Source organism: Heteronotia binoei, chromosome 12 (assembly GCF_032191835.1).
Source record: "Heteronotia binoei isolate CCM8104 ecotype False Entrance Well chromosome 12, APGP_CSIRO_Hbin_v1, whole genome shotgun sequence".
In the NCBI taxonomy this organism is placed as follows: Eukaryota; Metazoa; Chordata; class Lepidosauria; order Squamata; family Gekkonidae; genus Heteronotia; species Heteronotia binoei.
In genome coordinates, this window is record NC_083234.1 from 57,156,130 (window position 1) to 57,288,327 (window position 132,198).

The 132,198-nt window shown below is 44.6% G+C and overlaps 3 protein-coding genes, 1 long non-coding RNA gene and 1 other non-coding gene across 6 annotated transcripts; 1 reads left to right on the forward strand and 4 right to left on the reverse strand.

The window, feature by feature from the left end:
• Positions 1 to 7,762: 7,762 nt before the first annotated feature.
• Positions 7,763 to 8,166, reverse strand: LOC132580292 (uncharacterized). Its single transcript, XR_009556044.1, has 2 exons — positions 7,867 to 8,166; positions 7,763 to 7,829 (listed from the first exon to the last, which is right to left on the reverse strand). It is a non-coding gene; the product is annotated as an uncharacterized LOC132580292 (long non-coding RNA).
• A 16,857-nt stretch (positions 8,167 to 25,023) lies between these two features.
• ENTPD8 (ectonucleoside triphosphate diphosphohydrolase 8) lies at positions 25,024 to 43,185 on the forward strand. Its single transcript, XM_060251368.1, has 10 exons — positions 25,024 to 25,177; positions 31,004 to 31,131; positions 32,044 to 32,161; positions 33,523 to 33,673; positions 35,483 to 35,642; positions 36,140 to 36,370; positions 37,884 to 38,144; positions 40,383 to 40,493; positions 41,499 to 41,636; positions 42,348 to 43,185. Exons 2-10 carry the CDS (start codon positions 31,006 to 31,008, stop codon positions 42,528 to 42,530), a joined length of 1,479 nt encoding a protein of 492 aa, XP_060107351.1. The 5' UTR covers positions 25,024 to 25,177; positions 31,004 to 31,005; the 3' UTR covers positions 42,531 to 43,185.
• A 917-nt stretch (positions 43,186 to 44,102) lies between these two features.
• NOXA1 (NADPH oxidase activator 1) lies at positions 44,103 to 68,567 on the reverse strand. Its single transcript, XM_060250611.1, has 15 exons — positions 68,280 to 68,567; positions 64,669 to 64,751; positions 63,619 to 63,727; positions 60,267 to 60,401; positions 58,469 to 58,576; positions 57,531 to 57,584; positions 56,876 to 56,907; positions 55,019 to 55,154; positions 53,819 to 53,878; positions 52,099 to 52,180; positions 47,761 to 47,816; positions 46,907 to 47,097; positions 45,133 to 45,238; positions 44,610 to 44,733; positions 44,103 to 44,313 (listed from the first exon to the last, which is right to left on the reverse strand). Exons 1-15 carry the CDS (start codon positions 68,451 to 68,453, stop codon positions 44,174 to 44,176), a joined length of 1,590 nt encoding a protein of 529 aa, XP_060106594.1. The 5' UTR covers positions 68,454 to 68,567; the 3' UTR covers positions 44,103 to 44,173.
• A 6,843-nt stretch (positions 68,568 to 75,410) lies between these two features.
• Positions 75,411 to 100,944, reverse strand: LOC132580298 (discoidin domain-containing receptor 2-like). 2 transcript variants are annotated; one of them, XM_060251021.1, is made up of 17 exons: positions 100,649 to 100,944; positions 95,105 to 95,257; positions 93,310 to 93,412; positions 91,916 to 92,144; positions 90,793 to 90,940; positions 90,262 to 90,367; positions 89,583 to 89,769; positions 87,793 to 88,039; positions 86,936 to 87,034; positions 86,228 to 86,388; positions 84,504 to 84,699; positions 83,201 to 83,445; positions 81,596 to 81,717; positions 79,690 to 79,887; positions 79,062 to 79,296; positions 77,553 to 77,702; positions 75,411 to 76,312 (listed from the first exon to the last, which is right to left on the reverse strand). In XM_060251021.1, exons 2-17 carry the CDS (start codon positions 95,181 to 95,183, stop codon positions 76,172 to 76,174), a joined length of 2,646 nt encoding a protein of 881 aa, XP_060107004.1. In that variant the 5' UTR covers positions 95,184 to 95,257; positions 100,649 to 100,944; the 3' UTR covers positions 75,411 to 76,171. The 2 variants fall into 2 exon arrangements, with proteins under 2 accessions (XP_060107004.1, XP_060107003.1); XM_060251020.1 differs by having other exon boundaries at positions 86,936 to 87,037.
• A 23,724-nt stretch (positions 100,945 to 124,668) lies between these two features.
• On the reverse strand, positions 124,669 to 124,859 carry LOC132580805 (U2 spliceosomal RNA). Its single transcript, XR_009556087.1, has one exon. It is a non-coding gene; the product is annotated as a U2 spliceosomal RNA (small nuclear RNA).
• Between the last annotated feature and the right edge of the window lie 7,339 nt (positions 124,860 to 132,198).

Genomic DNA, 132,198 nt, shown 5'->3' on the forward strand with positions numbered 1-132,198 from the left:
AACATGGAAACCCTAATCGTGGCTTGCAGCAACAAATGGATCTATTTTCCATAAATCTTCCTGGGGTGTGCTTTTTTTTAAAAAAAAAATACCTCTCTGCTAGCAGCCATTATGGACATCTTGGGACAGTGCCAATAACACATTGTAGTCCCTGTCTTCTAAGATGTTCTCAGTGTAGGGAAAGGTTACATCTATAATAGTAATATTTAGTGGTGTGGGGGTATAATTGACTCATAGCCCTTAGATGTGGCCCTTAAATGCTGCCATCTGTGTGCATTATAGAAGTATATAACTGGAAGGGCTTCAGCTAGACAGTTTTTTTCCTCAAAACTTCTAAGGCAAAGGGAAGTCCATGACATCCTTGTTCACCTTGTTCCATTCATGAACTGCTGCACTTCACATCAACAAATGGTTCCTCCGTGTTTTAAACCAGATCTACCTCCCAGTAATTTTAAAGCCATTGGTCTTTGTCTCATTCTCAGTGGACAGTTACTCTCATTCTGGCTTTCTCTTACATGACTGTTGGGAACCTGCCTAGGAAGTGACCTCAAAAGGTTACAGCTGAAGTGCTTCTGTTGGGACCCTTATGCCTTGTCAGCTCCTGCCTGAGAAAAAGAGGCTTATTGTTAGCTGCTGAAGTCCTGGATTTTTAGAAGAGTTTTGATCTTCTATGTTTTCCTCCTACATGGACTCTTGGTTTGGTTCTTTCTTGCCAAGCCCTGTATGCTCCCAAGGCCTGTCTCCTCAGTCACTTGTGGGGCGGGGGGGGGGGCTGAATCCTCTAGGCTTGCCAGTCTCCAGGTGAGGCATGGAGATCTCCCACTTTTACAACTGATTTCCAGTTGGCAGAGATCAGCTCCCCCAGATAAAATGGCTGACTTGAAGGGTGGACTCCTATGGCTTTGTACCATACTTGGGCCCCTCTCTCATCCCCAAACCCCCTAAGTCTCCAGGTATTTTCCAACACAGACCTGGCAACCCTATCAATTACCCCTTTTGAGACTTCTTTAACCACTTCCTGTCTTTCTACTGTTAAGGCAAATTATTATGGCCAGCTTCAAAGTAGGGGTGTGCAAAAAAACCCAAAATGGATTTACACAGATTCGGAAATACACAGGGCCAAAAAATTCAGAATACCGTGTATTTTCGAATACCGGTACTCGGAATAGCCACATATACGGTAGATGCGTGGCTATTACTGAATATACGGCCCCATTATACCCTATGGCCATTGAAATCAATGGCAATATAGGGTATATTGGAAGCCATCTGGAGGGGAGGGGGTTTGAGGGAGAGCCCCCAAATTTGCAGGGGACCTGCAGCGGACTATCCCCTACAAACCCCCCAAGTCCCAAAAAGATTGGGCCAGGGGGTCCCATTCCAGGGGCACCCAAAGAGGGTGCCCCTATCCCACCATTATACCCTATGGGCTATTGAAATCAAATGCAAAATAGGGCATAATTAGAGGCTACTAGGGGGCAGGGGATTTGAGGGAGAGCCCCCAAAACTTCAGGGAACCCGCAGGGGACTCTTCCCTACAAAACCCCCAAGTTCCAAAAAGATTGGGCCAGGGGGTCCCATTCCAGGGGCACCCAAAGGCAAACCTAACTTCACACCACAGAATCTCTATAGGACCCAAATGCACTACATCCATCTATCTACTCTATGAACCCTGCTGGCCTGGAACCAATATAAACCCAGTTGCTAATGTTACTGCCACACAAAACACAATCTGCTCAAGGTCTGCTCTGTAGACCTGGCTGCAGCAAACCCAGATGCCAGCTCTCCAGTCCTGCCCCAAACAACATGGGGAGAGCTGGCCAAGCACAACAAGCCTGCTGGTTCTGGGTCTCTCACCCAGGTGCAGCTTCCCTGCCACAGAACACACAATCTACAGATGCCAGCTCTCCAGCCCTGCCCCAAACAACACAACTCTCAAACAAGAGAAGCGGTGGACAGATCCAAACAACAACAGATCCAAACAGACCACTGAGAAACAACTGTTAACAATGAAAATTAGGCCAAACAGCCCCCCCTCCACAAGAACCAGAAGAGAAAAGGAACAACACAGCAGCAACAAATCAAACACTGAATCCTTTTAAAAAGGTAAAAAAACCTTGACTTTTAACAATGCAGGAACTTTACCAACCCCTCCCCCCAAAAAAACCTTCACCCTAACCCCAAGAAATACAAGCCACCCAAATCAGGAAAAGTAAAAGGACACTGCACTTTTTAAAGTCCTCTCACTAAAGTAAGATATGGGCAAATTGGCAAACCCACCCCCCCACTCCAGGCCCCCACCCCCAGCAGAACCCCCTAACCCTAAATAATCTACCCAGTACTCACCCATCCAAATCTGGATAAGTAAAGGGATTCTGAGTCTTAAAAAGTCCTTTTACTAACTAAAATAAAAACAAGAACCCCAAGACTATCTTACCTTAGACGTCTTCTCTTCTCCTAGCAGGTCAGGCAAGGCTGAGAGAGAGCAGCAGCAGCTGAGGCCAAGGACCAGTGCAGCACAATCTCTCTCACAAACCAACACACCAACACAGCAGCAATGGAATGAAGTCCAGCCAGGCAGACTCCTTTAAAAAGTTATCTGGCCCTACACAGAGCAGTTTCAAAAAATACCACTGCTCTGTGATTGGCCAGAGAACACTGTTTACTTGGATACCCAAGTAAACAAAAGAACAAAAGAACAACAATGTTGCTGATGGCTGGGGAATTAGCCTAGCCATCAGCTACACAACAGCTCTGCAAAGCATGCATTTGGATTGGCTGCTGGGGCTCCTCTCCCCCTCCCCCTCCCTCCCTGATCCCAGGGAAGCTATGGGAGAGACGGGAAAAGGCTTCCAAAGGCAGGAAAGGAGGCAAGCAGCTTCCCTGAGACTGCAGAAGCTCCTTTCCCACCTTTTCCATGGAGTTCCGTATACTTCTGAATATCTATTCGGAAGTATACGGGGAGCCGTATACAGCTCCCGTATAATGGCTTCAAAATGGATTTGGAAGTATATGGCGCCGTATACTTCCGAATCAGGGGTGATTCGGGGGGTTCTTTGATTCGGCCGAACCAAATGCACACCCCTACTTCAAAGCTGGAACTTCTCTACCCAAAATCATCCATTTCACTGGCCTCCTTGTGGATAGAGGGTGGGGGGAGCTATACTGTTTTGTTGCAAACTAAATTCAAAATGATTCGCAACACACATGGAACATACAGTGAAAGACTTTAGAGTGTCCTCTGTCAGTAAGTTATTTTTAAAAATAAAACAAGTAGCTTAAAAGCACATTAAGATACACACAGGCAAGACAAAATATTTCCTAGGCGCCTCCACTGCTTAGAAGCTTTATAAAAGCTTCCCTGCTAAAATCGATTTTTAAGATGGAAAAAGGCAAGCCAGAAACCATCCTGGGAGCCTCATAAAAGTTTTCCCAGCTCCCCAGAGGTTAGCATATTTGAGCTTCCTGGGCAGGGAGAATGCCACAGCAGTAAGCCTTCTTCCCCATATGATATGGGAAGACAGTGTAGGGCCTCTGCTGTAAATTCCCTGTAGGGCTCATATGAGAAGAGATGCTTCCTAAATAGGTCATTTTTTTGTCTTCTTGAGATGCTGACATTTCAGTCCCCCATGATGTGAACCCGGTAGAATTGCTGTGTTCCTGTGGCTTTTGGCATCAATAATAATATGCCCTCCTGAGTGATCAAGCAATATTGGTGCTCTGGGGCTAATGCAAGCGCCTCCCACTGTTGTCATGGGTTGGCTTTGGTGCATTTTTGCCAGACATAGTCACACTTCTGCAACCAGGCTTGCTCAGAATATTCTCTTGGCAAGGAGCAGGGGGAAGACTCCCTTGAACACAATACGATGACTTCCTTTGTGCAGCTCAGGAGGAAAAAACCAGAACAGCTCTGAAAAAAATTATGAGCATCTCTTAGACGTATGGAACTGCCTTGCATAATAGTCAGACAGGTGGCCCATCTAGGACAGCATGGTCTGTTCTGAGTGCTATCATCTCTGCTAGAGAAATTTTTCCTGGCCTTGCTACATAAGAGATTCAGATGTGCCAGAGATGAACCCAAGACCTTCTACATGCAAAGCATGTGTGCTCTGTCACAGAGCTCTGGCCCTTTTTTTAAACACCAGCTCACACTATACAAAACAGACCACGTTCTTCCCAGTGCCCCACTGAGGTGGGATTCTAAATCTCCAGTTCAGGGAGCCTCAGAGGAATAACAAAAGGCCAGCTCATTTATTAATAATCTCCAGAAGGTTGCATTTTTAAGTTTCTGGCTGCTAGTGAAGGGATGGATGACAATCACAGCATATAGATTCACTTGCACACTCCACATATGAAGTCACTTCTGGATTTTGAAACTTTTTGAGTCTCTTCATTCTGCTGAAAATGTGTGTGTGTGTTTTTAAATGAGATTTGGAGTGCATTGATTAGATAACAAGATAGTGCTTTATGCCTTCTCCAAAGTTTGTATGATTGCAGGCTGTGATTTTTTTCTTTCTGATCTGGCTGCAGAATTTATACTTTTCTTAGGCTAAAGATCCATGGGAAGTGCCCTTATACTGATGTTGCATTGGAACCGACTCCTTCCTCCAGGGGAATATAAAAGCAATAACACGTTGGGGTCTCCTGGTAGACCCATTCTTTTGACATTTCCTCCTTCCATGCAAATTCAGCTCTGAAGGGTTTCTTTTTGCATAACCATCTTTATCCCCAAGAGGAGTCCCTTTTCCCATTAAGCGTTGATCAAACAGGTCCCAATGCAATTAGAGTCCTAAGTTTAGGGCAGGTAGGAAGTATAGATTCATCCCAAACCATAGTGGTTTTGATGCATGGATGGTGAAGCCTTTGGGTATAGTTACAGATGTTGTCTTGTTGGGGTGTGATCAAGCAGGTCTAAGCATCCATAAATTCTCCCCAAAAGGTCTATAGAGTAAGACTGAGGCCTGGGTCACACAGAAGTTTATGTGTTTCATAAACTTTGACATAAAATCCTACAAGCTTATGTAGTTAAATGAGATGGATGCATCCAATGTGGTAATATTAACCCAAAAAAGCGGTGGTGACTACCGATTTGTTTTTCCTGTGAAAGAATGACTCTGTCATTCAACTGAGTTAATTTTGTTTGAAAACTGAGGCTTGAGTAATGGCATCCTGTCTTGGATGCTTCTAGGAGGATCTTCCTTGAAGCAGTTCTACGGAAAGGGGAAGCACAAACTCTAGATGCTTTGAGTCAGAATTTCCAGTTGTACCATGAGTCAGAGTTTTAGGAAGTAATAGATGGGGCCCTTGATCCTGGTGTCCTTTTTGCGGTTTGGATCCTGGGCAGCTTTGTAACTTCTGACTATACTTTTGGTGAAAGACACCGGCTGTGATCCAAAGAAGGGGCATATACTAGCAGGAACAAGAACAAAGAAGGGACATATACTAGCAGGAACAAGCAGTGCATGCAGTTGAACATTTGCTTGCTGCTTTCAACCCAGCTATTTCCACTGCAGAAGAGGAAAGCCTCCTCTCAAGCTGCATGGTGGCTTATATTTTCTGCAGCTGGGAACTGCTGACAACTGCAACATTTCTGCCTGTATGTGCAGTACTCTCCCTTCTTTAGATAGCAACCACTGGCCTCTGGAGGTCAGGTGAGTTCTTTGTGGACATATTAATTGCCTTGCTGGATGATACCAAAGTCTTGTATTGCTCTCATGTTCCATTCTGTGATCCCTGGAGACATTTGTCTGGCCATGGTTGTAGGGGATTCTGGGCTATGACGTAGCAAAACAGTTCCCTGAGTCCCCAAGTCTCTCCTTCAAAGTGACCTGAAGTAATTTTATCAAAGACTGGACTTGCTGGCTCATATCCCAGGAGAAGGGTCTTTTTTGTCTGCCATTTCAAGCTAGGTCTATCCATCTCTTGCTTGTCTGTATTCAAGGATCATTTTCCAAACAAATGGACGTTTCCAAGTTTTAAGAAGTGGTTTAATAAAAAGAAACCTTGAGGATGACAGAGAATTGATTCTTGTTCTTCTTTTCTCCAGCCACACTGCTTTTCTCTTGTTCATCTGTCCTGTACATTATTATCCCCGATCTAAAGGGATTTTATGATGGTAGAACAAAAACAGATCCCCAGGTTGGTTCATTGAAATAAAATTTACAGGGACAGTAAAAACTTTGTGTTTGTCATTCTAATGTACCTTTCTGCACAACACTCAACCCAATATTGAGGCAGATCTAAAAACATACATTCTTTATGAGCTCACAAGTGTTCGGATAAGGCTATAGTCCATTTCACTTTCAGTTCCTAGGCTTGTGTACTGTTCGATTTTTTAAAAAAACTCTTGAACAGTTGGATTGTTCATAAACATTCCTCAAGACTTCACCTGCTTAGCCAGTGGCTAAGGACATATTGCAAGTGATGATTCCAGACTAAATTTTCCTCTTACTCAAAGCACTTTTTCCAGTGGCACAGAACGTTCCTGTCCTCCCCTTCCCACCCAATTTGTCAGCAGTCCACTGATCTCTCTGAAATGCTGCTCCCAGGGTTAGGAGACCCTAAGCAACAGCGTGAGAAACAGACTGGGAGTCTACAGCAGGAACAGGGAAATGCTGGGAATTATCCCTCCTGTTACCAACCCAGTAGTTTTGGAAGTTTCTAATGCTATAACCTGTGCTCATTTTTGTTCCCCACCCCATTTTGCCCAGTTTATCTGTTGGTGGAGGGTAAATGAGCAAAAGCACAATTCTCTGCAAATCTATCATTTCCTTATCATCTAATATCTTATTTGTCTCTCTTATGCCCAAGACCTCTGCCATTTGTCAGCTTTCAAAAGCCAGTATACAGCATTGTGAAGTTTGTTTAATCACAATAAATATGTTGTTTTACTGCCCTTGTGAATTTTTCATACCTTTTAAACTCAGTTTTAAGAGTACGGACCAGAATAGTATGAAGGCAAGCATCCTCCAAACTCCACTAGGAACATTTATTTGGGTCCATGTCAAAGTGCAACCTGTAAAAGCATACAATTTTCTCTATGGCATTATCTTATGAGGCACCAGGAAACTGAGTTGGTACAGAATAAGGGCGAGACAGTTATGACAGAGCTAGATTTGTAAGAAATAAAAATTGGAATGAGTGACTTTTACAAGAATGGTTTCTCGAAACTTCGCACTGGGTGGAGTCCCTCACTAGGCCAAAAATAAAAAACTGCAGTTTTCCTGTTCTGCTATGATAAAGGGTTTTGTAAAGCAAGAAGAAGCACAGCTGTAGATACAAATGCACCTTAACCAGTCCTCATTTTGGGCAAGAGCTCACAGGAGTGGAGCTCTGGAACCTCAAATTAGATATTTTCCTTTCCCTTGGTCCCTGCTGGCTGCTCCTCAGAGCACAGAGGCTATTAGTTAATAATTAATATTTTATATTAGCACTCTGTATATTGGCCAAGACAGTTGTCCAGTTAAAATCCAGGTAACTTTAAAGCCAACATTCTTCAAAAGGATTTGGCTTAAGATGTGACCAAATTTAAGATTTCAGGAGTGTGAAAAGGTAGTAATATAATAAAATCCTTTCTTACTGTTTGTAACCAATGCAAACGTTTCTGGAATAATAAACTTAATCTGAATCTATCAAGGGAAATTCTAAGTCTGAAGGAGTTTCACTGAAATGGTCACAAACAATAGTACATAAAACTAAAAATTTTGCGTTTACATTGAGTTATACTTTCTTAAAATAATAGCAACCGGGGGGGGGGGGGGGGTTGCACCTGTACATTACACTTGATTTTAGTTATACAAAATGCCTTGAGTGAAAAACAAACATTGCTTCTCGGCCTTTTGGCTAAAATTGAGTGTAGTGTGTAACAGGAAAAACTGCTGATCAGATTCCAAGCAAGTTAGTCCCTTTTCCTATCCAAAGGCAAGCCAGTTATTTGGTATTGTTTGCCCACATATTTTTTCCAGCTCTTTCTTGCTAACACTTCTTTGCAAAGCACATGTTCCTCAGGAATTTGGGATTAGTCCCCTTCAGAGATCCATATCTATGTGACCTGGGCTTCTTAATGCCATTTCTGTGCCACTTGCGAGACTAGTTGTGAGTGGTGTGGTTCTTGGACTTGGCCATAGCTTCAACCTCTGCCTCCACTGCCACACAGACTACAACTGGAAGAGAGGATAGCAGCAAGTTTTAATGTTCGTCAAATTATGGGCCATTAACATTTTGTTTTACATGCATTTTAAGTCTGAGAATTAGTAAACATTAAAACAATAAAGGTACAAACAGCATTCAAACAATACAATAACAAACTTATGGCATGAAAGCATAGAACAATATGAAGGCTAAAATAGTATGAAACAGCATATTATGGCTGTATTCAAGTGTTACTCCTAAAATGTCTGTTGGTCTCTCAGACTCCCCCCAAAATGGTGAATCTGCTGTGCTCACAGGTTACACTAAATCCTTCCTGCGCCTTCCATATCTAGCACACAGCACTTGTTTGTAACACCTGTATGTTTGATCAAGCTTGCATTCACCATTACATCTCGATTCAGGCATCTCAGCAAACTGGAATTTGTTTCTTACAGATCAAGATTTCAGATTGGGATTTAGCAGAGGTTTATATCACAGTAAATTGATACTTTGGTCAAAGCAGAAAAGGTTCAATACATTTTTGCACAAGAAGGGAAATATGAGAGATTCAAGCTATATTTGTGCCCAGGATCAACAGTCCTCGATTTCATTAGGTGTTGTTGTGACATTTGAATGTAGGTAGCGTAATCCAGCGTGAACATAATTGAAGAAGGCCCTAAAAATGCCTGGGGGAACAAAAAGGATTTCATCTGGCATTGGAAATTTGATGGGTTTACTGTCAGTTGGAGGTTTATGGGGAGGGTACTGCAAAGATGAGGTGCTGGCATGGAAAGGGAGCTGTCTTTCATGGTCCCACACTTCACTTCAGAAAGCAAGAACATACAGAGCAGGACCTCAGAAGGAAAATGTTTTCTGTCTTCCTACAAATAGGTGAACTAGTATTGGTTTTCCATGTCTCTGGGGGTTATATTGTGAAGGTCTCTAGCAGCTCTATAGAAAATACAAATTTGTTGGTGTTCAGGTTATTTACTTAAGCATTCGTGTGCCTTTTTTTTTTAAAAAAAAATCAAGGCATTTTTACAGATGTTAAAAGGAAATACAGTAGTGATTGTAAAATCCTAGTAAATTGAACATCAGCACTTTCAGCCCGAAGGAGATGCTTCTCCGCAAGGTGCATACAAACTTGTGATGAGTTTGAATTGCTCAGTTTCACTTCTCTCTTGTGCCAGTCCTGGCTGGTTTGGCCCAGGCTAGCTTGATCTTGTCAGATTTGAGAAGCTAAGCAGAGTTGACCCTGGTTATTACTAGAATGGGAGACCACCAAGGAAGTCCAGGGTTGCTATGGAGAGCTAAGCAATGGCAAACCACTTCTGTTTGTTTCTTGCCTTGAAAACCCTCCGGGGTCATGATAAGTCAGCTGTCACTTGGTAACACTTTACACACACACACTTGTGCAAACTGGAGATGACACTCTATATTCAAGCCATATTCTCTGTTTCCTCACACTGACTTGTTCACCTAAAATGTTCAAATTTCTCACTATTATCTGTACACCAATGAATTATTTTTTTGTAAAATGGAAAAACCCTGGTGGCTGGTATGGTGGTGAGGGAATGGCTGCTGACACGGGACTGGAGAGAAGAAATTGCTCTGTTGATGCTGTGCCATACTGGTAGCTGCAGCAGCCATAGAGAAACCACCTAACTCTGTCCCCCTGTGGAAATCGCCTCCATCTTTAAGGTTATGTATGTGAGACAGGCAAAGGGCCTCCCTATGCTGAAAATCAAGGGGTGAAGCAGGTTGACTTTCCATCCTTACTTCAGATGAGGACTGTCATTCGTGCTAGGCAGGTAAGTTTTCTAGATTCAGGGGAATTCCTTGGTGACCCAGCAGTGTCAAGGACACCACTCAGCCAGTTCCCTCTGGATAGTTGTACCAACGCAAGGTCTGCCTACCCACTCCTCTCAAACACTTTCAATGTTCCTAATAGGTTCAGCCTTTGGTTCTGATGAATCTGCAGTAGAAGATCCATGCCCTTTGCCCTGTAAATATATGACCTATTTGAGAATCTTGCCTACATGCCTTTTGAGGGTGTGGTTGGCAGAAAGAGGGTTCTTTCCACCTTGACCTTTGAGATTTTTCTCCCTATTTCCTTCTGTAGTTTCAGAGCTCAGAGAATGGTGCAAGGGTTTTTAAAGCTCATTCCTTCCCTTGTAGAAATTACCAATATTCAGGGCTTTTTTTTGTAGAAAAAAGCACATCAGGAACTCATTCGCATATTAGGCCACACCCCCTGATGACAAGGCAGCCGAAACGGCATTCCTGTGCGTTCCTGCTAAAAAAGCTCTGCTAATATTGTATTTGAGCATGGGTCACTCATGCCCCTCTCAGAAAATCTGGTTTACATTAGTAACATTTCTGGAGGGTATTTGGAAAGTACTCAGCAGGGAATCTGTCCTTCCCTAGTTATAGTTTTCAAGGATGTTAAAGGCACTCATACAAATTTTTGCACACCCACTTCATGACTAGTTTTTGTTTCCAGGTGTCCATACCCAGGTGCAGGGTCAGCTAGATCAAGACAGATGTCTTACAGGGCCTTGAGAACCAGTTGGTGTAGTGGTTAAGTGCACGGACTCTGATCTGCTAGAACCACGTTTGATTCCCCACTCCTCCACATGCTACTGGTGTGATCTTGGGTCAGTCACAAGTTCTTACAGAGATATTCTCTCAAGAGCAGCTCTCTCAGCCCCACCTATCTCCCAGGGTATCTGTTGTGGGGAGAGGAAGGGAAGGAGATTGTAAGCTGCTCTGAGACTCCAAGTGAAGGGCAGGGTATAAATCCAACCTCCTCCTCCTCCTCCTCCTCCAGATGTCTAACAGAGCACCTTCTGCCCCACATAGCGTGCTGCTGTGCTTCCTCTGCTGTTCCTGCACAAACACACCTAAACCCCACCCCCAACAGCAACATCTCTGCACACCATTCCCAATGTGATGACATCACACAGAAGTGAGACCATCATGTTGAGGACGTTGTGTGGTGACACTCTGGGTTTTTGGTTTTTTTTTTTTACAAAACTCTATGGTTTGAGGGTGATTTTACCATGGAGTTTTGCCCAAAAAAGCAGCATCGCTGCACAATATCCCTGATGTGATTATGTCACTTCTGCATGACATCATTGCATTGTAGAGCCCCACCATACCCTTTGAAGACTCCCTCCCACCCCCCGCTGGCGCATCATCAGGACCTGGCAAAAGTGCAACCTCCCATTTTCATCTTGGCCTGGGAACAGCAAAAGAGGGTTTGACATGTAACTCTCCCCAGTGTTGTTCTTTAGGTGTGGATAGCGCATCAGGAGACATGCTATTGCCACCATACCCTTTGAAGACTCCCTCCCACCCCCCGCTGGCGCATCATCAGGACCTGGCAACCCTAACGTGATCCAAAAGACGATTCTTCAAGAACAGCAGGATTTCCCCTACATCTGAGTGTAATTGTCCGATTGCTTGAATGTTCAAAAGTGCAACCTCCCATTTTTCATCTTGGCCTGGGAACAGCAAAAGAGGGTTTGACACGGAACTCTCCCCAATGTTGTTCTTTAGGTGTGGGTGGCGCATCAGGAAACAGGCTATTGCCTTAAATTTACCACAGGGCCAAATGCTGATGTTTAAATTGTCAGGTTGATCAATCCAGAGGTGACCATCTCTCTTGACACCTGGTGGGAGCTGAGGGGTCAAATATCTCTGTTCAGCAGTGGGCCATTAGCCTGGGCAGGTGGCACACCTCACCTGTCCCTGAATCTAGCTCTGCCTGGCAGCAAATGTGAATGCAAACCTCAGCCCCAAGTAACTCCTTGAGTCACCTCCTGCACTTGGGTAAATGAAAGTTAATGGACACTTCCCTGTTGACCTGTGGTGAGGCACACACCTCTGAATGATAAGGCATTAGATTCTAAAAACAAGCACACAAAACAGACACCCTTTTAAAGGGTGAAAGCATGAAGAGGAAGCCAGCAGGGAGGAAAAAAATGTGTGAAATGAATAGGAAGTATTTGCACGTATTTCTCTTCTCCACCCTCATCACACATCTTTCAGTGCCTTTATGTAAATTCAGTGGAGCAATAGAATTACTGGGTGCCGAGATCCCTGTCAAGTTTTTAAAAGAATCCCAAATGCGCTTGGCAGCCTTAGCATTAAAATCTCACTCTTGTGTTAAGATCTCTTTACAGAAAAGGTCTTGGCGCGTAAGATATGCATTCTGTTTTATCCATCTGTCAAATACACCCTACCCACCATTTTTTTGTTGTTTCCTACCCAGCATTTTGTGTGTGTGTTGTGTGTGTATAAAGAGAGAGCCAGTTTGGTGTAGTGGTTAAGTGTGCGGAATCTTATCCGGGAGAGCCAGGTTTGATTCCCCACTCCTCCACTTGCAGCTGTTGGAATGGCCTTGGGTCAGCCTTATCTCTAGCAGAGGTTGTCCTTGAAAGGGCAGCTGCTGTGAGAGCCCTCTCAGCCCCACCCACCTCACAGGGTGTCTGTTGTGGGGGGAGAAAATATAGGAGATTGTAAACCACTCTGAGTCTCTGATTCAGAGAGAAGAGCGAGGTATAAATCTGCAGTCTTCTTTTTATTATTCTTCTTGTTAAACAAACTTGGGCAGCTCATGATACGTACAAATCTTTATGGCATGTAAATGTTTCCTTGAATGTCACAGGGCTATCCTTCGGTATGGAGCATGGACTAGATTTCCATGGAGTTGGCGCATCAGTCAGATTATAGAGAAGGGCAAATGCTTTTGCATTGCCTTGGGTGCTAAGAAACCTCCTTCCAATTCGACCAGTTCATATACATTTTGCACAACAGTCTGTTTCCTGAATTTTTCACATCCCAAGAACAGTTCTCTCCCTCAATTAAAACTGAAAGCATGCTTGGAGTTTTAGAAATCAGGGACAATTACAGATGCTTCAGTGCATGCGGGCTCAGCTGACATTCTGTTCACAGATAAAATTTATATTTTAAAGGTTTTGGTATTCATTGCAGTCTGTTATCAATGTTATTTAATGTGTGTGCATTTCTGTACAGCCTTATGGGATGCATAGCCACTTCCCCGCCCCCCCCACACCATATAGTGCCTGACATGATCATCTGTGACCTTAGGGTAGAATCCATTTCACCTGCTGTGCAGATGCACACACAAACTCCCCACAAGGCAAGGAAATCAGATGTCATCACCACAGATAGTCTAGTGTGCTATGTCTAGTGTGCTGGTTAATGAGGGATTGAGGCTGCTGCACATTATATGATCATGTATCGTACATGATCAGTGCAAAATCTTCAGCTTCCTCATAAATATAGCTCTCAGTAGCTTCCCCCCCCAAATTTAATCATGGGCTAACTCAGTTAATATTGCCTCCTGCCATCTCATCCTTCCTTTTCCCCAGAGATATTTGGCCCAGGGATTGGTCCATATCTTCTGGACATTGGTGATGCTGGATTTCTCTGTCATCATCAGCTGTAGATGGGGCTACCTATTGCCCATCAAGGGCAGACAACCCCCTACCACTGCACACATCATCCTAGCACCAATTAATTTGACAGGAGGAGAAAAAAATGGAGGGTGTGGAACAGTATCACCAACACCATGTATCCAGCCAGTTTGGTGTAGTGGTTAAGTGTGTAGACTCTTATCTGGGAACCAGGTTTGATTCCCCAGTCCTCCGCTTGCACCTGCTGGAATGGCCCTGGGTCAGCCATAGCTCTGGCAGCGGTTGTCCTTGAAAGGGCAGCTGCTGTGAGAGCTCTCTCAGTCCCACCCACCTCACAGAGTGTCTGTTGTGGGGAAGGAAGATAAAGAAGATTGTGAGCTGCTGAGTCTCTGAGATTCAGAGTGGAGGGCAGGATATAAATCCAATATCATCATCATCTCCATATAACTTCATCTCGAAGTGATGTCACAACCTACTATGTAAATCTAGAAATTCCATCAATCACTATGGTTTTTACCATAAAGATTTGTGGAATCCTTAAAACATGACAGCAGGCTGACACATATCTTCTGGGTTTTCTCCTGAAAATGACATAACAGCATCAGCAACTCTATTTTCCCAGGGCTCCACACAGAAGGAAGTCCCAAAGGTTTGCAGCAACTACCTAGCAATCCCCGCTGTAGGAGAGGACAGCATTAGAGAATGTCAGTATATTGGGCAATTCTACCAGGACTTCACTTTCACCCTGCCATCAACCCTGCCTAAAGCAATCTGTTTTCAGGATATTAGTGTTCAATAGAAGCACCACTTTGTATTGAGAACTCACCAACCACTCCATTTATCGGTGTCCTTCCAGCTACCACCTTTGGTACATCACACCATCCATTCTCCACTGCCAAACACAAGGTTAGAACCACCTTTGCTTCAGTTCCTTGGACAAGGACTCACACCTGAGGGATTTGCAATAGGCATTCTTGGGATTACAGTATTCACCCTGACCCAACAAAATGGAGAAGCAGATTGAACATGAACATATGAAGCTGCCTTATACTGAATCAGACCTTTTGGTCCATCAAAGTCAGTATTGTCTTCTCAGACTGGCAGCGGCTCTCCAGGGTCTCAAGCTGAGGTTTTTCATACATATTTGCCTGGACCCTTTTTTGGAGATGCCAGGGATTGAACCTGGGACCTTCTGCTTCCCAAGCAGATGCTCTACCACTGAGCCACAGTCCCTCCCTACTACATTACAAGCCCCAAAGAGATAACTCCATTGGGAGGTTCTACTGACATTTCCCAGCTCAAACTAGCCAATTTAGGGATCCGGAAGTACTAATGGAATTAGAATTGATATCTAGACTACAGAGATCAGTTCTCCTGGAGGAAGAGGCATATTTGGAGGAAATATTATATGGTACAATTTCCCCACTGAGCTCCCTTTCCTCCCCAAACTCCCCCCACCCCCGGCTCCATCCTCAAATCTCCAAGAACTTCCTAACCCACTCTAAATCCAATGCATCATCAATAATCCAACGCCCATCCTGGACAATAATAATTATTTCCCACATGACTTGAGTGGCAGGCCTTTACTTGCTTACAGGCTGCCTGCTAACCAAAAACAGCATCTTAATGCAAAAGGCATTGCCATTACAGGACCTAACAACATCAGCTATAGCAGCTCTGGCTCATTTATTTGCTCAGCTTCCACTGTAATAGATACCATCCTATGTCAACACTTGCTTTCTGCTTGCTACGTTGGACAAACAAGGCAGTCATCACAAATCTGACATTAAAAACAGCAGGGTTAACAAAACCAGTGGGAGAATGTTTCATTCTGACAGGACACTCTGTTTCTGATCTCAAAGTCACCATCCTTCAACAAAAGAACTTCAAAGAGGAAACTCCAGTGTGAAACCACCAAATTGGGATTTATTAGCAGGGTGGATATGGGGGGAGGAGACGTAGCCCTGGGCAGGGCTTTTATTTATAGCAGGAACTCTTTTGCATATCAGATCAAATCCCACTGATGTAGCCAATCCTCCAAAAGCTTACAGGGCTGCTCTTACAGGGCCTACTATAAGCTCTTGGACAATTGGCTACACCCCCCTGATGTAGCCAATTGTCCAAGAGCTTACAGTGGACCCTGTAAGAAGAGCAAAGGAGTTCCTGCTACAAAAAAAAGCCCTGGGAAAGCGCCCCCTCCCCCCCCCCCCCCGCAAGGAAGGGAGGGAGCACATGCCTGGCTAGCTCTGAGAAGGAAGTGCTTGGCCAAACAGGGTGAGTCAGGGTGTGCCTGTCCCATCCCTCACCACAGTAAAGCCAGGTGTGGAGGTGAAGCCTGGCATGCCAGTCCTGGTCTCACTGCTGTGAGGATGGGCTGAGCAACAGTGGCCAGCAGGTTGTGTCTCTTGCCATGGCAAGCTCTCCTTCCCCATGCCTCCAGCTCATACCTCTCTTTGGGCTGGGGTGACCCTGGAGAGGTTGGCCTGCAGGTATGGTTCTGTATTGATAATTGTGTATCCAATAGTATTACCCCCCTGCTCATTTCATGGAAGCCAATGCGCTGGTAAACAGGGCAGACTGTATCCAGCAAGTAGGTGACTGGTGAATTTCACTGGGGAAGGAGTTTTATGACATACAAAAACCAAAACTGCCTGACTTCTTAATGGGCGTGCACAGAAAATGGACTTGGCATAAGATTTATTTTTCATTTCATTTTCATTTTATTCGATTTATATCCCGCCCTCCCCACCGAGGCGGCTCAGGGCGACTGAGTACATTTAAACAAAGTACTCATCCATATGGAAATAAACAGGCTGTAAGATACATATAAGGGATGTGGAATGGTATAATATGGACTGATTTCAGAAGCAGGATCAGTTCTTGGATGGGAAACCACCAAGGAAGACTCTGAAGAAGGGAATGGCAAACCACCTATGCTTAATCTCTTTGAAAAACCTATGGGGTCATCTAGATGACTGAGACTTGACAGCACTTTACACACGTGTACAAGATACATATGAAACCACATATGCTTATGATGTTCCTTGTAGACCTGACTGTTCCTTCCCTGAAGAAGGTGTGACATGTTGAGCTATACAAGGCAAGGCCTTATCTGTAATGGCACCTAAGGAGTGGAACACCATCCACAGGAAGTCCATGGTGCCTCATCGCTGTTGGTGCCAGATGAAGGCTGTGATCTTCCAAAGGGCATTTGGTATCTGATACACACTTCAGGCACTGATTTTTCTCCTAAGTTTGTGGCTAAAGTTGTTAACGATATTTACTGTTTCAACCAAACACTGAGCTGCCTTCATCAGGTTTTTATAATTAGTGGGGGATGCAAAGATTTTGATCAATAACAAATATATTGGAAGAGCAGCAGGGAAATGGTGTGTGGCACTGAAAATAAGAGGGAAGGAACATAAGAGTCCTGCTGGATCAGGCCCATGTTCCATCTTGTCCAGCATCCTGTCGCACATGGTGGCCAGCCAGTTCCTTTGGAGGATCAACAACAGGACATAGAAGCTGAGGCACTAGCAATTGTAGAGAAGGGTAGAATGTTCTGTATTTCTTTTTTTGTATTTGTTTTTATAATTCTTCTTCCACACACACACTGGTTTCAGTTCTTTGCTTTTTGTGCTTGGTTTTGTAAACACTTGTACAGTACATGGATGTTGGTATGCAATATTTGTGTATGCAAGATGTTACTTGTATGCATAAATTATGTATAATCCTGATTTACTTAATGCACAAATAACATTGAACAATGTGTAAATTATGGGGGAAAGAGAGCAAAGAAATTGAAAAAGCTGCAGAAATAAAGAATCATGGGTTTGACTAACAAAAGAGAAGAGCAAAATTGAAACTGAGGGTTTGGATCAAAGCAGGGATGCGAAATTCAAAATACTCTGGAAGATGAGAGGGGGTTTGTCATTAGATAGGGTCCTTTTCAAAAACTGAGGCTTTTGCAGCTTCCTATCCTTGCCCCCCACCCCAAGGAACCAAGGATCTTTGTCTGCCATTGGCATTAAGGGATGGCAGAGTGCTAGGTTCCCTCATGGTTTATCTTAAATAAATCTGTTTTCCGCATTCTTGCCTCTGTATCAGATCTCTCAAAGCTAATGCTCCAGTTCCTGGGTGACCTTCCCCTTGGTAAACTACTAGAGATTGAGAGGTCGGATATTAACTAGATTTTGCTGGTACCCAGCATGCTGCCACTTGCCAGACGGCTGGGGGCTGTTTGCCTGGCCTGCAGGGTAAATTCTGTTCAATGTGGGAAGAATCTTATATTTGGTTCTTGTTGCTGTCCATACATCTGATTCTTGTTCAATCAGGAGACCAATAGGCCAGAGAAGTAAACTTAGATAGGTCTTGTTTGGAGTCTCTTCTGCCTCTCTCCCCTGGGTGACATTCTCAGTTATCATTCCAGAACTTTCCCCCTTCTGCCTTCATGATTCCTTCATGGGTCTCCTCACAAATCCTCCCCTGACCAGACCAACATTTAATACCTGAATGTCTATAGACTTGGAAAACTGACAGAAAGCACTTGCAACATTCCATATGGTAAGGGTACTGCCACACTAACTAGAAAGCCAAAATGTGATGGGTGTGTGACCTGACACATGTTTTCTGCTGCCAGTTGAGGGTCCCAGATGGCATACGTACACGCTATTCCTGCACTACTTGTTCTGCTGCTCTTCACCCCACCTCTACACCTGCTGCATAAAGTTACCAACCTCCAGGTGGGGCTGAAGATTTCCCAGAATTACAGCTGATCTCCAGAATGCAGAGACCAGTTTCCCTGGGGGAAATGCTGCTTTTGAGGTTGGACTCGATGGCATCACATCCTCACTGAGTTCCCTCCCTTCCTCAAATATCACCCTCCACCAACTCTGTTCCAGCATCTCCAGGAATTTCCCATGCTGAAGTTGGTAACCCTATGCCTGCACAATATTCAGCCCTCCCCATGGCACTGCCGCCTTCAAGCTCTTTAAAAGAGGTTCCCCCCCTTTATTTTCCCCAGCCATACTGCATTGCTACAGTGCAGCTTGGTAAAGTAATGGGGGGGGAGCCCTAGAAAGGGCTTGGGAGGTGAAGATTTGCCCCCTCTCCCCCAATGACTTCAAGGGAGTATCTAGAAGAAGAAGAAGAAGATATTGGATTTATATCCCGCCCTCCACTCCAAAGAGTCTCAGAGCGGCTCACAATCTCCTTTACCTTCCTCCCCCACAACAGACACCCTGTGAGGTGGGTGGGGCTGGAGAGGGCTCTCACAGCAGCTGCCTTTTCAAGGACAACCTCTGCCAGGGCTATGGCTGACCCAAGGCCATGCTAGCAGGTGCAAGTGGAGGAGTGGGGAATCAAACCCGGTTCTCCCAGATAAGAGTCCGCACACTTAACCACTACACCAAACTGGCTCTAGATAAATACACCCCTGAAGTTGCCTGACTATTTTAGATAAAGTTTAGTTTTTATTATCTGCAGAGACATAGGGTGAGGGGAAGAGAGAGATGTATATAGATGGGGCCCAATGCTGTCTGGATGCTTCCCTTTACTGTGGAGGCATCCTGCAGTTTGTGAGGGGGGAAATCCCTATGTGGAAGCAGTATTTGATTACTATAACATTCTGAAATAGGTAAGTTTTGTATCTAGGGTCAGCATTTGGAATGTGCTTTGTACTTGTGTGGGTGGCATAGAGCAAGTCAAATCATGCATAAAATAGGAAGTTGGATGGGGAAGTTCCATACCCTTCTCAACCTTTGAATCAAACTTTGTAAGTGGAAAAGTAAGATTTTAGCTAGCAACCAGAATGTTTATGCTGCACTGAATTTATATATATCTATAGTTCAGGAGGAAAGCGAGGTTGAAGAACTTTTTGGTTAACATATTGAGTTTTACCTACAAAAGCACCTGGAAAATTGCTCATGCCCCCCAAAAAGGTGCTGCAGCAAGCAACTGTCTTCTCAGATTCTCTTTGATTTATGGTTAATTAAAGGATTAATTAATGGGACCTCTGCTGCTGTGAAGCCAGAAGTGAAATTCTGCCTCTATCAGCTAATGAGTGATGGATGAAGACACCTTGAACTACTCTTGTGATGTCCTTTTCCCCATTAGGCCATGACAGTCTTGAAGCTGAAGGTCAATTTATCATGCTCTTGCAGGTTTGTACTCTGTTCTACACTCATACTCTATTTGAACAGGAATAAGGGGAGCATGGATAGGCTGTCTGGTTGACCTCTCTTGAAGGCTGACCAAGAATGTAAGATTTAGGATAACATGTCCTTTGAAGTCCCGCAAACTGAGGGTGAGGCGATATAAAGGCCACATGTTCAGCTGAGCAGTGTTCCCCCCTCCCACCACTGATCCATCCTTCTAACAAGGATAGTGCGATAATGTTTAAAGACTGGAGATACCAGCGGCTGAGCATCTGTTTTGCAACCAGAAGGTCCTAGGTTCAGTCCCTGGAATCTTCACAATTAAGGCTCTGGGAAAGCCCTTCCTTTGCCTGATACTAGAGAACTATCCTGGAGAAATTATTGTCAACCTGTTTGAAATTGCATCAGGTTTTTGCCACTGTGTAGGTGATTGGCTTCTGGCACCAAGGAAAATTAAACAAGTTAGATGCTTTCTATGTCAAGAAATAATCAAATGTATATTGATTCAATCTGTGAGTTGTGCTAGCAGGCTTGATCTTTCTGCTGTTGAGATATTGATTTTCTCAAGAAGACTGGTGGATTATTTTCTTCATTTGGAGTTGATGAAGATATTTTTGAAACAGGATTGCTTACCATGGCTGCCCATATCCTTTTGTTACTTTAATTTCATAATTTGGGGTGTTATTTCTGTTTTACTGACGTACAAATTTGATTCATGTTATTTGATACTCATTTTGTATGCAATTTTGATTTTTTTCATGTTTAAATTCTTGTATGTTAGGGTTATTATAGATTATTGATGTTAATATATTTAATTGAAACAGCATGGCATTCCTTGTGAATAATTATAACAGAGCAGAGGTTTTTGAGACTTTATTTAGTAGGTAATAGATTCCAGTAAGAGTATAATGTTGGTAGTAGTCTACTCACATATTGGCTAGGTAGCCCAACCACACACTGTAAGATTGCCAGGCTCAAGAAATATCTGGGACTTTGGGGTTGGAGCCAGGGGCAAGGTTGTGACAAGCACAGTTGTACTCTGAAGGAAGTTCTGGCCATCACATTTAAAAGGCCTGTGCTCCTTTTAAATGCCTTCCTTCTACTGGAAATAATGGAGGATGAGGGCACCTTCTTTTCGGGCTCATAGAATTGGACCCCCTGGTACAATATTTTTGAAACTCAGGATTAGGTTTTGTTTTTTTTAGGAAAGGCACCAGATGCTATGCTGAAAATTTGATGCCTCTACCTCAAAAAACAGCCCCCCAGAGTCTCCAATACCTAAATAGTAATTCTCCATTATACCCTATGGGAACCCATCTCCATAATGGAGTGCCTAGCAGACATCTCCTCCCTCTCACCCACTTACTGATAATCCTGAAGTGGGGGGAGGGCCTCCAAACCAAGGGATCCCCTGCCCCCAACTGGGGATTGGCAACCCTTCCACACTATGTTTTGTTGTTATTTGTTTGACCATTCTGGAGAAGAGAGTGCTGAGGTAGATGGACCACTGATCTAACCTGGTAGAAGGTAGCTTGCCCTGACTGATGAGGCCAGCCCAGTCTCATCAGAGCTTGGCTGCTAAGGAAGATCAACCCTGGTTGGGAGACCACTTGGATGGGAAAACCACTTGGATGGGAAACCAACAATGAGGACCAGGGCTGCTACACAGAGGCAGGCAATGGCAAACCATCTCTAAATGCCTCTTGCCTTGGAAACCCTTCAGGATTGCTGTAAGGTGGCCGCAACTCAGTGGCACTTTCCACCACCAGAAGGCACATTTATACAAACTAAGCCCTACCTGGAGATATCCCAAAGCCATTCTGATGTTCCTTCTGGCATGTGTGAACTCCCCCTAAGACTTCTCAGCTGAAGAGAACTTTTTGGTGCTATGGGTGTTATTTCCTACTGTAAGGAGGCAGTGAGTCTATGGGAGAGTAAGCCCCTGAAGGCTGCAGGGTCAGCAACTTCTCAGCTGCAGTTAAGAGACCAGGAGAGGCAGCTGAGCTGGGAGGCAGCAAGTGGGGAAAGGAGGGATTTAAGCAGGAAAGGCAAGCCAAAGAAGGTGCTGCCAGGAGTTTGAGGCTGGAAGCAGACCAGGAGGTTCCTGAAGACCACAGAGGGCAGAGAGATGACCCCATTCCCTCAGAACAGGACCTGGAGAGCCAATTGACCCCACCCCCGGCAATAGGGTTGCCAGTCCCCAAGTGGGGGCAGGGGATCCCCAGGTTTGGAGGCCCTCCCCCACTTCAGGGTCATCAGAAAGCAGAGGGAGGAGGGAAATGTCTACTGGGTGCTCCATTATTCCTTATGGAGACCAATTTCCATAGGGCATAATGGAGAATTGATCTGCAGGTATCTGGGGCTTGCAGGGGACTATGTTTTGAGGTAGAGGCACCAAATTTTCAGCATAGCATCCAATACCTCTCCTCAAAACACCCCCCATGTTTCAAAAAGGTTGGACAAGAGGGTCCAATTCTATGAGCCCCGAAAAAAGGCACCCCTATCCTTCATTATTTCTATTGGAGAAAAGGCATTTAAAAGTTATGCAGTCCCTTTAAATGTGATGGCCGGAACTTCCTTTGCAGTTCAATTGTGCTTGTCACAACCTTGCTTCTGGCTCTACCCCAATGTCTCCTGACTCCACCCTCAAAGTCCCCAGATATTTATTGAAATGGACCTGGCAACCCTACCCAGCAGCCTTCTGATCGTGAGTGGCCAGCCCTGGCCAGCAACAGTGCTAAGTATAGAGCTCTTCTCTGTAACACAGTCTGGGACCATGTCAGGTTGTGGTTGAGTACTTGGTGAATAAACAACCCACAGCAAAGAGCGTGGTCTCTACTAGGTTCTTTAAACCTACATTGGTTGTTATGGGAAATGTTGCTGTGTGGTATATATATTAGTGAAGAAGCTGGGCCAGGGAAGAAATCAGAGGTTGCCAGAAGACACATACACAATGCGGCCTGGTGTCTTGGCATGCAGAGAGAAGAGAGTGGTCTCCAGTGGGTACTAGAAGGGATATCACATTGATTCAGACCACTGGTCTGCCTGTCCCAATAGTGGAACATAAGAAGTGCCCTGCTCAATTAAACCAAAGGTGTATCCAGTCCAGCATCCTGTTACCCACAGTGGCCAGTCAGACACTTCTTGGAAACTCCTAAACAGGACATAAAAGTGACCAACCCTAGCATTGGTCTGCTGCCTTTGCAAATTTTTGAGAGAGAGATTTCTTTTCCTTCTCTTCACCTCAGTTTTATTCTTACAATAATGCTGTGTGGTGCCCTGATCCCTGGATAGCCCAGGCAAGCCCAATCTCATCAGATCTTGGAAGCTATGCAGGGTCAACTCTGGCAAGTACTTGAATAGGAGACCTCCTTGGAATGCCAGCAGTTTGGAGGACAAGGGCAGGCTTTATTCAGTCACCTCTCTGAATATCCTCCAGGACCCCAGTTGGGGTCAGTCACCAGGGGTCGCCATGACTTCCAAGTGTGTGCGCACAAACACACACACACAAAAACAGAGAGAGAGGGGGGGGCTTTTTTTTAGCAGGAAAGCACAGGAATACTGTTCTGGCTAGTTTGGTGTCAGGGGGTGTGGCCTAATATACAAAAAATCCCTGTAGGAATCATTGGTGATGTCAGGGGGTGTGACCTAATATGCAAATGATTCCTGCTGGACTTTTTCTACCAAAAAAAAAGGAAAGGAAAGGAAAAGTCCCCTGTGCAAGCACCAGTCGTTTCCGACTCTGGGGTGATGTTGTTTTCACGTTTTCACAGCAGACTTTTTACGGGGTGGTTTGCCATTGCCTTCCCCAGTCATCTACACTTTCCCCCCAGCAAGCTGGGTACTAATTTTACCGACCTCGGAAGGATGGAAAGCTGAGTCAACCTCGAGCCGGCTACCTGAAAACCCAGCTACTGCCGGGGATCGAACTCAGGTTGTGAGCAGAGCCCTCCACAAAATACAAAAAAGTCCTCCAACACCCCCCCACACACACACCAATGCTGAGTGTGCATGACTGGCCCGAGTTCATGCTGAGAGGGAGTCAGCTAGTCCTGGCCGAACTTTCTAACAGCTACATCATCCCAGCCCGCTCATCAAGAGCCAAGTATGGATGGTCCCAGCAGGACTCCTCCCCTGGAGGCAGAAAGCTGCAAATATGGAATACAGTTGGATGTAGACCAGACTAGTATTTTCAGTGCACATCCCAATGTGAAGCAAGCAAAGTTTGTTTATTTTGGCATTTCTGCACTGTTTTTCTGCCCATAGGGACTTAAAGCATCTTACAGAAATTTCCCAGGCAAACCAAAGTAAACAACAGAATTAAAAAATAAAGCACACACGTTCTAGGCTGGTCCTTGTTCACTGGACTGGCTACTGAAGGCTTCAGGCTGCATGAGCCAGAGGCAGCAGACCAAAGGCTAGGGTTGACCATGCCCATGCTTTTCTGCTGGCAGACAGGAAGCTCAGCCAGATGTTCTGCAGCTGGCAAGTAGTTCCCTCAACTCCCTCCTTCTGCTGGGGAAGTAGCAATGAACAAGGACCGGAAGAAGCCAAGTCCCTGCCCTGGTCCTAGGGGAAGCAGGGAGACTGAGAACAAACAGACATAGGCCTCTGCACCAAGACAGACATCTAACAGTTATCCTCATAATCTTTGGCAAGCCGTACTTCCCAGGATCCTTTGGATGAAACCAGTCCTAATAAAGAAGGATAAATCTGATATTTCAGTAGCTGTGGATATTGTGATCTTCTTTTTGGCTTCTATTGTTGTGCCATGCATGCTGGTGGTGTTAGACAAATCCTGGTTGTCTCCAGATAGATTATATTGATTTTTTTTTTTTTGTACACAGGTTTTCAGCACCCTTGACATGCTTTTTCAACATGTCTCCAAGAATAACCATTGTGTTGTGAATCGACAGTGGGGGAAGCAGGCCAGAACAGAAGTCTTCAGGTAAGTGGTACACGCTGGCACAGGCAGGAGGGTGACTTTGCTGGGAACCTGGGCCTCTCTCTCCTGCTTCCACAGGTGCTCCTTCACCTGCAGCAGTTTGAAACAGGAGAAGCCAACGTAAACACCGTGTCCTTGATCCTCTTTGTGGACCCATCAAGGAAACTGTTGTTTAATTTCTTCCGTGTCAAACTGTGGCGACTTGATGCGCTCCACTAAAGAAGCTGCTTGACTCGGGCCCGGCCGATAAACAAACTGTGGGCAGGATATGCCAAAGGGGGTGTGCTCGCTGTGGCCAGGAAGGGGGAAGGAAGGAGAGGATTTCAGTTGCAGTGACGGGTGGGGAGGGAGGAGGTGGGGGCTTGATCAACTGAACAAACTTCGACTAACAGGCAACCTTTGCACAGCTGCACGCCAATGAGAGCGCTGTTGGGTGGTGACAAGTGTGTTGATTCTCTCCTGCTGTGGTGCCCTAAAGTCTCGTCCTGCTTTGCCTTCTGGAGGTAAGTGACAGATGTCCATTTCTCCTCTCTTTGCCAATGCAGGAAATAAAGGACTATAGTGGGGTTCTTGTTTTGGTCTGTACTGCTGATTGCTCCAGAGAACCAATCATGTAGGGGCTCCCTCGTGGGGCTAGTTATTAGATGGACATGCCTTTGGCCAGGTTCCAAAATGCTGCAATCCTGGCTGAGGAGAAAGTGCCTGAGAGAGATAACACTCATATTTTTCCTGTGGTGATTATTTCGTTTCACTGTTTGAGGCGCTTGTCATGTATTGTTTCATTAATCTTTGCAATGCCCTTGAGAGGTAGGTTAGCCTGATCATCCTCAAATCACAAAGGAGAGGAAGGCTGAGGGCTCGGCTGAGGTGTTCTCCTGCATTTTTGTGGCTGGGGTGGAGTTCCAGTCGAAGACTCCCATTCTGTAGCATTCACGTTATCTCAGTTTGTTTCATGACTTGCAGATTCATTGTGACTGGTGATTTAGCAAAGGTCATCTTGCCCTGTTGGATGTCATTGGAAAGGTGGGGGAAGATCGGTGAGGGATGCTTTGGTGACATGGCTAGCTTGCCTTGGAAGGAGGCTACTAAATCCACCCTCCAAGGCATCAATTTTCTATTGGGGAACAGATGTAGCCCCTGATGTAGCCAATCCTCCAAGAGCTTATAAAAAAGAGCCTTGTCTTGGAGGATTGGCTACATCAGGGATGTGAGCCTAATATGCAAAGGAGCATCTGCCCTCAAGACCTGGTAAAGATTGCCCAAGGATGAGCGCAAGCATCATGCTTGTTAGCTATTCTGAATACACAAATACTACCTCCCTCCTGACCTGCCCTTTAAGTTCCAGCTTTGCAAAAGCAGTTTCATAGCTTCCTATTCAAGGAGCCAGGAAGGCTGGGAAAACTGGACCCTCACAGGTTTGTGGGTCTGTCAGCCTTCATACTCCTGAGAACTAAGAGCGAAACTAGATGATACGTTTGGCACAAATAGGGTTGGGGTTCCCTTGAACTGACTTGTGGTCATATATGCCATCTGGGAACAAACATTTCCAAGTGCCTGATTTGGTTTGAGAGGAAGGGTTTCAGCCTTTCTTCCCACACCATTTTCTCAAGTTGAGCGGGTGTGGCAGGAGAATCCCTGAGTGCCCTCTTTTGTTGGCAGCAGCTCTTTGGAATGTAAGCAAGGCTGTTTGCCCCTGAAGCTCACAGCCCTTGTTGTACAGGGGAGTGGTTCCCTGAGTTTGTCTCGGGCCAGTTCTATATGTAACTTATAAATACTACAAGGGATTGTTAAACAGTGGATTGACACAAGTGGTGTGCTATACAAAGAAGGGAGAAGTTGGTAGAAGTCTCCACTTGTACGTGTGTAGTGCCATCAAGTTGTGGACATCTTATTGCAGCCCCTATAAGGGGCTTTTGAGGCAAACGAAAAGCAGAGGTGGTTTGCCATTGCCTTCTTCCTTGTGTGTTTGTGTACATGTAGGAACTATAAGGTGTTTCCTGTGAATGAGCATACATGAAAGGTGAAGCTTGGTTTTTAGCAGGGCTTTTTTTGTGGAAAAAGCCCAGCATGAACTCATTTGCATATTAGGCCACACTCCCTGATGCCCAACCAGAACTGCATCCCTGTGTGTTCCTGCTTAAAAATAATAATTTTTTAAATAGCCCTGGTTCTTTGAATCCATTTTCGTCTAGGCACATATGCAGATTTATATATTAAAACCCCCCAAATGTCTTTAAAGTTTTTTTGTATCTTAACAGCTGTCTTACACACAGTTTCTACTTCCTATTCACACCCAGGCTTTCCTGGATGGATCCTCATTCAGTTATTGCGGGGTGAGGGGAGAGCATCAGTTACAGCTTTTCTCTTTGCAGCAAAAAGAATTGTTCGTTCTTATTGTTCCCATAACTGCACAATGGGGATAATGAAAAATGAAAGAAAACGAATGAAAGGTCATTGTGGCTGCAAAAGGAAAGTTGTAATTAAAGACATCACCACCACCTCTCCAAGATTATATATCTATTCAGGGATGTCAAGGCTACTGTTAGTTAACAGGAAGTTATTAAGCAAAAGAGCATATGGTACATTATGAAACCAAAGAGGGATGTTACTAATTTAAAAGCATAATTATAGGGAGAAGAAGCAAGACCTTTGCTGAAAAAAGATCTACTTATCTTATTTCCTTAGCAGCCCTGTGGCACAGAGTGGTAAAGCTGCAGTACTGTAGTCCAAACTCTCTGCTCACAACCTGAGTTCGATCCCGGTGGAAGCTGGGTTCAGGTAGCCGGCTCAAGGTTGACTCAGCCTTCCATCTTTCCGAGGTTGGTAAAATGACTACCCAGTTTCCTGGGGGTAAAGTGTAGATGACTGGAGAAGGCAATGGCAAACCACCCCGTAAAAAGTCTGCCGCGAAAACATTGTTATGCAATGTCACCCCAGAGTCAAAACGAATGGTGCTTGCACAGGGGACTACATTTACCTTTTTACCTTATTTCCAAGGATCTTACCATTGGATCAGGGATTAGGGATGCCAGCCTCCAGGTGGGACCTGGGGATTCCCAGGAGTTACAGACTACAGAGATCTATTCCCCAATAGAAAATTGATGCCTTGGAGGGTGGACTTGGTAGCATTGTACCCCACTGAGGTCACTGTCCCCTCCAGGCTCCATTCCCAAATCTCCAGGAGTTTCCAGCCTGGATCTGATTAAAAAAAAAAATCAAACCCATCCCCTGCCAGAGACTCGGGGAGGGGGGTGGCGCTATTGAGGAATGCCTGATTTTAAAAATTGGCTTAGTTAAGTGGTATGTGGAAATGGTTTTAATTTTGTTTGTCCTGAATACAGGCAAGGGATCCTCAAGGAGGCCAAAAAGGGTCATAGTGGAGTAATCACAAATTAATTGCACCAGCCACATGTTTTGTTTCAACTTCACTCTACACCTGATCTTAGTCAAAAGGCTGAGAAGTTGTCATTTCAACTTATGTTAAGTGGCTGTTCTGGTCAATTTAGGGATTCAAAAAGTGATATAGTTAAAAAAGACCCCAACTCTGTTTGTGCAACTCTGTGCACAAATACTCAGAAAGAAATCCCTTCAAGAAAATGTAATTTACTTTCAAGTTAAAAATGTGTAGGATTTGGCATGCACAGTGGGGGAAAGGGAAGCTATGCAGTTGGTCAGGATGCTACAGAATTTGATTCTGTTAATGAAAATGAAGGGTTTCACTCTAATTACACATGTCAATTTGGGATAGCAAAGTTAATTAGATTGTACAGCCATTGCAAATTATTACTTATCTTAAATATATTTCCATAGAAATCTCAGTCTTGTGTTTATTTGTCCTTGGGCCCCTTAATTTTACTATTTGTTTTTCTTTATGCTTGTGATTGTGTATGTACATCAGTTAAGTGAGGATACACCTTCATGTATCAGATGAAATTGGATTTAAGTCCACAGAAGCTTCTGCCCCAATATATGCCTATCACCCTGTAAGGGTTTTGTGCATATTATTATAACAGACTGAATATGAGCACCTTACCCTAGTATAGCCAGCTCCATTATGTAATAATAAGGATGTCAGATACTGCTGGGTGTCCCCGCTTTCATCGATGAAATGTTGGATGACATACCATTGCTGAACTTGGCACAGTGATAGAGCACATGTTTCACATGCAGAAGATCCCAGATTTGCTCCCCAGCATCTCCAGTTAAAGGATATGTGGATGTGCCTCTGTGCTTGTGTATCTGCTTGCCATGCAGAAGGTCTGAGTTCAGTCACCACATCTACTAGTGATGTGAAGGACCTCTGCCTGAGACCCTGGAGAGCTGCTGCCAATCTGAGTAGACAATACTGACCTTGATGGACCAAGAGTCTGAATTCAATATAAGGCAGGTCATGTGTACATCTTGTAGTGCGGGAAAACCTGTCTCTGCCACAGTCCCTGGAGAACTGCTGCTGCCTATCAGAGGAGACAATATTAAGATATATAGACTTTCTGATGACAACTTAATACGTTTGGGGTTTACATATAAAACAGATATCCACATACTGCTGGTGCTGAACCTGTTTATTTAAGGCAGGGGTTTGTGACTCAGTAGCAAAGCACTTTATATGAAAAGTGTTTTGAATGAAAAAGGTCTCAAGTTCATCTCCATTTAAAAGAGGTAGCAGATAATAGGAAAGTTCTTCCTGTCTCTGGGGAGTTGCTGCTTGTTAGACTGCACAGAGCTCAGTGGGATAGACTAATGGACAGGCTCTGAAGCAATTTCATATGGTTCAGCTCCTCCCTCACCTCTTTGGAGACAGAACAAAGTTTGAGTCCAGTTTCACCTTTAAGACCACCTGGAGACAGTTCTCTTGCCTAAACCTCTGCTTATTGGGCTGCACTTTCCTGTCATTAGCAAACACAGAATGCAAAGAAAGCCACAAAAGGAGAGTGAAATAATTTCCTTGAAACATCATTAGCATTGCTTGCTGAAATTACCTTGTGTTCACCTTGGTGTAATGTACAAACATGCTTCAGACTCATTCCCTCCTAAGCCAAGCCAGCAAACGGGACACAGCTGCAAAAAGGTACAGGTTAGCCCTCCTTTGCAAATGAATGAGTTTGGTGGCAAATTTGCAACAAAACAACTAGAACATCTTATAGGACATGTAAAAAATCATATGAGGTGGCAGTGAAGACTGTTAAAAAGGAATTTTATACAGCTTCCATTGCTTCTGCTTGCTCTCACCAGCACAATTATTTTGGGTAATTAGGGCTTAACTTCTCTCTCTGAGAGAAGGGAAAATGTTAGGAATTCAGCTATCAGCTGTGAGGCTTTTGCAAGCTTCTTTGCAGGTAAAGTGTTGTCATGACTTCCTGGTCCATGTTGATACAGTATGTGAACTGGAGGCCCCTTGGGCCGCCTTTGGATTCTATATTTGACAACTTCAGCTGACTCTCCTGGGCTGATGGGCAGGCAGGACTACCTACTCAGACCTGCTGCACTGAGATAAAAATCTGGATGGCACTGTACATCGTTAAAGCCTCCTATAAAATCTAAACACCCATTTGCAGAACAGCATGTCCATTGCATCTCTGCATGAGTCACTGCATGGGTCATCATGCCTCTTTCCCTGTCAGCCCCTGCCACATCTGTCAGCTCCTGCCAAGTTTTGATTGAATTATTCAGCCATTCCTGTAGAAATCACCTTCAGAGAAGGCTGTACCTCTGTATGAGTCAATCAGGAATCATGCCCAGAATACTGATTTTGGGTTCCTACTAGGGAGAATGCAGGGTATAACTGAAGTAACTAAAAAAACACATGCATCATCCAAATGTGACTACAATGTGATTCCAGAAGATACAGTAGATGATATGCAAAATATTCTATGAGAATTTGATCAGTATTCAAACAAAAGAAACTGAAAACCATAAGCACACGCACACTTATCCGTCTACTGTCTGAGAAACTGGTCTACACTTATCCGTCTACTGTCTGAGAAACTGGTCTACATTGGAACCCCTCATGCAGCATCTGCACGACACGAGCACTAGATTTGGTGAACAAGGATGTGGTAATGATAGCCATTGATTTCATTTTTTAAAAAATTGGGTACACTTTGTGGAGAGCATTAGAGCTTTCAGTGGATCCTCCGTGTTCAGAAACAGTGGTCTGATTATCAGGTGCAAACTTCAGGGGAGGGCTTAGATGCAGCCCACCCTCTTTGTGATATTCCCAGAGGTATCTGGTTGGACACTGTTGAAAACAGAAAGCAGAACCTGATGGACCCTTAGTCCTTGATTGCATAAGGTAATTTTTACATTTCCCTCCCTTTTTTTGCTCTTAGAAATGGGTATCAAATGGAATGGTTCCTTCATTCCTGTAGCCCTCCTGGTTTTGAGCGTTGTCTCCCTCATAGCCCTTATTCTCAGCTTGGTGGGTATACACAACACCACACTGCCCCCGCAAAATAAGGTGAGTGCAACCTACTGTTCTGAGATAGGGCATATAGAATAAGCAAAGTATGTTTCAGTGGAAGGATGCAGGCTTTTAAGCCAGACAGGTCTCTTCCTCAAGCTGGTGTCAAAAATAAAATGGGACTTTTTTGTCAGCCAAGGAAAATAAGATCCTCTGTCTCATGTCTACAGATTGTTTCCTTTCAAGATGGAAGGCAGATTATACCAGTAAAGTTTTCAATTATACAAAATCCTCCAAGATTCTTAGTTTGCAAATTTGAAAAAGCAAGCTTCTTGGTTTGATATGAGAGAGAGGGAGAATTTTCCCCACAATATGGCTCTCCATGTGGCAAATAGAATCAAAAAGAGCTCTGCAACATATGCAGAGAAATGTAACTGTTCTTAAGTTTTATGCATAACGCTGGATGCAGGGTTCTGCTCCCCCCCCATTATATACAGACATTTCAATTCCCTGTCCAGCTTTGAGCCTGGGCAAACCAGTTCTTCCAGTTTGCAGCGGAAACCAGCTCTGCCCAGCTTTAGTTGGCTGGCACTTATGTCACAAGCCCATCTCCCTACAGGAGATTTGTAGCTTATAAAAATTAATTTCCCTCTTTTTTTTTAAAAGAGAGAGCATAATCAACAAATGTTTACATGAATGCTGTGCTTTTAAAAAAAGAGGTTATAGCTTGCTCAAAGATTGAGGGTGAGAGGAAGACAGATGGCAGAAATGCGTGGTGTGTGGTGCATAGCAGAGAGAAAGCTCCAGTTGCTTGGACTTCCTACCCTCCAGTGTGCTCCCCCAAAACTCCCAGCATTTAAAGCTATCCTGAGCTATAAGCCCCCTGATTTGACTTGACAGCTCAGGTTTCTTTAGTCTGCATGTCTGAATCTTGTCTGACTTCTTTTGTTTTGAATATCTTCCTTCCAGTACGGACTGGTGTTTGATGCAGGCTCATCCCACACCTCTCTGTTTGTCTACCAGTGGCCAGCAGATAAAGAGAATAACACGGGCATGGTCAGCCAGATCTTCTCCTGCCACGTTAACGGTCAGTTTCACTCTTTATGCTAGAGTTGGTGGGAGAGAGTGGTGGTTGGTTGCTGTAACTCCCAATGTTTGATATAGGCATGTGGCAGTCATTGTGCAGGAATGGGCCCAGAAAAGCCTTTTGGGCCTGCTGAGATTCCATCCAGCCTGGAAGGATTTGGGTTCAAGTTCAGTAGGGTGCAGCAGTCAGTGTGTTACACTAAGATATGGGACAACCAGGTTCAAATCCCAACTCTACCATGGAAGTGGGGTCTTGGGTCAGCCATTCTTTCTCAGACTAACCTACCTCACAGGGTTGTTGTGAAAATAAAATGGAGAAGTGGTGAACAATACTATGAGCTGCCTTGAAACCACTTGCTTTGAGCAAGACAAGGTGTGTGAGGGGACAGGTGGTTTTTAAAAATTATTTATTTGAAAAAAGGGGGGGAGAACAAGAAAAAAACCTTAAAATCCAGCACCTAAACAAAGTTGAGGGGGGGAAATGATGAGACAAACATATAACAGAGGTGGCAGTGGATCTACACATAAGTTACTATAAACAGTTTCCAAACATCTAAAAATAAGTCCACATGCAATTGCTGTCTCTGTGCCATGTGTTCAAATATTGATAAAGTTCCAAGGTCCTTGATCCATTGATTTGCTGGAGAGGGCAGGTTTTAGCTCCCCTTGCCCTGTGGCCATGCTGAGCCATGATAGGAAAGGAAACCAACTGATATATTAATAAATAGATTAAGCAATAGACACCCTGCTTTAGCATGTGAACAAGAAGATAGATACATATGGATGCATTTATCAGTCACATTTTTATCTCACCCTTCCTCCAGGAGCTGTAGGTGGCATACACGGTTCTCGCCTCTTCCAGTTTCTCCTCACAACAAGCTTGTGAGGTAAGTTAGGCAGAAAGTGAATGAGGGCAGCTGGTCAAAAGGTCACCCAGTAAGCTTTATAATGGGGAGGTAGGTGGGACCTGAACCCACATTTCTGTGGTCCTAGTTTTGCACTTTGGCTACTACACATCCAGTGTGACCTTATGAATGATGGCGCTGGCTGTTTGATTAGCATCCATGGCACCTTACCGTGTTACCTAGAAAGAAAGGAAAAATAGGCACTGGCTTGCAGGGAGATTACAATTTGTGACAGATAGTGGCAAAACCAACAGACAGGGATGTGTGGAAACCACAGTGACGTGTAAGTAGTAGACCTTTGTTATGGTTTGGACTGAGGAAGAAGGGGTACCAAAGATCACAAGAGAAACCTGAAATGTTGAGGAGAGGTTTGAAGTGAGCGGACTGGCATGTTGCTCTCTCTGTTTGGGGTCATCCAGGGACAGGGTGACCCCTGACCCTGCTTCTTGTCTTTCAGCATCTGGGATCTCAAGTTTCACCAAAAATCCACCAAAGGCAGGTGACTCTCTCAGGGAATGCCTTGATGCAGCCATGAAAGTGATTCCTGCAGAGAGGCAGCGGGAAGCACCCACTTATTTGGGAGCCACGGCTGGCATGAGGCTACTGAGGTATGCACAGTACCTAGTTAATTCCAGTCACATCGCCTGGAATAAATAAATAAATTACATTGGGGGGGGAGATCTTTAATAACTAACAAAAGCTTGGGAATATATTTCAAAACACTGTACAGGAGGTATTACAGAGAAATAGTACATAAAAGCCAAAAGGAATACTGGCTGAGTTACACTGGTTACTAAGAAACCTTGGCATGTCTCTCAAAGACCTGGATTCAAGACCAAGGCAATGCTAAGAACAAAGGGCATATGGACATACTAAGGTCTCTCTGTTCTCTCCTGTTCCTCTAGCCTTAGCATGCTTCCTCTGAGAGCTGCATGTGTAACCCTTCCATTTCTTGATGGGAGGGATTCTGGGTTCTGTACTGGGGATGAATTACTCCCCTCTTATCAAGCTGTCTTTGACCAATCAAGTAGTGTTGTGCAGTACCAGTTTTTAGGACTTCAGTGTGGCATATTTAAAGTAATCTATCTCCCCCCCACTTCCTGAAAGGATACCCAAATGGGTTCCTATGTTTCCCCCATTTGTTACCATAAACGAGTGTATTTCCTGCCCTGAGCATAATATGTGGAGTTTGTATTTCTCTGGTGCAGCTAACTCCCTTGTTCACAAACCCAACAGAGGAGAAACTGGCTTGTGGGCATTTGCAGGAGAGAACTGGCAAGAGGGATTATAGTACAGATGTTTAGCGAGGAGTAGGGCCAAAATATCTCACTTCTGGCTACCTCGTGTACATTGCAGGTGGAATTGGTGCCCACACAGAAGTTTGCCAGTCACTTGAATTAGGTAAGGGCTGGGTAGTTCACCATCTTCCATGGGTATACAGCTTCTGCCTGCAATATGCAATTGCCAGCTGGAATGGGGATGTGTTTTTGATACGCTCTTACACAGTGTTTCTGATGCATCAATAAATTGCAAGAAGCTGCAAAACCCACAAGCTTCTTTTTCAGTGCGTCCAAAGACTACACATAGAATTCCCAATGGACAAATGGGACAGAATGTCTCCAGTAAGATTTCAAAATGGCACTAAACTCCAAAAGGCTCAAGGCCCCTTTTGACAAGTGGCTTCTGTCCCTTTCTCAATTGAGGATTGGCAACCCTAGCTGAGATTGTTCCTTCCCTGGAACCTGGGGATAAATCTCCTCATTGATAACGAGCCTGGGTTTGGGCCTTTGTACACACAGTAGAACACACCAGTAAAAGCAACACGTTTTATTAGAAGAGATTAGAAAACAGTTCAGTCTTATAAGCAAGCAAAACGATTTGGTACTATAAAATAACAAATTTAGCGTTCTTCATACACTCACATTCTTGACATGTAGTTTACTGCAGCGTTAGGTTGGTGCAGTGTGAAATTCCTGGCCCCCATCTTCCCAGTGGTGGAAATGGGCCATCCTGGTAAAAGGTCTTAAGGATGCCGCTAGACTCGCAGTTTGTTCTGCTGCTTCGGACCAACACAGCTACCCACCTGAATCTATCTTCATTTATTTTAGTTACTGGCCTGCTTCATTTATAGCCCTCCTTACTTGCTCAGACTCAAGAGGATTGTGTATGTGTGTAAAGGGCCATCAAGTTGCAGCCAATTTAAGGTGACCCCAGCAAAGGACTTTCAAGGCAAGTGGGAAGCAGAGGTGGTTTGCCATTGCTTTCCTCTGCAGTGTCTTCCTTAGTGGTCTCCCATCCAAGTACTATCCAGAGCTGACCTGGCTCCTTTTTCTTTTTGAATAAAGAGCTGGCTATGCTCATTCCCATATCCCAAATTATCTTCCCATTTTCACAATATTTTCTTTTGGATCCTGCAGGCTAGAAAATGAGACTGCAGCAGCACAGATCCTGGCAGAAGTTGACAAGACTATCCGGGAATATCCCATCAACTTCCAGGGGGCTAGAATCCTGACAGGGAAGGAGGAGGGTGCTTATGGCTGGATCACCATCAACTATCTGCTAGACTCCTTCACCAAGGTGTGGCTGGTGTTTCCAAACTGTAACAGGGCTGAAGTGTAATAGGGGAATTTACACAAAATTCTGTGTAAAGATAAAGTGGGAAGTGCTCCAAAAGTTGGAGAACCAGGCAATGTTTCAGTGGGAGGGGCTTGAAAGAAAGTAACCCACCCTTGGCCAAATCTCCTCCCCTTTTTGCTGCCACCACAGTTCCTCTGACTTATTTATAGAGCCTCTGATCCTACCCACCTTCCAGAGAGCCAATCCTGACCCTGAGGCAGTTCTGTTTCAGACCTTCCTGTCTCTGTGCGTTCAAGATGGTGGTTACAAAACAACTGTTTATTGGTCTTTAAAACCTTGCCTTTCATTGTCGATAACAGTGCTTTAAGAAATTGAAATAAAATCTGGGGAAAATTTTTCCATCCTGGGACAAGAAAAATGGTCAGGTCTCAAAATTCTATCCCTCCACCAGTATAGCACTTTAATTCCATTTGTGCTGCCTTGTTGTGTCTCCTCAGTATTCCCTTGAACATCGAGACTGGATTCACCCCTCCTCAGGCAAAACCTGGGGGGCACTGGATCTCGGAGGGGCATCGACCCAAATAAGTTTTGTCCCAGCCGACCCAATCGTGGAGGAAGAGGAAGCAGCACGGTTCCGACTTTATGGATTTGATTACACTATCTATACCCACAGCTACTTGTGCTACGGGCAGAATCAGGCACTCCTGCATGCCCTCCGGGTTATTGTCGTAAGTCATCTATTGACATTCATAAGATGCCCAAGAAAATACTATGGCACAGAGGGCAGGGACAGTGGCTCAGACTGAAAATGAAGGGGATATTCCTTGGGCAAACAAATAATTTTAAAATTTACTCCAACCAGCAATGACTTTCAAGTGTCCCAGCCCCAGCCCCCCCCCCCCCCCAGGCCTTTCCCATCATGTTAGATGAGTATTAGCGATGCTGGGGACTGAACCTGGGACCTTTTTGCAAACAAACCATGTCTTCCGCCATAATCTGTTTCCAATAGTAACGTTTGAACACTATGAACTTATGTTAATGCTGTTTACCTTGGGTCTGTCACTGTTACCTCAGAGCTGTTCTCTCAAGAGCTCTCTCAGCCTCACCTTCCTCACAGGGTGTCTGTTGCAGGGAGAGTAAGGGAAAGAAGATTGTAAGCTGCCCTGAGATTCCAAGTGAAGGGCAGGGTATAAATCTCTTCTTCTTCTGTGCCTTCAGTTAATGTAAATTTCCCCAGTGGGACAAATAGAGGCTTCCAGGGACATTGCAAATGAAGAAAGTGTTGGGGGGGGGGGGGAAAGAATCCCCTTTTCTTGTGTCATGGTTCTGATCCAAATTGGCCACCCACATATCTGGGAACTGTGTTCCTTCTGAGTACAGAACTCACAAGGTACGTCTGGATAAAATTCTTCAGGGCAGATCTGAAGATGATGTAAGAGAACTTGAATAAGGCAACATACAGCTATACCTTCAGTCACAAAATGTTATCCTTCATACAGCTATACCTTCAGTCCCAATCTGTTATCCGAGATCCCTGAACTAGAGATGTTGTGGACTGAACCAGGGATCTTGTGCATGAAAGCCGCTGCTCTGACAGTGAACCACAGCTCCTCCTGAGGTAACAGGAAGAGGGCTGCTTTGTGTAGTGGTAGTGGGGGAGATGACTTTGGAGACTTGAGGGATTTTAAACAACCCTTTTAATGTATGTACATGAGGAACACAAATGGAGAGGCCAGAAACTCAAACTTCATGTGCTGGACTCTGAAGCAGTGTCAGCTCCCCCTCAAAAACACAGTGTGAATGGGAGGGCAGTTCCCCTCTCAGTCCGAGCTCCTTTTCCAACAGCAAAACCCCTCAATTTTCTCTGCTAGCTACTTGTTCAAGAAGGTTGTGTAAATTATTATTTATACCCTGCTTTGTTCCCAAGGCAGCTTACATTGTTTTCCCCTCCGCCATTTTATCCTCACAATAATAGTCCTGTGAGGTAGGTAAGGCTGAGAGTGACTGGCCCAAGGTCACCTGTCAGGCTTACCTTGGGAGAATGGAGATTCACATCCAGGTCTCCAAGATCTTAGTTCAGCATTCTAAAGGCTATATCATGCTGTTTAGTAACTAGTAGCCATGAGCCAAAGTTATCAACATTAATTTAAGTCAGTTTCTGTGGACCTCTTTTCCCTCACTGTGCAGAGGCTATTATGGTAAGGTCTAGTGATGGGGTTAATGTTTGGCTATTGTCTGCAGAATTCAAGCACCTTGGATCGCTTTGAACACCCCTGCTATCCCGTGGGTTACACTGAGAACATCACAAGGACATCCTTCTACAACAGCCCATGTGCCAAACAGCAGGAACCTGCAGCTTCTGGGAATGTCATTCTACAAGGCCTGGGTGATGCCAACAGATGCCAGGAAACCTTCAAGGAGATCTTTAATTTCTCATGTGATCACAACACATCCTGTGGATTCAATGGGGTCTACCAGCCAAAAGTCAATGGAAAGTTCCTGGTACGACATGACAGTAGTTGATCATAAGAACATAAGAAGAGCCCTGCTGGATCAGACCAGTGGTCCATGTGGTCCAGCATCCTGTCTCACACAGTGGCCAACCAGTTCCTCTAGAGGGCCAACAACAAGCATAGAGACCAGGACCTTCCCTTGATGTTGCCTCCAGGCTCTGGGATTCAGAAGCAAAAAATTCATTGAGATTCTGTGTTGTCTCTCCAGCTTCTTTTAGCAATCCCTTTATTCCTTTGCCATCCAAAGGCCCTGCTGCTTCTCTGGATTGTTTCCTGCTCCAGATATATTCTAAAAAATCTTGATATGCTAGGGATCAGGGATAAGGATGGGATGTGCGTTGTGCTGCTTGGGTTCACACAAAGATCAGGGTGCAAATTTCTAATATGTAGACCTGATTGTGTCTAATTATGTGATTTAACTACATAAAATATCAGCATAGGAAACTATCTGGTGGCAAGTCAGACCACTGATCCATCTACATCCTATACTGTCTACTCTGACTGGCAGCAGCTCTGCAAGGTTTCAGATCTTTCCCAACACTTGCTTCCTGATTAGGATTGACAGTTTTTAAAAAATGGTCCTTCTAGCTGTTCTTAAATAGCTATTCTAATGCACAAGTAAACCAGGGCCTCGGTCACACCATTAAATCCATCCCTAACCCGTCACTATTATACCCCGCAGCTTTTTTACAACGAATTTCCTGATCAGACATCCCTCCATCCTTCAGTTCTAAGCAGCGTTGGTCCCGTCGCTGGTTGATCAGAGGTCTCAACCAGACCTCATTTTTTGAGACGGCATTCCACACTCGTGCAAGCGCAGTACGTGGGATAGCGTGCTTGGCTTTTTTTTTTTTAAAGGTGCCAGAAAAGGTGGGCGATCTGCCCCCCCCCCCCCATTTAAACACCCAGAAAGGAAGGGAAAGCCCAGGAGCTCTCTTTGCTGTCTCTCCGCCTGGCGGAGGCAGCAAAGGTAGGTGATCTTCCTCCCCCCCATTTAAACACCCCACTGTGGTGTTTAAATGGGGGGGGGGAGCAGGGCAACTCTCTTTGCTGTCTCTCCACCTCCCCTGGCAGGGAGACAGCAAAGGTGGGCGATCTGCCTCCCTCCCCCCATTTAGGAAAGGTCCCCTGTGCAAGCACCAGTCGTTTTTGACTCTGGGGTGATGCTGCTTTCACAAAGTTTTCATGGCAGACCTTTTACGGGGTGGTTTGCCATTGCCTTCCCCAGTCATCTATACTCCCCCCCCCAGCAAGCTGGGTACATATTTTACCGACCTCAGAAGGTTGGAAGGCTGAGTCAACAATTGCTAGCGCAATAATATCATTTGGAGTGGGCTCTCGCAGGGAAGCGGATGTGCGCTTGCAAGAAGTTGACTACAATGGAGCATTCAAACATAGAAAGTACGGGCAGGAGTCGTCGGAAGCATTCTTATTCCGGATTTAATGTACTACCAAAAAGTCCGCGTCTCAGTCGTGGCAGTTTTGGACACGAACGAGCCAACGACCATTGCCAGATGCTGATGTTTGGACAACCGCATAAAATCTGACATGCATCTGGCTTTCATCCATGCCCAACTTGTCAGTTTATGTGCGTCTGACCTCGGCCCAGGTGATACTATTGCATGAAATTGCATGCTATTTAAAAGCTTCAACTGCCCATTTCCACTCATTAAACCTCAATTAAAATAATTTCCTGTCCAATTGGGAACCTTGCCTGAGATCTTTTAACTGGGGATGCCAGTTACTGAACCTGTGATCCTACATGCAAAATGTATAGCCTGCTGCAGCCAGACTCCTTGCTGTATTCAGGTGCCCTGGGCAAGATGGAACTCAAAGGACCTCAACACCATAATGAGGCAGTTTGTAACTGTGGGGCTACCACTGAAAAGCCCTCCCTCCATGCACCCACCAAATGAGCTTCTTGTTGGGACAGCCAGGAGGGCCTCTCCCTATGATCTTAATTCTTGGGCATCACTGAAAGCAATGCATTATGTGGGGAAACAAATTAGATGGTGTGAGACTTGAGCTATGTTGCAGTGTTTTTGCTCATTCCAGCAAAAGCTGGTGGTGTCTGCCTGCCCCAGAGGTCCTGTCTTTGAGGGCAAGGCAGACATCTTTCCTGGAATTACATCTTCAGCCCTCCCTGCTAGACTGTCTGCTGCCTGTCTTTCCTTCACACCACATGGATACTCCCATTGACCCCCCCGCCCTGCTCTTTGTTCACCAGGCTTTCTCTGCTTATTATTACACCTTCCGCTTCCTGAATCTGACTGAAGGGCAACCACTGGCCGCTGTAGAAAATGCTGTTCGGACATTCTGTGCCAGAGATTGGGCAGAGGTGGGTACTTTCCTATAGTATATGGTGGGCAGTGTTCCCTCTAAGCTGAGTGAGTATGAGCTAGTTCACAGGCTTTTAGCCTCCAGCTCACATATTTTTGTCTTAGCTCAGGAAAAATGGCCCCAGAGCCATTTAATGCCAGCAGCTCCACAACTTAGCGGGAGTATTGATGGTGGGCAATGCAATCAGATTTACAGATAAAGGCTACACTTGCTTGTGGTCTGTTTTGTAAACTCTAAAACAAAGAATTCTGGTTAGGGCAACCAGATGAAAGAACGATGGGGCTCCTAAACTATGTAATGATGGAGCAGAAGGAAGAACTCAGAAAGTTAGTGCAAATACAGCTTTTCCAAGCTATGCCATATTAGGGCATGCCAAATCACACCCATCAAAATTCTTCTGCACTTGAACATGGAGATGCAAGATCTGTTCCCTCAGTCACCATTACCACAGCAGGACCCATCCAAATAATGGATCCATCCAAGACCATCCAGATAATAGCCAGGGTCAACCCTGCTTAGTTTCCAAGATCTGATGACATTGAGCTAGCCAGATCAGATCAGCTTCTGAAACTGTGTGGTTATATGTGCCAGCTGTAAAGTGGTGGGGAGAGTATTCAGGTGGGAAGGGATGATGGAACCCTTGCTCCATATACTATTCCAGTCTCCCACCCCCTCATCTTTATGAGAATAACTCTGGTAGAGCAGCTAGAATGTCAAATTAGGATTAGGGAAGCCTTTCTCTGACACACACAAAAAACCCAAAATGTAAAAACTGTTCTAAGGTTGGAGGTGGGAGGGAGAGGAAGTGTGGGGGGTACTTTCACAGCCGGTCTTAGGCAAAGAGATGCCATTCCTATGCAGCTTTCCCCCTATTCAAGGGGAACTGTAGCATGTTTTTTCCACTGGTCGTTCTAGAAGGAAACGTGCTTGTTTACAGAGCAGCAGAACTGCTAGCAAACCAACTTTTCCTCCTCTTAAAAGTTTACATCTTGCCTTTTTCCAGTTAAAGTCAAGTTACCCCAATGAGAGGGAGTCTCGTCTGAAGAGCTACTGTGCCAATGCCAATTATATCCTCACCCTCCTCGTGAAAGGTTACGGCTTCCGCAATGACACCTGGGACAATATTGCCTTCCAGATGAAGGTGAGGGCAGAGGTCAAGGGGCCATTCTGCTAGGACCAACAAACCAGAGATCCTGGGGATCCCCTAGAATTACAGCTCATCCCGACTACAGACGTCAGCTTCCGTTGGAGGGAAAGGATGTTTTGGAGGGTGCATTGTACCCCTGTGCTCCCCAGGCTCCATCCCCAAATCTCTGGGAGTATCCCAACCTGTATCTGGCAACTCTACCCTTCCAAACACTCCTCATATCCTGCTGGTGGCCAGGGGGTACCTGGCAACCCTATCCCAACTGCCACCTCTCATGCTACCTTCCTAGGACTGTCATATAGAAGAAAGTGTGGAGTTGTTTTGTTGCCCCAGAAGGACAGACCAGAACCAATGGGTTGAAATTAAATCACGAGTTTACAGCTAAACATTAGGAAGAACCTCCTGGCAGTTAGAGTGATTCCTCCATGGAACAGGCTTCCTTGGAAGGTGGTGGGCTCTCTTTCCTTGGAGGTTTTTAAACAGAAGTTAAATGGCCATCTGACAGCAATGCTGATTCTGTGAATGTAGGCAGACCATGAGTAGGAGGACAGGGGGAGGTACTTGTGATTTTCCTGCATTGTGTAGCAGGTTGGACTAGATGATCCTGGAAGTCCCTTCCAACTCTATGATTCTATGACTGCCAGTGCTGAAGGGAGGCACCACCGTTTCCCCACTTTGATTGCCCTGTGTTCTTTCCTTCTTCAGGCGGCCAATTCAGACATCGGCTGGACCCTCGGTTATATGCTCAACCTCACTAACATGATCCCCACTGAATCTCCCCGTCCGCTGAGAGGACATGAAGATGGAGTTTGGATAGCAAGCGTTTTCTTCATTGTTCTGATGCTGGCGCTGTGCCTCGTCTTTCTGCTTGTCTATTTTCTAAAGTGAAACAGACTTCAGACAATATGCACCTGGCACTTCAGGATTGGGGGAGGGTTCAGTCAGGGGAGGGGGCACCTCACTTGATCTGGATTCACAGCCAAAATAGCTGAGACGCTCTCCTTTTGTGGGAAACACTGACTTGGCGACAGTCGGTCCAACCAGCCTAGCCAGCCTCCTGAGGAACACTCTGGGCTTGACAGAATGGATGCCAACTCGTTGTTCGCACCACTTGAGTGCTCACTTTTTATATGCAGGAACTGCTGAGGTCAAATTATTTCCCGCTTTCCTGAGCTCTCGCAGAATTGAAACAGGTATTCCCCACTTTAAGCCCTACCTCCACCAGAGACTCACCAGGTAACCTCCGCCTACCTATTCCATGTGTCGTGTGAGAAATCATGATATTGGACCACCTTACAGGACTGCTGTCAACAGTGCAGAGACAATTTATGGGAACAGCTTTGAACACTTGAAAGCCACGCATATGGCTGCTTGTAATCCCACCATGCTGTTCAGACAACTATCCCCTCTAGTGTTTGCAAACGTTTTGTTGCCATTATTTCATTTCAATGGTTTCCCACCCAAAAAGACACTGCTTGCCCAAACACTTGTGAAGACATGACAACAGAATTAAAAACCTGGGAGCAAGGCCTTTTATATCAAAGTCATCTGTCTGTGTGCACTTGGACTAAAATAGCTTTGGTTGAGGGAAGATAAAATGGCATCTGCTGTTAGCCATGTTATGAATACCAGATAGTGGAGGGGCAACAGCAGAGGAATGTGTTTGCCTTCAAGGCCCTGCGGATGAACCTCTTAGAAGCATTTGGTGGGCCCCTATTGGAAAATGCACCATGGTTTGGCCTCGGCTAGCCTGATCTTGTCAGATCTCAGGGTTGGCCCTGGTTAGTATTTGGATGGGAGACCACCAAGGAACTCCAGGGGTGCAATGCAGAGGCAGGCAACGGGCAAACCACTTCTGTTCAGCTCTTGCCTTGAAAACACCGCAGAGTTGCCATGTCAGCACTTCCCACCACCATCGGAAAAAGGAGCCAGAGTAAAGAGACCCTTCAGCTCTTCCAGGAGGGCCTTTTGGTGGTTTAAAGCAACCACAAATTCTCAACAAACAGTAAACACCCCCTAGTTCAGACCTGGTCAGCAGCCACTGTTGAAATCCTTTGGGTCTTGAGTCCCTGTCCCAGATGCTTCTTCCTCTTGTGTGAACTGCCAGACCCGTTTTCAGGGTGGTTAAATCCTCCTTTTTCCACAGGGAAATAATTGTGTCAGATCACCTTCTTCTCCTGTGGAAAATACCCCCAGGATGCAACACTCATGGGACCCTTCCCTCAATTCTATTAGCAAAATTCTTCATTATCAAACACTGTAGCTTGCCCAGAGGGACAGACACCAGTCTCCTCTGCTTCTGTTGCTCCATGAAATGACTTCATGTAAATGACTTCTGCAAGCTAAAGAATCCCTCTTTTGCTGGCATAGAATGGAGATCACCTTGGTACAAAGTGTTGATTTATTTCTTAATACAGAGGACGGGGTAGACAAAACCCACTTTGCAGCCTTCTGCTGTAGTGACAATACGCATCTTCGTTTATTTCCTTTCAAGTAATTTCAAGATAACTGTAATGGAATGCAATGATCCCTCAGTCTCTGGAAGGAGAGGCAACCGTGTCTGGGGAGGGGGATGGAGAAAGAGCAGCAGCAGCACTCTCTCGCACAGCAAAGCATTTTGGGAAAATCCCAATGGTTCCATTACAGCGCCCTTCTAGCCATTCCTCATTCACTGTGGAAACAAAAGAACAGGTCATGGATTGGAGGACAGGAGAGGCAAAGCCAGTGACACACAGTGCCAAAGGCAAACAGAAGGGCTCCAGGGCTCTTTTAATAATTGTGGAGAAGTATGGCAGATCCATCTTGCCACATGAAGCTGGGGGAAACTGCGCCTGCAGACACTTTCCTCTCCTCTGGGTTTATTAAAGGAAACAGAAACACTGTATTTACTCAGTATTTACTCAGAGGAGATTTTACTGGCGTAGGGGGGGAGATGCTGCTCTATGCCACCCATCAGAAAAGTGCTACCTTCAGAGAGGATCTCCAGGATGTTGCCCTCCTTAAAACTCAGGTCTTCCAGTCCCTGTGCAGAGTACGAGTGTCGTGCCACCATCTGGTAGAGAACACGTCTGTCTGTGCTGTTGTCTTTGCCCTTGGAGAAAAAACACAAGCGGGTCTCGAATCGATCTATGTGTGCAACCTCTCAACAGGGTTGAAACTGGAGGAGATAGAATGGATCACACTGCTTCAGAGTGCAGGTGTGGGAACCCCATTTTTGGACAAGTATGTTTTTTAAAAACCCTTGCAAGCAGAAAACAAACACAGCATGGAGAAGGGTTGGGCTAAGGGGAGTTTTAACATAAGGAGTGGTGTTTAAAAAGGGATCCTTGCCCTGTATTTTGACATAAGACAGTCTATTCTTTCCCTCTCCTCCAGGAGTCTATCGCTTAATTCCCTCTTCTAGACTGTACCTATGTATACAGCAAAAAGAACATGCTAGCACAGAGTGGGAGTCTTTCCGCCCCAAAACCCAGCAATACAGAATACATACCTGGCACCAGAAGGTCAGGTGGCTGCTTTGTACCTCTTGCCAAACTTTCCTCAGTTCCTCATCAGTGCTTATTGGGATTAACTCATCACTGCCTAGAGGTCTGTACCTGCAAGGAATCAGGGACACAGCTAGGCGGGTGGTTCATGCAAAAGGTAATTAACTTGTGGAACTCTGACACAGAATATAGAGATGGATACTGTGTATGTAAAATGCCATCAAAGCCCAGCTGACTTATGGTGATCCCAGCAAGGGGCTTTCAAGGCAAGCGAGGAGCAGGGGTGGGTGGTTTGCCATTGCCGCTCTCTGCAGAGTCTTCCTTGGTGGTCTCCCTTCCAAGTACCGACCCTGCTTCACTTCTGAGATCTGATAGAATGGGCTATCTTATGCTGCCTCCCTTCCTAAGAGGGACACTAGCTTCAAAAAGGAAGAACATGAACATAAGAGATGCCATGTTGAATCAGAACAATGGCCCATCCAGTCCAACATTCTGTCACATAGTGGTAAAAAAATCATAGTTGAATAGGTATGTCAGGGGTTAGTAGCCATAATGGCGCCCCCATGTTTTAGTACATAATACCTCGCTCTGACCTAGGCTAGCATGTCAGATCTTGACAAGCGAAGCAGCATTGGCTCTGGTTCGTACTTGGATGGGAAACCACCAAGGAAATCCAGGGGTGCTACACAGAGACAGGCAATGGCAAACCACCTCTGATCATAATTTGCCATAAGGTCGCCATAAGATGGCTGAAACTTGATAGCACTTTTCCTCCACCGCTTACTGAATACCAGCTGTTGGGGGCAACAACAAGGAGAGGTTTGATATCTCTTTGCACAGTTCAGAGGGCATCTACATGGGTTTTTAAAAAACTATCATGGCTTCTCTCAAATAATCCTGGGAATTGTCGTTCGGTGAGGATTCTGTTTATTCCTCCCTCAAAGAATTGGAAGGAACCTCTAGGGTCATCTAAACCCCTGCACAATGAAGGAAAGTACCCTCCCCCCCCCCCCACACACACACACAGCCAGTGACACCAGAAGATGGCAAAAATCTGTGGCAGAATAGGCCTGGACAAAAATTGCTTCCTGACCCCAAAGTGACAACTGGCTTTTCCCTGGGCATGTAAGAAAGGGCCACGGCCACAAGAACCAAGCACCGATCCAACCTTTTCCGCCCTCCTCCTCATGATCTGCCTAAGTTTACAGAATCAGCATTGCTGTCAGATGGCGATCTAGTCTCTGTTTTAACAACCTCCAAAGAAGGAAAGAACTACAGTTCCTAGAACTACAGTTTCCGGAGTTCCTTGGGGAGATGGAATAGGTGCAGTCACACTACACTAAATAATGTGTTTTGCAACTAGATTTTTATTGTGTATGAAAAGCAAAAATCCAACTGCAAAACGCATTATTTAGTGTAGTGTGAACTCATCCAATGGCTATGAAACTAGTTTAAGTCTGAATGTAGACATGCCCTTTGTCTCCTTTTCACCATGCCGGGTCCCTGTGCTTTGATTCCACCTTCCCCTCACACAGCCTGCAAAAAATCAACATGCAGAATTCAAACAGGTGAAGATTCCCCCACTCCACCTAACTTCTGGATATGAGGAGTCAAATCTTCTACCCCTCTTGCAGTTATTGAAGGTGCAGCAGCTCTGCCAGAAGAAAGAGCTGGCAACCTGAACTATGCATGGAACATCTCCCTTCCCTCTCCTTTCACGCTGCCCTCTTCTCCTCTAAGTCCATTGCCTGCTGCCACCTAGACCATCACAGAATGTACCTTAGTGTCATCTTCTCGGCTTGCCGGCAGCACTCTTCCAGCAGCATGGCACGCAAGTCAACCAGGGAGGGGGCACTAGTTGTCTGCAGGTTTGCCGTGTAAGATCCATGGACTGTTAGCAGGACAGGTCTGCCGTTGGTGAGGGAGACTTCCTCCTGGGCCAGTGGGGCCTGCACACAAGAAGGGGAGCTCTGCAAAGGTGATTTGCAAGGTGGGACAACTTCAAGATGCAAACACAGACATCCCAGTTGCTATGCAATTAATCCACCACCAACAAAAACTAGCACAACATGAAAAACATGCATATGTCTTTCTAAAAAATCTCCAGAGGGTTGACAAGGAACAGGATTTCACATGCACTGAACTTGTAGCTCTCCCCTACCCAGTTCTAGATGACTGTAGGGCCAGCCCCAGACTGTCTGGCACCCTAAGCAAGGCTAACTTCTGGTTAGTTTGCCTAGTGGCAGGGCTGGTCCTGGATGACTGAGTGGTAATTCAGGGTTATCATCTTCACATGGCTAATCCATAATTAGGAGAATGGTGAAGGTTCAGGGCAATAATTGGCTGAGCCACCAATGGGTCACAGACGGCTGGGGCAGCCACTGGCTGAACTGCTCAGGTTTTTGGAAAGAGGTGGGGCAGTCAGAACGTCCGCAAGAAGAAGAGACATCTAAGCCATGCTGAGACAACCACCCTGATATTTGATCAAATCAAGATGTGAAATCAAGGGGGGGGGGGTACTTCTTCACCTTCTGAACATCTGTGCTGTCTGACAATTGCTCTTTGCAACTATGAAGGCTAAAACCGCAATTGTAGGGATCAGGATCCCTGCCAGGGTGGAATTATGATCTTACTGGTGGGTCTGCTTTGGGGTCAGCACCATTCATGCCTACGTTCCTTCCTGTCAGTCCTGCAAAGAAAAAAATCATGTCTTTTATTGCATTTTCATGATCTCCATTTTATGTATTTATTCTGCCCTTTCTACATGGACCTCAGAATAGTACACAAGGGTTTCCCTATCCCTCTTTTGATTCTTGCAACAACCTTGAGAGATGGGTTAAGTTAAGAGCGACTGGTCTAAGTGAGAATTGTGACCAAGTGTAGACTTGAACCAAAGTCTCCTGAGTCCTAGGCTGCATGCACATGACTATTTTGCTTCACCTTGGCTATGAAACTGAAGCAATGTTTTTTGAATCATCCACGCAGTGCTGTCCTCCAATTACCCACTTTCCAAGCTTTCCCAAACCTGCTTTTTACAGTCTTTCCAGAAACAGTGCTGTTCAAGCAGGTTTGCACCTCATCTAGACAGGAAGGGGTGTATTTTCAAACCTCCCACTAACACTGGCACTATTTTAAGTACATAGAAAACAATCTGTGTTAATGTAGAACAAAGTACTCCACCTTTAACATGTTGCATGATGGGAAATGCAGTTTAGTAACCCCTTAGGTCAGATCCTCTGAAATAGGATTCCTTATTGGTTACCAATGGGCTCCCTTTCCCATACTTAGTAGAGCCTGCCAAAGTTATATTGCCCCTTTTCCATGCATTGATGGAAAAATCTCCAATGCCTAGAGATGGGCAGGGCCATCTCTCTTCACCATGAGACACACAAGGGACTTTTATCACCAAGATGAACTCTCTTACCCATGCAGCAGCTCAGATTGCAAGTAAAATCATTGTTTGGATACATTAGGAATAAAGTTGATTTAAGTCTTCAAGTGTCTGCATTGATCACACCTGAAAAGAGCATCAGCCTTCTGCTAGGCTCTGCTCCAGGACAGATGCTCTTGTGTGCAGTGCATACTCTCCAAACCAGTTATGGGGGTGGGGGTGTCTAGATCTTTCTGTAAATTACTCCAGGTCATCTTTGACTCCTGATATAATTCTGTGTTCTTACCAGACAAATGTTTACACATTTTGGGGGTCAAAGTCTTTATGTGCTCCTGCAACGTGAACCTGTACCCAGCTTCTGTACTGACTGATGCTGCAGAAACAGAAGTACCACCAGATGCTCACTGTGCTACTTGTTCAAGGTTGCCTTCACTGCACTCTGTCATGCTTTCTGACAAACCTCTCACGATGGTGTCTTTTTGGCTTAATTTGTTTTTTAGAAAACACAATACTATTTTGACCCACTGGGTGGTGGTGTTGCATTAGCACCCCTGTGTTGGCGGCTGCCCAAATTGTTTGCTTGCAATTCCTAATTTCCCCACCAGAAGACGGTAAAGGCACTATTTTGGCCTTTGCCTGCAGTTGCTAACTTCCACCCACTAGATCGGCACTCCCTGCAATAGATGATGGGACTGGAGCGCTTTCTCTCGGCGAGGGGGTGGGGTGCCAAGCTTGCTTCAGCTCCGATTTCAGCGGCTCCTGGCTGTGGAACTGGGTTTTAGCGTTCCCTGCACCTTGAGGCTTTTGCTTCAGTGATTCATGCAATTGCAAAGATGTACTGTAGTGTCTGGGCTACCTAGGCTGCTTGTGGAGCTGCTGGGGAAGCGAGGGCCGGCTGCCTTGCACTACAACAAAGCCTAGTTCCTGGAAGGCTATGCTTGAAACCGAGGGATAGAAACGCAGATAGCCGTTTGCTTCCTGCAAGGCTGCCGGACGGAGCCGTTTGCCTTTGGAAGGCTTGGCTTGGGTGCAGGGAGAGCGAGAGCAATTTACGTAGTAAGGACTTGGCTTGAGAGGCACACCGAGCGGAGGCTTCAGCGGAAGCCTTGCAATGTAAACCACTCAAGGAGCTCTTGCAGAGCCTGGGGCTGCTAGAGGCGCAAGGGAGAATGCGGCGTCTGCATTCTTGAGGAGGACGGAGAACTGACTGCTTTTCATGTGGGTGGAGGAGAAGACGCAGGAAGACAGAAGGCAGGGCAGAGAGGGATCTCACAGAGGGTTCTCCTAGACAGAGACAGGGATGCAGCCCTCTCTTCACTGGACCGCATCAGAGCCTGGCTGAGGCTCTTTTTAGACGTGATCAACACAGAGGCAATTAAAGGCTTCAGTCAACTTTATCCAGCTCCTAGTGCATCCAGGCAATGATTTTACTCACGATCTGCGCCGCTGGATGGCTGAGAGAAAAGTCCCTTATGTGTCTCGTGGCGAAGAGAGATGGCCTTGGCCGTCTCTGGCTGTCAGAGAGTTTTCTATCAATGCACAGAAACTGGGCAGTAAAACTTTGGCTGGTTCTGCTAAGTACAGGAAAGGGAGCCCATCGGTAGCCAGTGTTGTTGTTCAGTCACACAGTCGAGTTCGACTCTTTGCGGCCCCATGGACAAAGTCACGCCAGGCTCTCCTGTCTTCCACAATCCTCTGAAGTCTGCTCAAATCCGTGTTTGTTACATCAGTAACGCTGTCCAGCCATCTCATCTTTTTTTCGTCCCCTTCTTCTTTTGCCTTCTGTCTTTCCCAGCATCAGGATCTTTCTCCAGTGAGTGCTCCCTTCTCATTTGGTGGCCAAAGTATTTGAGCTTCAGCTACAGCATCTGACCTTCCAGGGAACAGTCAGGGTTGATTTCCCTTAGGACTGACTGATTTGATCTTCTTGCAGTCCAAGGGACTCTCAAGGTTCTTCTCTAGCACCACATCTCAAAAGCATCTATTCTTCTGCACTCAGCCTTCCTTATGGTCCAGCTCTCACAGCCATACATTACTACTGGGAATATCATCCCTTTGACTATACGGACTTTTGTTGGCAGGGTGATGTCTTTACTTTTTATTATACTACCCAGGTTCGCCATAGCTGTCCTCCCAAGGAGCAAACAGTCTTTTAATTTCATGGCTACAGTCACCATCTGCAGTGATCTTGGATCACAGAAATGTGAAGTCTGTCACGACTTCCATGTCTTCCCCTTCTATTTGCCAAGGTGTGATGGGGCCTCTGACCTAAGGGGTTACTAAACTACATTTCCCATTATGCAACATGGTAACAGTACAGTACTTTGTTCTACATTAACACAGATTACTCACTTCTGGAACAGTTTCCAGTTGCTGGTGGTGCTTGTTGTGGGGACAACCACTCAAGTAATCTGGTTTGTTCTACCAGATGTGTCTCCATCTCTGAAATAAGAACATGAATCTTTAATCAGAAAGGGGTGTGTTTTGGGGGGAAGGAGGGGGGGTCTCACAAGAGTGCTGAAATCCACTCTCCCCACCAATCCTCCCCATCAAGATCTACTCCCTTTTGTTCACCTGGAAGAGCTCCTCCTCTGCATCTAAGATTTCTCTGGTGTAACAAAACTTTCAGCAACTGGTTCTCTGCCCAGCATGAGGAAGCGGGGAAAGGCAGTTCTGCTTCTTACATTTCTGCAGGTATCGCAAATATAAATGCAAAAGAACAGTGCGAACCAGGGGTCATTTTGTAGAAAAATAGGTGGTGGAGCTCATCCAGGGATTGTTATGCAGCTGCACATACTATTCAAGGGACAAGGAGGTAGAAATCTCAGGAGGAGGAGGAGGAACTCTCAGGAAAGTTCAGGAGCTATGCTCCTGTGAGCTCCCACTGAATCTGAGGCCTGGTGCCAGCAATAAAAGGCATTTCTTCCCAACTATGCAGCTTATGTAAATAAATCCAGGTGGGCAGCCATGTTGGTCTAGGATTGAAGCAGTAGAACAAAGTAGGAGTTCAGTAGCACCTTTAAGACCAACAAAGTTTTATTCAGAATGTAAGCTTTTGTACGCATGCATACTTGGTTCTATGCAGCTAATGGTTATTCAGCGGTGACGGAAAGACACTATGCCAGGGGTGGCCAAACTGTGGCTCAGGAGCCACATGTGGCTCTTTCCCACATATTGTGCGGCTCTCAAAGCCTCCCACTGCCCCATCAGCCAGCTTGGAGTTGTCTCTTTAAATCACTTCTCTAAGCCAAGCTAGCTGGTGGCTTGGAGAATGTGTTTTAAGTGAAAGTTGCTTTCTTTCCACCTCCCTTCCCATCTATTTGCCTGCCTGCCTGCCTTCTTGTCTTGCGGCTCTCAAACATATGTTTATTCTATGTGGCTCTTATGTTAAGCAAGTTTGGCCACCCCTGCACTATGCCCATGCTCAGAGGTAATTTGATATGACTGTGATTGATTGCATATAAACCATGGATAAAATCCCAATACTAAAATAGGATTGTGGGGAGGGGGAGGATTCAAACGCAACCCCAGTTTCAATCCCAACATTACCCTCCCCATCTATACGGATCCTTCTGCTAACCTGGTGGCTCCATCCTTGGCCTCTCAGGGGGCCGGCTGGGGGGAACTTTCTCTGGGGGAAGGGGAAGACCACTGTGGATTTCCTGCAAGAACACAGAGGGGAAAGGGGTGAAACATGCCCAGTTCCATGCTAAAATAAGTCATTCTTTCAGTGATATGACAAAACTGGTCTGGGGTGTTTGTGCTTAGGACTGACTGCAGGAGTGCAGGCACATCTGTGAGAGGTAGGGTTGCCAAGTCCAATTCAAGAAATATCTGGGGACTTTGGGGGTGGAGCCAGGAGCAAGGTTGTGAAAAGCACAATTGAGCTCCAAAGGGAGTTCTGGCCATCACATTTAAAGAGACTGCACACCTTTTAAATGCCTTCTCTCCATTGGAAATAATGAAGGATAGGGGCACCTTCTTTTGGGGCTCATAGAATTAGACCCCCTGGTCCAATCTTTTTGAAACTGGGAGGGTATTTTGGGGAGAGGCATTAGATGCTATGCTGAAAATTTGGTGCCTCTACCTCAGAAAACAGCCCACTCCAGAGCCCCAGAAACCTGCAGATCAATTCTCCATTATACCCTATGGGAACTGGTTTCCATAGGGAATAATGGAGTGCCCAGCAGACATTCCCCTCACACACACTTTCTGGTGACCCTGAAGTGAGGGGAGGGCCTCCAAACCGGAGGATCCCCTGCCCCGACCTGGGGATTGGCAACCCTAGTGAGAGGGTCACAACAGACTGCCAGCTCTTCAGCTGGCTCCCACCACTGTGTCTTTCTCTGCAGCTTTTAGCACCACAGTTATGGCTGTTTCACACACTGAAGCCTTATACGAGTTGTGTCTGGGATTTCCTATTTTGTCTTAGTTCCCCCCCCCCCATTCCTCCATGTGTGGTGCCTGATTTAGACTGGGCCTCACTCTGGCATGCAGGAAGACCCCTTCAGTCATTCTCCCTGTGCTTTCCCAATCTGAAACAGCTCCAGCAGGGAGGTTGAGCCTCTTTCCCCCATGCTCCTGATTTAAATTGGGAACCCCGAGTTTGGGAATGGAAAGGAACCCACAACTCACAGGGAATGCAAGCACAATCTGTACTGACTGTAATATGTCAATTGGCCGAATTATAGCAGGTGAAAAGGTTTTATCTTCTTCCGGTGTAAAGTTTTGCTTACTGATAGCTGGGTATAGGACTTCTCTGGTCTGCTGGCGGTCCTAATGGTCATGGGCAGCCAGTGGTAGGGAATCTGGGATAGGGTTGCCAACTCCTGGTTGGAAAATTCCTGGAGATTTTGAGGATGGAGCCTGGGGAGGGGAGGGACCTCTGCATGGCATAATGCCATACAGTAGTCCACCCTCCATAACTGCAGCTTTCTCCAAGAAAGCTGATCTCTGTTGTCTGGAGACCGACTGTAATTCTGGGAGATCTTCTGGCCCACCTAGAGGCTGGTAGTCCTGGTACATTAAAAATGGGAAATAGGCAAGTTTGGAGGAATCAAGTGAGGGAGATGATGAATCAAATATAGGCTCCTGCAACTGTGATAACTCTGGGTACCATTATACACTAAGTTTCAAGGAGTGAGAGATTCATAGAGAGATAAACCCTCCCTTCCCACTGAGGCCTATGCCGCTGCCCTTTGGCTGTATCCACTTGCGGAATGAGAGAATCGGGATATGGTGACAGAAATGGGATGAAAATGGATTCTCGATGAAAAGATTGACATTTAATGCCACCTTACCCCTTTGCCACGTCCAGCAGGGCTCATGGGCTCCAGGTGGGAGACCGGGATGCAGACTTTCTGAGAAAAACGAACACACAACCAACAACCAACATTCAACCAACATTTATGTGGACATTTCTGGGAAGGCCCAAGTATAGGCATGAGAAGCACTTTTCTTGAGGGTATTAGAAGTTGTCACATCTATGCATTTTGCACTGTAGCATGGGTTTTATAGTGACTAGTATGAACACTTAATGCTGCTGTACATGTATTCCTGTGAAATGAACTGCAGCGTGGAATCTAGTCTTCAAAGAACAATGGATGATCAACAAACAGTTAAACAATAAACTGTAAAATTAGGTCAGAGAGACACACAGGACTCTGGGGATGTGTGTGTTGGAGGGGAGGTATTTGTAAAGTTCCTGCACTGTGCAGGGGGTTGGACTAGATGACCCTGGAGGTCCCTTCCAACTCTATAATTCTATGATTCTTGAAGAAAACATAATAGAAATACAAACACTGTGAATATTCAGATGGTTTGCAATGTAAAATTGTTGGAGGGTTTTAGCATATACTTTGGGGATCCTGAATGAGAGTTGAGTAGCATTAAATAGGTTCTGAAGCTTCCAGAACCTGCTTAGTGGGTGCAATGAAAGCATTCTTGATGTCTGCAAAACGGACATTTAAGAAACCTTTCAAGTTCTCAGAATCCAAATAGTTCCCAACAGGCCTGCCATTTGCTCATTTCAAAAGCAGGATCAGCTGAAACAATTTTGCTGCTTGGAGATTATTTTTTACGCTCCCTTCTGATCCACGCTTTGCTGTACTTGAGGGGAGGAAGAAGAATGATGATTCTTCCTTAAGGGCTTCCCCCAGTTGCTTCTATTCTTCCCTCTGATCAGTAGAACTAGAGAACTGCATGGTGAAGGTGCTCAAATGAGGAAACTGCTTGAAACTTAATAATGAAACATAAAGATGGGCATTGATGCTCCATCCATGTACAGGGAGTACAGAAAAAGGGCTGCTGTCAGAAACCTGCGGACATGAACACACACACAGACACAATCCCCACAGCTCTGACCGAGTTGGTCCAAGACAATCGCATTCTCCTGTAGGGATTTCTCAAGAAACTTAGAGCCTGTAGAATTCTCTCGGGACATTTCAGCAGCATTTGGAACTCCCTGACTTACATTCTCTATTGGAGCGGCAGGTACTCACCTGCCCTTCGAATATGCCTGTTGCATGGCTGCCTGGACCCATCGATAAGACATAAATGACACTGCCAGCTTTAAGGGGGCAGCCCCTCTCAGGGTAGTAAGGGGCCACCAAGTAATGGTATCCACCATCTTGTTCTCTGCGGAGGAAAAGGTACCTCTTATATACAGCAACACTAAGCAAAAAGCAAACACACCCACCTACCTTGTCAAGACAGCTGTTTTTTTACAGCAGGGCCCCTGTGGTTTCTGCGTGAGAAGCAGATTCAGCTGGTGAAGCTTAACCTAGCAAAGAGGCAAGCTGCACCTGTAGAATGTCTAATATTTAGCACACACACACACACACCCCCCAGCACAAGGCAGGAACCCAACATTAGAGCCTGGATATCCAGCTCAACTGCCCTATCGCTTCCCTGTCCATTTAGCAAAGGCAGCTCCCCGTTGCCATGCCTACATTTTGAAAGACACAAATAGGTAGTGTTGCCAACCTCCAGGTGTCACCTGGGGATCTCCCGTTGTTGCAACTGAGCTCCAGACAATAAAGATTATTTATTCCAGGAGAACTGGCTGCTTTGGAGGACAGACTCCAGGGCATTGTACCCTGCTGAGGTCCCTCTCCAAATCACACCCTCCCTTGGCTCCATCCCCCATACCTCCAGATATTTCCCAACCCAGAGCGGCAACCCTAGGGAATCCTCTGCTCTGAATGTAGGACTACACTCTCTCCCACCCAGAGCTAGAGTTGTACACAAGTCCAAGTAAGCCACCTGTTAGGGACTCAGATTATGAGGGGACTAAAAAGGACTAAATTACCAGCTTTTGGTTTCTTTTGCTAATGCTGTGGGCTTTTCTGACATAATTTAGGGCTTCAGCATGTCTTCATTCAGCTGTGGGTTAAGTACAGTTTGGGTGTGCTCACACTACACTAAATAATGTGTTTTGCAACTGGATTTTTGCTGTGTAAGAATAGCAAAGATCCAGTTGCGAAATGCATTATTTAATGTGGTGTTAATGCACCCTTGGAACTGAATGCCAGTAGAGAAGCTGTGTGAGAAATTTATTTACATTTGTTTTGAAACAATGCAGGAAATGAGGTGGCAGAGCTCTGAGATGGTGGAATGGACTGTACCACTCCAAGCTGCAGGCGGTCAGTTCCAGTCTTAGATGCTCCCTCTTATAACCCCACCCCGGAAACAGAAGACTAGCACAGTAGGAGAGGATTCGGTTTGCAGGGAGAAATTTAACATAGGAAAATATTTCAAACTGCCATCTTTTGCCTGCAGTCTGATTTGGATGTACTCTTGCTCACTAACTCTATTTTGCAACCTCTTTCTCTGCAGTGTATGAACCAGCCAGAGACCAACAGACTGAAGTACAAGCTTTTGGGGTTAGAGAAGTTCATGTTGTCAGACCATCAGACGCAACCCTTTGGAAGCTAAACAGTTTTGTGAGGAATACACACTAGAGGTCGCCAGAGACATGTTGTTTATGACAGAGATGCCACACTAGTTCAGAGCAAAAGTTAAAAACCAAAGTCGATGTAATATATTTTTAGGACCAACCCAAATTATATAGTGTGCAAGCTTTTGAGTTCTTCAGAATTCTTCACCAAGCTGGACACAACCTCCTCCTACCTTGAGAATAGCTGAATTCAGCTGATAAAAGAGGGTTTAACTGGAGAGTAAAGAACCCGGGAAAAGATTGTGCTTAAGGATTTTCCCCACAACACTGGAACTGGGGCCTTTTGCAAGCAAAGCCGCTGAGGTACAACCCAGTATATAAATGGGACATTATGAGTTTTCTTCCAATGAAAAAATAAACAAACAGAACCAAACACCCAGCCTGTGGCCTAGTCACTCACCGGGAAGGATCCATTCCAGATTTATAACAGCCCTGTGGAGAAAACAGGACTTCATGTATGACCTCAAGCATGGAAAAGATAAACAAGTTTCTCCACCCAACCTTTCCTCCAGCCCACAAGGCAGAAGTAATGGTGTCCCAGTGGGGACTACAAGCAAAGTGACTGTGTATGTGTGTTGTGTGTGTTGGGAAGGCATCACACCTTGCCCTTACACACATTCACTCAGCAAAGGGGCAAGGATTTCTATTCATGGAAAGTACGTAATTTTGAGGAGGCTGACACTTTGCCCATGCTGTGCCTTTTAATAGTCCCCTGGATCACAGAAATGCATCTGGTGCAACAGACTTCAGTCATTGGATTTGTAGGGAAAAACTTTCCCTGATTGCAATGCATGCTGGGGAAAGCTTCACCAGTTGGATTTATGCATGTCAGGCAGCTGTGAAAAGTGAAAGTGGGAGAACAGCAGCTGTCTCTATTACAACCCTATTTTTTTAATTGCCAAAGGCTCTTGATAGGGAAAAGGTAACCTCTGCTCCCCAATGCAACTGTCAAAAAGCTGAACCTAACTGAAAACCAGACATTGGCAACCCTGGCCTGTCTCACAGACACGAGCCTGGGGCTTTCCCTCATGCCTCCCCCATATTCCCGAGCTCACCTGGGGCTGTGGAAAACTGCTGGCGTTGTCTTCCTCAAAAGCAGAGGAGATGACCTGTAATGGGGAGAAAGGGATTGACAAAACTAGAATTTATGAGGTAAACATTGGATTTTGACTGAATTTATCCTGAGGAATTCCCATGCCAATTTCCTAATCATCTTTCTTCTACTGTAGTTATTTAACATGGTTTATACCCCTGCCTTTCTCCACAATGGGGACCCAAACCAGCTTACAATGTTCTTCTCTCCTCCATTTTAACCTCACAACAATCTGATGAGGTAGGTTACTCTAAGAGTGACTGACTGGCCCAAGGTCTTGCAGCAAAGCTTTTGTGGCAGAGTGGAGATTTGAACCTGCTTTCCCGAACCCTAGTCTTATGATACTCTAACCACTTTGCCACACAGACTTTCTTTTTGGTCTTCTCCAGGTGGTCCAGTTCACCACCAAGGGCTACCTTCAGCCTATGTCAGGCCCTTCAACCCCCATCCAGGCTTCCTCTTCCCCACCCCTTTGGAAGGTTCACGTGCAGTGTTCCCTCTCAGTTGAGTTAGTGTGAGCTAACTCACAGTTTTTTAGTCACTGGCTCACATTTTTGTGTTAGCTCAGAAAAAATGGCCCCAGAGCAAACTACTTTATACAGTAGCTCACAACTTTAATGCCAGTAACTCATGAAGTAGAAGTTTTGCTCACAAGACTCCACTGCTTAGAGGGACTATTGTTCACATGTATAACAAATTCCCCACAAACAGAAAACCAGTGAGTTAGAAGTCAGCAAGGGTCATTCCCCCCAACATCTAGATTTTTTCCATGCAAAGAATGGGGGTCACATTCAGCCCCAGCTTAAAACACTACAGCCCAAACAGGTTATCACCTCAACAAGGACTAGGCTCAAAACATCAGAATACCACTTCTTCCTTGGAAAGGCTGGTAGATGCTACCTTGGGTTGGCCGAGGAAATCTTTTGCCTCGAGTTCCTCCACATCCTCTTTCCGAGGTCTGAAGAACTCCCCCTGTGGGATGCTCCTGGGCTCCAGGAAGAGATGCTCCTAGGATGGGATAGATCAAGGCAGACACTTGAGAATATGGCTCTCTTTCCCAGCATAAATAGAAGCAAATAGACCCATCCTACGGCCCAGGAATTGGTGTTTTGACCTTTCTCCTGTGTACAGAAGCATCACTGTAACAGGTGCTATTTAGTATGGTCAAAACAATTGTGCTGCCTTATTTCTGTTTCCCTAAATAAAACAGAAATCGTATGACATTTTTAAGAGCAACCAAGTTTATTCCAATGTAAGCTTTCATAAGACACAGAACTCACTTCTCCAGATGCATATTTTATTTATTTATTTTCATTTATTTAAAACATGTTCTATGCTACCTTTCCACCCAAATGGGGTCCCCAAACATTAAGACATTTCCATATTTAAAAGCGTGTAGAATAATATAATTATATATAAAATAATTCAATAAAAACACATAAACAGATATAGCACTAAAAACCAGAGAGGGGGCCAGTAAGAGTTATTGGAGGTGCCAAAGAGAACCAACAAAAAAAATTGTAAGAGATATTTTACACAGATTCTTATAACCAAAATCACAAAGAGAAAAATGATTGGGGCAGGAGGAGAATCCTCCACAGTAGACAAACCAGTGTTGTGCTCACAAGTCCACAGCTACAGGAGAATCTTTGAAAACCTCACAGAGTCCAGAACCCTTTTCTAAATATGGTTGCCAGCACTGGGTTGGGAAATACCTGGAGATTTTAGGGGTCGAGGCTGGGGAGGGACCTCAGCAGGATCCAATGCCATAAATCCACCCTCCAGAGCAGCTAGGGAAACTGACCTTGATCACCTGGAGAACAACTGTAATATCAGGAGATCTACAGGTGTCATCTGGAGGTTGGCAACCCTATTAAACGTTCAGCTGTCTTTTTTAAAAAAACTGTCTAGTCTCTTTTATTTATAGGGGGTATGGGAAAGTATATAGGCAGGTTTCTGTCCAGTTGTATAGCAAGGTAGTGAAAGAACTGACAACCCCAATGTTATTTTTAAAATTAATTACAGAATCGTAGAGTTGGAAGGGATCTCCAGGGTCATCTAGTTCAACCCCCTGCACAATGCAGGAAATTCACAAGTACCCCCCCACACCCCTAGTGACCTCTGCTCCATGCCCAGAAGATGACAATATATATCTCTTTGAAAGCCCAGCAGGAACTTATTTTCATATTAGGCCACCCCCCCCTGATGTCACCATTGTTTCACATAGGGCTTATTGTAGAAAAAGTCCAACAGGAATTTATTTGCATATTAGGCCACAGCCCCTGATGCCAAGCCAGCTGGAACTGCGTTCCTCTGTGTTCCTGCTCAAAAAAAGTTTTTAAAAAGTATTGTATATCAATTTGATGAGTTTTTCTGTAAACTCTAACTAGTAATATCTGATGTGACGGTATTTGCAAGGTTATGTATTGGTTCCCCTTGTTGGGGAATGTTATTTATTCAAATTTATTTAAATGTTTCAATAAAATTTAAATTTTTTTTTTAAAAAAAGTATTGTATATATATGACTTTACTAAGCTTTAGTAAGAACATTCCTATGTAATACAGTTCTACAACTTTAAATGCATTGGACTGTTTTGCTCTGGCTTCCTAACACAGTGTTAACCCCCCCCCCCACTTTTTCTGGTAGTTGCAAACTTTCTGAAAATGGCTGTTCTATTTTGCCAGATGATCCCCCTACCTGCACTTGCTCCAGAGCAGCACTGAGGCGTAAGGCTTGGCCCTTGGGAGTCCACGCAAAAGCCTCTTCCAAGGTGTGTTCTGCTTCCTGCCACTTCCCAAGCCGGCAGTAGACTGCAGCAGTATTGTACAGCACCTGCAGAGACCAACGGAAAGAACATCTCAGTGGGACCCAAACTTCTTGGGCCACACAACATTCTTCCTCAGGAGGAAACAAAGGAGAAATGCTCAGATAGGTATGATCTTGGCTATCCCATGTGGGTAAACTTACTGATGCCAGCCTCCAGGTGGAATCTGGGGATATCCTGGAATTATAGCTCATCTCCAGACTACAGAGATCGGTTCCCCTGGAGAAAATAGCAGCTTTGGAGGGTGGACTCCAAAGGCCCCTCCCCTTCCCAAACCCCTCCCTTTCTGGGATCCACTCCCAAAGTCTCCAGGTATTTTCCAGCACAGACCTGGTAACTCTAGTCCATGCGCCTCCTTCCACCTTCCATTCTTCTAGCCAATGAATGCAAAGGTGCTGAGATGATAGTAGGGTTGCCAGGTCCAACACAGGAAATACCTGGGGATTTTGGGGGTGGAGCCAGGATCAAGGGTGTGACAAGCACGTTTGAACTCCAAAGGACATTCTGGCCATCACTCCTTTTAAATGCCTTCCCTTCACTGGAAGTAATGGGGGATGAGAGCACCTTCTTTTGGTACTCATAGAATTGGACCACCTGGTCCAATCTTTTTGAAACTTGGGAGAGAAGTTAGGAGAGGCACCAGATGCTATGCTGGAATTTCGGTGCCTCTATCTCAAAAAACAGTCCCCACACCCATGTCCCAGATACCCATGGATCAATTTTCCATTCTACTCTATGAGGACCAGTCTCCATAGGGAATAATAGAGTGCCTAGCAGACATCCCCCCCGCCCCACTTTCTGATAACTCTGAAGCAGGGGGAGAGCCTCCAAACCAGGGGATCCCCTGCTCCCAGCTGGGGATTGGGAACCCTAGATGATAGACTAGTATTTAGCTACTCTTCACTTAAACAGTAGAAATAAAGTTAATCTCATTGAAATAAATTTTCACTTGAATATGGTGGGTAAGAGTCTGTACTATAAACTAGGAGGCAGGGCTCAGGGCTGGCTTGCCCAGTAGGCAAACTAGGTGGTTGCCTAGGGCAACGGGAGGAGGGGATCGCCAAATTGGGCTTCCTCCCCACCACCGGTGCCCACAACAACCGTCTAGTTGCCTGCCTGCCTCCACCCCCCGCTGCGGGCCCCCCCTCCACAGCCGCCCACCTTCCCTCCCTCCCCGGCGCTGTAATGCAGCCGTATTCCGTCACCCCCCTCCCCGCCCCATCAGAGCACGCCGAGCTGTGCCGAGGCTGGGCCCTACCGGCTTTGATGCCACTGGCGTGTCATCTAATGCTTTGAAGCTCACATGAGAGAAGGCTTCGCTCCCCCTTACTTCCTGTTCCGGTTCAAAGCATTAGATGGCCCGCTGGCCGCATTGAAGCTGGTAGGGCCCAGCCTCGGCGCAGCTCTGCACACTCTGATGGGGGGAGAGAAGGCAGGTGGTGGCAGTGGGGGGGCAGGGGGGAACCGAGCCTCTTCGCACCGAGGGGGCAGTGGGCAGGAAGCTTGCTTAGGACATTTTTCACCCTCAGGCCGGCACTGCTAGGAGGCTGCTGGTTCAAATGTCACATCTGCTAAATTCAACTCCCCCAGTCTTCAAGAAGGAAAATATAATCATACTGCCTACTTTGCAGGGTTCTTCACCTCTAACTCTGTGCATAAACGCTACTTAACACTATTATTTAGACTTTTTTTCAGTTTGTACCAATTTAAGTTAAAAGATATTGTTGTAACCCCACCCCCCAACATTAACCACAGATAGTAAGTGAAACTCAGAGGGAGGCTTGCTTATGCTACCTGATTAGTTTTTGGCACAGGTGAGATTTAAATGGGGGCAGGGCTTTTTTTGAGCAGGAATGCACAGAAGCGCAGTTCCAGCTGCTTGGTGTCAGGGATGTGGCCTAATATGCAAATGAGTTCCTGCTGGGCTTTTTCTATTTAAAAAAGTCCTGGACAGGGGTATCTCCCAGACCCATATTTCATTATCTTAGCCACCCACTGCACCCCTGTGGAAGGTGCTCAACCATGCTGACCATCCCCACCCCAAGCTGGCACTGTTTCATATTTTATATTTTTTTAAAAAATTATATTTCATATTTCAAAAAAAATGAAATATGTAAATTATGGTTTTATATGTTTTATTGGTTTAATTGTATTGACATGATGTTGTGAGCCGCCATGAGTCTGCTTGCGGAAAGGGCAGGATATAAGTCAAACGTAATAAATAAATAAATAAATAAATTCAACCTCTACACTTCTGCCCAGTTTGTTGCTCTATTTCACTGAGGCCATGGAGGGCTTGAGACCCACTGGTGAACTCCCCATAACTAGGCTTCCCAACCCCCCCGCCCTGGCACGGGACTCCTGAATTTGCAGCCTCCCCCCCGTGCTCTCCAAAAATCCAGAAGCGGGGGGGGGGAGAGAACATGCATGTAGGCATCATGTCGTTGAAGAGCTCCTGCAGGTTTAGAAACCCGCAAACAGTTTTTAAAATGTGTGCCCCTTTAAGGCTGCACAGGAAACAGGAAGGGCTTCATGGGAAAGGGTCAGTAACAGTTTGCATGGAGAACGGCCCCTCCCTTTCTTTTGCTTTCCTTTTCACAGCAAGCAAAGTTCTGCTGGAAGAAGACCAAGTAAGTATTTGTGTGTGTGAGAGAGGGAGGGGGCAGGGAGGGGGGATTCCCTGGTATGGAGGCCCTCCCCCCCTTTAGAAAGCGTGGGGGGGAAGGAAATGTCTACTAGGCACTCTATTACTCCCTATGGAGAACGATTCCCATAAGGAATAATAGGGAATTGATCTGTGGGTATTGGGGGCTTTGGGGGGGGCTATTTTTTGAGGTAGAGGCACCAAAATTTTAGTATAGCATCTAGTGCCTCTCCCCAAAATACCCCCCAAGTTTCAAAACGATTGGACCAGAGGGTCCAATTCTATGAGCCCCAAAAATGGTGCCCCTATCCTTAATTATTTCCTATGAAAGAAAGGCATTTAAAAAGGTGTGCTGTCCCTTTAAATGTGATGGCCAGATCTCCCTTTGGAGTTCAATTGTGCTTGTCACACCCTTGTTCCTGGCTCCACCCCCAATGTCTCCTGGCTCCAACCCCAAAGTCTCCTGGCTCTGCCCCCAAAGTCCCCAGATTTTTCTTTAATTGGACTTGGCAACCCTACCCATAACTGACCTTTGCTAGTCACTCTCCCAGCCTGTTCCTCAATGTTCTGCCATCACCTACCTCCCAGGCACACAAGACAAATTTCAGACCCAGCTGCTTGTAATCGATAAAGGAGTTATTTCGGAGGTGTGCCAGAGCCTGCTGACAGTCGTTCAGGGCTTCTTCATACCTGCCGCGGGGAAAATAGATGGTTCTAGAAGAAAGTCTTGCTTTCTTTCAACTGGAATGATGGGTCGTTTTTGCACTCACCTCCAGCCGGCGCGACCCCCCTCTTCACCGCGCAGGATCTGCGTGGATTTCGCACTAAATGCCGCGGAGCAGCCTTTTGCGCCGGAAACTCCAGTCGCAAAAGCCGCTCAAACGTAAATCGCCAAAAAGCAGTTTGGCTTTTGCGACGGGAGTTTCCGGCGCAAAAGGCTGCTCCGCGGCATTTAGTGCGAAATCCGCGCAAATCCTGCGCGGTGAAGAGGGGGGTCGCGCCAGCTGGAGGTGAGTGCGAAAACGACCTTAGTGTGAGATTAAAACAGAATTAGTGTGGCAAAGTGGTTACAGGTTGAAACTTGGAATGGAAGACCCTGGTTCTAATAAATGGATGGCTATGGCCCTTAGCCAGGAAATCCACAAGGAGGTTGTGAAGACCATAGTACTTCCTGCTGTTACCCCCATCAAAAGGTGTTCAGGGATATTCACCTGCCTCTCTCTATAGAGGTTCTGTTTAGCCATCATGAGCATATTAACTTGTTGAGTCCCCCTTTCAAGTCATCTTGTGGCAATGAATTTCGTAAGTTAACTATGTGCTGTATGAAGTACTTCCTTCCTGAATGTATTGCCTTCTGCAGTCCCTTTAAATGGGATGGCCAGAACTCCCTTCAGAGTTCAATTGTGCTTGTCACACCCTTGGTCTTGCTCCACCCCCAAAGTCTCCTGGCTCCACCCCTTAAGTCCCCAGATATTTCTTGAGTCGGACCTGGCAACCCAACCTCAGAATCTCCGTTTCCCTGCTTGGCTTTCAAGGAGATAAGCCTTTGGGCTTACCTTATGAACATGATTATTGTGTGGTGAACCTTACTGGGTGATTCTCATCCCCTGGGACCACACAGTGGCACTCACCTCTCCAGTTGTAGGCAGACGTAGCCTTTCTGGTAGAAACCCACAGCTAAGCAGTTGTCTTTGGAAATTGTTCGGTCAAATGCCTGGGATGGGGATGGAGGACACAAATAACACTCCCATTTAGCGCTGAAGTCGTCAACGTTTTAATACTGTGGGTGCTCCTGTGAATGTCACTGCAGCAGCGAGAAATTAATTTGTACCAAGAGTTGCCAGCTCTGGGTCGAGAAATGCCTAGAAATTTGGAAGTGAAGCCTTATGCGGGCAGGGTTTGGGAAGGGGAGGGACTTCAACAGGATATAATGCCATTGAGTCCGCCCTCCAAAGCAGCCATATTCTCCAAGGAAACAGATCTTGGTAACTTGGAGATTGATTGTAATAGTGGGAGTTCTCCAGGTGCTTCCTAGAGAATGGCAACTCTATTTGTGTCTCTTTTTCCTGACACGGAGATAGGCAAGGGAAGGGCTGTCAAAGGTGCAGGAACAATGAACACTAACAATGAACACCTACCATGGACACAGTTGGAGCTTACAGTTTCTGTTCAGTGTCATAGATTTAGACTCTCAAAGTGATGTTCATTTGCACTAGATATGAACTTTAATGACACACTGAGATGGAATGTGGAGGCAGAAAAACGGTGTCTATTCTGGAATCTGCCTGCTGAAGCAGCTGCTTCCTGCTTTCTATTTGCACAGAACTCACCCAAGAAAGAGGCACCCAGGAGGCAGCCCCTGGTTCACACATGCCAGAGAGGATAGGAAGGGTATGAGGTGACAGAAAGGACTGTATCACTTCAAATGGCTGATGGAGAATCATAATTTTGGAGGCTCTGCTACATTACAACGTTCTGTTTGCAGGGAGCTTTTATGCAAAGCTGGAATCCACAATTTGTGCAGCCCATTGTACCACTTTAGGGCTCATTTTCTGGTCTGTGTGAACTGGGCATGTTTCTCTGTTCTTAATTGTAAAAAAGAAACATGGCATGACTCAGACCTGTCAGGACTCCCAGGAGGTGACAGGGGCCTCTCTTTTAGACCTGGAAACTTGGCTTGCTTAATTCTAGATGAGTGGTATAGATTGCTGGTTGCGGAGGGAAAGACTCTTTGGACATGTTCAGAAGTATGCTCTTTAAATAATCGTAATAAAGGAGGATGAGTATCTGGATCTGTCTGATATGGGCAAATTCCAGAATTTGGGGATGGTGCTGACTCATTGCTTCTGGGACTCATAAATTTGCTTAGCACCTGCTCCTCCCAGATATTTCTTGCATTCTCCACTCTCTGCATGTTAAAATGGTATCGCTTTTTATTGTCTCTTCGCCTGCAGTATGTTCAGTGCACACCTAAGATTTTTGTTTACCTGGGCCCATAAAAAGGCTAAGAGTTTCAGTGTATTTAGAAGGGTGTAATGCTGCTTAGGATGGCACTGTAAATGTGACAAATGGGATTCACAACACATATGCTGTACAGGTCTGATTGTTAAAGAGCATGGATTTCCTGGGGTTAATAGCAGCAAATCTGGATGGATCAGACCAAGGATCCATCTAGTTCAGTTTCACAAAGGAACCAACTAGATGCCTTGTAAAGTATTCCAGCACAGCATGGAAGTCCAAGGCCCTTTCTGCACCAGTGTTTTCCTTTGCTTTCTCTCCTGCCCTGTTTTGTTGCCTCCACCAGTATACCATCTCTGAACACAGAGGTTCCTTTTAGCCATCCCGATTAGAAGCCATCAATGGACTTTCCATTTAGGGATTTGTCTAATCCCCTTTTTCAGTTAATTCTCTGTGTTTTCATTCCAAGTATTTGGTTCCATATTCCATTCCAATTATGCTTGCAAACATGTGTCCCCCCCCCCTTCTTTCCTACGGCATCTTGGTGCATTCATGCACCTGCAGAGGTTTCTACATCTTCCTTCAATCTACCTGCTTTGCTCCAAAGTTTTGAGAAGGATCACAGCAAAGCCTGGATGGCTGCCATGTGTCCTGGTCCTGCCCACAGAACAGCCATCTCCCCCTCCAGTAGCCTCTCCCAGTCACTGGGGCTTTTTTAAAAAATAAAAAAGGCCAACGCCATGCTGGGAATTATTAGGAAGGGAACTGAAAACAAATCAGCCAGTATCATAATGCCCCTGTATAAATCGATGGTGCGGTCTCGTTTGGAATACTGTGTACAATTCTGGTCACCGCACCTCAAAAAGGATATTATAGCATTGGAAAAAGTCCAGTAAAGGGCAACTAGAATGATTAAAGGGTTGGAACACTTTCCCTATGAAGAAAGGTTAAAACGCTTGGGGCTCTTTAGCTTGGAGAAACGTCGACTGCAGGGTGACATGATAGAGGTTTACAAGATAATGCATGGGATGGAGAAAGTAGAGAAAGAAGTACTTTTCTCCCTTTCTCACAATACAAGAACTCGTGGGCATTCGATGAAATTGCTGAGCAGACAGGTTAAAACAGATAAAAGGAAGTACTTCTTCACCCAAAGGGTGATTAACATGTGGAATTCACTGCCACAGGAGGTGGTGGCCAGCTTCAAGAGGGGTTTAGATAAAAATATGGAGCAGAGGTCCATCAGTGGTTATTAGCCACAGTGTATGTGTATATATGTGTGTGCATTTGTGTATAATTTTTTTGGCCACTGTGTGACACAGAGTGTTGGACTGGATGGGCCATTGGCCTGATCCAACATGGCTTCTCTTATGTTCTTAAAAAATCAGTGAATGAACAGAGTTATAATTATATTCTGCCATACTAGTATATGTATCACCTTCCCTGACTTCTCAGCTTTCATTTTTAAAAAGTGCTGAAAAGTTTTTACAGCTGGAGTTGAGTCCAAGAGCACCTTAGAGACCAACAGGATTTTGGGGGGAGCTTTGGCTCACAAGAGCTTAAGCTTAAAAAATCTTGATGCCCTCTAGGATGCTCCCAGACTCAAATCTAGTTGTTGTACTACAGACCAATATGGGTATCCTCTGAAACTTGAAACGTTTTTAGAGATGGATATTTTTATTTCTATTTGATTGTCCTTTGTCCACAAGGCAATATGGCTTTGTTAGTTGTTTAGAGTTCCAATTTTAGGGGGAGGAAAAGGTAACTCTGTACATCTTTTTAATACTAGGGATGCCAGCCTCCAGGTGGGACCTTTGGATTGCCAGGAATTACAGCTCATCTCCAGACTACAAAAATCAGTTCCCCTGGAGAAAATGGGGGCTTTGGAGGGTAGACTCTATGGCATTGTACCCCCTTCGCCCAAGGTCCCTATTGTCCCCAGGCTCCACCCGCAAATCTTCAGTATGTAAGATGGTAATTTAAACAATTAAAAAATTATTTTTCCAAATCTCCAGGACCTCCCTGACCTGGAACCAGCAACCAATTCCCTGCCTCCCCCCACCAGAAGCCAAGGGGATTTTGCAACCCTAATATAGAAATAAATGTTGTCTGTCCTAAGTCTTCTGCCTATCAAACTTATCAGGCAACCTCAGAGTTTTAGTTTTGCAAGAGGGAAGAAAGGCTCTCTCCATCCACATTCTCCACATCGTACATTATTTTATTTCTCTCTACGCCCTGGGACACCCAGGTTTGTTGCTAATCAATGTATAATGTGGCTGTGACTTACCTCCTGTGCTTCTAGCAGGTCTCCTTGTAAGAGATGAATGCAGCCAATGTTGAACTCAATCTTTGAGGGAGGCCCTTCGATGCTTTGGAAGATCTTTAAGGCCAATGCCCAGTCACCCTCCTCCAGAGCCAGGATGCCTTTGTGCCAATTCCCTACCAGGTCTCGGTAGGCCATGGTCTTGCTCTGAAATTGTTTGGAGCTTGCTCTGCTGCTTCTTGTTTTGCTTTCAGACAGGGGCAAACCAGGAAGTTCAGGATCCTCAGTTTAAACCTGGCTTGCCCTTATTGCTCAATATGAGCACAAGGAAATTCCACTTAAGGAGGAGTCACCTGGGCTCCCAGGACAAAGCTTTGTTTGTCTGTTCAGGACTCAAGAGGGTTTTCTGTTCCCTGTGATCACTTCAACTGTGTCTGTACCTATTGGCTCCCATGATGGTTTTCCTCATGGTGAGATCAGGTTTCTGGCATGTACCACATTTTGCAATTCTGAACACTTTTGGAGTTTTGCACTCAGGGAAAACCACCTTCATTTAAAAATCAGAAATGTTCTTTCGTATTTGTGCCCCTTCAGTGATTCCCAGCTCTGTACTAGTACATGTTAGTATTCTGCAAGAAAAGATAAGGCTCCAATGAGGCATGAAGCACACATTCACAGAGGAGTTTGCCTGTTGCATCTCTCTATGAGCCCTTTGTATTATTTTGTTTTAGTCATTCTGTACTGGGGATTAGTAGATGCTTCTGGATCTGCATCAACTGTAACTGGATTATTCAGTCCCTTCCAATTGAAATTTTGTTGCAAACTGGGCTGGCCCTGCTTCTAGGCAAACTAGGCAATTGCCTAGGGCACCAGCCTTGTAGGGGTGCCCAATTGGTGCTCCCCATGTGACTTGATGACATTATCAGTGGGGGGGGGGGGGTTGCCAGAAGTTAGCCTTGCCTAGGGTGCCAGACAGTTTAGGGCTGACCCTGGCTGCAAAATGATCAGAGACTGCTGCCAATTGCAAGCCTGCACCACTCACCGCCCCCTTCTAAATGAGAGTCATGGTTTTAGGCTTGGGAATGCCTGCTTACGTATGGGCCTCCCTATCATCAGAGATCATCAAACAAGATCCTGCTCCAACAACTCTGTATTCAAAGCTAAATTAGTCCACGCAGATCCTATGGGAATCCCAAAAGGGAACTGTCTACACAATTTTGCAATATGCAGACATATTTAATATTTTAGAGAACTTGCTTGAAAGCCAGCTAAATAATTCCCATTTGTCATTTTTTAAATTTTTTTTTAATTTTTATTTCAATAGAAAAACATACAATCAAACTACAAAACATAATAGCCAAGAATACCATCAACACTCTGTTACAAACCCTATGTTCACAGTTCCAACCATCTAGCTTTAGTTGCATGGAGGGAATTATATCCTTATTGCACAAAAACTCTAAAACTGGTTTCCATGTTTTATCATACTCTGATAAGGGAACTACCGCACAAAGAGTCCCCCCAAAATGGATTATGCATAATCCTGCCCATCAAAAATTGTTCCCAGAATTTCTGGTATCATTGTCTAAGTAAAGAACTTGTGGGGGACTTCCAATTCCTGGCAATAACCAAGCGAGCAGAAGCAACCAATGTTGAGACAAAAGTTTTGATGGATTTATCTATAATTGAATCAGCCCAAAGATCCAATAATAAGAATTGAGGGGAATAAGACAATGGAAGACCCACCATGTTGGAAATCTCTTTATGAACCTCCCTCCAAAAATTCTGAACGATATGGCATTCCCACCACATATGTGTTGCCTTCCTGCTTACAAGATTTTTTTTAATATCAAAAATTACAAGAAATGGATACAGACAGAAGAAGAGTCCTGCTGGATCAGATCAGTGGTTCATCTTGTCTAGTGTCCTGCTTCACGCAGCAGTCAAACCACTTGTGCCAGAAGACCAACAAATAGTGTGCAGGAGTTAAAGCTTCCTTTTATGCTGCTTTGTAGTACTGGTAACCAGAGTTTGGCTGCCTCTGAATATGGAGGTTGCTTTAGTCCCCATTAATATTAGCCACTGATAGAGCTCTCCTTCTTGAATCCGCCTAACCCCCCCTTTTAAAGCCATCTATGCCTATGGCCATCACTACACCTGCTGAGAGTGATTTCCGTAATTTGTTTAGTTAAAAAGTATTCCCTTTTATCTGTCCTGAATGCATTGGCCATCAAATTCTTTTGGGAAAGGGACAGTTCCCTATCCACTTTCTTTGTTGCGTGGATAATTTTATAAACCTCTATCATATCCCTCTTAGTCATCTTTTTCTAAACTGAAAGGCCCAGACTTGTAACTTCTCCTCAAAGGAATGGTGTTCTAACACTATAACAGTGCTGGTTGCCCTTTTCTGAACTTTTTCCATCTCTGCAGTATCCTTTAGGACACAACACAGCACACCACAACTCTATTTGAGGCATTACAATATTGGTTGTTCTATTTTCAGTCTTCTTAATTACTGTTAATTACTCACAACGGAAGTCTTAAACAGCAAGCCATCTGTGTGGAAATGTAAATCACCACCATCAATTTCTTTATAGTTTGATAATATCTGGAGATTTCTTTGTTATGGAAAAAAATCATACTATAATTAATGTACAGGAATTACTGAGTATAATTCTGATTTTCCAGCCATTTGATTACTCTTGTTAAATTATATGGTTTTAATGGATAGTTCCGAGTAATGTATATTCCATAGATTTGCTGCAATTGTCATCTGTTATCTTAGTCACTTATCTTATAATCCTGTATTTAGTATTGTTATTACCCATAATTTTATTTGTTTGAAGAATGCATTTATTTTATTAAAATAAAATTTAAATCTAATTAAAAAAAAAAAAAAACAGCGAGCCATCACACACTTAAAGTGAAGCCTAAAGTTTATTACCTGAGTTACATGATTTTATTACAGCTGCCAAAAGTTTAGCCACACACGATATTACTTATCTTCATCTCTTAGCAACCACAAAGATTTAGCTTCTAGAGAGAGGAGTCTTGCTTAAGCAAAGGAACAATCATTTTGGCTCACTTTGGCAGCATGTATACTAAATTATTTTCAGCTTCTTTTCCTATAACCCTCAACATGGATCTGGTTTTCTACAAGGTACAGAATTAGGGATGCCAACCTCCAGGTGGGGCCTGCAGTTCTCCTCAAATTACAACTGATCTCCAGACTACAGAGCACTTCCCTGGGCGGAAACGGCACCTTCAGACTCTATGGCCTCCCAAACCTCCAGAAATTGCCCAAGCCAAAGTTGTCAATCTTTATGCAGAAGCAGAGAGAACAGCATACAAAACTGAAAACCAACAGAATTTATTGGTCATTTGTCAATATAAAAAAACAACAACAACCCCACAGTGGGGGTGTGATTGTGGAGGAACTGCTGGTTAAATTCCAATATATTATACTATGTACACATCTGAATGCCATTTCTAAATACAATATGTACACAGCCATACAACAGCTGAAAGAAACGACATACAACCAAAAGCAAGGTTAGTTAAACCAAAAAAAAAAAGGAAAGCCTTGTCTGGGATGAAGGAATTGTATGTGCTCTGGGACAAATGGCAGATGGATCCACAGTTTCAAACTTCAAGTAACATGGAAAAGAAACAAAGAAATAGATGCCCCCCCCTGAAAAACTGTACGCAAGGGGTACAGAACCATTGCTCATTTATGAAATAATTCAAAACCATTTCCTATTAACAGGGTGACGCACTACAAGGCCTGCCTGTGGCCCTACTTGCCAGTTTGCTGGGTAGCTGAAGCTTTTGGCAGTTGGCTTCTTGAGTTACAAGCTGACCAGAGGAAAAGAAACCTTTCCTCTTTAACAGTGAAAGACTGGAGAAATTTGCTGGTGATGCTTTAAACTCTATGTGGCACAGAAATGTTAACATCTACTACTGTCGGAAAACTAAGCTGCTGTTAAAAAGAGTAGAGGTGAGTAGAAAAGCTTGCAACCACACTGGCTTTTCAGGGTGCCAGTAAGGATACTCCAGACCGTGTTGTATTCTTCCACTAAGGGAGTTGTAGCTTAGTGGTACAGCCCCTGCTTGGTATTGGCCACTGGCATTTGCAGGCAGCAAAGCTGGGAAAGCCCCAGGAAAACCACTACCAGTTGAAGTGGACAGTAGTGGGCTACAGCGCCCAGTGGCCTAATGGTACCTGTTCCCCCCTATTCCTCCTGAGAACAAGAGGGAAAGTCACATCCAGGCATGTGTTTTATAGGGGGAAAGGAGGCAATAGAATATAGTGACTAGAATCTGGGTGACTTAATTCTCCCTGTAAGATTAGTATAAGGACCTAACTTCATAATGCATTGTCTTTGCATCCTGGCCATGTTTACTACAGGTTCTTCTTGTCCATGAGAAGGGAATGCTGTGCTCAGAACAGAATTCTCAGATGTGCAAGGGCCAATTCAGACTGGGTCTGAAGCATGTGGAACAGAGTGTTTAAGCCTTTCTACTTGCACAATTTCCCTTACATGAAATGGACTCCAGCAACTGCTATTTATCCCTGTTGGGAAACTTATATGTAATCATTGGTTTCATGCAAGTTTCCCCAGTGGGGCAAACACTGGCTCTCCAGTCAGGAAAATGAGCAGGGAGGGATGACTTAAACTCCCTCTCCCTGTGTCACAGTATTTACTCGAATCAGACTCCTGTATATCTGGGAATTCTGTTCCAAGCAAGGAACTTCTAGCACAAACCGTATGGACAGAACTTGTGATGAACATAAGGACAATGAAGAGAGACTTGAGAGAGACCTCTCCAATGATGAGGCCTGAGAGAGACCTACCTCAAAAGGCTGTTGTGAGGATAATTCTTTTTAAAAACACATTCTGCATCTATCACATTTTTGTCCTGCCCTTCCACTAAACAGCAGCATACAAAGTTCTCTCACCCATTATTCCGCCCTCAGAACAAGTCTGTGAGGTGGGTTAGACAGCAATAGAGAGCTAAGCTCCCCTCCCCCCTGGGAATTTCATAATATGACCGGTGAACAGAACCTGGGTCTTAGAAGGGAGAAGGGTTAGAAATGGAATGTTGCAAATCAAGGCAGCTGCTGTTAGGGAAATAGTTTTAGCCATTAGAAAAACAGAATTCTCACACAGGGCCTAAAAGAGGGAGGAACCTGGGGGAGGTTGAAGGCCAGAGATCTCTGGAGGGAGGAGAGGTTGGGTAGGGCACAAGAAGCTGGTAGGAGATGGGAGAGAAAACAAGCTGCAGGATTTAGAAGGGTTGACAGGAGGAGCAATGGAATGCAGGCAAGTGAAGAAAGCGGAATTTCACATTTAGAACTACACTAATCAACCTTTAGTCTGCTGTTCAGCACAGAGAGACAGACTACAACATGATGCAAGAGGCACAGGCACAAACAATGGAATTGTACTGGGGCATAAATATCTGTGATTGGAGACAGGGAGCTGGGTGCAACAAAGAGAAGTCATTGCTCATTAGGAAGCACATTGTTTGCAAAGCCGAACTTGACTGGTCATAGCATGAGTTTTGGAGATAATCGCAGACCACTGATCAACCTATCCGGCTGCAGACATTGCATATACATCTTAACTAACGGAAAAGGCTACAGTCCAGTATTGTGCCAAACTCCAGTTATTCAAAAATTCCTGGCTTCCCAAATACACAAAATGTTCCTAAATAATCTTTTAGGAAAAATTAATTTTAGGGTTGCTGCCCCCCTCTATACTTGCTGTTCTGTACTTGAGGGCCTGCAGTTAATGACCTCCATCCCTCCCTACAAGAAAGTGCAAGATTAAAGAACCCCTTTTTAGAAACAACTGACAGTCTCCTGTCTTACAATCACAGCTCCTGGCACCTCCCAGCTTCAAGCACCTCCTGCATTCCCATCAAATGCCACCAACTGTGTGGCCTGTACAGGAGCCTCAATCAGCAGGAGTGCGGGGTTTTGCTCCTAACAATCAATCTAGGGAAGATCACATCATGCTGACTGGGAAGAACACACCTTGGTGACTGGGTCTATCTACATACCAGGCATGATAATTGTTTTTTCTCCAGGGAATCCTGGAAATTGTATTTCTGAACGGGAGCAGGGACAACTAGTGGTCTTTAACAGAGAATTCTTAGCACCATCTCTGAACCACAGTTCCCAGGACTCTTCAGGGGAGCCCATGACAATTCACAATCACCCACAGCTGGCAATCAGATTAGTATACCCTATGCAGAATGTAACATAGCTAACCCTAAAGATGTACCTGGTGTCATGCATTCTTCATCTGCTAGCCAAGAGTAGAGGGGAAGAAAAGACTACTGGAACTCTTGCTAACTCTTGTACACAGTCTCTTTCTCCACTTCCTTCTAGTTCAACTTCTCCCGTTTATGGTGCCAAGTCACAGTTGACTTATGGTGACCCCATGGGGTTTTCAGGGCAAGGCATGTTCAGAGGTGGTTTCCCATTGACTGCCCCTGTGTCACAACTCTGGTATTTCTTGGAGGTCTCCCAATCCAAGTACTAACCAGAGCAGACCCTGCTTAGCTTCCAAGAGTTGATGAGATCAGGTTAGCCTGAGCTATCTGGGTGAAGGCACTCTTCCCTACCTATTCCCCTTTCTGAGACTGCTGGGTGTTTTCTTTTTCTTTAAAATAAAAGTGAATCTCTCAGCTGTGCAGCATTGTGCCCTTAAAACTCAGTCCCATCATTATGAAATAGCTTGGGAAACAGGATTTGGTCCAGAGATCATTCAAAAAGCTCTGATATACAGATATATACATGACAGAGAAAGAGAGAGGAAGATATTCAAAGGAATAAAAAAAAGGAGGGGGGTGTCTTTCCACAAGGGAGAAAACAGATTGCATGAATATAGAGTTAAGGCAGCTGGAGACTCCATATGTGATTTTTTACTTCCTCTTTAGAGTCTTCCTAACGCAGGACCAGGATACAGGGTGAATTGCACGTCAGTCCATTTTGGCTACAAGTTCACAAGCACAAGGCAGTAGTAACAGTGTCAACTATTTCCCCCTACAAGATCCCCCGCCCTCACCCCTAAATCCCTTAACTGAAAGCTGATGGAGGGCCCTCGGATCCAGTAGCCTCTCTACGATCATTAACATTCATTTAAAAAAAGAGAGAGAGAGAGAGAAAATCCAGTGTGGAAAAATTCACACATGCCCCACTCACCACATCGCTAACATCCAAGGTCTGGAGGATGTCACCTCACAACACTATTTTGGGTGGGTCTTGCTGCTACAAATGGCGCCCCCCCCCCATTCTTCCATCTGTTGTTGCGTTTCCCTCAGCAAGGAAGACACACCAACAATGACGTTTGGGAAGAGTCAAAACACCTTCCAAGAAGGGAGGTAATTCCTTGGAGGCCAGGTATCTTATTCCCCCAAATGGGTATTTGTTTTGCATAGGGGGCGTTTTTCAGTTGCCTAATGATGAATAAGAAGAAAAGGGGTACAGACCCTCTCACAGTATTTCCAGATGGAATGCAAAATTATTCCATGAGATGGCGTTTTCTTGGCCTTGTGGAGTCAACCACAGGTGGCTGAGGGAGGCAGCAGCTGCCATGGATGCCTCCTTCAAGGAGAACTCACCCAAAGTGAATTCTGACCAAGGAAACAAAGTTCCACAAGTGTGACTCTTCTGTCATGGTGGCCACTGCACAACCTCTGTGGTGTCTCACATCATGAAATGGCATCTCGACCTGTGTTACAGATGAATCCCAGGAGGTCATGACCTCAGCTGTCTATCTGCAATCCACCCGGTCTCATGGACTGTGAAAAAAGAGTCCACTTGAGACACAGGGAAGGATGGGCCACACAGAGGCCACTCTGACATTATCGCTGTCTCTACCACATCCTTTGGGCTCCTCCATGGATCAAATGCTCCCATCCATTTGCTCCACGAGAAAGAGGTGGATGGCCTCAAACGCTGGGCGGTCCTTGATATCTCGACTCCAGCACTTCATCATCAAGGAGAACACAGGATTTGGACATAGAGGCGGCTGAGAGAGATAAGCCTGTGGATTGGAGAAGCAGAGTCAGGGGTTAGTAAACAAAGGTGAGCAGAGGGAGGCTCAGCTAGACAAACAAGGTGACATAGCAGTGAAAATGCTGGGCTAGGATCTGGAAGACCCAAGTTCAAATCCCCACTCGAGCATGAAAACTCTCTGGATGATCTAGGACCTGCCACTCTCTCTGGGATCAGCCTATCTTTCAGGATTGGTATGTGCACATAAAAGGGCGATAAGAATTATGTACCTGGTCTGCTTTCCTTGAAAGGGGGGTGAGTGTGGTAGAGAAGATCCAGGGATGGCTAAGGAAGAAGCCAGCACCATGGCTAAAGAGTTGGCAGCCCTGATAAGTCAAAACACCCCTAGGAGAAGCAAGTTTCATCTAGTTCAGCCCGGTGCCAGTGAGAAGAGTCTGACCAGGCATGCAGTGGGCAGAGATGGCATCCTCCTCAGCCTACAGTGCGGGGCTAGGTAGGCAGGGTGGGGTCTGGGACACAGAGGAGGATCCAGCTTTTAGGGAGGGCTTTAAAGGATGTGGGACAGAGAATAGAGTAGACCTAAAGGCCCTGGGAAGGGCAGTGAGGGATGTGACTTTCTGGCTTCCAGTTTGGTCTCAACTCTGTAACGCAGCAAGTGGAAAGATAAACAATACAGTTGGGTTATTGAGGCAGGTCATGGATAAAGGAAGATGTGCTCAGCTGATGGAAATCCTATATGCAACAAGACAACAGTTACTACGTGCTTGATTTTGCCCCTGTCCAAAGATTCTGTAATTCAAATTCAACATTTGAGTGCTAGCGCAAACAGCTTTGAAAATGAGATTAGACCAGTTCTTGAAGGTATTAGTCATAGTAACTAAGAAATTAACCTCCACATTCAGAGGCAGGATACACTGTTAGAATGCTATTTATAAAAACAGAATTTTTAAAAATTCAACATCAAGCCAGATACTTTTGAAAAGTTTAAGCATTGTTTATAAATTTGTAACTAGGACTGTTAAGTATGAATCGATTTTTCAAATAAGCTGCTTGCACATTTTGTAGGTTTTCATATTCTTTTGTAAATTCAGTATAATCTGTAACTAGCCCTGTTCACAAGTTACAATGACTGCATGTACAACCCATGTACACAGGGTATATTTGATGGTTCTTTTAAATTTGTTGAGAAATTCTCATGTTGTAATAACAAGCTGTCTGCATTGTTGCAGCTCTGGTTGGAACCACTTTGCTGGGCATGTTTCCCATACCTGCCGGCCTTGGTCTCGGAAGAACTCCCCTGTGTTCTCGATGACCTGCTCATCTGAGAGCCAGCTGTAGGGCTGCTCTTTACACAGTGTGAACATCTCCCATAGCGTCACACCAAAGGCCCAGACATCACTGGCTGTGGTGAATTTGCCCTGTGTGGAGAGAGAGGAAGACTGTGAGGTCCAAAGGCATTCAAAGATTCAATCTAGCTTGGCTGTTCTGCCAGGAGTCCTCTCATCCTACCTTAGTAAAGAAAGTGAAAACAAACAGCTCACTCTACTGGGCACCACTTTCCCCTAGTAGATCCTCACATCTAACTGAACACATCTAAACCAGCGAGATTGACTAGTTTAAACTGTCATCCCCTTTCCCTAGAAAATCCTCAGAAGTGTACTTCAGGAGAAGGTGGTGACTAGAGGTCTGTAAAGGGAAATTCTCAGGACTCCCTGTAAACTATGATTCCCAGAATTCTTTGTGGGAATCCATGACATATGAACTTATGAAGCAGCCTCATACTTAATCAGACTATTGGTCCCTCAGTGTGAGTACTGTGTATGCAGACTGGTAGCATCTCTCCAGGGTCTCAGGCAAAGGTCTTTCACATTACCTCTTACCAGATCCTTTTAACTGAGATGCCAGCAACTGAACCTGGGACCTTCTGCGTGCCAAGCAAATGCTCTACCACTGAGCCACAGCCCCTCCCATATGAAGTTGGCTTATATTAATGTGGACTACTGGTCTATCTGGCTCTGTATTATTTACTTTGGCCCTGACTGTTCAGGGCCTGAAGCAGAGAGAGAGATCCTTCCCAATACCTGCTATTTCACATCCTTTCATTGGGAGAACTGGGGACTGAATCTGAAACCTTATGCATGCAAAATATGTGCTCTAGCACTGAACTACAGCCATGTTTAAGTGGTATCAATGTAAGTTTTCGATATAGAAAGGATTCTGTCAGTCTTTCACTCCTCCCCTCTCTTTCTTAAAGGGCACTTTGCTTGTAAAAGGTGTGCAATTTGTCATTTATCTTTGAATGTCAAAGAGTATTGTTTTGCTGAAAAGACTAGACCATCTGTTCTAAATCATTACTCTACATGTGCTACCCGCTGTGTTGTGTATTTGATCATCTGTGGGTGTGGCCTACGGTATGTTGGCAGCACTACTCGAGCCCTTAGAGTATGTATTCTGAAACACAGGAGCAGACTTAGGAACCATGTGATTGAAGCTCCTATGGTCAGCCATTTTATGCAAAATAATCATGACTGTGAAGATTTTTGTTTTTTCACCTTATACAAATATAAACAAACAGATAGAAATGAAGATGTGCACAAGATCCTGCTGCAAAAGAGGCATACCTTCCTTGCCATCCACCATGGACTTTAACCTATCTAAACAAGATAGTACTCTTCTGAAAGTTTTGTACAGTGCCTTGCTCAATGTTGCATCTAATTGTCACTTTGGCCCTAAACAAGCAAAAAGGAGGTTTTCTGCCCACTGTCCCACCCTCTTACCAGCAGGATACTCTCCCAAGCCATCCAGCGGATTGGCAATACAGCCCTGCCCTGGATCCGGTAGTAATCACCACTGTACAGATTCCTGCTCATGCCAAAATCGGCAATCTTGATGGTGTAGTTGTTCCCAACCAGGCAGTTGCGTGTAGCCAAGTCTCGGTGCACAAAGTTGAGAGAAGCCAAATATTTCATGCCAGAGGCAATTTGGGTAGCCATGAGCAGGAGATGGAGGCAGCTGAAAAAGGCAACAAGATGCAGGCAGTCAAAGGTGAGATCCTTTGGGATCCAGTCAAAGCCACTCCCCTCACCCCCCTCTCCAGTGTAAAGTTGCAAAATAGGAGCTGGTGTGAGGAGGAGGCTGAATACCTTTCTCTGTGTATACCACAGTCGTGATCTGAACTGGGCAGACTGCAAAGATAGGATGCCTTTGACCATGGAGGTTCCATTCCTAGCTATCGATATATCTAATTCCAAAGTGTGTCCTCTGTCTGTGGATACCTAAATTCTCAGAGAGGTTTTTCTGATTTGGGTGACCCCCTAGGTTTACAGAAAAATCTGGAAAAAAATACACTGGGGATTTAAATTCCTCCCCCCTCTGACTACACCCCATCCTTTTCCTTTTGGTCACCTGACACAGGGAATGTTATTGGAGAGCGTAAAAGTGCTTCTGCTCTGCCGCTGCAACAGGAACTGGTGAAGATCCCCGTTCTCCATGTATTCGGTGATCATACACAATGGATCATCCCGTACGCACACCCCCAGGAGGCGGATGATGTTTGGGTCCTTTAGCCGGGACATGATCTTGATTTCCTTTAGAAAATCATTCCTTGAAAAGTAAAAGAATGCACAAGGAAATTCACATAACTGTGCTATAAAGCAATCCACATACCAACAGTCAGGTCAGACAGGTGCTTCTTGCAGAAGTTTTCATGTGATTCTTGGTTTTTGTTGGACTCTTATTTTTTCAAAAGAAATTACCCGCTATTGTTTGTTTCTTCTTCTCAAAATATAAATGCTGTAATCTAACCCCTGTGGCACTTAAACTAGTGTCTATGAGCCTACTGGCATCTAACATCAAAGGCTGGCAAGACAGATCTTCACCTAAAAAATCTGCTTTTTCCCTCCTTCATTTTTTAATTTTTGTAACATCTAGAATTCTGATGGGCTTGAAAGCTTGCACAATATTGGGTCATTTTGGCTGGCCACAATAAAAGGCATTATATGGAGTTTATATGGAGTTGTTCTGGGTTTTGCATGGACCAATATGGCTTACAACTTTTTCCCTTCCATCACGTCTTCTGTCTAGCACAGCTGAAGACTCCTTCCCTGTGGCTTCTACCTGCCACTGATAAAGCCATCAGATGGAGGTCTGGAAGCAGCCTAATATATCTCTAGCCCTTTCAAGGCACTATGTTTTTGGTGCTCTTAAGTAATACATCAGCAGAATGCACACTACACAATCTCTATGGGAGCAATCTTGTCCTGTGTGAATAAGGGAACAAACATATTTCCAGCTATAGTACTTGAGATCAGAAATCTCATGGAGCAGATCAGTGGCTATTAGCCACAGTGTATTGATGGAACTCTCTGGCTGGGGCAAGTGATGCTCTGTATTCTTGGTGCGTGGGGGGCACAAGGGAGGGCTTCTAGAATCCTGGCCCCACTGATGGACCTCCTGATGGCACCTGGTTGTTTTTTTTTGGGGGGGGGGGTTGGCCACTGAGTGACAGAGTGTTGGACTGGATGGGCCACTTGCCTGATCCAACATGGCTTCTCTTATGTTCTAAATCCAGGTTTGCTGTGGGCAGGCATTCACATGTACCAGAGTTTGAAGGGGGAAAAAAACACATTGCCCTATTTATGCAAAATGGCAACCATGTCTTACTGAGAGAATTTGGGTAGTTCCTAGTTGGTTTGCTAGTTGGTTCATTAATCCCAGATGAATTTTTGTGAATATCTGAAAATAGAATCTGGATGTACAAAATTTAATTGATGACAGGAGACTAACAACATTCATTGAGATATAGTTGAGCTTTTAGACATATTCAAAACAGACATCCTCGTCACATTATCAGCATTTGCACACAAAGGCTCCAAAGTCACTGAATTCCACACACTTAATTGCTGTAATGGATTTATATACAGTTTTTCCCATGTATAAAAGCACATAAACATCCTTAATTGAGACTGGTCTCACTGCAGTCTCACTCTTGTCTGATTTTAAAGGCAGAGTTGTCTTAATCAAATATCACTTAATGGGTTAATGAACATATGAAGCTGTCTTATACTGAATCAGACCCCCCTGGGTCCATCAAAGTCAGTATTGTCTACTCAGACTGGCAGCGGCTCTCCAGGGTCTCAAGCTGAGGTTTTTCACACCTATTTGCCTGGACCCTTTTTTGGAGATGCCAGGGATTGAACCTGGGACCTTCTGCTTACCAAGCAGATGCTCTACCACTGAGCCACCGTCCCTCCCCTAATACTGCTTAGACCTTCATTCAGCCAATGGCAGACCTTCTTTGGACTGAGCTCACCTGGCTGTCTTGGTGACGTTGGCTCTGAGCATCTTTACAGCTACTAAGACTGCCCTGCTGGAGGCCTCTGCAGAGCCCCGACCCAGGAATTCTAGAAGACCATCCGCTTCACACAGATGGACCTGCAGAAGAGAGGCCATGGAGCAAGGTCACACAGATCCAGAGGGGAAAAGGCTTCTCAAACACTCTAGGGAACCCACACATATACTGGTGGGTTGGAAGCAGAATGAGGTCACTCACAATTGGCCTGGCTCATGAATAACTGAAGAGGCAGACCCAGCTGCAAGGGCCTGTGAGTAGGGGATCCCAACAGGAACACAAAATCAAACATTTTTCTAGTTCCTTAATAGGCAAGGCTTCATCAGTAAATAATTTCTGCAACAAGGAAAGCTGAATTCCAAAGCCAGCTTCTACTGGCACATTTTCACTTCTTTTGCTTAGTTTATTCTGGGTCTGCTAGTCAGGGAGCAGGAGACAAAGAATAATTCAGGGCCCTGGAGCACCACCTTCCAACAGGAAATCTTATTCCGTTGTCTTGCCCACACCCTTGCTCTGACCTGGACTGACCCCAAGGTGCCACTATGTGCCCTGTTGAGGAAGCAATTCGGGGAGGTAGGTACTAAGAAGCTACACATTAGTTTCCCCAGTAAGGCAAATAACAATCTTCTGAGGCTGTTTCAGGTTGGGAAAATGGCACAGAAGGGATGTCTCAAGCCCTCTCTCTTCAGGTGCCAGGGTCCTGATCTGAATCCGGTCTTCATGTGCCTTAGAATTAAGTTTCAACATGGAACTCTCGGCACTTATCTGCCTGACATGATCCAGGGTAGATCCAGGTACAGTGAAATGTGTAGATAGCAGAAGTGTAGCCAAAACATTTTGGGTAGTGTGGCACTGAGAAATCTTGTGGGGCAGGGGAATTGGGGGGGGGGGGGAGAAAAATAAAAGTATTGGAAGCTGGCAACAGAATGGCTCCCCCACCTACAGCCCTTGTGACTCTATTGACTTCCTCATCTATATGAGTTGAGCGGGATGGGTGGGATCTCTGACTCTCTTTTTTGCATTTTGCAATTGTATTGTATTTTATTTTGCATTTTTAAGAACCTATTTATTTCCTGCCCAGAAAAAAAAGAAAATGAGACTGAAGCTTTCCTAACTGTGCCCAGAGTCGTTTTGGAAACCTCATTTGCATCTTATATTTTTAATTTTTTAAAAAAATCAAATTTTGAATTATTTTTTAAAAATTGCATTTTTAAAACATTTTAATTGTTAAAATACTTTTCTTTTTAAATCTTTTTCCTGTGGGGCGGCACGCATCCATGGGGGAGCATTGTCCCCAGAGGCTCCCCCTGGCTATGGGCCTGGTAGTTAGGCTCTTGGAGGGAACTGGATTCCTTCTGTAGGGGTGAAGATCCTATTGTAACTTCTCTTTCAATATGACATCGTGTCTTCACACCATCAGATATGATTGCAAAGTAGCACCAGTCCAGTAGGTCGGTTGTCAGGTGGCAGGAAGCACGCTCTTTATTAGCCTATTGGCCTGTCATGATTTATGCCAGCTCTTTTTTGGCCTGGGCCAGACCATTTTAGGGAAAGGAGGATACCTACCTCCCCGAACTGCCCTTCCCCCAGCTTCTCCTTCAGCCGTAGTTGCTGCCTTGGGAACTCAGCCACAGAGATGTCCTTCTTGGTCAAGGAGTCAACGGTGAGGGCCGGCACAGCATATGTGTTGTTGCCCGTTACACCCTGCAGGCTGACGATATCCGTTTCAGCGTAGTGTGGGACATTATTCTGGAAGCCTTGGTGAGGTGTGCACTTGGTAAGATCTGGCTCAGCGTAATCACCACTGCAGGCTGAAAGAGCCAAAAGGAAGACTTGAGTTGGACAACCCTCAGGTGCAACTCAGGTCAGCATCAAGATGTCATGACCAGGAATCATTTACCTACAAGATAGATAAACAGATTCCAACCATAACTACTTTACATGTGAATAATGTCACTGAAGGGATGCTATGCTGTTTGAAGCAACTCATAAAGATAATCCAAAATGCATTTTTAAAAATAATAACCGTACATGCAAGGATACATGTATGCTGCAATTTAACTAGAACACATAAAAAGTTGCAAATGTGGGACAGTACACAAAATCCAGCTTCCTAAGAACTCCACCTTTCATTATTTAGAAAAAAGCAAGCTTCTAATCCTTATGGCTGTTGGAAACAAAGAAACCCCTGCTAGGTGAAAATCTCAGAAGCCAGAAAGGCAGGCCAGATTGTAGGTTGTTGATGACAGGGCTTCAGCATTCTGCACAGGGTTCCCCAATGGCAAACAAGGCTGAACAAATTGTTCAAAACAATAAAAGTGCAGAATGATGGAAACTGAGAACTTATGCAAATTTGCACAATCTATGCACATGGCAGAATTCAAGGTTTCTTAACATGTAATTGTAATTATTTGAGCAGAAAGCAGACAAAGTTATTACAGTGTGTGAGGAAAAATCCAAACGGCATCTACCACAGTAGTAAAATATTTATGCTAAATTTATTTAGTTTTTAAGAGGCATCCAAAATCTACTACACAAGGCAGGGTTTTTTACTTGCCTAACACTAGGGTTGTAAGGTCTCCCTGGCCACCAGCAGGGGATGGGGAGAGATAGGGTTGTCAGATCCAGCCTGGGAAACTCCTGGAGATTTGGAAATAGAGCCTGGGGAGGGCAGAGACCTCAGTGGGGTACATAGTCTTATAGTCAACTCTCCAAAGCATCCATTTTCTCCAGGGGAACTGTTCCTTGAAGTTTGAGATGAGATGTAATTCCTGAGGATCCCCAGGTCCCTTGTAAGGCATCCTTATGAGATAAGAGTTCACCTGTATCTGTCCATGTTCCCTGAACTATATCATTAACCACTTCCTACCTGAGTCTTCAGCACTCTGGGAGAGCTCAGGCAGTTTTTGGAGCAGGGTGGTGGGCTGGTGATACTCCAGGTCCAATGGGAAGACTCTTTCATAGGTGGGGTTGGTCTGGTGGATCTGTGTCTGACCGCTGATGATCCTGGAGCTATAGAAGGACAGTCGGACAGTGGCATCTTCTTCCAGGATTCGCCGAGGAGCCTAGGGGAGAAGAATGTTGAGGACGGCCTGGGCAGAGCACAGTAGGTGGCACAAGGAAGAAGTGAGGCTGTGGAAAGGACTCCTTTGCCAGCTTGTAGGCCCCAAAGGTGGTGGATTTAAGACTCCCTGAACTGAAGTCTCCTTTTGACTGTAGTTGTTTTTTTAGAGAGAGAAACAAACCACACATTATGCTAGAGTTCTGTGACAGGACATTTTTTCAGTGGCTGAGGCTTACCTGGTGCCTACCCTACTCTTCTAGACACCAGGCATAAAATTTCTTTTTACTCAGGCTTTAGCTAAAGGACTTGATTTTTAAAAATTGTTTGTGCAATCTGCTTGTAGCTTAGAGCTGCCAACCTCCGAGTAGTGACTGGGGACCTCAAGGGCTTACAACTGATCTCCAGGCAACAATGATCAGTTCACCTGGAGAAAATGGCTGCTTTGGAAGGTGCGCTCTATGGCATTATACCCCATTGAAACCCCTCCCCTCTCTAAATCCCACCCTCCTCAGGCTCCACCCTCAAAATCTCCAGATATTTCCCTACCTGGAGTTGGCAACCCTATTGTAGCCTGAGGACTATTTCAGAAGTATCATTTCAGATGGCTGTTTTATACTGCTTTAATACTCTGGCAGAGTTTCTAACAGTTTATTTTAATTGTTTTTATGACATTTCCTTTGTGAGTCACACTGCATAGGTTACTGGAGAAGCACCATATACATTTTCTACATAAAGAAGCTTTAAAAAGCAGCCAGGGAGGGTTCCAGTCCAGTGATAGTGGTAGGAAAGGGAGAGTTTAATTCTACTTCATGCTATTTCCCTGATCAAAGCAGATATCACCTTGGATTTGTCTAAACCATGTTGGGGGGAAATAAACCATGAGTTGGCATATTATGGGAACCTGTCATTTTTCAACACAGGGCCTGCTGAGAGGGAGCATTTCTGATTAGAGAAAGGCCAGGGGCATGGAGAGTGTTAGAAAGATAACCTTCCCTTCCCCAGCAGAGTGGTCTCCAGTCCAAACTGGGCTTTTATGGATCAGATTACGCATGTGAAGTTTCTGCCACAGAACTACAGAATCAGACACTGTAAACATTCGTGCAAAAAGCATAAACTCCATCAATGCAGATCTCCCTCACCAATACATCCATATACCAGAGAAACAAGAACTATGAAATTTCCAACTGTCATATCAATGATCAGATCTCCAGTGTTTGGAGTTTTTTTAAAAAAATGTTTACCCAAATCTGCTTTTAGGTGGGTGCCCAGATCAAGCCAGGGCAGTGGTGCAGGACCTAGAAAGCCTCTAACCTTTCCCTCTGGGCTCTTTCTCCTAACCTGCCAAACAAACCTGCACCACCTTGGAGGAGACATACAGATATTACACCTGAGGAACAGGCTCCCAGGAATGCCAAAGTACCCATTAATGGGGCCAATCCCTCTCCTTGTTGGAAGAGGGAAGACGGAGCTTGGGATGGTGGAGCCAGAGGTTTCCTAAGCAAGTCAGCATGCTGCGGGACGCACGTTACCGTCTCCAGCCGCTTCTGGGCGTACTGCCTCCACAGGATGGCAATGATGATAATAAGGAGAACCAAGATGATGGCCACAAGACAGCCAACCAAGCTGGAGGTGCTCGATTCCTCAGTTTTGAGTGCAGGCCAGGGGCTCATGGTGAACAATGTGGTGGTCTCTGAAAGGACAAGCAAAAATATTGTGATGTACATCTTACAGCCAAGCAGCAAGATCTTTCAGAGACAGAGCTACAGGATTTACAGAACAGTCCTAGAGCAGAATTCTATCCTTCTAAGGCCACTTCTAAGAATTCAACATACTTAGAAAGGTGCTCAAAATTGCACTGTTAAAATTCCTTTGGGTGAGGGAGCACTTGAGATTTCCACCAGATAGCACTTTAGGTAAAACCAAGCTCAATCGTATCTCCACCACCCAACAAAGAGGAGTTCTGTGGCACCTTAAAGGCTAACAGAATTACTGTGGTATTCCACCACAATATTTCTGTTAGTCATTATGGTTACCACAAGACGACTCTTCATTTTTAATGCAGTAAGCGGACACAGTTACCCCCTCTGGAATGCATCCCTCCCCCTACGCTTTGCCTTTTTTTTTTCCTAAATGGAGAAGCCACAAATGATTTTGCCTGTCTGCAAAGGAATGATGCTCCATTCCTTTGTCATGCATGCTTACGCTGATTTGGCTGTGGCACTGAGACTCATTCTTACCCCAAGTCCCCTCTGTCACATTGGGCTCCTCCGAAGAGAACGCTTCCATTGTTGTGCTTAAAGCCACAGTGACCACAGTGGGGCTGACAACATCCATGTCTGCTAGAGAAACAAAAGGGTAATGTTAGCCCATCATTTGTGGCCTGGACATTCCGCACTGAGTGGAGCCAGGACAAGGCTGGCCAGACAGGGTCACCCAATCATAGCTGGGATGACCTCGCAAATGACCAGACCAAAGACAGTACCTCTGTCTCCAAATGATTGCCAATGGGAAGGTCTATAGCTGCCAATCATTTATTATTATTTATTATTAATTTAATTTCTCTCCTGCCCTCCCCACAAGCGGACTCAGGGTGGGTTACAACAAAGGAGTCATAACAATAATAATTACAATTTTTAAAAGAATTGATTAAACCATAAAAACAGTGATCAGATGGCATGCTAAAAATATCCTATTACCCAGTTCTGTTTCCACTTTAATAAGTATGGCCTGGGTTCCATATTACATAGTTCCTGCCAGTGCCAATAGAGCAGTTTTGTGATGATTCAGGCCAGCAGTTTCTACACTATGTGCTGCAAGTGAACTGTTAGAATGCTTTGATAATTAAATTTAATTACAGGTTCTTTTTCATTTAACCATCCTCCACAGAAGAGGTTGCTGGCCGCAGTTCTGCTCTGCCCTTGCCTAATCAAACTACTGGGGACTTTTCATTCTGCCATCTCTCAACACCAGGTGTAACCAGACCATTTGATCCCTGCCAATGCAAAAGCCACAGCAAAATCACCAGCACAGAGGAAGGTCCCCCTCACATCCTTGCTTGCATCCCTGCTCTGAGCATTTGCCTCTTTCTGCTCACCTGATTGGAAGGAGATTTCACTGATCATCATCCAGCTGTCTGCAAAGTAGAAGTGGCAGAGGATGGCTTTGCCCACACGTTGGTTGAGGGGGACAGTCACAAACCGTGCACTGGGATTTTTATCATCCAGGACAGTGTCCACACCCACAGGTTCAGGCTCCCACTCAGCAATCAGCCGTGGCTTGAAAAAGCACTCCACCCTCTGGAAGATCTTCACTCCCTTGGAAAACATGTTATTGCAGTGGATCTGAAAGGGGAAAGAGAGTGCAGAAGGATACAGTGCAGAAGGATACAATCAAGCCCCACTTGTTTTTCATCTGATACACAGCCGCTGTATTTGTTTCACTTAATTTTCACTGAAGTCATTAATGAATCTAGTTTCTTTTACACTACTTACATATATGCCATGAGTACAGAAATATTTTAATGCACTTTCCAATGTTATCAGAAAAATACTGCACATGAAAAGAGAACGTGAAAAATAAAGATTCATGGGTCCATTTTCTCCCCTGTGAGGAATGAAAACAAAACTGGGATAGATAACTCAGATATTGGCATACTTTCAAAGTCTGGTCTTGCTCCATGTCTTTCCCGATACCTCCTATCTCAGATTCTTCAGCTGGAGATTCTAGAGACTGAATCTGGAATGCTCAGCATGCAAAGCAGTTGCCTTGCCCCAACCACAGTCCACTCCCCAGACCTGAATACAGCCATCTTAAACTGAGCCAGACCATGATCCATCTTACCCAATGTTGCCTATTCTGATTGGGAGCAGTTCTCCAGGGTCCTGGAGAGTCATCACCAACATGTGCTACTGTGAGATCTGGAGATGCAAGGGATACAGCCTGGGGAATTTATATGCAAAGCATATATATATTTTGTGCAACTGCCTCCCAAGGGATTTTTGCCTTTCCTCATCCTTGGCATCCTTTAGGCAATGAATGGAGCCTGTCTTGTTTATTCAAGTCATTGGCAATGAATTTATTTGTAAGATATGTCTATGTGTGTAAATCACTGGTTTCATAATTTTTGTGCTGCTCTGCTGAATGTCATAAACACCATTTAAAAAGAAGTTGTAAACAGCCATGCTGGCCCACACCAAACCCAAAACAAGAATGAAAATTCATTGCATACATTTTTAACAAGGCCAATCAGAATGACCCCAAATATTATTGTTTAATCGCTATACCTATATAAAATGTTGTGTAGACATATATTGATGTTAATAAATTACAAAAGACTGTACTGTACATAAGAAATATTTTAGTTGATTAGTACATAAGGCTGCGATCCTAAAGATAATTTTTTGAGAGTACATCCACGGAATAATATGAGATTTACTTCTAAGAAGACCTGCTTTAGCTTGCTTTTTTAGTGAGCTACATTTATATCTATACGCAATCACCTACTACAAAATAGTAATCTAGATTAAAGCAAATATCACAAAGTCAACTCTGAAAAATTACAACTACAGAAAATTTATGCACACACACACACACGTTGCTCTGTAGATGTTTTTGAGAGCAACTCTGAGCAGATCTACTCAGGTCTATTCAATGGCCCTTACTCCCGGGAAAGTGTTTTTCAGATTAAACTATTACAATGCTATCCTAAACAGAATTATTGCCTCCAACGCCCATCAGTTTCAATGGGTGTTGCCTCTGTTTAGGATTACACTGCTAGTTTCCTATTTATTGTGAGCTGCCTCAAATGCCTAGAGGGGGCAAAAAAGCAGCTGACATGACTGCTTAATAAACCCACTAAGGGCTGCAGGGTTTCAAAGGCTTTACCTTCATGGAGGTGAAGTTCCTCTGTCGGTCAAACTGGAACTCCATCTCCACAGCACCACCACTAAAACTGTCGTTCCTCCAGCCAACATAGTCATAGCCTGGCCACACACGGTACTGGTGACTCTTTGTAAAATCATCCAGGCCCAAAACACCATCCGTCAGCTGACCCAAACCACCATGCAAAAGACTAGGGAGAGACATTTAACAGTTACATACCACGACAAAACATCACCAACAGTACAAACTTCATTTTTGTCCAGCTTTGCAATTTGCAAGGCAAGTGTAGGTGCCAACATATCATATTTCAGTTGGACAGCCCACTTCTTAAGAATTTTTTTTCAAATGCTGCATTAGCTTATACATTCATCCTTTTAATAAAACAAAAACAAAAAAAACCCTAAAACTAAAACAGTAGCAAAACTACTCTGAGGATTGGCAGAGCAAAGGTGTCTGATTAACATCAAAAATGTTAATCCATCTGCTTTGCAAAAAAAATTTTCCCGACCTAAATACTGGTAAGGACATAGACATGGTGAGAGCACTTCCAAACTGGAGTCTGCAATATCTCTCTGTGTGTAATCTAAATATCCAAGTGGAACTGGCAACATCTAAGTACCATTTTTGACCTAATGAGTCAGCTGAGATGTCTCTTTTCCCCTCCTCCCCAGCCTCCTCTTACTTGCGTTCTTGATAACCATCGTAGGTTGAATCATTCAGGTAAACAATGGGGTGACCAGGAGCTGTGATCATGCCTCCCTCTGGCATGCTGTAGGACTCCAGGCCATCTGGAAAAGGGGATTTGGGTGTCAGCAAGAAGATCCCAGTTCTTCTCCCAATATGAACCACTTTGGTGAGCAAGAAATAGCCAAGGACGGGGCCAGATTCTTCTTTCCTTCTCTTCTGTCCCTGCACTACCCATGGACTCCAGGCCCATGTCAAGAGACAGAACTGCTGGTTTAAATGCAAGCTGGTACCACACAGATGGGCAGTAAAGGTAGGAAGCAAGCCAGCTTTCAAGCCAGTTAAGAAGACTGAATAAGTTGACAGCACATAGACCTTTACCCAAACTAAACTTGTACAGACTGAGGACCCCACTGCTGCACTATCAGCTGCAATACCACCCTCTGGCCATCAGCTCCTTCCTCCAGCAAGCTGCTATGTACCAAAGAGAGGAAAGGAGCCTGTTTTCAGCTGCCCCATGAGCTCTTACCAAACCAAACGCAGCCATAGAGTTCCACTCGCATGCAGACTGTCATGGGCTGCTCAGTCACTGGGATCACTCGGATGTAGCGGGCAATGACAGGTGGGCGCAAATCTTTCAGGACAACATCATAAGTGTCAGTGTTACCTTGAATCACCTAAAACAGAGAAGACCCTGCTAGATTTCCCCGTCAAAATTTGGTTAGCTGATAATAGAGATGTAAGACCTGTACAGCTGGTACCGTAATCTGATGACTGGAACTTTGACTCTTGAAGACTTATACCTCAAAAATTGTGTTGGTCTGTAAGATGCTACTGAACTTGAATTTAGTTGACCAGTACAGCAGTGTGTGTTTTAGGACATTCCACCAGGACCCCAACAGCTTTGTTGTTACCTGATCCCAAAGACTTCAGACAACAATCAGTTCTACAAGGACCAACATTTGAAAGGTGGACCTATCAAGAGATTACTTTAGGGCACCTAGGTAAATCTTGTCCTCGCCTCTATTTTTTTCAATTTCCAGAAGAAAACAACAAATATCAGACAGTTGTACCTTTCCTTTAAAGAAACAGATACAGTAACTGCAGCCTGCTTAGAGATCAAGGAAGAGTGCTTTCTTCCCAGGTCAGGTGACAGAACACCTATTGTGAACCAAGGTGCAGCAGCATCTCTTATTCAACATTCTTTTGAAACATTTAAAAAAGTACACTTTAGTGTGGTACTCAGATACCACTGAAAAGCCTTATGCTGCTACTCTGTCCCTGCTCACTGTCATCTCTGCTAATCAAACAAACAGGTCTGATTAAATCCTTCAGAAGCACAAGTGATGGCTCTAACCTTAGCCTCTCTCCTGTTATTACAGAAGATGCAATGCAGACTTGAAAATAACCACTTGCTTTCGCCTACAGCAAGTTGGATGATCACCTCCAGATGAGCTGGCAAAGAAGGTAATGGAGAAAGGACTAGAAAAGTTCATTCCTTTCTACTTTCAGGCGGCTGATATGCCAGAAACTACTTGAATTAGTACACTGCAGATACACAAGCTGCTAAAACTGTCGTGCAAACAATTAACTTTTGTAGCCTTGGTTGCAATGCCTTCTTCTTCAAATATATCCATTCATTTCTCACCCACCTGCCTGTTCTGACGGTCCTTCCAAGATAGCCAGCGCTCCCCATTGCGGCTGTAGTCGACCCGATAAGCACGAGCAAATTCCTTCCCAGTGGCTCGTGCATGCCGCCCCTGCGTTCCCACTAGTGTGATGAAGTAGAGTTTATGCAGATCTATCTGGAGAAACTGCACGTCCTCCGGCTGCAGGAGGCCAGCAGGACACCAGGCCCCATCACCTTCCTCCCTCAGCAACCTGAGCGTGATACAAAAGGAGAGAGTGAGAGGAAGCTAAAAAGGCATCCCAAAGATCAGATGCAGAAGGAAGCAGAGAAGAAAACACAAAAGTTCAATGAATGTAGAACTTTATAAAAACTATATAGTGAACATATGCATTTTCCTTATACTTAATCACAAAACTGCTTTGTCCTGTTCAGTATCACCTGTTCCTAACTAGGATTATAGTCAGACTTTCTTGCTATGGGGAGCCACCATTTTTTTTTGTGTGTGGGGCTTCAGAAAAATGACCGGCGGATTAGTGACATCTCCAGAACTATCAAAAATGCTTGCAATTCCCCCACAGGTTCAGAAGCTTTCACTTGCTTAATGAATATTTTCCTTGAATCCGTAATAACTTTCTCCAGTTATCCTTCCTAAACCACCTGCCAAGTTCCCGGGAATAGCAAAGTGGAATGTGTTTCAGGATCACATCAAAATGAAGATCTTGTTCTTCAAATGGAAACTGTGATGTCACAGACTGAAACAGTTCAGGCAGTCCCTTATTCTGAGATGAGGCAAGTCAGTACTTCAAATGCTGGAGATGGAGAAGGAAGAGGAAGAAGAAGAGGTGGAGGAGGAGAAAGAAAAGTTGGTTTTATACCTCACCCTTTATCACCCCAAAGCATCTCAAAGCACCTTACAATCTCCTTCCCTTCCTCTCCCCACAACAGACACCTTGTGAGACAGGTGGGATTGAGAGAGCTCTGAGACAGCTGTGACTGACCCAAAGTCACCCAGCTGACTTTATGTGGAGGAGTGGAGAATCAAATCCCATGCTCCAGATTAGAGTCCACTGCTCTTAGCCACTACATTAAACTGGAGAGAGGCAGCCACTGGCTCCATTTTAACTCCATCCAGAAGCAGCATTTCTAGGTCTAGGGAAGGGGGCTGGAAGCAGTGACAGATAATGGAATGAAGGGGTTCATTTTTCCCCAGTCCCTGCCTCTGCCCCTCAGCTTCAGAACTCTGACTTCACTGAAGACCATCCTGCTCCTCAGAAGCAGCATTTTGGGGAGCATTTTAGCTGGATGAGGGAAGCAAAGTCTTGTTTTCCTGAAGGAAGGAAACCCTTTCCATCAGCAGAAATTAGTACAGAATCCAACCTAAATACTACTTCTTTTTAGATCTAAGTCCCTGCTTACCGTGCATACTGTGGTCCTGTAGAGTCATACCACTGGCTGGAAGCTGTAATATCCTCATCTCGGATTGTCCCTTCATGCATCCCCAAAGGATAGCGGCATATTGCTAAGGAAAGGAGGGACAACACAATATTTACATCAGCATACAGATAGCTGGTCAATTACACCAAACACTGATGAGAAACACACAAACACATCCTATTATGTATTCCCCAGGTACAGTTTTCATCTTTTCTGTTCTCAGAACTGGTTTGATGTTAATTCTGGGACCAGCACTTCCTGAATTTTCTATTCCCCTCTCCTTCCATACAAATACACACATTTAGCTTGTAAATAAAGAAGTGGATTGGCCTCACTGTACTTTTCTTGTGGGAAAATAGCTGGGGGGAATAGGCATGTGCCATTCCAGCATCCCATGCCTGTCTCTGCATTCTTCCCTGTCTTGTTCCATATGGATGGTGTGAATGGCAAGGCTGCTGGGCAAGGCTTTTTTTGAACAGGAACACAGTTCCAGCTGGCTTGGCATCAGGGGTTGTGGCCTAATATGCAACTGAGTTTCTGCTGGGTTTTGGGTGGCTCTCATTGCCTGCATTAAATGAGATATGGGAGAGTAAGAAATCTGTGGCTGGATTGGCAGTTTCCTCCCCATGTTCTCTTCTTACAAACTTGAGCCCACGTCTGCAGAAATCCCTGGAATATGTTAACTCCAGGTTCCCTTCTGCTTATGGAGTACAGGCACTGCTTGCTCTTCTCCTTCCTGGTCCTGTCTGTGTGTGTTTGTGTGGTGACAGTGTGACATCAGTGGGCTATAGATGCATTGGTGGGCAATCGTTGACTGCATTGGCGGCTGCTAATCATTGGAGGGGGGCACACCACTTCATGAGGGATGTTGGCAGGGTTGTTATAGACTCCAGCACAAGTGTGAGTTGTCTTGAACCAAGAGGAAAAGTGAGGTATAAACATTGCAATAAATAAATGTGGTTAGAGCCCTGCCAAGCGGCATTTCTTTCATTTATTTCCTGTCTGTGGAATGGCCATAGGATACCAACTAGTGTGGGCATGCTTCTGGCACTGGGGTCTTAAGAGTCTTGGGGCTGCCCATTTCTAATTGCCCACAGTATCTATGTTTAACTCAGTTTTGTGGTTATGTTCTCCCACATGATTTTTGCGTGATGAAACATTCTTGCCTGAAACAGCAGCCCAGAAACAAGTCAAATAGTCTGCTAATTATGTTTTTTTATACTGCAGCTATTCATTTAAGTAACTGATTGCTGGTAATATTCATTATTAACTTAGTGATTGGATGGGGAGTCTTCCCTCTCCAAGATTTTGTGCCATGAAACCCCCTTGCCCTACAGTACATCCCAGAGTTAAGTCAAATAAAAACGTTACACAGAGAATCGCACAAAGAAAATCTCCAGCAATGGAGCACAGTTATGTCTTCCCAGCACCCAGCACTCTTACATTTATATCAATAACAAGCACTTCTGTATCTCCAAAGGTAGTCTGCAGGCTACACCAGGCCTGCTGGGCTTCTCCAATCAGCCCTCTATCCAAGCCTCTACTTAGATCTCTCTGTATACCAATGCCATCTTTCCTCATAGCCCTGCACATGCCCAGTGAAAAGGATATCCACTGCTTGTAAGCACCCATCTTTGTTTTCAAGACATAGCCTTTCTTGTCCCCTTTGAGTAGGCACATAATGAAAAACAACACAGCAGTTGGGATCAGGTAGTTACAAGGACCAGCAGATAAACAAGAAAAGCCCTTGGGTCCTGAAGCACAAGTAGCTTCCTACCAGGGTTCACTTCTGAGCTGGAGCAACAGGAAAGGCCAACTAGCAGTAGAACTGGCAAACAAAGCATCCTTGGAGACATAGGAAGAGTTTCCCTGCAGCCCGGGGGTCAGTCGGGCGGTGCTCCCTGAAGATCAGTTGCTGCCATTCAAATATCTGAAAGAGACAGAGAAAAAGATTACTGGTTTGGAAAGATTTCCAGGTTAGGTGGGTCTGTGTGGCTTTAGAAGGTTAAAATAATTGGCTGTCCAGAAATTGTTCAACTTAACTCACAAAATTTAGGTCAAACTGGAGAAGTCAGCAAAAGATCTCAAATCAGTATACCCAGGACATTTTTTATTATTTATTTCAATTTTTGGCCCACCCTTCCCGTAGAACAGGCTCAGGACGGGCTACATTATAACAGCAGCTTGGCCAGGAGGTGGTTAATCAATACCAACAATATCTTAACAAGTCACCTAAGACAACAATTGGGACAATGGTTTGTACATTAGGTACAAGTGAAAAAAAAGTAACACTTATATGACTAACAATATTTAAGGGAGTGTTGCTGGAGACCAAAACCAAGATGGTTCTTGTAAGGATGCAAAAGTTGGACAGCAAAGACAGCTGTCAGGAAGAAAATTGATTCATTTGAGATGTGGTGTTGAGTGAGAGTTCTATGGATACCATGGACTGCCAAAAAATCAAATAAGTGGGCTCTGGATCAAATCTTGCCTGAATTCTCCCTAGAAGCTGAAATGACTAAATGAAGGCTACTGTACTTTGGTCACATCATGAGAAGGCAAGACTCACTGGAAAAGACAATAATGCAAAGAAAAGTTGAAACCAGTAGGAACAGAGGAAGACCCAACATGAGATGGGGGGACTTAATAAAGGAAGCCCTGTTTGCAATCTGCAAAATCTGAGCAAGGCTGTTAATGATAGGGCATTTTGGAGGTCATTAATTCAAACAATTGCCATAAATTGGAAGCAACTTAATGGCACATAACACACACAAAAATTAGTGGAATGCACTGTGTTCCTTCTGAATGACCATAGAAACAAACAGATCTTGCTCTATGCTCTCCCAAACATCCTGCTGAAAATGAGTGCATTCGTACGGCTATTTTCTGTCATTCTCTTTAGCATCGCCCCCAAAATAGGGACCACCTGTGGTAAAAAGGAATGGTCGGAGCATATACAGATGGGGAGACCATCAGAATATCTCTTTAGGCAATGTGGATCTACTTGATTCCAGCCTATGCTGATTTTAAAAATCAGCATATATTGGCAAAACTCTAGCTGGCAAGTTTCTCCCTCTCCTTCCCAAATGCATATATCTTACTGCAATGGTGATGTAAACCCTCTGCACTATCATCAACTGTATATGACTCTCCAGTCCAAACGTCTCCCCTCTGCTCAAACACAGAGAGCAAAGTGACAGCAAAAGAGACCAAAACCCTCCGCTGTGATTTGACAGAGAGACAGGAAAGTGTTAAACTCTCCTGGGGGGGCAGGCGGGGGGGGGCGGATCCAGTTGCTAATTGTTTTCAGCTGGCAGCATCCATACTTTTTAAAAAATCCTGTTGCAGTCATTGGAGGAACAGAAACTTCTCCTTGGCCTGGAGAGCCATCTATGCTGAAAAGGAGGTGGTGGGATGAGAGGGAAGGAAGGAACCAACAGAGCTGGCTTCAAGCTTGGATGGAAAGCACCCACGACCCACCCTTTTGATGCCAGGCAAATGCACAGGATTCCTGCTGCCACCCTCCTCTAAGATGAGTTCACAGAAAGGAAGAAATGCATTGCTGAGGCCCTGCAACATCTGTCAGCCTTCTGCTCCCATCTCCAAAGCCTTTTGTTATCTGATGAGATCTTCCCGATCAGCTCCTGCCTTCTTCCCCTCTTTCACATTTGTTGCAGTCTGCTGGGACAGTCATGCAGTTCTGAGCCTCTGTCAACATCAGGGCTTTTTTATAGCAGGAACTCCTTTGCATATTAGGCCATACACCCCTGATATAGCCAATCCTCCAAGAGCTTACAAGGCTCTTAGTACAGGGCCCACTGTAAGCTCCAGGAGGACTGACTACATCAGGGGGCGTGGCCTAATATGCAAAGGAGTTCCTGCTACAAATAAAGCCCTGGTCAACATTCACTGTTAACGCGTGGCTTCCCCAATACACTACACATCCAAGTAGTGAGACACAATAATACTTACGCCCCCCCCCCCCAAAAAAGCAAAAAATAGGTGGATCTGCATTTCATGCATCCACTAACTGTCCCTTATGTTGATAGATCCAAGTGGGCAGCTGTGTTGGTCTGAAGCAGTTGAACAGAAAGCTTGAGAGTCATGGAGTAAAAGGACAGGTCCTCTTGTGGATCAAAAACTGGCTGAGTAATAGGAAGCAGAGAGTGAGTATAAATGGGCAGTCTTCGCAGTGGAGGACGGTAAGCAGTGGGGTGCCGCAGGGCTCGGTACTGGGTTCCATCCTCTTTAACTTGTTCATAAATGATTTAGAGTTGGGAGTGAGCAGTGAAGTGGCCAAATTTGCGGATGACACTAAATTGTTCAGGGTGGTGAGAACCAGAGAGGATTGTGAGGAACTCCAAAGGGATCTGTTGAGGCTGGGTGAGTGGGCGTCAACGTGGCAGATGCAGTTCAATGTGGCCAAGTGCAAAGTAATGCACATTGGGGCCAAGAATCCCAGCTACAAATACAAGTTGATGGGGTGTGAACTGGCAGAGACTGCCGAAGAGAGAGATCTTGGGGTCATGGTAGATAATTCACTGAAAATGTCAAGACAGTGTGCGTTTGCAATAAAAAAGGCCAACACCATGCTGGGAATTATTAGGAAGGGAATTGAAAACAAATCAGCCAGTATCATAATGCCTCTGTATAAATCGATGGTGCGGTCTCATTTGGAGTACTGTGTGCAGTTCTGGTCGCCACACCTCAAAAAGGATATTATAGCATTGGAGAAAGTTCAGAAAAGGGCAACTAGAATGATTAAAGGGCTGGAACACCTTCCCTATGAAGAAAGGTTGAAACGCTTAGGGCTCTTTAGCTTGGAGAAACGTCGACTGAGGGGTGACATGATAGAAGTTTACAAGATAATGCATGGGATGGAGAAAGTACAGAAAGAAGTACTTTTCTCCCTTTCTCACAATACAAGAACTCGTGGGCATTCGATGAAATTGCTGAGCAGACAGGTTAAAACGGATAAAAGGAAGTACTTCTTCACCCAAAGGGTGATTAACATGTGGAATTCACTGCCACAGGAGGTGGTGGCGTCCACAAGCATAGCCACCTTCAAGAAGGGGTTAGATAAAAATATGGAGCAGAGGTCCATCAGTGGCTATTAAAACAAACAGTGTGTGTGTGTGTGTGTGTGTGTGTGTGTGTGTGTGTGTGTATATATATATATATATATATATATATATATATATATATATATATATATATATATATTTGGCCGCTGTGTGACACAGAATGTTGGACTGGATGGGCCATTGGCCTGATCTAACATGGCTTCTCTTATGTTCTTAACAAAGCAGGAGTCAAGATGCACCTTTAAGACCAACAAAATTTTATTCAGAACGTAAGCTTTTGTGTGCTAAAAGCACACTTCTTCAGATGAGGGGATCTTTACTTTCTCTTCCCTAGCCCCCACCCCACCCCGGTAATCTCTCACTCTCATGGCCTACTCTACTTTACAGAGTCGTTGTGAGTTTAAAAGCACCATGAAGAAATGTTTTCCATTCCAAGCTCATTGGAGGATGGAAAGCATAAAACAATAACAGTAATAACTTTCTTGCACATTCATGTATAATTGCACGCTTTCTCTCACATAACCTCGTGCCAAGCTGGGCCTGAAGTAGGATCCAGCTCCATGGAGTTGAACCTGAAGCTGGAAACATCTCTCTCAGATACAAAATACCCAAACTTTTCCTTTCCTCAAGCAGCCCAATATTTAGCGCCTGCATCATGCTCCATATTTGACTGCTGGAAGGGTCCCAGCGGAAAGCAGCTACCATGCAAACACCAGAAATGAGGAATGTTGGGGATCAGAACAGATTCCGCACTGGAGCTTTAATCCTGGTTCAGCTCTGTCCCCAAACTGATTTTCTACACTGGAATCATAGAATCATAAATGCACAGAGTTGGTTTCTATGATTCCACAATTCAAGTGTAGAATGTCAGTAAGGGCACAGGGTTGAACCAGGATTAAAGGTCTATTGCGTAATTGGCCGGCAAGTAATTTCATCAACTTTGGTAAACAGCTCTGGCTCTGCACTGCTCAGTTACCATGCCCAGCTAACTTGTTGGCCCCATCTACCTGGATGGTTCAAGATTGTTTAATAGGATAAAGATTGGCAAAATTTGTGGGATCTAGTGTTCATATAGAAAGACACAGTAACAACATACATAAAAACTAAGGGTGAGAAAACTGTTATAGCACAATTATATGCAGGGCATACATTTAAGCAAGAAGATGGGTAGGCACCGCCTCCTAATCCATATGATCCTAAGTCCAGCCCTACTGTAAGGCAAGCAGAGGCAGTCTGCAGATTTTGGAATTTATTTACTTCATTTATAGTTCACCTTTTCCCACTGAGATGCCTTTTTTGCTGACACCTCCGCACCATTAAGGGTGTGGAACTGTCACTCCAACTGGTTATTTTTATTGCTATGAGGGATGCCAGCTTGGTTTTCTGTTTCAAGTACCAATACTGATGCAAAAGGTCACAGTTCCCAGAAGGATTCAGAAAGTAACAGCCCCATCATTATCCCCACCATCTGTTTCAGGGTAGCAATATTTCCCAAAAGATAGGCAGAGAACAATGTTCATGCCAGCCTTTCCAAAACTTGAGGAAGGAGGGAAATACATCTTACTTCTCATGTTCTCCCATAATTGCACCCATTGTTTAGCGGTGTATGATGGTGTCTGCCGTGCAACAGGCCCTTCCTAGCCAGCTTCCTGAGTCATGTTTAAAGAAAGCAAGAGAGTGCACCATCCTTTTTTGTCTGCACAAGCATTATATATTTATTACCCATTTGTTATGCACTCTTGGCACAGGGGAATACTGTAGCTTTTGCTGAAAGAATACTGGCGCATTTCCCCGCTCTCCTTTAAGGGGACGGCTTGCATTTCCTGCAAACTTAGAACAATATTTTTGTACTTGAGAAAGTCAGACCCCTTCGCTTCCGAGCAAACCAAGTTGATGTCCCCTGCTTCTACTTAGACCACAGGGGAGGGAAAAGCGGCCTTAAGCCCCTTCAGGCCTCCCTCCGGCCCACGCCTGCTTCCTGTCGCCAGGGCACCGCACTGTGTCCCCTCCTGCACGCCGTGACAAGAAGGCGCGAGAAGTCAGGCCAGGCCCTGTAGCTCGAGGGCTCTCCGGCGAGCTGCCAACATTGTCTTTAGGAAAAGAAATAAATAAAGCGCTCGGACAGGCTTGCACGCACACCAGGACGCACGCGCGTGCACGCACACACACACGCACACACACATCGAGGACCAGAAGAAAAGTGGGCAGAGGGAGCCCATTGGAAAGAAAGGCCCTACCTGCCCAGCCTAGCCTCTCCGCCACCTCCACCATGGCGATCCCAGTCTCTCTACCGCCATGGATCCAGCTGCGCTCGGCTTCCCAACATCTCTTCCCCTCACAAGCAACTTTTCCAGCAGCAGCAGCAGTTCTGCTCAAACTTTCTAAAACTCCTCCTCTGCTCCGTCCCTCCACATAGGCCCTGGAGACTCCCTTGCTTTTGTCACTCCCGTTCCTATGGCAACCCCTGACGGAGACCATGGAAAAGAGCAGATTTTTTGAGGCAGAACTGCTGTCTCCTTCGCCTTCCCTCCTCCTTCCTTTCTCCGTCCCCTCCCTCCAGCCCTTGCTCCAGCCCCTCTGGCAAGGAGCGGCTTCTCTAGCGCTTGGGCCAGGCCTGGCTGGACAGGGGCCAGGCATTGCATGCAAACGAGGCAAACCGCAACACAAAGGCTGCTTCAGAAAACAGGGGCCAGGGAGCCAAATCCAGGCGGCCTTGTTCCCCATCCCACCCCCATCACCTCAGCTTCTGCACAGTTCCCACAGGCCGAGAAGCCGGCTCGGTTTGCTCTCCATTGTGCTGCTACTTCAAGTAGACCAGAACTGAATTTCACTCACTACAGAACAAATTATAACCCAACAAAATCAAGGATGACTTGTACATTGGTAAGTAGAAGCACAGAGCGGCTTGCCCATGCACTCCTCAACATGTGCATTAAACACATTAAGAACTACCACAGTTAGAGACAGACAAGGATACTTGTACAGTGTGTGTAACATTCAAACCTTTCTTAAGGGGTGGGCCAGCTTACTGTCACTTATGAGCCCATCTGCAAGTGAGTGCTGTATGTTCAGTCAGGTTTTCTCCCTCTCTCTGCAGTCAATGCCAGTGAATTAGAACTCCACTCTGGATTGGGAAATATCTGGAGATTCTGGAATGGAGCAGAGCCTATGGAAAGTGGCTTTTGAAGAAAGAAAGGAGCTCAGCAGGGATATGATGCCATAGAGTCAGTCCACCCTCCAAAACAGCCATTTTCTCCAGGGGGAAATATCTTTGTTGTCGGGGGGGGGGGGGGTCAGTACTGTGAGATCTCCAGGCCCAACCTGGAGACTGGCAGCCCTAATTCTACTACAACATGAGGCTATTACCTCCACATCTCAATAGCAAACCTGAACTTGACATTGACTCAAACGTTCACCAGGGAGCAGCAGCTCATTTTGGTTGAGAGTAAACATCCTAGGAGTGTTTAACCTCTTCCAGAAATACTTCACAGTATCTCAGCAATTCTCACAGCAACCCTGTTCCTTCTCTTCTCCTGCTCACACACAAGTTTCAATGCTGGGATGAGGCTGAACAATGGCCTAGTTCTCTTATAGGGTTGCCAGATTCCCCCTCCACCACCATTAGGGGATGGGGGGGTAGGGTTACCAGATTCAGACTGGGAAACTCCTGGAGATTTGGGATAAAGCCTGGGAAGATCAGGGACCTCAGCAGGGTACAATGCCATAGAGGCCACTCTCCAAAGCAGCCACTTTCTCTAGGGGAACTGACCTCTATAGTCTGGAGATGAGCTGTAATTCCAGGAGCTCCCCAAGTCCCTTCTGTAGGCTGGCATCCCTACCTCTTTAAACTGTAATGTTGTGTCTGCAATATACTTCAGAGTAAAGTTGGGGACTCACATGGTTGAATGTTCCTCCATACAAATATATCTCCTTGCACATAGAAAATAACATGTAAGGTTCTTGTCTGGACTCTTCTCTGCTGATTTTCTATGGGGAAGGAATCTGTTGCATGGAGCAGAATTCAGTCATTTCAGACCCACTTGCAAGTTAAAGTTATGTGGTCCAGACTCCAAACACAGATCACCTCAGGCCATAGTAGTTTACCAGATACCACCTAGTAAATTCAAGGTAAAGTAAAATTTTGAATCAAGAACTTTCTCATTCATATAATAGTACTGACCACACTGGTAGCTAGGGTTACCATCCTCCAGGTGCAGCCTGGCGTTCTTCAGGAGTTAGAACTGATCTCCAGATGACACAGATCAATTTCCCTAGAGAAAATGGCTGCTTTGGAGGATGGACTATGGCATTATACCCTGCTGAGGTCCCTCCCCTTCCCAAACCCTGCCCTCCCCAGGATAGACCCCCATATCTCTGGGAATTTCCCAACCTGGAGTTGGCAACTCTACCTCCAGGGAAACTGGTGGATCACTGCATGAAACAAGATGTTGGAATAAACTTACCCTGTGTCTGTTCCAGAAGGGCTCTCCTTATGCTATGTTAAAAAAATTAGAGAAGTGTCATAGTGTTTTAAGACCATGGAGCCATGGATATCCACATGAGGGGCACAGTGGAAGGGCTTCTAGCCCCACTGGTGGACCTCCTGATGGCACTTGGGTTTTTTGGCTACTGTGTGACACAGAGTGTTGGACTGGATGGGCTTTTGGTCTGATCCAACATGGCTTCTCTTATGTTCTTGTGATATTTTGTTCCATCTTGGATGCCATACTGCAGCTTTGTTTTCAGGAGCACTCACTCAACATCATCCTCTGTTCGTCTCTGCTGTTATTTTATACGACACTGCTTGAGTCTTTTTTTGTTATGATTTTTTTTGTTAACCCAATTTTTTTGTTATGATTTTTTTAGAGATTGCAATCAAAGTGCCATTGGGCATCACATGGATGGAAAGGCACACATTTTTGCAGGTCCTGAACATATTGGCATTGTTTTCCTTAGTTCAGACCCTGTGGCCACACTGACATACCAGAGGGCTTTTTTAAAAAAAAATCAGTAACTGAGAGATGGCTGCAGTATTATAACATTATAACATTCTATTGTTATGATTTAATAGTTCAAAATTATATCACTGCAACAAAAGGGCTAGAAGCTTACCTTTTAAAACATGGACGATAAGATTTATTAAATCATAACAATATAGTTTCATAATGCTATAGCATTCTAGCAATTCCCATTTTTTTAAAAGCCCTTAGTGAAAGTGGAGAAATAGTAGTGGCAGGGGACTTAGGCAAGGAAAGTACAGAGAAAACTACTGTATACATGCCATAGAAGCATTTGTAGCTGCTATGAGAGCTACACAAAGAATTGTCTTTGTATGGAGCAGCCTATGTTATTTTTTTTAAAAAAATCTCTGAATGCAATAAATACCTCTTTGCAAACACCTCTCAGAAGGCTGGAGTTAGCTCTGTTGAGCATACACTGAATTGTAAACCCAGATTTGCAGCTAGATCAAGTGTGAAACAATGAAGCTTCTTTCCTTGTATGCTCCTCCTTGCAATGCACCAGATCCCCCTCCTCAGGCCGCTTAGTCCAGGCTAGTTTATCCACGGTAAATGGAATTACTGTGAATACACAGTTTATGCCACACAATTTGCAAGTTTCACTCTTTGGGAGTGTGACTTCGGGACAGGAATCCCAAAGGCCTGTGAGAGAACAGGCATTCTGATTACATCAACTGACCTTTTCTTTTTTGAATGAACAAACTGGCCAGCAGCAAGCTTTAATGAGCCAGTTCTTATATAAACTAAGAGGGGGGTGGGAATGGGAGTAACCAATTTTCAGTGCATGCAAGCTCCCCAGAGTGTATCCCTGGTCCTTTTTTCTTGCCTCCTGGACACAAAGGAGAACAGGAAATGGGAGACCCTATTTTTTGTTCCCATTCCTGGCAAATCACTATTTCTGTGTTTAGGAGATGCTTGAGGGATGTCATGCTTTAGGATTTAGTTCCTCCCCAGCAGTTGGGAGGAATGCGCTTTACAAATCGCTCTATGTCTGTATGGGTGAATGCTAAGGACCAAACTAGATTAGTCACAGAGGAGAAATCTGTGTACTGAGCTACTAAGCAATTTATTTCATAGTTAAATAGCCACTGTGCAGGACTCTGGTTTGGATTGGAGCAGGGGACAGTTCCTGACCAATGCCATTGCCCTGGCCTCTAACAGCCTTGCAGATAGGGTTGCCAACTGCAGGATGGGAAATTCCTAGAGATTTGAGGTGACATTGGGGGAAGATAGGGTTTGCAGAATGCAGGGAGCACAGTGGAGTACAATGCCATACAGTTCATCAACCAAACCAGCCATTTTCTCTGGGGAAATTGATCTCTGCGGTCTGGATTTTAATTGAAATCCAGGTAGGTCTGTGTGATCTCCAGGCCTACCTGAAAGCTGGCAATGCTGCTTGCAGAGCTGCTGTTTGCCCTGTGGGGCAGTTTCAGATCAGGAATTTAAACCCTCTTCCCACTGCACTGTGGTCCTCCTGATCTAAACTGCAGCCTCACACGCAAGCTATTTAAAAGAAAAAAAATGTTTGGCAGCTACATACAGGGAACTCACAGTGACTTTTTAGCACTAAGGTATGCACTGGGAACATGTTGCATCTTTGCAGCTGCTTAGGTACATTTTGAACTGCTGAAGATGTATGGGTTATGCACATCCCATTTCTCCCAGAGGTAAGAAGTTATCAAGGTGGTACTTACCCAGGTAGGTTTCTTTTGAAGAAAATGTTTGAAGAGAAGGATTAGACACTCTCTTAGCCTCAACCTCTTAAGGGGTTGCAAGAAAGTCAGATAGATAGACAGGCAAAAACTGTGAGCATCCTTCCTGTTTACTCTTCTGCCTGTATCCCTTTGGTGTGTAAACTGATACTCTCAGGGAATTGCTTCCTGCCTTCCATTTTCTCACACACAGAGAAAAAAGAAGCATATTGTTGTCCAACTTTGGCACCATGAATGCAGGCCATTTATTAATTTTATTTTATTTTGTGAGTTTCTATTTCACCCTACCCAGTGAATGGGCTCAGGGCGGATTACAACAAAGTCAAATACAACTAAGATCAATAAATCATGAAATTAATTAAAACAATTAAAACCATGTGGCTTCAGAGCAGGAGACAAATTGATTACGATTAGTACATGCATCTGATGACGATTAGTACATGCATCTCTGCATCTGTATACATCACAGTTAGTTTAATTAGATTCTGTTTCTATCTTTCATCTATCCTATCTAGAATGGAGTTCACTAAATACAGAACTCTTTACTAGTTTTGAAACTGACAAGTGGCTTTCTGTAACTTTGTCGCTTTGCTAGCATCTACGGAACAAAGAAGCTGCTGGTGCATGTAGCCTTTTTAGTACACTCTGCTAAATGAGACAGAAATTACTGGCTTACTATACCAGTGAATCTAACATAAAAGACCATTCGGGACAGGACTTTTTTGTAACATTTGCTTTAATTACAAATGTACCAGTGGAGCACGTGTTGAGAGGCTCAGAGGCATGCTACCAGGCAGCACATCTGCTATTTAACCTCAGATCCCTAAAGAGGGTCATCCTGTGCCTCCCATGGTGCTCAGCCAACTTCCAGTAGTGGCTGTTTGCTCCTCTTTCAGAATCTAAAACTGATCTTCCTTTCTTCTCACACAGATGCCCTCCTGTCCCCTTCTGCTTGCCTCTTCAGCACTGATGGACACAAGCAAAATAATTTCCCATCCCAAAACAAAGGCCTATTGAGGAGATACCAACAGTCATTGAAAAGCATTATCAGTTTCTTATTAAAACGGGATGTGCCATTTCATGTATTTATTTGATTTTCATCCTATCCTTCCAGCAAGGATGGATCACATCATTTTAAGCCAAGTAGAACAGAAACAACCCTAAATACCAAGCCTTCAACATCTTTAACAGTATTGTACAAGATAGAGCAAGATGCTTAGACATGTTAGTCTGTCTGTAGCAGTAGAAAAAGAGGAAGAGTCCAGTAGCACCTAAAAACTAACAACATTTGTGGAAGGGTATGAGCTTTCATGAGTCGCTGCTCACTTCTTCAGATGCCTTGTCCACTCCTTCACTCTTGTACAATACCAGTTTTCCTTGAACATATCAGCAACATTTAAAAGTTGCAACACAAGCCTCTGATGCTTGTAACAGGCACTAATACTGTTTGTTGTCATGCCTCCCTCCCTTCTTCCCTTGCACATGAAGCATGCTTCATAGTTCTTGTTTAGGGATCCTTCAATCATATTCAGTTTCTCTTACATCAAAATACAGGTGTTGGAGTAAATCTGCAGGGGTTTTTCTCCCTACAAACAGGGATTCCAAACCTGTCAGTTTAGAAGTCCAACTTCTGGAGAAGAAACAAAACTGTTTTGTCCTTGTGCATGAGCGTGGACCTCACAGCTGATAGGAGTTTGATTCATGTTTTCCCAAACCAGGAAATGTTCAGGTATGCCAGCACAAGAATAAGCTGACATGAACAAATCAAAGGTTGCTGCAACATCTGTATGTAGCTATCTTCAGTCAAAAGGAAAAATAGGTGCTTGGTTTCTAAACTAGTGGACAGTGCTGCAGATTAAATGAATAGGCCACACAGCAGGTGAAAATCCTTTGATGTTGTGTAAAGTTTAAGTTTAAATATGCACATAGATGCTTTGCATCAGTTGTGGCCCAGTTTAAAATGAGACACTGTGTGAGTGCAATCACACAGGTAGAGTTCTTATGCCTCAGACAGCATCATGTTTAAGTCAGGCACAACAGTAGAGAAGGAAGGGGTGGAGAGAGATCCTTGTTAGGAGAATGGGTCAGTTGTAAGTACATCTTAGTTGGCACCTGTGAAATGTTAGAGTAGATAAAAAGGTAGTCAGAAAGGAAGACATAAACTAAATCTGATAGCAAGCTCCCAGATGGAGTAAACGAAGATACTTCACTATTTTTTTTATAAAACAATTTTTATTTTAGATATAATGTTTGTAAACAGAGAATAACATTGATACAGTAATGCCTTGATTTTCATTCCACATACATACCGTTATATAAAATGAAGTTATACAGCTGTAGAGTGATCACGAGAAAAGAATACTCTTGTGGATAACCCGTTGGTTAAGTGAAGAAGAAAGAGTGGTGTCAACCTCTATCTTATCCAGAATTGGATACCACTTTGCATAGAAATCGTTAGCTGCCTTTATCGGGTCTATGGTGTCAATATCGACTGTGATTTTCTCCATCGTGATGAAGTCCCAGATTTTGAGGATCCAATTATCTATGGACAAATTGAGCTTAGATTTCCAATTCAGGGCTATTATATTTTTGGCTGCAGTTATGAGCGAGATAATGAGGGATAGTTTAGATCTTCACTAAGCAAAAAGTTTAAAAGAATGTTTGTTTGAAGAAGGCATGAAACTATTTATTTAAAATATTTTTATTCTGCGCTCTCAGGCAATTTCCATAAACATTACAAAAGTGATAATTATTTGAAACAATAGCACAACTTTAGCAATGGTAGTGAAAATTGCCACTGAGTCACGGCTGACTCATGGAGAGCCTGTAGGTTTTACAGGCAAGAGACAAACAGAGGTGGTTTGCCATTGTCTGCCTCTGCTTAGCAACCCTGGACTTTCTTGGTAGTCTCCCATCCAAGTTCTGTCCAGGGCCAATCTTATTTTGTTTCCAAAGTCTGACAAGATTAGACTAGCCTGGGCCATCCAAATCATTGCGTCTTACAGCAAAATAGCATCAAATATAACCATGAGAAATAGAATGGTATAGTATAGCCCGATCTCGTCATGTCTTGGAGGCTAAACAGGGTCAGTATTTGTACGGGAGACCAAGAAGGAAGACTTTGTAGAGGAAGGCAATGGCAAACCACCTCTTCTTAATCACTTGCCTAGAAAATCCTGTGAGACTGCCATAAGTTGGCTGCAACTTGATGACACTTTACACGCACAATAAAACCATCGCAAAATTAGACTTTTCATTTCAGTAAGTAAGCAATGATGGGGAAAGATTTATGAAGACTGGATGGGCCACCGAGAAAGACCATCACTGTGATAGCACATCATTCTAGAGCAAATCAGGAAGTGATGACATTGCTTTGGGGTGACGCTATAGGATTCCACTGAAACTCTGTGGTCGCTATTGAGTTTCAGCAGAATATTAGAGTTTCATCCCAGTTTGACAATGTCTTTTCTGAGTCTATGCTGGAAGTAACAATGTGCCATCACAGCAACAACATTTTCCATTTCCCTGATGCCCTAAGCCTCCCACTGGTTGCCACAGTGCTCAGATGGCAATCCTATTGCTGTTAGTAGGAGAGACTATATGAAGCTGCTTTATACTCAGTCAGATAATTGGTCCAGCTAGTCTCCTCTGACTGGTGTGGCGTGAAAAAATACCTCTAATAAAAATGCCTCCATTTAACAATACAGAATCACAGAACCACAGAATTGGAAGGAGCCATACAGGCCATCTGGTCCTACCCCCTGCTCAGTGCAGGATCAGACAAGCACAGCTCTAATTAGCAAAAAATGCTTCTATGTGGCCAAATCTGAGAAGCAGTTTTTGATGCCTTAACAGAAAAACCATATGGCAGAATCTAACAAGAGGCTGATTTGAATACAACTCTCCAAAGTCTCAGGCCTGCAAACTGAAGTTGTGCCTGAGACGTTCTCCATGTAAAACATGTGCTCTACCTCTGATCCACAACCCTTAAATTGACAAATAGATACATAAATGAGCACCTATCAGTTATATACCAGCATATGATGCAGCCTTATATTGAGTATATGTTTATACACATATATTGGATATGCACAGTGCTTTAGTAATTGTTATAATCACAAATTTAAAGCTTGGATTCTTAAAATATACATCCTTAAAAGGAGCAATTTAATGCTGCAGATGGTGGAGTGTATCCACAGGCCCCATCCCAGTTGGAGCCCTTCCTGAGATACTTGCCAGGGACTGACCCTGGCAACCTTCTGCAGGTATTGTCCCTGAACTACGTTCAGGAGGAAACAATGCCGTTTCTTGGGAATGCAACTAACCGTAATGCAGGATCTTATCCTAGAAAGAGGAAGCAAGCAGCCAAAAGAAGGAAAGAGACGAGGTCAGGGAAATGGAGATGAAAGAGAGGCACGATGTCAGATTTTTCTTTTTTCCCAAGATGGATTCTGGAAAGTCAACAGTGTAGGGTGGGGTATCATCCCTAGGCAGATGGGATTAACAGGGAGGGAGAGCCAAGCAGCCTTGGCCTTTCTGGGAACAGCTTGTACAGCATGAAACCCCACACCCAACAATGCTTAAGGCCTGGGCTCCAAAGCAAACCCAGAGAGGTGGAGTGCAAGAAGTTTACAGAACACAAAGCTTGCCTTTCTCCTTTGAGACAAAGCAAGTACTTCGTCTTGCAGGAGAGGAGAATCTTGAAAAACAGGCTCCAACTATAAAGTTTTTGCAGTTACTGAGAGATCCACACACATTTGTAATAACCAAGGCTTTTTTTGAGCGGGAACGCACAGGAACACAGTTCCGGCTGGCTTGGCGTCAGGGGATGTGGCTTAATATGCAAATGAGCTTCTGCTGGACTTTCTCCACACAAAAGCCTGTGTGAAACAATGGTGATGTCAGGGGTGTGGCTTAATATGCAAATGAGTTCCTGCTGAGTTTTTTCTACAAAAAAGCCCTGGTGATAACACTTTGTATATAGACAGTGTTTTTGTAAATACTTTTTTCTTCTTCAGCCCCTTGATGGTCCACCGCCTTTATAAACAATCTGAGGTTTCTCTCACTCCCAAACCTGTGTGACACCCTAGTAGCAATCATCCATAAAGACTCATTGGTTCAAGTATCTTTTGGCCACTGGTATAGCTTTTTAAAAAATTTGACGTGTATTGTGTACACACCACAAATTATGATTGGCACTTAAAACTGCAAATGTTTAAAAAATGAAAAAGAGAAAATAAGAGATTGGGTTTATGCCTCACCCTTCACTAGAAGTCTCAGAGCGGCTTACAATCTCCTTCCCTTCCTGTCCTCACAACAGACATCTTGTGAGGTGGGGTGAGGCTGAAAGAGCTCTTTCAAGAACTGTGACTAACCCAAGGTCACCCAGCCAGCTGCATGTGAAGGAGTGGGGAATCAAACCTGGTTCTCTCAGATAACCACTACAACAAACTGACTCTCAAAAGGGGGAGAGGGCTATTGCCTTTAACTGTATCCTGACATTAAATAGAAGCTTTCCTAAATCCTTATCACTATGCCAGGAAAAGCTTCATTTGAGACGTTTCTATGTGATAGGCTGCATTTTGTAAAGTTCCGGAGAGCACAGTGTTAAAAGTTGATAAACCTAGCTACGATGGGGGGAGATCTTATAGACATCTCTGCAAAACACGCCCCCCTCCCACACACACACACACACACACACACATGTTCCGTTCAGATTCTTGCTGGGGAACAGAAATAGGATGAAGCATTTAAGAACACCAGATTACAATTTTGAAAAGTCATCCTGTACCTTTAATTAACTGCAGAATCGAGAAGTTGGACTGTGGCTATCCTCCAATTCCTCTCCTCCGTGTATCAAGCCAAACTCCAGGTATGCCGCACAAGTTACTGGCAGGGGACTGAAGAGAAGCCACGGTAGCCTAGTTTGCAGTTTAGTGGCAAAGTTAAAGGCACTGGGAGAATCTCTGGGTTGTAGATTGGCAACCTTAGCAACATTCCTGCTTCCACTGCCAATGACCTTTTCAACCAGTGACTGCAGCTGTGCCTTTGGCTGACCCTCAGAGGCTTTTCTCCATGCTATGAGCCTATGTATCACATTGTTATCTTCCTCCTGGGAGCTCAGGGCAGCATACATTGTCCTCCTTTTCCCCCCTTGTATTCTCACAATTGTAGGAAGTGAAGGACTTCGTGCTGTCTCTTAGCTTTAGACTTCAGAGGGGAGTCTGTAAGAGAGTCAGAGAAACAGAGAGAACAGGACACTGACTGTCCTTCCTTTTACTCTCTAGTACTATCCCTTTGATATGTAGATTGGGACTCTTAGGGAAATTTCCTTCCAGTCTAACACTTTCTCTCCACACTGTGACCGATTTCGCAATCACCTTACCCCACTCTCACGTCCGTCTTCTCAGTGCAGCGTTCTCCCGATTTCCCACTATTTGCTCCAGGGCTGCAGCAAACATAGCGGTTTTCATGCAGCAAACAGAAACTGCTAAAAACTAGTTTCCATTTGCTGCGCAAACCCCACAATGTTTGCTGCAGCCCTGCGCAAATGGTGGGAAATTGGGCGGACACTGCACTGAGAAGACGGGTGTGAGAGCGGCATAAGAGTGAGTGCGAAATTGGTTTGTGTTAGTTTTCTCCATCTTGGCACTGTGAGAGCAGGACATCCATCCTAGCTGTCAGACAAGATTATAAGAACATAAGAGAAGCCATGTTGGATCAGGCCAATTGCCCATCCAGTCCAACACTCTGTGTCACACAGTGGCCCTCTGCTCCATATTTTTATCGAATCCCCTCTTGAAGCTGATATGCTTGTAGCCGCCGCCATTTCCTGTGGCAATGAATTCACATGTTAATCACCCTTTGGGTGAAGAAGTACTTCCTTTTATCCGTTTTAACCTGACTGCTCAGCAATTTCATTGAATGCCCAGGAGTTCTTGTATTGTGAGAAAGGAAGAAAAGGACTTCTTTCTCCATCCCATGCATAATCTTGTAAACCTCTATCATGTCACCCCACAGTCAACGTTTCTCCAAGCTAAAGAGCCTTAAGTGTTTTAACCTTTCTTCATAGGGAAAGTGTTCCAAACCTTTAATCATTCTAGTTGCACTTTTCTGGACTTTTTCCAATGCTATAATATCCTTTTTGAGGTGTGGTGACCAGAATTGTACACAGTATTCCAAATGAGACCGCACCATCAATTTATACAGGGGCATTATGATACTGGCTGATTTGTTTTCAGTTCCCTTCCTAATAATTCCCAGCATGGCGTTGGCCTTTTTTATTGCAATTGCACACTGTCTTGACATTTTCAGTGAGTTATCTACCACGACCCCAAGTTCTCTCTTGGTCAGTCTCTGCCAGTTCACAACCTATCAACTTGTATTTGTAGCTGGGATTTTTGGCCCCAATGTGCATTACTTTGCACTTGGCCACATTGAATCTCATCTGCCACTTTGACGCCCACTCACCCAGCCTCAACAGATCCCTTTGGAGTGCCTCACAATCCTTTCTGGTTCTCACCACCCTGTAGATTAGACTAGATTATAATCCTTTCTCTATCCTGCCTAGAATGGAGTTCCTTAAATAAGACTCATTAGTTTAACAAAAATAAAGAGGGTCTGTGTATAACTTTGTTTCTTGTCTACACAGACTACCCAGTTAAGCTGTGCTGCGTTATGAACCTTGAGCACTCTCCCACCCTAGGTTAAATTCCTTAACAACTCTGTGGGGTGGGCTAGGCTAAAATGGAATGACTGGCCCAAGGTCACATTGAGGTGAATGTCTTGGCAGAGTAGGGCCCTGAATTCAGACCTCCCACATCTTAGGTCAGCACTCTGACTATCAAACCTCACCAGCTCTGCACCAATGCTGTCATTAGCCCTGGGGCTGTCGTGGTTGGGAGGCTCCAGGGCTAAATGAAACATGGTGGGATAGATTCAAGTCCAATAGCACCTTACAGAACAACTAGATTTTCAGGGTATGAGCGTTCCAGAATCAAAGCTCTGAGGTGAGTCTAAATATCTGTTGGGTTTTGCAAATGTCATACTTCAGTCATGAAAGAGTTAAATTTTTTGTGTATACTAATGTTAGCTGGTTAATTTAGAACCCTGTTAGGCATGTTTTTTCTACCAGAGAATAGGAGGTATTATTCTTGATTAGAAGAGTCTGGGAATGCCTATTGGGTGATCAATGCATTGAGGCTACATACAGTTTGTCACACGCACTGGAGGTAGAGTTTTGGGGAGTAAACTTTTCTCTCCTTTGTTCTGTCACACTGACAGACCAGACGATGAAGAAGACAAGATGGAGTTAGAACTAGGAAAGATCAGTTAGCATGTTTGTTTATTATTTATTATTTTCTTCCATGTAACCCTTCCTAATTTTCTTATTTAGTAAACCTTTTATTAGTAGCTATCACACATGTAAGGAGTGGTAAAGCTGCAGTACTGCAGTCCAAGCTCTCTGCTCATGGCCTGAGTTTGATCCTGACGGAAGCTGGGTTCAAGTAACTGACGGAAGCTGGGTCCATCCTTCTGAGGTCGGTAAAATGAGTACCCAGCTTCCTGGGGTGAAAGTGTAGATGACTGGGGAAGGCAATGGCAACTACCCCATAAAAAGTCTGCCATGAAGACGTCATGATGCAACGTCACCCCAGAGTCGGAAATGACTGGTGCTTGCACAGGGGACTGTCTTTACTTTTTTTAAATCTCACATCTGTCTGTGCCTGCTTTATTTCCACTGGGTGTGTATCAAGTTTACTCTGCTTAGCATATCCAACAATATCTCAGTCAAGAGGTGGGCTGGATGTTGTAAAGAATGCTTGTAAAGGATGAAGCAGTACAATGCCTATTATTATCAGCTTGATAAGTGCAAGGGTGAAATGCTTGAGATAAGAATCCTGTGTCCCTGTATAGCCCAAAGGAGGTTCCATTGTTCAGAACTTGTGAATGAACTCGCGTTCAACAGTCTTCCTTGCAATGCAAAGTAACTTTTGATCCTAAAAGACACAGGTGCAGGCTAGTTAATTTATTTTCTGTCATACAACTGGCAACTCCAATTGTATGAAAGGTGAACACCTTTAATGGGGTTAGGCCAAATTAAGCCACCTGAATGCAGTGCTCTCTCTCTTTTCTTCTGTGCAGTCACTTCAGTGTTCTCGTGAGTGAGCAAGCGAAGGGATGCCATTATTCAGCCAACAGGCCTGAGGTATTTTCGTGCAATATTATGGTGGACAAAAGCTGTCTCTAGGCTTCAAATTAGAATAATTATGAGACCAAAAGAGCTATTTAGAGGAAACACCTGGAGGACGAGACTGTGCATGCCAAAATTTTTGCCCACACACCCATGGGAAGAGGTAGCAGGGAGGGCGGACTGTCTGGTCCTGACATTATTGGGACTTGGCAAGTGTTTGCTCAAGTGTGAACTAGCACTGAGGTTGGGGTAGCAGTCTCCCTCCCTCCCATTGGAGGCAGTGGTAGTATATGTTTTCCTAATGCTGCTTACAGGTTTAAATGCAAACAAAACCTTCCCAGGTCAAAGAAGATGCTTGCATTGGTTGTAGAATGCCTTCAGATTGCAAAGGATGCTGGAACAACATACCAGGGAGCATCCATTTTATCCAGGAGGATTTATCTTTGGAGTCTGAAGATGTAAATCTGGAACATCTCCAAGCTCCACCTGGAGGCTGGCAACACTACCCCTGACCTCTTTCTGCTGATAGCGCTGTTTGTTGGGAGGAAATAATTGAATTACTATAGCAACCAATTTTGAGGTGTCAATGTTTTTTCTCCCTTTGTAATATATTTTAAAATTTGAAGGGAAGGAAGTGACCCCAAAGTAATTTTTAAAATGTATTTGTCTATGTACCTTGTGTTTTCCTGGGTTTGCAGAAACCTCCCTAGCCCTGAATGACTCTGTTGTGCAAATGTTTTAATCAGCACTGGAGTGGCCACACTTTGTGGATGGGTGGATGGATGAGGCTCTTCTGCTGCTAACCATGGAGGTTTCATTCAGCCATCATGGCTAACACTCACTGATAGATTATGAATTTTTTGAAGCTATCTGTGATTTTTTAAAAAAAGCTTACACAAGTAGTTGTCATTACACTTTGTAGAGATGGGTTTTATGAATTAATGGTGCATTGTTTGAAGAAGGACTTTTTTTGTCTGTTCAGAATCTCTCAACATCTCTGGGAAGGAACTATGGTAGAGGGGGCGAAACTCTCTATATCCACTTTCTACATTTTGCTGAGTCCCTAAAATTCTATATCTTAGTGAGTCATGGATGCATCTTATCCCTACAACTCATTAATGTAAATGTGTGAACGCTAAGGCATCACATGGTTCACATGGTATTCCTTCACATGCTGATGAGGCTGACGAGAGGCTGTAGAATAATTATGTTCTAGCATATCTTTAGCCTAATAAATATTTTAGTTGTTTTTAAGAAGAGAACAGGCCACAGCAGAATAAATGAATATTACACACATTAAGTATGTGCACTATTTTATTTATTGATTGATAAATTTCTATGCTGCCTTTCCACCCAAAGAGAGGCCCCAAGTTGGCAGACATCAAAACATTCCAACATTAAAGACATATAAAATAAAGCATATGTACAATAATTCAATGAAAATATATTGTCAAGAATTCCCAACCCAGGGAACCCTTGGTATGAGGGGCAGAGCTCAGAATTTCACAACCAACCTGAAGTGTGAGTCCTCACAAACCAGGGAAGTTAGCCTTGCTATCAGCCCCTTAGAGCATCCCTACAATCAGAAGTCAGTGGGTAGACTCCTGATCTTTCTAAGATTTAGTTGGACACTTGCAGAATTAGTTTCTATGAACTAATTACCAGTAGGTGGATGCTTGAAGTCTAACATACTGAATTTAGATTGCAACACTCGAAGCACAGAACACCCAGTATAATCAAAAGGTATTTGTTAAAGGGTGCAGAATATTTTCAGAGGAACTAAGCAACAAGAAATAAAATTTAAAAACTACTGTTTAAGGCTCTAACTAGAAATAACACATTAATTCAAAATTACCCTTCTCAGTGGAAGTAAATCAGTCTTTCAAGTCTCTTTGTCCAACAAGCAAGTCACCAGGCAGCACATGATACCTTCAGGGGTCAGCTCATCATGTCTCCTGTTAGCTGAGAGCAGCTACATAAGGAATCATAAAACCAGCTGTTTTAAGGTCAAAGATATGAGAGGGCAGAGGACCCTTCTGTCCAATCGAAAATCAGATCAGTGATGCTATGTCTACATGGACCTGTGGTAACAAGACGGTTCAGCAGAGCAGTTTCACGAAAGGTGCTTCTCTCTGTAGTGTAGATCAAGCATCAAAAGAAGTGAGATGTGTTGGTGGTACAAACCTTCCAGGTGGCCATTTGTTACTCCTTGTCCAAGTCAGGCTTCTCAATTTTTCTCATGACAAAACCCCACGTCTCCCTTTGACCTGTTCTGTTCCCCTAAACCAAAGTTTAATTTTATGTCTAATGAAAGAACAAGAAATTGACTAGAGGTCTATTTTCTTGACACATATAAACATACATAACACCAAAAATCAGGGACGAGGCTAATTACAGTTCTTGGGGGTTTGCTATATAGAACCAAATAGTCTTCGCAGCTGGCAGAAGTCAACAATAGAGGGAGACATACATATTTCCCTGGGGAAGGAATTGCATACCAGAACTGAGAAGTCTCTTTCTCAAGTTGCCACCTGTTTAGCCTCCGATGGCAGATACTACATAGTATTTGCATATTGGTTTCAGGTGTCCAGAGTGGTTCACATCCTTTATTTTGGTGCAATGTAAGGGCTACTGAACCCACTTTCTGGATGGTATAGTCCCAAGCAGGGCTTTTTTGTAGAAAAAACCCAGCAGGAACTCATTTGCACACCTACTGATGTCAAGCCAGCCAGAACTGTGTTTCTGCTCAAAAAAAGCCCTGGTTTTGAGTAATATGTAATGGTGGGAACACTTGTGTAGTAACCCTTCATATGAAAATAGAGATTAAGCAAACGCCCTTCTTATTACCTGTCAATTTTTTTTTTGTTATGCCCTGCCCTGGATAGCCCAGGAAAGCCCAATCTCATCAGATCTCAGAAGCTAAGCTGGGTCAACTATGGCAAGTACTTGGATGGAAGACCTCCTTGAAATACCAGCAGTTGGGAGGACAGAGGCAGGCTTTATTTAGGTCCTCTCTGAATATCCTCCAGGCTCCCAGCAGGGGTCAGTCTCCAGAGGTTGCCATGACTTCCAAATTCAGGCACACAAAAATACAGAAAATGTTTTGTCTTACAATCAGTTTTTTTAAAACCTGGGATTCCCTGAACCCTTTTGTCTCACCTTATCTGATCCTGTGAGTGCCTTTTGCATATTATGCAATAGCAAACCTAGGCTGACCTCTCTGAATATATACACAAAAGGAACTGCAGATAGTGTTGACTTCCAGATGAATACGTAAGTGTGATATGTGTGTGTGTAAACACAAGTCCGCCTATCCGTCTTGTTCATATGCCAAGTACATGCTTAAAACTTATTGAGGTATACACCTAAGAAGAGTAGGTAATCAGTCCTTAAATCGTTATATTAGGACACATTGTTAGTTAAGTGCAATTAGTGATTGTCATTAAAAAGAAACGTTGAGCTATTTCCATAACAATTGGGCCTCTTGAAATTCTGTGTGTGGGGGGAAACAAGAGGGTTCAAAAATATTTATTAAGCACCTAAAGATTTACATGCTGTACAACCTATAAAGTGTAGTTAAAGCCTGCAAGTTTGCACTCTAAAGAAAGGAACAAACTGACAAAAAATAGGGGAGGTAAAAGAAGGAAAAACAGTGCCTTTTCAAGTTGCTCAGGAGGCCATATAATTAATCAGAGAAGCTGCTTGATTTTTTAAAAAGAACATTGTGAAGCAAGAAGTAAAAACAATCCTACAGACAAAATATAGAGATGGCCGAACGCCAGCACATCACACTAACCTCTAGGCCACCAGAGTACTTTGCTGGAGGCAGGAGATGTCCATAGCCTATGGGGCCCCAAGACAGAGAGAACTGGAATGAGCCTGCCAAGAGAGACCTTATGTGGCTCAAGAGAAGGTCACAAGTCCAAGTCCTCATACAATGCCCTAGACACAAATGGGTGTTTTGTCCCCACCTCCTGGGCCAAGAGGCAATGAAACCTTGGACATTGTCTTGAGACCTCTGAGATCTTCTGCTGAAGTTCTGAATGAATCTGCTCCAGCTCATCAAACCAATATGAAAAGTCCCTTTAGGTCCTTGACGAACTTTATCTGCAGATATCAGGGTGGAAGTCTTTTGAGCAGCGATGCCTTTTCTTCTTCCTTAGATCACTGCAAAAATGGCTCTGGAAGTCATGGGTTATCCGGAACCCACTTGGCTTGTGGAGGCTGCAGGCATTTCCACACATTTGCTGAATTGGCGGCTTTCGTGTAAAGTAAGTTCTCTCTCGAGGCCTGTTGGGAAGACAGTTGGGCTCATTTCTCTCAGAGCAGTTCCATTTCCTGACAGAGTCCTGAGACTCTGGGTGTCTGTGGAAGCCTCACACAGTTGGTCCTCAGCATCGCCTTGGCTGCCGCCGCTGTCCTGCATCTCTGGGATAGGCTCCTCCATCAAGATTTGCAAAAAGAGTATGCCAACAAAAAAGAGAAGCCAGCGTTTGATAAGGTCACCCTCCTCCCGGGGGATATGTTTTCTCACCAGTGGAGGGTACAGCACTCTGCTAGGCTTTCTGCCCTTCCGAGCTGGGTATCTTGGAGATTTTGCTGAACTTTGTAGTATCAGATGGCTCTCAAAAGTTCCGATCACTGAAGGTCTTCTGGAATCCAGTGCGCCCGTATCATAAGGCATCATTTTACAAGCCAAGATATACAAAATTCCAGAGACTGTGGAAATCCAACAGCAACTTGTCTTCGTTGAAAAAGACGATATTAATAAATCCTATCCAAAACCTTAATCTGTGGCTTGTTAAGGCATAACATTTAGAGATGTGGAGCAGGGCTCTCACTGTGATTTTTTTTAGCCTTTCAGAGGTACTCTTATCTGATTGTCTTTTTCCTGGGCTATATATACTTTATTTGCCTAGTGGCCTGGGAGGAGCTTTTCTGACTCACAGGTGACTCTGCACGGCATCTGGCCCAAAACATTCACCTGTTCACACCCACGGGTGGGGATGGCGACCAAGGCCAGGGGCTTCCGATGCTGCTCCTAGCAAAACGCTCAAACCTGGGGCAGGGCTCTGAAATTCTGGAGATGAGGGGTGTCACATTTTTCCAAGTATTAGCCTTGCAGCCTTGAAATTTTTGCCAAGTTTTGTGTACAGGTGATGTGTGCCAAGCAACAAAGTTAGCTAGGGTGCTGGGCAACCAGTTTTGGGATGGCCTCTGTAAGGGCGGGCAACATTTTGTCTTCATCAGCTGCTGTTTGGGGATCATGAAATAACATGGTAGATAAATTGCTGAATAAATTGAACCAGAAAGATGTGAGTTCAAATTCCAGCTGGCATGGAATCTTGGGCAACTCACTTTCTCACTCTAGCCTACCTCACAATATTGTTGTCAGTTGAATATATGGAGCAGCAGAACCAAAGCAGACCCTTGGGTAATACATCTAGCTCAGCATGGCTTACTTTGACTGGCTGTGACTCTCCAAAGTGACATGAAGAAAAGGGCTTTCCCATCACTTGCTCCACATGTTGTTATAGTGGCTGGCCTTGGTGCAAAAACTGCAGCTCAGCGATACAGCATAATCCTCTGCATGCGCAAGGCCATTCCTGACCACTGCACCAGTCAACATACTTGAAGGACTTTTTCCATTCAAGAAAATGGTGCTGGGGTGGATGGAGGAGTTAACACACCCTTTCCTTGTGCTCTTATTTTTTTTGGGGGGGGGGGGGGTGTTGTAATGTTTATATGTGCATGTGTGTGCATGAGTGTGTGTGCACCTGGAAGTCATGGAAACCTCTGGTGACTGACCCCTACCGGGGGCCTGGAGGATATTTGGGGAGGTGACTGAATAAAGCCTCCCCACCTGCCTCCCCCCGCCTCCTTCCTTTTGACGTCTCCAATCCAAGTACTTGCTGAAGCCAGCCCTGCTTAGCTTCCAAGATCTGATGAGATTGGGCTTGCATGGGCTATCTAGGTCAGGGCCTTCCCTGGTATTCTTGATCTGCATTAGCTCTTCCCTCTGGCTGTTTTCTTCCCAGCTAATTTAATCACTTCAGTATCACTTGTAATTGGGTCCTCATGATCCTTTATTAAATACAAAAACCAATAAAATCCATAGAATAACCAATAGAATTAAAATTTCAGCAGTAAATACATCAACCCAGTAACTTCCCCAAACTCTTGCAATTAGCCAGCATTGCAAAATATATCCAGTATCATTAATCAGGAGGCTAAGATATGCTTTGTGCGTCTTCTAAGGAAAAAAAAAAACATGCTCTATGTCCAAGCAGACAAATGTTTTCATGGTTGTGTGCAGCATGTGCTTAAGAAATCTTAAGAAACCTTAAATTCTGTGATGCATAATAATTTCCTCCATGCTTCTTTCCTCCAAGGAATGCGGGGCAGCATACATGGTTTTCTCCTGCTCGGAAGGAAGGAAGGAAGGAAGGAAGGAAGGAAGGAAGGAAATAGATAGGGTTGGGGAGGTGAAAAGAAAGCAACCTTAACTTTAAATGCATTCTCCAAGCTGCTATCTGGCTTGGCTTGGAGAAGTGATTTAAAGAGAGCCAGCCAACAGGGCAGTGGGGGCTTCAAGAGCTGCATAATATGTGTGAAAGAGCTGTATGTGGCTGCTGAGCTAAAGTCTAAGGTAACCCATAAAGTTTAATGGCAGAGTAATTATAAGAACCATAATTTTCAAATTATGTAAATGTGTACAGTTTGTCTTGTTTTGCATACCTTATCCACTCATGTTTACTATTTTGCATAGTGAAATAATAAAGCTGTATTCTCCCCCCGCTCCCACCATGAGTAATCTTTTCTATACATTTCTCTGTAGTGATATGCATTTGAATATTTCCAGTCCAAAGATATACCTCCCAAATACATTATAGGTTATTATATATTATCAATCTGGATTATCCAGATGGTATTTGGAATGTTTCAGAATACCACTAAAAGGGTCCTGAAAAATTCTGGAAATAGTTGGGACTATCCAGGCATCATTTTAAGGCTCACAGGACTGTTTTCCTTAAATTATACAGGGTGTGTGTGTCAGTGTCTTCTTGCCAGATCTTGGTCTTGGTTTGGTCTTCCAACACTGTCCCTTGCCTAAGTTAGTTTGATGTGGATTCTCAAGTTTTACACTGCATTAGATTCCCTCATTTTATATTTCCATGTCTTAAAACATTGGCTTAGATTCTCTAGTTTGACATTAGTTGTGTTAAACTGGCCACATTGGCCTGTGGTTCTGCTATGATTCTCTGGTTCTGCTGGGCTTTTTGATTCTGTTTGCATTGGGCAGCTTTTGGTTAGTGTTTGGTTTGCTTGGTGCTGCATATTTGGCTATTGTTTGCCCTGGAGAAAATATGGAATATCTGCCCGCACAAATCAATGGAAGATGGCTGGGGGCATCATGGAATTGGAACTCTTTATCCAATCTACTTGAAACCTGAGGGTTCTTTAGTGGACAGGCAGCACCAGCTTCACTGCAATTTGCTTGAAAAACATCCACTCCAACCTTGCTGAAAGATTTCCCATGGGGAATAATGGATTCAAATAATATCAGGATAAGGATCTTCCCCCCAAAAGCCCACATCTGTGTACCAAACCAGTATTTGGGGCCTGAATAACCTGAATACTGATAATTGTGCCCTCCCTGAAATCTGGATCTCCAAAATGCCATTTTTTCTGCATACCCCTACTTCTTTGTTTCCTGAAATTTCACCAGGCATTGCCTGTGCACTTTCAAGCACATCTCACTACCATCAGGGCTAGTACTCTTTTTAAAAACCCAAATAAACTGAGATTTAAAAAAAGCTGGCACCCAAGACTTCACATCACACTTTTCTGTGTTCTCAAATAATCAGTCACTGCATGCAGATATTCCTGGCCAACCTAATCAATTCGTAATGCAACCCAAAGCAGAGTTTCTGTAGTCTAAACCCAGTGATTTCATGTGGCTTATGGCCATACCAGACATGCTAGCATCCTCATGGCCACCACAAGGACACCACCATCTTTTGAAAATCATTTTAAAATGCTGCAGAAGCCTGATTCTGATTGGGCCCACAGTATGGTTGGCTGAAGTGTTTTTATCCACCACCACCCCACACCTTATCAACTGCTGAAATGGCTGCACTGTCCCCCCACATCTGTTTTAGCACTTGAAAAGGTTCATGGGGGGCATAAGAGATCTGCACTGAGGGTCTGATCAGGATTGGGTACTTGCAGCATTTTAAAAGCCAGCAGTGGTTAAGAGCAACAGGACTCTATTCTGCAGAGCTGGGTTTGATTCCCTCTTCCTCCTCCATGTGAAGCCTGCTAGGTGGTTTGAGCCAGTCACAGTTCTCTCAGAACTCTCTCATTCTCACCTACCTCACAAGGTGTGAGTTGTGGGGAGAGAAAGGGAAGGCGATTGTAAGCTGCTTTGAGACTCCTTCAGGTAGAGAAAAGTGGGGTATAAAAACCAACTCAGTATGGTGTAGTGGTTAAGTGTGCAGACTCATATCTGGGAGAACTCCTCCACTTGCAGCTACTGGAATGGCCTTGGGTTAGCCACAGCTATCGCAAAGCTTGTCCTTGAAAGGGCAGCTTCTGTAAGAGCTCTCTCAGCCCCACCCACCTCATAGGGTGACTGTTGTGGGGGAAGAAGATAAAGGAGATTGTGAGCCCACTCTGAGTCTCTGAGATTCAGAGTGAAGGGCAGGGTATAAATCCAATATCATCATCTCCTCCTTCTTCCTCCTCCTCCTCTTCTTAAAATGACCTTAATATGGCAGTGGCCTCTGGGCAGCTGAAAGGATATCATTATGTCTGCTTTTATCCTTAGTGAACTCTCCATAGGACAGAACCTAACTGTTGGCCTCTCAACTATCTCTAAAATGCTGCAGCTTTGTAGTGGTGTTGGCATGGCAACTTCTTCCTTTTGAAGTCTCCAGTATGGGAGTATTGACCTAGACTGGTGTAAACTGGATTGTAGTACAGAATCACTGCAAACTCTTCCTGTTAACAGTCAAGCCAGGACAACCCCTATAACATGCTTCAGGTATCTGGTTCAAGGAAGGTCCTTCATTCCAGGAACAGGAAGCAAAATTAAACAGAAGAGACAATGCACCCTGTCTACCACCCCATGTCAAGTATCCCAAGAATGTGGTAAAGCCTTTTTTAAAATCACTCTTATGTAACACCATTGTTGGGGAGAATTAATCTATCAATTAGGAGCATACAAATGGCAGCTAGCCTGTAACTGTATTTTCCCCTACGTGGCTTACCACTACATGAGGGGCATCCACTGTGGACCCAGGCTTGGCTGGCATTTTCTGACAGCTCCACTGATCTTTGCCTGCATATAAAACAGAACTGAGAGGCACTAAACAATTGTGTTAGGTCTTTGACTTTGTTTGGAGAGCAGCAAGCTATGGGAGTCATGAATACCATTTGAGAGGAACTGAGAGAGCCCCGTGGCGCAGAGTGTTAAAGCTGCAGTACTGCAGTCCTAAGCTCTGCTCACGACCTGAGTTCAATCCCTGGCGGAAGCTGGGTTTTCAGGTAGCTGGCAAGGGTATAAATCAACCCAAAGGGTGCAACAGGGGAGTAGTGTATTGCTGGCCCAAATGACTTGACGTCTGGGACAGCCAGTCACTAAGGGCAGCCCATTCCCAGTGGCTGTCTCTGATGTGCAGAATCTCACTGGGCCCAGAACACCTTTAAGGGCTGACTAGCAACTACCTCCATATGGGCTGCTTCCATTAACAGGCTTTGCTATAGGTTGGTTATGCTGGGGTTTTAGGACTAGGTGTGGTGATGGGATGTGCAGACTCCATCCCTACACACCTTCACCCTACTGCCTCCATAGCAGAAGCAGCTTTTCCTATGCCTATGTGGAAGCAACCAGAGTAAGACCATCCCAGTCTCAGAGGAGCACACAGTGATGCCCAGCTGTCAACTGCTAAACTGTCAGTTGATCAGTTCATTCAGATCATTCATCTGTGGGGATCTAACAGCATATCAAACAGAGAAAGAGCCTTCCCAAAATCTGCTGTCCTTTAACTGGAGTCACTAGTCATTGAACATGGGACCTTTTGCAGGCAAAAGACATAATCAACAACTGCAATTCCTTTGTTCTTTGGAACTTACTGAATGGCACAAGACAATTGCAATAAATTAAAGGCTCCCACAATCCCAAAATACCCACCTGTTATATCTCTGCATGAGTTACTGCTCCAGTGTAACCTTGAACTGAGGGTAGATAGGCCATGGCTCTGCATCAGCCCTATTCTGCCATGCCTCTGAATCAACCCAAAAAGTGAGAGGTCTTCTTCTTCTTCTTTTTAATTTTGTGCACCATTTCTGGAAATACTGCAATACCAGATCGATGCATGGAGTAGATGGAACAAACCCCTATTCCATCTCCAAATTCCAAAAACCTGCTTAATATGCAGTCCGCAAATAGAGGACATATCAGATATAAAGCTGGTAAGAACAGACACTACACTTGATCTTAGCCATAAGGCCGAGAAGTGATAGTGAGAGGTCTTCTGAAAGAAAACCAGTTTGCCCTTTTGGAACTGGAACCGAACTGGATCTTCGCAGCTAAGCATTTGAGAAGGAGGATATTCCTTCTACAGTGACTCTACAGTCACTCCTTCCTTTTTGGACTTTGTATGAACTTTTTGTACTTTGGGATTTCTGCATTATTGCATTCCCAATTGGTCACTTTATGGGTTTGTGGCATTTAAGAAATATTTGTAAGTAGTTTGATTGAGTAGAATTATACTGTATGTTCACGGATTATTTTCTTTTTCTATGCCTCTGCATCAGGCAGGGTTGAATGATCCAGTTGCAGCTGATGCAAAGATGCAGCAGACTTATCTCCCCTGGAACAAGCTGTCCATTGGGACGTAAGAGAGAAGCATCCCAATAATATTTATTCAGCTAAAAGTGTTTTCCCACTACCAGAAGTTTGATCTACATTGTGTTAAGGGCACAGGAGACCTGCCAAGGAAAGAGGTGGCAACTCTAATTGTTTCCCTGTGCTCTGGCATTTGCATTAACTCCCTGTTACATTCCTATCACAATTCCAGGTGTTGGTTTCTGCTCTATAGCAATAAATATGAATGATGTTTTATTCAGTTGGGGGTTTTCTTTTAGCTGATTGTTTTAAACGTTGCCACAGTGCTCTGAACCTTAGGGATGGGGGGGCCAGATTTGCAGCTTTGAAATAGATAAGGGAAAACAACGATCTTTCAGTTCCTGGGCCAAGACAAGGGTGCGGGCGAGCAGATGTGAGGGATCCAGATGTCGCCATTACCAATGATGTGTGTTAACAACACTTTTGTCAGGCTTGCGGGAGGGAGGAGGAAGGGAATTTGTTCTGCCTGCACAATCTGTTGAAGCCCAGGGCAATTCAAGGCACACCACCCTCCTGCTAAGAAGCTCCAGTGAGATTGCTCAGGTGATACTTAATTTTAACAGAACACCTCGGAGCCATTCAGCTCCCCTCCTTTCTTCTGATGCCAGTGAGCCTTTCATTACCAAAGTAGGGGGGGGAAGGCAGGGTAATTCCCCAGCAGAATGCCTGACCTTACTCACACACACCCTCGCACTCTTTGGGAGGAGCAGACTCTTCTCTGGATTGCTTAGAAATATTGTACATACAGGTTGGCATGCAGACCAGGCTTCACATCCTCCTGAGGTGGCCCCCTTGCTTGATTTTTCTGTAGATGCAACAAGGCATGAGTGTTGCATGGGATGCAGCTTCATAGCTAGGGGCCACAGGGGGAGGGGGCCACTGGGGAGGGGCCCATGGGGGTGAATGCAGAAAGCTGGAGAGGTTGGGGGCCATCTGTCTCCCTCCTGCATGATTTAAAGAGCTTGCTGATCAGTTGATTGGCAGACCCTTTAAAAGGTGTGAGGGGGGCAGTGGCTGCTCCTGCAAGCCCTCCCATACAATTTAAATCACACAGGAGGGGCATGGCCGTGGGATGGGGGTGTGGGCCCCCAAAAACCCCTGTCAGGGTGCCATGCCTCATGGGCCCTGGGTTAGCTACAGGCCTGCTGAGATGGCCAAAGCTGTGAGTTTGATGGGGCTTTCCCCCCCAGCTCTTCCCTGGGCTGGGTCTGTGGGATGCATGTGTGCTTGCAGGTTCCCTTCTAGGAGTACAATTCCCAGGCATATTTGCAGTGCCCGATGCAGATAAGGACTTTGGAGTGTTTGTGCCTCTCTGTCCATGCTGGGGGGCGAGTGCTAATTCTCCTGTTGGGGAAATCTTTGTGTACCCCCTCAATACTCATGGCATCCCCACAGGCCAAACAGCCCCACTGGGGCCACTTAAGGTCAGGATACATATTACAAGAGAGAAGGCTGGTGCCCTGTCTCCTTATGTGCTGCTGTCCTAATAAAAATGGAGTTACTGGCAATTGAGTTCCCAGTAGGGAATCTGCTAGAGCTCATGGATCATGCAGGCTCACGGAGGACCCAACACGGCAGAGGGGGGGGGGGGGGATGCCATGTAGGTAATCCCTGAGACCATGGCTAGGAAAGGCTTTTGCCAGAGACCTTGGAGACTAGAACTCCATTAGACAGCTGAAGGCCACATAAACCAACTGTGTTGCCTGATATAAGGCAGTTCAGTTTTCCTCTGAACTGGAAAGGTTTGGTACACCTCATACCAGACCTCTGCCTTCCGGTTTGGTACACCGACACCAAATCTCTTCCTCCTGCCACAGTATGACTGTACTGGGCAGTACTTGAGTGCTGGGGCAGCCAAAAGAGAATCCGCTCACCTAGGGACAGAGCTGTTGTGAGGTCTAGGGAGGCTGGCCCACCCCATCTCAGCCACCAGGCCAGAGAGTTCTCATTTGTTGGGGCCAGATCTGGAGTTCTGCAACCCCAGGTCTGTCCAGTTGGTTGTTGGGGATGGAAGCTGGAATGCAGCAGCGAGAAGGTCTTGTTCCAGAGAAAGGAAAAAGGCCAAACCCATACCAGACCTGGCCAATCCAGATACTGGTGATGGTAGTAAGTGCTGCCAAATTGAAGTTGATTTATGAAGACATTTTCAAAGCAAGAGATGTTCAGAGATGATTGGCCATTGCCTTCCTCTGCATTGTGACCTTGGACTTCCTCGGTGGGCTCCTAACCAAGTACTAGCCAAGTACAAGCTAGATAAGCTAAAATTAATCCTGCTTAGTTTACAAGATCTTCTGAGATCGGGTTAGCGTGGGCCATTCTGATCAGGGCAGAGAGACTGCCAGCCAGTTCCAAGGACTTTCCTTGCACTCTTCTAGCTATACATTCTTATCTCATTCTCTAAGGAGCTCAGGATGGTGTACAGAGTTCTTCCCCTTCCCCTGTTGTAAATGAAGAGAGTTCAGCGGCTGTAAGTGCAGCACAAATATACAGTGTAAAATTGTCAGAGTCTTGAAGCAGGGGCTCTGGCAGGCCCTCCCTGGTTTGCTGCGGCACTTCCACTTCAGATGGCCAAGGAGTGGTAATGCAGTTCCCAACCAGGCAAGGATCAGGTGGCACAAGGGGCTAATAGGGTTCTCCCTGGTCCTGTATAGCTCCTGACACTGCCTAGGCAACTCACCAGCTGTCCTAACATCCTGGAAATGTACTCTGCTGGGTCTCGTGATGTCCCCAACACACTTCTACCTGTAACCAATCCTGTCTTCTGAAAACTAATTGATAGGCTAACTGACAGCCCATCCTAGTCAAAAATGCTTTGCAAAACAGATGGGTGAATCAGCTCCTTTTGCTTCTCGTGACCCTCATGACTCATTTGTTTGATAATGATTGCAGTTAATTTCAAAAGATGGACACCCTCTTGGAGGAAACGCTCTTGTGCCTGACCAGACAAATGCCAGGCCCATGCAAGTTTCATTTTAAGCGCCTGATTGTGGTTTTCTATTTTTAGACCAATGTTGTTATTAATCTGCCACCGCCGGCTGTGCAGAAAATGCTGCATGGCATCAAAAATAAATTATATATGAGTCAACTCACCTGCCCTAGTTTCCAAAAATATTGCATAAGGTGGTGTATGTAAAATAGACCCTTTAAAAAAATTAATTTGTCAGTGGCAGGCAAAGTTGCGGGCTACTTCCATATGAAAGAAACACCCTTTATTTCCTGGGTGCAAGAGCTAAGCTGAACATATATCTGTACAACTACTTGAAGCAGGCATGGAGCCAGAGATGAGCTTTCAGTGGTCAAAGAGCAAGAACCCCAGGGCTGGCATCTTTGGTCAGTATTGCTGGCCACTGTCCCAGACACATTGCCTTGTCCAGACTTGTTGCTATGCAGAAGGATGCTACAGACTTCACCAACTGCTCCTTCTCTTCCTGGGAGATGACTCAGGGGCTTCTGGGGGCATTTCTTGTGGGAGGTGCATTGCAGGGAGTTGTCGTCTGTGTCCCTTTCAAGTTACCTTTAGCTCTGTTGCACTGATGGGATTTAAAGGAGTGTGAAGGAGTCATGCCGGGCTCTCTCATTCAAGGAAAGGAGGGTCAGTCCTGCTCATGAGTTACAGTTGAACGAATGTATAATCTGAGTATCATACACCTGATTTTTCTTTAAATGTTGTGCTCAATATATTGCTTTATTGATTATTTCTCTACTATATTTTCTCTCAACCATATGTTGCAAGATCCAATAGTGGAAAAAGCTGCAGTGAAGTCTCTCCCTAAATTTGACAGTTATGGGTCTCCTAGATCTGGCCAGTGTTTCCAACCTTCTTCAGACCTGGAACATTATTACATTAACTAGAATTAGTATTATGTAGCACCAGTCAAAAATTAAGTCAACAACAGTTCAAACATTTCTGTTGTTATAGCTTCTCCTGGGAAGTTGATGTAATAACCCTTTGGATGTACACGTTCAACAGATACTCTCCATGTTGATTGTTAGTTATTGTTCCCTGTGGTTATTATGATGTGAATGACACAAATATTGTACATGGTGGTGATATAAACATGTTATTACAGTGCTACATAGTTGGAATTTCTTCATTGTATTGACTCTTTACAACTGTGGATTCTTCGTTTTGTACATGCTAGCCCTATGCCACATGACCCCCCTAAGCAAAGAGGGCCACTGGATATTGTCTTGCCAAAGGTTCCCCCAAAATCTTGAGCCAGCCTTACAATTCTTGATTGTTTTTTGGATAGCCCAGGAAGGGGCAAGGTTTGTACCTTTTTGGTGGCCCATAAAACATAGTCCAGTGGGTTTGGGCAGGTTATCCTGGCTAAGTATGGTGAGAGGTTAATGAAAGATAATCAAAATGGAGATACCCTAAGCTGGAAATGTTGTCAGTTACTACATTTTGTGCTGTTAATGTCATAACAAGAGTTTTTATTTCTTTTATACCTTTTCTGCTTCTGTTTTCATCTCCCTCCCACTCTTTTGATTTTTAAAATCTCAATATACATTAATTTTTCCTTACGCTATTATCAATGTATCTAATGTCACATTTATGCTCTCTCTCTTGTGTTTGAACTAAAAGGAAACCTTTATTTTACAAAAATTTACAAAGCAAACAAACCAAAGAAAATCAAAACTACCTCTTTTATTAAGATTTTTTTCTTGGTTGCCTTTAAAATAGAAATAAATAACAATTAATATGACTTGCATATCCCATTCACTCCTTCCACAGCCAGTCCACTCAACAAAGGAAAAGATACCTTAATAAAAGGCATCAAGGTACGAGAAGAGGCAGCTGGATAAAGATAATAAAGAAGTGTTGAAAGCAGATTTATAGGGAAAAATGGGGTACATGTAATACACCAGTGTGCTGCAACAGTCCCACACTCTAAGGCCAAGTTATACATTACTTTTTCAACTTGCTTTTTCCAAAGTTACACAACAGCTGAGGGGAAATGCATTTCTAAAGTCCCCAGGAGCCTGACTGTACTCAGAGACAGCACAAGGTGGGGCGAGGGGAGCTCTTGCCTTCCCCTGTGCCTTTTCTCTACCTGAAATTACACTGAAAGGAGTTATTCCCCCCCCCTTTTTTTTGGTTGATCCACATGCGCAGAATACTGAATGTGGAGAAGCAAGAAGGGGGAAAACAACTCACCCCAAAGCCATTTCAGTTTGGAGAAAAGTACAGAGGGGAAGGTAAGAGGCCTCCCCAACATTGTGATTTCCAGCTCAGTCGGGATTTCTTTTGAACAGACATTCTCCCCAGCTACTTTATGGCCATATGGCTGTATGGAACCCAGACTTGACTCTTGTAATATGTACTTTAAGAGCCAGCACAGTGTGGTGGTTGAGTGGTGACCTCTAATCGGGAGAACCGGGTCTGATTTCCATCCTTCCTCCTCTGCATGAAATCTGCTGGGTGACCTTGGGCCAGTCACAATTCTCTCGGAACTCTCTCAGCCCCACCTACCTCACAGGGTGTCTGTTATGGGGAGAGGATGGGAAGGTGATTGTAAGCCACTTTGAGACTCCTTAGGGCAGAAAAATGGTATAAAAACCAACTCCTCTTCTTCTCACAGGGTGCTATTGGACTGTTAACTTTTTCTCAGCCTGACCTACCTCATAGGAATGTTGTGAAGATAAAATGGAGGAGGGGAAATCTATGTATGTTGCCCTGAGCTCCCTAGAGGAAGGTTCAGACAGACATGTGATACAAGAACCTGATTAAAAAGAGAGTGAGAAATTGCCATACCTGCATGAAAGAGCCAGAAGCAGCTTATTCAACAGGAAGCTTAACACCAAACCTGAGGCAAAAACATTTAATGGGAACCTGAAGTACCTAAAGCCTGAGAAACCTGAGTTCTACAAGGACCCCATACACAGGAACACAATCTTCTGCCTCCAAAAGATGAAAGACAGCTAAACGTAATGTGAATAAACAATATGTACAATATTTATAACATTTATATTTGCAAGTCATTTGCGGTGCAAGCCTAGTCATATTTACTCTGAAGTAAAGTCCCATTTTGTTCAAAGGGGTTTATTCAAGGTAAGTGTTTGTAGAACTGCAGCCTTGGGTGAGGAGTAGCACAGCTAGGGAAAAGAAGTCAGGATTTGTCAGGATTTTTTTTAAAAAAATGCTCCAATTGACTTCTTCACAAGAGGTATTTTTAATTTTAAATATTTGATAGAGTTCTTAAGAAAATGGGATTTGTCATATTTTGGAAACGGAAAGTACATGAATGTCCTTTAATAGAACGGCTAGATTCAAGTCCAGAAGCACCTCATAGACCAACAATATTTTCAGCATATAAGCTTTTAAGAGTCAAAGTTCCCTTCATCTGATACCTGATGAAGGGAACTTTAAATCTCAAAAGCTTAGATCCCATAAATCTTGTGGATCTCTAAGGTGGAATCTAGCTGTTCTACTGCAGCCCAACATGGCTACCCTCTGAAACTTTATATACCTTGTTGAAAACCATGGAATTGCTGCCTTTGTTCAGTGTCCTTTGGTTGGTCCTAAAAAAAATAATTGTGTGAATTGTCCCACAGCTGAAAGTGGTATATCTCGGCCTATGACGAATGCCTGTGGGTATTTCCTCACAGAAGTTGGGATCATCTGGCATAAACAGCAGAAGAGCTGCAGTTTGGCTGATAATGAAGTACACTGGAGTGCAGGGTCTTTGGGATATGATAATGGGATAGTAGATCTGATGCCCTGCAGGAGTGCCTCTTTTCCTCCACTTGTGCTACACTTGTATATAGTAAATGTTGCATAGATTCCATAAATCTTGAGCATTCTCTCATCCAAAGCTAACAACCCTGGTAGTATTCCCAGTGGAACATTTTAGTCCTCAAAGAAGTTCTGCACCTCTGGTATCAATAGCTATAGGATCACGATCTCTCTCTTGGGGATCTGCAGGGTGTGAATTTCCTGCCCTGTTTG

Coding starts and splice junctions, on each gene's coding strand:
- NOXA1 (XM_060250611.1), bottom strand. CDS start 68,453: ATGGCCTACCGAGACCTGGTAGGGAATTGGCACAAAGGCATCCTGGCT. Junction 64,752..68,279: donor ACCTGCTAGAAGCACAGGAG/GTAAGTCACAGC, acceptor TCCCCATCCCAG/GCATTTGACCGAACAATTTC. Junction 45,239..46,906: donor GCCGAGAAGATGACACTAAG/GTACATTCTGTG, acceptor GATTCCTTGCAG/GTACAGACCTCTAGGCAGTG.
- ENTPD8 (XM_060251368.1), top strand. CDS start 31,006: ATGGGTATCAAATGGAATGGTTCCTTCATTCCTGTAGCCCTCCTGGTT. Junction 31,132..32,043: donor CACTGCCCCCGCAAAATAAG/GTGAGTGCAACC, acceptor TCTTCCTTCCAG/TACGGACTGGTGTTTGATGC. Junction 40,494..41,498: donor GTGCCAGAGATTGGGCAGAG/GTGGGTACTTTC, acceptor GCCTTTTTCCAG/TTAAAGTCAAGTTACCCCAA.
- LOC132580298 (XM_060251020.1), bottom strand. CDS start 95,183: ATGTCTCCAAGGATGCTTTGTTTGCCAGTTCTACTGCTAGTTGGCCTT. Junction 86,389..86,935: donor TGTGACAGAGGGGACTTGGG/GTAAGAATGAGT, acceptor TTGTCCTTTCAG/AGACCACCACATTGTTCACC. Junction 76,313..77,552: donor TCCGAGACCAAGGCCGGCAG/GTATGGGAAACA, acceptor TCCAATCCACAG/GCTTATCTCTCTCAGCCGCC.